We start from the raw sequence: 144,179 nt of genomic DNA on the forward strand, positions 1-144,179 counted from the left end.
CTTAGCAAAAACCTTCAGCTCCTCACAAACAATCAGAGAGCCAAGTATAATGATAGAAATGGGATACTCAAAGTATTTAAAGGTTGGCAGATGCGGGGTATCTAGCTATCATAAATAGCAGATCCCTCACCCAACAACATTGAGTGTCCTTCCGTCATCTCATTTAGACGTGCAGGTATTATAAAATATCCACCAGTGGAGTTGCGGCCCTTGAAATACAAAGCACACAGGGGCGCCATATACCTATGATGATTGCCCTCCCTTTTGACGGCAGGGCAACCAGCAATGGATTTGCCACCTAGGACTACCATGAGAGGCAAGGCGGCTGAGAACTTTTTTTGAAGAAAAAATACACCGGGGTAGATTAGAGTCGTATTGCAAACAGTTGATAAAGGTCTTTGTGGAAGATGATTGACACCTTACAGAAAGATACATTTTGAAGGAACAAGAGTGACACTTTGGTAGATGTTGAGATATGCATTTTGGGAAGATGAGTGATACATTGGAAGTTTAGCTACACATTTGTGTTTGATAGAGCAGAGACTCCGATGTCTCCAGTCTTGCTGGTTTAGTCTGTACACCCCAGTACATAACCACGTGACGCCATATGAGAAATCTTACCAATCAATATTCATGATTCTTGCCCTCCTCGATACACAAATTGAACTTACTCCAGAGGCCACACTCACACCCCTTTCGCACATTCAGAAAATATTTGAGAACCCAAATGCGTTTTCTGCCCAGGTTTGATCTGTTGGATGTTCACACTAGAAACAAATGTATTTTAAAATGCAATTCTTTATCACACATTTTTAAACGGATATTTTTAATTAGAAAGCTCCCTAAGGCTTGTTCCAAATGTTGCCAAGTTTGATAGTTATCTATGTCTGCCCAAGAGCTAACTATATCCTGAATATGAATATCTTTTTGCATCTTTGTGCTAACTACTGGTTATGATTCCACTGGCTACGTTTTCAATGAAAAATAAACTTCATTTGGTGTATTACCTTAAAAAAGAGGCTGCCATCACACCTTTGAATCCTTAAATAGACTGCCATTTGTTGTGATTGGTTTGATACCTCTAACACTTATGTGAAGTGTAGTTTTGGTTTCTCACTATGGTCGCCAGTTACTATGTTAGTTAGCTGTGTCTTGTGTTGAGGAACTGCGAACTGCACCTGTCTACGTTTATCTAGGGGTGCTTCTGTCATTTACTGACTGTAGAGTCATGGAGAACTGCATTGCCTTTGGATTTGCGAGAGAAAGCCGATCGGGCGGACTGTGAAGCAGGGGCCATCAAGGGTGGGTGACTAACTCCTTTGTAGGCCTTTGATGTGGGGGTAGTAGCTCCCTCCCCCTTGGCAGAAGAAAGGTGCAGGAAGCAGGGCCATGAAATGCCAAGCAGGGCCAAGTAAGTCCACGAAAATTCACCTCTAGTATTAGACAAGTCAAATGTGGCAGGGGCATGACCACCAATCTGGGGTGGTCAACTCTGCATAAAACAAAGACTTTTTGTGGCACAGCTCATCTACTGGACTGGTTTGTCACAAAGATCGCACCCACCAACACCACAACCATAAGCAGTGGGTAATGGAGTAACAGCACAGTTTGGGGCTTCTGCTGTTGTCTGAATATTACAGGTTTCTGCTGTTGTAGGCACATGCCAGCTCTGAGCAGGGTGGAAAGGGACACCCACAACCAAGAGAAGAGGAGGTAGGTGGGAATCACCATCCCCATGTCGTAGGGGTGCCAAAAAGTAGGTGCTTCTTGGAGCCAAGGGAGTGAAGAACCACAGGCTACTTTCACAACACTCCCAGCTCATCCTCCCCTACACCCAAAAAACAGTTGTGTGACGCCTGAATGGGTTGCCAAGTTCTTTGTTGAATGGCATAGGTGGGGAGTGAAACCTAGCTGGAAGGTGACTGACAGCAGAGTGGTTGGGCTGGGGAGTGCCTTGCCAGGTTAACATCCATGTACGTCAATTCACCAAAATGCCTGGGGTAGCAGAAGTGACATCACACAACCATTGCTCTTAATAACATCACAAGAAGGGACATTAGTTTGCCTTATACTCGATGTCATCTTAGGAAATATAATTACTGAAATGAACAACCAAGAAGTAAGTTCAGTGCCTATTTTTGATAACTCCTCTGTTTTAAAGAGGAAGGCATCACGGTATGAGAAGCATAGATATCACCTGTCCAGTTACAGCCATCACACGCCAAAGGTAGCATATGCAATTAGAGAGTAAAATGCCCAGTCCTAACTATTGAATGCTCGAGCATCCATCATCATTGCTCTCCTCCCCACTTTCATGCTACAACTGCCATACTGTTCCATATTGTGACGACTTACTGCTAGAGAAAAGGACTGCTTTCGTTGCCCATGTCTCCCTCTTTTATCTCTCACCTTCAGCCATTTCAAATCTCTCTCCCGTGTCAAATTCCTGTGATGCGTATTTCTCTGGACTGCTCTTTATTCACATCTCGATTATCCTGTTCTGTTGTTGGCCTCACCTTTGCTTTGTATTTCATATAACCTATCTCTCTGGCCCCTTCATCGTCGCTACTGCCATTTTCCTCTTCTCTCCTGCCTTTCTGTGTTTTCATCTTTCAACTCTCCCTTTTCTATATCATTTGAATCTGTTTCACCTGTCTACCCTTGTATTTCTCAGCTGTCACTTTTCCATCAGCTACCGACTCAATCATCTATCCCCTTTTCGGTGCCTCCTCCTATTAGCCATCCGTTTCTCACCTGTCTGTCTCTTTATCAGCTCTGACCCGTCTCTCTTGCTCTCTCAGCTAAATTTCTTACCTGTTTTCCACCTCTCTTACAGTTTGCTTTCTCACCTCTCTCTGTATCTCTTTATCTCTCACCTGCCCTTCCTCCCCACCTCCCTTTTCCAGCTGTCTCTTTATATCCGGTGTGCTTCTCTTTAAATTCTGTCTCCGAACTATATCTGTCCTTGTTTCAGGTGTCTCTTTATCGCCTCTCTCTCAACTGTTGCCAAGTCTCTATCACCTGGCTATAATTTATTCCCAACCTGTCTATCCTCCCCAACTTCGCAGTTGTCTCTTTCCAGTCTGTCTCTTTTTCACTGGTCTGTTCTTCTGATCTGTCTCGCTTGCTCATTCTGTGCTGTCTCTCACCAGCCTGATTCTCTGTCACCCTGCTCTCACTGGCCTGTACAATCTCTCCCCTAACCATCTCATTTGTTTCCCCCTTTCTGTCTTTTTCATGTTTCTTTCCCACATGTCTCTGTGTCTCGACTACCCCTCCCATCTGTCTCACCTCTGTTATGCATCTCTCAAAACCGTTTTCTGTTTCTGCCAGCTGTGCATTCTTTCTCTCTCACACACATGCACACACACACACACCTTCTTTGTCTTTCCGCATGTCGAGTTTGTCTTTTCCATTCTTTCATAGTTCCTCTCTCTCTGGCCTCTTTTATATTTACCTTTCTATTTAGCTAACCAGTGACAGCAAATTACATGGAGACGCCCGCTTTGCAATTTGTTACTTTTTCTTTATATGGTTTTATTAATGCTTTTATGCACAGGCTGAAAAAGTAATCACAGCGGCGCCTCAAAATGAAGCCACAAAGTCTCAAATCCTTGTAAGAAGCCAGCATTTTGTTTTATTATTTGTGTTTTCACTGTTACATTATTTTACAAAACTTAGAAAACCCTGTTTAATTTCTGTTCCTTGCACTGTCTTTGCTACCTTTAAGGCCTAAAGTTGCAATAGCAGTACGAGGGGTTGCCAAGGGACAAGCCAGGAGTCGCAGGAGCAACCCCTGGGACCCCCTAAATGACGCCCATGTTAACATTACTATCAATGGATTGTGCAACATGATATTCTGTAAGATAACTGTCTACTGATTGTTGCCACTGAGCAGATTTGGCCTTTTTGGTAATTTGAATGTGAGCTGACAATATTGGATGAACGATAGATCTTGAAGGTATTTTATTTCCACTAACAAAATGGTGATCTCTATCATTTCCGACTAGAAGTGGATGAGCTGCTGAAAGCTCGAGTCAGATGCCTGGCACTGGCTCAGCTCGAGGTCCTCTTGGAACCTCAAGTCCAAAACTGGGCTCAATCCTGGCTTCCCTGCTTGACCAAATTGTATGTCACCAAATACTTTATCACCAAGCCTTCTTTTTGTTCACTATCACATATCAGAGGACTTCAAATATGTGAGTTCTGGATGCTCATTGGTCAAAATCCTCCCTGCTGTGTGATTTAATAAACTTTAATACTTGTAGTGTTGCATGGTTTCGGGCAACACCAGGATTAAGGTCGCGTGCAGGGGGAATGCCTGTAAACTCACCGCGTGCGTATGTGCATTGGTGAAGTCTGGCGTAAGGGCAGCGTAATGTTATAAATAGCCCGGAAAGCCGGGAGTGGTTTGGGTTAGTTACCCCCACCGTACCTTCTTTATGTGTGTAATCTTTGGGGCAACCTTGGGTCTAAACCAGCACACTACACTGGCGACAAGGGTGCCCACGTTCCAGGCGTGTGTCCTCCCTCGCTCTTCCGGCTTCCTGCAGTCCCTCACTGGGCCCGATCGCACCGCCCGCACTTCACACGGCTCCCTGCGCCCGCGGAGGAGGGAGGACAGCATCTCTTCAGCCTCTTCATCTTTTCCATGGTGTTATCTGGCACCTTAGTGCTCCAGAGCCCGAGAAAAACTCCCACGAGGCAGTAGGGCATCAGAAAAAAATATACGAACAGAAAGAAACAAGCATTGCCATAGGCAATAGGTCTCGCTTTTGGGACCTTATAAGTATTTAGTTTTGCAGCACAATATACTTGGTGCAACAACAGCAGCTGTTGAATGGTTAAACCTTGTACCTTATAAGTGTTTAGTTATGCAACAGTTGATGTTGTTGCACCACGGATATTGTGCTGGATAACTAAACACTTATAAGGTCCCAAAGGCGAGACCTATTGGCTATGCCAATGCTTGTTATTATACGAATAGGTAATAGCTGAATAAAACTGGAGCATCAGAAGCTGTGACGGGACATTGGTTGGAAGCGGAGGTAGGTAAAATACAGTGAATATTGTGCACATACTGGTGGGTGGGAGAGCACGTGAATGCGTGAACAGGACTTTATGTGCGAGAATTTGTGTATGAGAGAATGAACACCCAGTGAGTGAGAACGAGGGAGACTGAGTGTTAGTGAGCTTGATTGAACGAAAGAGCGGCTGCAAGTGTGAGAAGGCATTAGAATGACCGTGAGGGAGTGTTAAAGAGTGCAATATGGTGTGGCTGATATGGAGTGCGTGACAGTGAGCGTAATGGAGTGAGATCGAGTGGGTCAGTGAGTAAGAATAAGCGAAAACGAGTGAGTTTAACATCGAATGCAAGTCACTGTGTGAGAAACTATAGGAGAGTGAGACTAGGTAAATATAAGTGAGTGCGAATAAATGAGTGACAATGAGAGAGTCAGATTGAGACGGTGAGTATGAGAGGGAGTGGACGCGAGTGAGAAAGTATGACTGAGTCAGTGTCAATAAGTGAGTGCACAAAAAAGTGAAAGTGAATCACAATGAATACATAAGTTCAAGTAAATACGAATTAGTGAGTTCACATAAGGGAGTGAGAAAGTTGTCATCCTTGCAGGTCGGTCACTGGACCCGGAACACACTGGCACACTAGAGGTAGTAAGTGCTTGGCAAAGAGGCATCTGTGGGAAATGCTCGTGTTGACATACTGGGGCAAGTTCTTTGTATGGGGCAGTGGGGCACCTTGGCATAATGCTGGCATGCTGGATGAAATTCGTGGCATACGGGATGAAATTCGTGGCATACAGGAGGACAACCATGAGTAACTGGTGGCCCTCCAAGACTAGGGGTATGTTATAACATAATGGTCACCTATAGTATCGAGAATACGCCAGGGAGTCCGGAGGCACCCTATGGCAGAGCCTGTAGTGTCCTGCGAGACACGTTCATGTGTCCCGCAGGAAGCTGTAATCCCAGCCACTCCCTCGAGGGCTGGACACACTGCACCCCCACACCCATCCATCACGGGTGCCACGAGTGACGTGGCCCCGTCAATAAAAGGGCCCGAGTGCACGTGCTCGTGGCCAGTTACTGTACCATACCCCTGGCGTCTGTGTCTGCTACTCCTTACCATGTGGGCCTGAGGCCCAACATTACAGAGCCATTGTCGCAGGGAGCAGGGGGGGGAAGGGAGTGTACACAGATCCTGAGGAAAGTGCCCTGGATGAAAAGGACAGAGAGGAGGCAGGGGGTAACATAGGGGAGGGGAGTGATGGGGAGCCACACCAAAGGGAATAGGAGATTAGATGACGGAGCCGACAGCCGTACCTTATACCATACAAGCGCACAACTGGGGTGACATGGGACACACATGTCACCTCCCCCATAGACGTATCTAATAGTTGCCAAAACTGCACAAAATGTATTGTCAACAGCCAGGGGAGAGGAGCTGGCCTAATGGCTAGGGCGGTCGTCCTCAAAACTGGGCAACCAGGTTTGAGTCTCGGCAGGGACGCAACATCCTGTGATTCTGGGCAAATCACTTAATCTCCCGTGCCTAAAAAAAAATGAATGTGTCTTCATGTAACGCAACTGGTGCTCGTGTAAAGCGCTCTGATACCCTATACCACCCGGTCAAGTTCACACTATATAAAACTCCGTAAAAAAAAAAAAACAACAAAAAACACAAGAGCCATACTTGTGGTATTCAGGTTTTTCTTTTCTTTTTTACACCTAGTCTTTTATTTACTCGCTGTTTCCCTACTCCCTTGCCATTGACTAGGAGTCCTATGGGGCTTGTGATACGAGACAAGCTCAGAGAAAGCCCAGACACCAGGTTCTGACTGTACCAGTCCGAATGAAGTTGGGAATCTTAGATAGGCAGAGAGACCAAACGGAATGTCATCATATGAAGCGCTGTGACTGGAGAATGATATTACACGAACGCATGACAACATACTGATGTCAAATGTTTGCATGAAAGCCTTACACCCACAGCGACTTAAGATGGGGCAGACGAACTGGCCTGAGATGGAACCTGTTTGAATTAATAAATGCAAATAAAATATATTTGAAAAAAATACATCATCCATGGCAATGAATGCCACTGATGGCAACATCCTGGCACCGGCATACTGCAAGTCATTTCTGGTCTAAGGGGCACGTGTGACAAAATATGGCCCTGACACAATGAAAGTAGTTTTTAAAAACAGTTTTTAAAAACAAATAGCAACAAAAACAAGATGCGCAAGCAAAAAGTGGATGCGAGTGGTGCGCGTGCGAGCAAAAAGTGGACGCGAGTGGTGCGCGCACGCGATGGGATAAGTGACAGTAGGCTGGTGAGTGGTGTGCGATGTGCGAGCACCATGACGAGAGAGGAAAGCCATATGGCGCCTCTGCTCGTCATTGTGCGCGTAACCGCAAGCCGGTGGCTGGCAAAAGCCTTTGGAAGCACTTTCAAATCATTGGGGCATCAAAAGGTCAATGCCTCGACCATTTTCATCATAGTGCAACTGCGCAGACACTTTTGGTCCACCCTAATACGGGGAACACCCCCTGAACCCACCAGAAACCAAAGCCTGGGCAGTCCCTACTCAACAGCCAGCATTACAGCCCCTCAGGCCACGGACTGTGACCTCCTTGACCCCCCAACCACCCCTGCTGTGCTCTACCCCTCAGCCACATTGCTTCGATCCCTCCATTGGAGCCCTACACGATCACTGGACCTCTACCCTCCCACGCTGCTTGCTGGAAAGCATGGGTGGAGTTCATAGCTAAGTACTTTGATGCTATTGAAGTCCAGACAGGCATCCCATGCTCCTACATTTAGGAGGTGGCGACATCCAAGAGATATCGAAGTCTGTGGCCTGGGATGGTCTTCCGTGAAACTACGCCACCCTGAGGGATGCCATCACGGCACACTTCGAGCCTTACGCTAATCTAGACTACAAATGTTTTCTTTTGCGCCAAGCTCGACAGTTACCGGAGGAGTCAGTGGATGTTTTCAATGAGCGGTTAGAGTGCTCGCCAGCACATGCACTCTTCCAGGCGAAGGCGAGGAAATCCGGGCCCAATTCATTCAAGGGTGTGCCTCCTCTAAACTGCATGAATGTATCTTACAGGAGCCCTATATGTCCTTGAGGGACCTACTAGGGTGCTCTAAAGAACTTTCCAAAGCTTGAGCAGCATGAGCTTGTCAACGCTATCCAGAAAGGGGCGCGCATAGGAGTAAACGGAAGCCGCCAGGCCTTCACCGAGCTCCGCCACACAAGAACTGCAAGCCAGCACCTGTGGATGGTGTTGTGGCCCCAAACCTCACGCTGGAACCTGCCACACCAGTGGCAAAACCTACAGTGCGTGTGGCAAACCAAACCACTTATCCAAAGTCTGCCGCTTTTCGCAAAGACGACGACCCCAAGGCTCCACAGAAGGCGGTACGCACCGTGGAACCACACCAAGACAAACTGTTGGACGGCGATAAGGATGGAGATGGCGCAGCTGTTCCCCAACGTAGTGAGGATGCTGGATACCCTCAAAGCCACTCACCAGACAGCCCCTATGAGCCGAATCCAAGTACAGGACCAGACAGTCTCTGCTCTCATAAACACCTGGGCCCTCGATCAATCTAATGTACGCAGATGGCTACCACAGCCTGCCTAATCCACGGAGCTCTTGAACACTAATGTGCAAGTATACGCCTTTGGCAACCGCTCGCTGCATGGAGCATCTCTGTGGTATATTCCAAGCAGACTTGTCCTACTACTCCACCCACCAGAGGGTGAAAGTTTACGTGCTGAAAGAAGGGTCAGGATTCCTCCTTAGTTGGCGCACGCCACAATACCTTAACCTTATACAATTTGCCTTTGGTGTGCATGCATACGAGCTAGACCGTCTGCTACAAGATTTCACACCTCTGTTCAACGGTTTCGGCTGTCTGGTGGGTACGCTATACAGCTGCATATTGATGAGTCTGTAGACCCCGTGGCCCTCAGGCATCGACGGACTGCATTCCACCTTCGGCCTTAGGGTAAGAGGCCCCACACTGTGGGTATCCCTCATCGTTGTGGCAAAGAAGCCCAAGCAGTCAGACGCAGTCCGCATTTGTGTAGATATGAGGGTCAAGAACCTAGCGATCCAGTGGGAACGTCATCTTACACCAACCATAGATGACTTCATTGGGAAGCTGTCAGGCTCCAAATGGTTCTCCAAAATGGACCTCAGGTTGAGCTAGCACCAAATGCCACTACACCCGGACTCTACTGCGATTACCACCTTCTCAACTCACGGGCATTGGGAGGTACACCAGGCTCAACTTAAGCATCTCCCGCGCAGCCAAAGTTTTCCAGGCAATCGTGAAAAACATCCTTCATGGCCTGCCTGGAGTGTTTAATGTGAGTTGCGATATCCTCATTCACGCTACCATACTGGAGGAACACCTGAGTCGCCTCCATGCAGTCTTCACACGGCTCAAGGCATTGTGAAGTCCAAGAACCATCTCCAGAATAAAGTGTAGTTCCCGGGCCTGGACCAGAGGATAGAAGCAGTCGTGCAAAATTGTCCAGTCTGCCTTGCTACGAGCCGACCTGACAGCCCTGCATCTGTCATCACCGAAGCTGGCCCTAGTGCCCCGTGGCAGAGAGTAAGAGCAGATTTCAGCAGCCTACCTGGTGGACAGCACATGCTGGTCATAGTGGATGACTATTCACGCTATCACGAGGTAGGTAAATGCGGCAACATCTGCCTCAGAATTCATCCAAAAGATGGAGAAGCTCATGGTCACACACGGCCTGTTCAGAGAGATCCCCAGAGACAATGGGCTTCCCATCAACAGCTCCGAGCTAGTGAATTACTTGAGCTCTCACAACATCAAGCACTGCCGCAAACCCCTCTGTGGCCCCAGGCCAATGGGGAGATGGAGAGTCTGATGAGAACCCTCACCAAAGTGATCCAAATTGCGGTAGCTGAGGGTACCGGAACTGAACATGCCTTGTACCAGTTCCTAAGGTAGTATAGACTCACGCCCCACTGCAGGACAGGCATTTCTCCAAGCAAGCAGTGTTTTGGCAGATCTGTTATGGATATCATTCACCATGACGCTGCGTGGGAGGAAATACCTAACCCCTAAATCAATTGGACTTCCGAAGAACCTGCACCAATGAGTACACCTCCCAAAAACAACGGGCTAAGGAGAGCCCCATCAAGCTGGGTGATCAAGTGCTCGTGAAAGACCGCCACCTTGGCGGAAAGTTCAGACTACCCTTTAAACTCGATCCATGGGTTGTCGTTGACATCAAATGCACAAAACTGACAGCCAAGAGAGACCATAAGTGTGTTACACGGAACATCTCCCAATTCAAAAAAACTCTGTGAAAGCCCACCACTATGCCCATGTCAGCTGCCTCGCAGGGATATGCCACGGTGGGTAGTCCCCCAGACAGTGAAGTTGATAACAGTCAAGACCAGGAGCTGGGTGCACATTCTGATGAACTGTTCTCAGTGCCGTCGCCCTGCCCCCCTCAGGATACAGCAGGCGCTCCTCCGACGGCGCTCAGCCGGAGTTCAAGAGCCACCAGCACTGTAAGCCCGGGAAGAGATTCGCCGGACTCCTTGGCCAGGGGCGATCAAGGTCAGGATCTGCTGCGACCCCACCCCGAGCTGTCTCATAAGTATAATGACTTTGTATGCGGCTAACCTGGGACTAGTGGCGGTGCCGCCTTAGTGAGCAGTTGTATCCTTTCCACGATACCAAGTAAGACAGTGATATGATACATATATCAGGATCTAGACCAGGGTAGGGGGCACTTTTGTAATGCTTTGTATCTCCTGGTAAATGAGGAATGTAGTGTTGCCTGGTTTTGGGCAACACTATAATGAGAGTTGCACGCCTGTAAACCCCTGTGCGCAAAAGTGCATTGGTGACGTCTGGTGGCCAGCGTATTGTAATAAATTGCCCGGGGAGCCGGGTGTGGTTCAAGTTAGTTGCCACCACCGACCCACTTTGTGTGCGTGATCTTTAGGGCAACCAGGGGCCTACACCAGCACACTACAATACTATTGTGTGTAAACAGGAAATCTAGGCCACATACAAAGTACACATAACAACAGACTTGCCTCTTATTTCACTAATAGCATTGTCATCGTGGTGAGGGCAGGAATGTTTTTCAGATGAAGATATAATCTGATATACCATGGTTTAAACGCTTCGCACGCGTTACGGAAATACATACATGCCAATAGACCATATTCAGTCGGAATAACCCCGAATTTTAAACATTTTTTTTTATTTGAGCGGTCTCCCACCTGAAATTGACTCTTGTTCAACAAAGGTAAGGTGGCAAACACATGCCTCCGTTTTGTGCTAAATCACCTATTCCTGTTCTAAAACGTTGGCTTGTATGGAAACGTTTTTAGGTCTCGCCTAGCTATTGCGTTTACGCAATCGTTATGCGAGACTCTAGTAAGAGGGGCATTTCAAAGTGCTCCCAAACGTGGATTGCATGCCGAGCACGCGCACAATCACTTACATCGTGCCGCCATGCAATCCGTTTGGGGAAGCGCTTCAGCCCACTGGCGCGTGCATGTGTAGCCACAGCCTCGGCATCATACTTCAAAGGGTCCGCTCCCCCGCCTGGAATGCGCTCCCCGCCCCCGCCACAGCATGCCGAGAGATTGTTTTTTTGTGGAGCTGTCTGCAAGTGCTCCTCCTCACAGCTCGTTTTCCTAACTGCAGGATAAAGATTGCCTTGCTTTCTCCCACCACTTCATTCCTTCTTTAATTTTGAATTAATCAGCTTTTATTTTCGTCACGTTTCTTTCCATAAATCAAAATTTCCCTCCATATATGCACCCTCTTTTCTTCTTGGCTTCCCTCATTCCAGGCCCCTACTCTCCTCACGTCTTCACCTCCTTCCATCATTCCTCACATCCTCCATCACCTCTTCATGTATTACTTATTCCACGCTCCATTCTTCCCTTAATTTTTATTTACTCCACTTCACTTCTCTTTCATCCTTTCTCTTTCTTTTCTTGCTGATTAATCCTGTTTACTATTTTTTAAAATGTATTTAATGCATTTTTACATTGCGCGGACTTTACCCGAAGGTGTCGCAGCGCTGTACAATGGAACCATTTACGTTGCATGAGAGAAATGTTACAAAATAGAACTTTACAAAAATAAACAGGAGACTAGGCGAGGTAGAGGGCTTGTGTGACCCTAGAGCACAGTGTGTCTGATCAGACCACACTTCTGTATGGACCAATCTCTCTTTAAAGGTCTGTACCTCAGCCCTGCAGTATTTTCAGCAGAGTGTGTGGCACCATTAAAGAGGGGCAAAGCCCTCTCCTCTAAAGATGCCAGCACTCACTCGGCATCTTCAGAAGGAAGGGTATAAACCACGCCCTCCTCAAGATTTCGGGGGGATCAGAGACAATGAAATGCTCACAGTGTGCCTGGAAACAACCCAGTGAAGACCCAATCTGCCACACCAACATCTTGTACACAGTTCATTCCCCAAGCAGGAATACCTGCAGGGCACGCGCCATCGGCCCATCTTTTCAAGTCTCACCTCCTTTCTATGATGACACTGGGCAACAGACCCCGCCTTCTGCGCCCCCTGTACACTGCTCTCGATTTCCCACTTCTTGTGCTGTGGCCTACCCGTCATACCTCCCTGCTTTCAATACCTGGTTCCAGTACTCGCCATTCCTTATCGTGCACTCCATTACTGTGCGCATGCGTGGATTGGAGCTAGGTTGATGCCACATAAGCAGCCTACAAACCTTGCCTGCCTGAGCCAACCATACCTAGAAACAGTGGACATCGGACACACGGGCACACCGCACTCAGGTCATGTGGGGTGATCAGACGGCCATGCGAGAGCAGCACCTGCCCTGCATATTTCACCCTCGGTGGAAACATAAGAACTATCATTGTGGCGACTGCAGTGGTACTGGGGTCTCCCAGCAAACATACAGCTGTCTTCAACCAAAAATCCCGGTCAAAATCACAACACACTGAAACAAACAGTCCATGTACAGCAGCGAATGCACAACCTTTGGCAGATGAATGCATGCAAACACCACACACTCTGCTCCCGCTGCTGGGCATTATCATATTAGATCCAAGACTTTAAAGCATCCTGGTGTAAAATGTGCAATCGGACTGTACAGTCTGCACCTCCCAACTACCACATGTATGCAGCACTTAGAAAGATAACCAGCAGTATGTGCACTGCCCTAACTCCAATTACAAAGATAAGCAGCAGTATGTGCACTGCCCTAACTCCAATTACAAAGATAAGCAGCAGTATGTGCACTGCCCTAGCTCCAATTACAAAGATAAGCAGCAGTATGTGCAGTGCCCTAACTCCAATTACAAAGATAAGCAGCAGTATGTGCAGTGCCCTAACTCCAATTACAAAGATAAGCAGCAGTATGTGCACTGCCCTAACTCCAATTACAAAGATAAGCAGCAGTATGTGCACTGCCCTAACTCCAATTACAAGCCAGTAGTTGGCCGCATGTCTCACGCCCTCCTCCCTCCTCCCCCCAGCACAGGGACAGGACCCCCCCCCCCGCGCCACGCTCTCTTTGAACCGCTTGGTGTGTTTCCAGCAGTCATCATAGTACCCCCAGGGGCACCCCGCTGTCCCCCCTCCCCCATAGTAGGTTACCCAAATGACACACACAAGACAGTTGGTGTTGGGTAACAATGCTGCAGGTTTATTACATAATTCCAGAATATGTAATGGGTGGGTTATCTTACGGGCGATCCAAGGGCAGGCAACCAACTGGGTCGCCTGCCCGCCTGATGAGCCGGGCAGCGCGGGAGCGATGCCTGCCGTTGCTGCCATCCAGGTGATTCTTTCTACGATCACGTGCTGTTGGTAACTTCTACTCACGCCCCTCCCTCTCGGGGCGGAGCGTCGCTTAGCAAGCCCCCGGTTGTTCAGGCCCACAACCGCCCGCAGGACTAGCGGGGCGCCGACACGTCTTCCGGGACCCTCCCCTGAGGCTCCTCGGTTTTGGCTCAGGCACCCCCTATGGTGCCGCGCAGAGGTACCCTTTGTACCGGCCTGCTTCCAGATCGACCTGTAACTCCGCCTGCAACGAAAAAAGAAAACATTACAACGCTCAGAAACCCCCCCCACCCAACGCCTACGCCGGGTAAGCGGTAGGGAGGGAAATGGCGAGGTGGACGACAAAGAGGTCGCCAGGAGGGTGGGGGAAGGCTAAATAGCCTCCCCCTCACACCAGGGCCAGGAAGTGACACGCATTGCGCGTCACTTCCGGCCAGCCCGAGGAGGGGGGCTCCGGTCGGCGTCCCCGCCCCCCCCCTGTGGGAGGGGGTGGGGAGGGGTGACCGGTGCCCCGGGGGCACTAAAGGCGCCGACTGCCAATTGGCCCCCTGCGGGGGCCGCGGTCAGCGGCATTTCACCCTGGACAGCCCCATGGCCGGGCACACATAGGACTGGTTCCAGCGGGAGGATAAGTCCAGCCTTTCAGCATACCCCATCCACAGTGACCCTCACTGACCAATGGAGACCGCAGGTGCTGCTGCACAAAAATAAGCATTTACAATGCAATAGGTGTCGCATTTGAGAACGTTTGCGCTATTGGCATTTGTAAATGACAACGCCTTATATTTATATGTTGTTTTGTAAAACTGATAAATAAAAGGCACTGCCATTTACAATGCCAACAGCTTAAACTCTCGCAAATGCGAGACCTATTGCATTGTAAATGCTTGTTATTTTGAAGAGACGTTAACATATGAATTAACACGTTCAATGTTAATTTGAGACTCGACCATCTTTATTTTCGAGTTGGCATCAGTTCGGGGGCAGGTGTATTAGTAGCATGCATCCTGGGGGGACTGAGTTTATCAAGGTCTTTGTACCCTGGCTCTGTATCCCTAAACCTCACACGATCCTGTTACCTATGAGACAGGGGCGGAAAAGCAGCCCCCCTTACGCCCGACTTCCCTGTGAATAGGCGGGCACTGAGCTGCACGTGTCATTCACCCCTCCTCTCCTGCATTTCTGTGCGTGGGCGCCGGGTTCCAGCATCAAGACAGCGGCTGGTTCTTTAAGTATCAGGCTGTTCTGTGAATAGCCTGCGGCCTGAGGCTAGGTAGCCTGACCACCCGCCTGAGACCGGAAGGAAACACCGGGAAGGTGAGTAACAGTGTTCGCCCAAGGACTTGAGGGTCAATCCGCCTCACGCTAACCGGACTGAGAACCATAACACCTTGTGTTGCAAGCCACAGCCGAGAGCCACACGGCCTGACTTGCGTCATAGCTCATCTTCCGCTGCCTGCCCTCGGCAAGACTCTGCGTTCTATCCCACGCCACCACGCTGTGAGTTTTGGGCATCCGGGCAGACTCCGGTTGCTCTCGGTCCGTACTGGGCAACCCTTCTTCTACATGTCCAGTTCCACCTTCATCTTGTACCGCGAGCTGGCCGCGGACAATGTCTCTCCGCGCCCAGCTCCGACCATGGATGTCTCGGCTTCCTCCTGGGGGCAAGATATGGGGTGGCATTCCAGTAGGAGCGTCATCTCTTATAACTGCCATCCCTGTTCCATCCCGCTACTATGTCCGCCATAATACGGCCATCGCCAGTTTAGTAGGCGGAAAGTGGGTTTGCCTACCGATGGCGGTTTTCACCTGTATGCGAAGGATGGGTCTAACCTGCACATTCAAGAGCAGGCACATGTAATCTATCTCTCACTTCTGAATTGGGTGGGAGAATCTAATTAATTTTAAAGCATAGACCAGCGGGCAAAGTGCATAAAGAGAAGTATGGGAATTTTAATTCAGCACTGGTCAGTAAGGTGGGAGGTCTGATTGGCAAAGGATACAGAGATATGGGGGATTTGTGTTAGCCTTTTTATTGACACTTAACAAAAAGGGATGTCAATTTTGTGAAGTAAGACAAATACTTTTTGTCTATACACCACTTATATGGCTATATTGTCCTTATTTTCCTTATGTTCTCTCTCTCTCTCTTTCTATATATATATAAAATGTGAAAAAGTGCTCCATATGAAAGCAGGACTGTTCAGTGCTTATATGTTGTTATTATTAGTGGAGAGCATCCTAAAGAAGAACAAGGCGTTGCTGTTTTTTTGGCTGGCTACATAGGGTGCTAATTTGACAAGTGACCAGTGTTGCGTAGATTTAGATTCCTGTGTTATGTAATTGGGGTCATATATTAATTACCACTTTACTAGTTGTGTATGGTATGATATTTTAAACATCATTTTCTGAACACTAAAATTCCAACACTAGAGTCCTGGAAAATATTTTGGAGGAGGGTGGTTGTTTCTTTCTGTCCCTGATAAGGAGAAAGGGATGCAAACAAGTGACCAAAGACGTGTAGCAATGGGTGTCTCCTGGGCAGTGCTTCCTATGTAACACTAAGCACTGTTTACCAATGCAGACTGCTTTTAATGTACTTCCTTTTATATACCCTGTTTACTCCATATTGTTTTCTTCAGATTAGAATTGAGCTGGTGAATGACCCTTTCCCCATTTTGTCTGAACTGCTGGTTCACAATATATTTGTTCAATTTTGCCATCTCATTATCCGAATCAATTGGCAATACGTTCAGCTTTTTAGAATTAACTACTTAAAAAAACCTGTATACTTTTTAGATTAAGGTCACATCAGCAGAGGTGAGGCAAGTATGCCCTGCTGCCAAATATTGCAGAATTGTGCTCCCATCTTATGTAAAGACATGTGGACCTTTAACAGGGATATGTAACCTTCCATAGCGATACATTGTGAAGAAAAATGCTTTACTTACTCACCAAGTGCTCTTGCTAAACTGGTTGAGCTCTTTAATTAACTTAAGCAACTTTCATTCTCTTATTTGTTTGGGTTGTTGCCTGTCTCAGCCTGCACTTTTTACTGTTTTAATGTGTTTGTAACTAAACAAGTTTGCTGGGTTACTTTAATTGCTTTACTTTATTGGTTTGTAGTTTATATTAATTATAAGTTCCATGTGGCTTGTTGCTGCCAAAGAGGACACTGCTCCTTTTTTTGAGCACAGCATTATCGCCAGTGTCACACTACTGCCACACCGACTGCATGCGGTTGCTTGCTCCAGTCAGTATCACCAATGTTCCATCTCCAGTCCTTCCTACTTCTCATGGCTATGGGCATGAACAGACATCACGATCTACTACATCCTTACGGTCCATGTTTTACTTGTGCTTTATTATACGGCAGTTCGCTGACTAAGATCTCTAACAGTATTGAGAAGCATTCCATTAGCCATATTTCATGCCTTGAATGCCTGTCTCGAACAGGAGGTGCTGTGTTTTGATCAGGAAAACCTCTCCAAACATCCCTAGTTCTCCTATTGGAAACCCTGCTGACGCCAAGACTCTTCCCATTAATATTCCTATTAGTTAAAAATAAAATGCAAAATATTAATTACTGGCCTACTAGACCCTCCAGGTCGTTACTGCCCTCATTTATAGAATCCAGATCTTCCCTCAAAATAAACATGGACAAAATGGTCCTTCTTGCATATTTTAACATCCGAAATATGCTCTTAGCTAATGAGGTACTAGACTTAATCTGTTTATATGCTGCTCTTGAGCTTAATTCATAGAAGGTCCCACATTGTACTGCACACCATCAACCTTATATTTGATCATTTTCCATGGTACAGTTTATGTGTATCAGAAATGTTCTGGTCAGTCCACAAGGTTGTATTTTTTTATTTTAAGCATCCTTACTAAGATTGTCGGCACCAGTCACCCTTGGGCTCAGTTAACGAGGGACTGATCAAAACCAAATTCAGGCCTCAAAACAATCATAAAAATGTTACTGGACCTGCAAGTCTAGTGATGTAAATAATCTACTCAACCTGATTGTAATGCTCCTGATCCAAAAACTGGTTTCAGATTATATGACCCCGGGTAAATATTTTAATTGACTGAGCCACCATTTTCTTCAGTATCCCATCTGAGAGCACCTTCAAATACACGAGTTCAGCTTGTTTGCTGTACAAAAAAACTCTTTTGTTTGATTTATTAGACAAATGTTTTTCTCCGTATATAATACAAATTTAGCCGCATGTAGGATACTCAAGACCCCTTACTTGCCTCTTTGTTCATTAACAGCATTGTCATAAGGGTGGGGGCTGGAATGTTTCTCAAATTATGTTTAAAAACGTTTAATAAATACAGAAATAAAGCATGAAATGGAAGCACACTGTCATTTGCAATCAGCAGATTTTTAATTGAAATGGCCACAATTTCCCACTGACATGCAGTTTTACTTATAAAACTATATAGTGTACAAAGAATGTTTGGAAATCTAGTTTCTGCAAATCTGTCAGTTGCACGTCACCTAGTAAAGCGTACTTATTTGTTTTGCTGCTATTTAAATCTGTGTTAGCACCACACTTCTGAATTACAAAATAAAAAATGTGCTTTAGTAATTTCTGATCCATTTTGAAAAATATTTGTACTAGTCATTTACAGACTATTTAAATATTTTGTGTTAGGAAAAAAACTGACATCTTAGAAGCCTTTTGTTTCATAATGATTGTCGGGCAGCTCACTTGACCTCTAACTGTAGAAAGAGAAAAGTAAACACACTTTTCCAGGATACGATTTGAAGCAATTAGTAACAAGAATTTGTAATGTAATAGCCCTCGCATTTGTTAAAGTTAGAGCTGTTGGCATTGAAAATAACATTGTTTTTGACTTTTGTTTTTTTTATTTTCAGTGGGGTTGTTATATTTGCATAGCACTATTGCCAATGTTTATAAAAAAGCAAAAGTAAAAAACATTGTCATTTTCAAGGCCAACAGCTGTAACTTTAACAAATACGAGACCTATTGCATTGGTAATGCAATCAGTCTTGCATTTGTTGGGGTTATTGGCATTATAAATGCTAGTATTTTTTACTTGGCATATTGCAGGGTGCAGTACCATATGTGGCCAAAAGAGGTCCCATGCACCATGCAAAGTTGGAGTTATTGGCATTATAAATGGCAGTGTTTTTTTACCTAGCTATGTTGCAGGGTGCAGTACCATATGTTGCCAAGAGAGGTCCCACGGGACTTCTTTTGTCCACATATGGTACTGTACCCTGCAAAAGATATGGTAAATCCACCCTACCCATGATACATTTCATGCAAGACAGTACCACAAGTACATTCAAATAGTTATGTTAACGGATACAATTAGTAGCTTTGAAATGTTACAATATAATTATTATATTAATTCCATATTAGGTTGTACTCTGTGTGGACCTGATGAAGGGAAATTTATAGAAGGTCTTATATAAATGTGAGATGTGCTAGCAAGTAAAGTAACCACTGCCAGCCTTGCTTACGGCCAAGCATATGTCCTGCCTGAGGCCCTTTTAGAAAATAGTGCTCTGAGGCTGTAATTTAAACCTTGGGAGTAACAACACATGTAACGGGGGGGGTCATGTAACGGGGTTTTTCATGAGAGGTTACAATAAGAGACAAGGTGGTACTAAGGAGGGACTACTAAGTCTATTGACTAATGACAAGTCACCATTTACAAAGAACAGGGACAGGAGCCGATTAAAAAGAATGGGCCGAAAGTTGGCGGAGTTTTATTCCCATATCCTGAATACAGCATGTTTTGAAGAGAGAGTGCAAGCGCTGCTTAGGCGAAACCTAAAAGGACAAACTGACATTTGACCACTGTCCTTGAACAGACAGCAAATGTCAATCAATCAGTATTTGTAGAGCACTGCTCATCACCCCGTGGGGAATCCAGGTTCTGTACTGCCAGTATCAGTCTAAGAGCCAGGTCTTGAGTCCTTTCCTGAAGAGGTTGAGTGAGGGTGAGGTGTATAGGTGGAGAGGGAAGGTGTTCCAGGCTTTAGCGGCTAGGTGAGAAAAGGATCGTCCTCTGGTGTGACTGCAGCAGATGCACGGCATCTGTGCGAGGGCATGGTGCGTGAGCACAAGTTTCTGTGGGGCTAGTAGGAAGGTCATGTGGTGGTTCATGTAGTTTGGTACAATGTTGTGGAGGGCTATGTAGGCGTGGGTCAAGAGCTTGAACTGATATGTGTCTAGATAAAAAAACAAGATTTAAAGGCATGTGTCTAGATAAAAAAAAAAAAATATTTAAAGGCCTCTTTATTACTCATTCATGTTTTGAATGAACAGTACACCTGTTCCTTTCCAGCATAAGTTCATTCGCCAGACAGACCAGTAGGTCCTAAAAATAGCTCGACCTGATAAAATCTGACTTCCCATAGCGAGTGGGCAAGTACATTTTTCAATCCTGAAATGCCCAACATTTGCCAGCTATTCTTATTTTTTTTTATTTCCAGACTTAAATCTGACGTGAGTGCCGGCTCTCAAGCTTATGTGCTTAATGTCACCATTCCACTGAAGCCATTTACTCGTCCGCCCCCCCCCCCCCCCCCCCCCTCCAGCAATCTGGTTTTTGACCTAGGTTTGTGCCAAAAGCCTATTTAGTCTCAGCTGGCAATGACATCCACCTAATACTTAATACCGGAGGTGAAGTAGTCCTTATTCTTTTAGATCTCTTGTTGGTCTTTGATGCTGTCTCATATAACGCCCTACTTGATTGATTAGCCAGTACTGGAGTTGGTGACATAACCTTGGCATAATTCACATCTTTCTTGAATGACCGCACATGGCTGTGAAATTAGCCACCTTTTGTTTTTCCTTCGATTAGGTCTACTGTGGCATACCATAAGGCTCTGCCCTTAGCCTCGCTATATTACATTTGTTTGCTATTCACCCTTTGTAGGCATCATTCTCTCGTTCGGGTTGACGTTTTATTCTTTTGGAGGTGATACACAACTGATTCTCAGGCTAGTGTGCAACATAGCCACCCTTCAGTCTCAGTTTAAAATTTCTTGGAGTGCAGTCGCAAAATGGATGCTCTGCAAGATGGTCCTTCTTGAGACCGATAAAACTGAGATTATAGTATTTGGCAAATCTTCCGCATGGTCAACTGCCTGGCCTTTCCCTGTCACTTGTGCATGGAACCTGAGTCATCTTTGACAATAAACTCCCATTCAATTTCCTGCTTGTCAAACTCTCTTCCACCTGATTCAACTTTACGAAGAACATAAAACCAATTCTGTACTGCTAGAATACTTGAGAAAGCTGTTCAAGCATTAAACTTATTCAGGCTAAACTATTGCATCTCTGTGTGTTGGGCTGCTTGTCTATCATTGCCAGACTCCAGCGTATTCAAAAAGTTGTAACTCCTCTCATGTTAGGTCTAAGTAGATATTCTAAGATCTCACTTCTTCTCATATTACTTCCTTGGCTTCCCATGCAGCACCAATATCTCTTCCAGGGTCTATGTTTGTGTCAAATAGCTTTATTTTTCTGACAGTTATAAGGGTTCACTATTTTTGACATGCTGCAACAAGAACCCTTCTGCTAAGCTATGCTAATCTCCTACAGGATTCCGTATTTAGAAAGCTACACATAGGCGGCAAGGCCATTTCGGCTTTCGCCCCCTATGCTTGGAACTCACTCCATCTCTGCGTCTGCTCCACTATTTGTCTTGTTGGATTTTTATAAGCTATTAAACTCACTCAAGGGTGCGGAATTCCTATAGCCCGATGCCCAGGACATATTGTTTGGAGTCAAAGACAACCTGTTTTCATGTTTCATCAGGGGTGTGGAATTCCTATAGCCCAACTCCCAGGACAGATTGTTTGGGGTCAAGAGCAACAAGTTTTCATGTGCATTTTGTCTTTGGGACAAGTAGGCCAAACCCCTGCAGCACAAACCCTTTGGCAGCCAGTTTGTAGTACCGCATTATGGATCAGGGAAGGGCACTGTCTGCGGGTAGGGTAATATTATCCATATGTTAATGCTGTTCATACTTGTATTTATGGTTCATTAATTGAAAGCCTTTATTATTAGGGTGAGCGCTCCAAGTAAATGTTGTAAGCTCTGACTGCACTACTGACAGTAGTTCCAGTATAAAAATGTGGATATACGCTTTCAAAGTTTAGCAATAATGAGGCTATGTGTAAGGCTCCCAAAATGCTCTCTGATTTGATGCAAATATTTGAAAACGCTTGAAAGCGAGATTGATGATTCTTTGCTTTCAAAATAAAATGTTCATAAACAATGAAAGCAGGAAAAAAAACATTTTGCTAAACTACTGTAAAATTTCATGTACAGTTTCTTTGCAGCATCATTTAGTAACGTGTTGATGCATGCTAGTGTTTCCCAAAAATATTCATAATAGAAAATCAGTGTATCCAGTTTCAATAAGATTATGGGAAACAAAAATAAACAAGCATTGGCAAAGCCAGTAGATCTGAAATTGGTGGTCAGCTTTTTAGTTTTGTCAATGTGTGAATTGTTTTGACATGGTTTTGTAAAACCTTATTGGTGTGGGAGCTGCCAGGCCCTCACCAATATAACAAACATTGGCAAAAGCAAACATTGTTTTTGGTCTCAAAAAGCACACACTGCCACAGTAGTTACTGACACTGAACAAAACTACTTTGTGTGCCGATATGTATCTTGTGAAAGAGCAGGATGCTGTCATTCACGGTGAAGCTAGCTGATACAGAGAGAGAGACAATCTTAATAAACGCAAAAGGTCATGGTCAACGCCAGACCAAATTAGGGCCCAATTATTGAAGAAAGTCTCAAAAGTGCACCCATGGTATATGTCCTTGCATTAAGTGCAGCTATACAGCTTTTGTGAATGCCCAAGAATTTACAGAAATAGGACAAGAAATAGTACTCCTAGAAAATATTTGTGAACGGCATTTTAGCATGCATAAATATGAAAGTGTAGAGTTGCTCAGGCAAAAATCTGAGTGTTTGCAAGTTCACTTTCCCTACAACCACTTTTTCCCCCAACTATGGAAGAAGGTTTACGTCTACTATTGTCAGGAGTAAATTCCCAACATTTCTCAGTATGGGAAAAGATTAGAGAAGAGTTGTTGAAAACCCTAAAACATGCAAGTTAGTAGGTTTGAACAGGCTCAAAAGTGCATTCTAACCCTGGAACTATTGCTTACCACTACCTTCAGCCCCAGTATGTAGATCAGCGGAAACGTGGCAACAAATAGGGGACTGCAAGTATTCAAACACTACTATGGTATGAGCCCTGGCATAATCAGAGAGGCTATATCAGAGCTGTTATATAATGATATTGCTGCCATAATTTGTCGCTGCACTACATGGCACCAAAGGGACAAGTGGGTTTTGTTAAAGGACAAGTAGATTTATGAAGCGGTCTGCCCCATGGACAAGTAGATATTTTATTACATTCCATAACCCCTGAGGAGCAGTGCAAGATTCCCGATCCTCCCACACCAATACTCAGTCAGACACTAATATCTAGCTAAGCACGAAGGAGGGGAAAGGGGAGGGCAAGAGAAAAGAGAGAGACCACCACAGTCAGGTGAGTTTCCTTCTCAGTAACTTCCTTTCTTCAGTTACTCTCAAATACTCTTGCTTATAACAAGTATGCTGCTACACCTACAGAAATGGTAAGCATAACAACTAAAAAAAATAATTATTTTCCTATAATGTAATTTTCTTTTCCACTCCTGCCTTGCACTCATTCTACTACCTGTGTAACTCTGTGGACTAGCTTCTCTCTAAATAGTTGCAATTAAATAAATACTATAGTAGTTGTACAATGACAATTAGATCTTCTTATTTCTTCTCAAACTGTCTCTGAAAGCGTCTTTTGAAAACCTCTCCAAATGAGTATGGAGAAATGAGAAGCAAGAGGCTTAATGTCTTTGAAAAAGTTGAATTAGTACATTTAACTAAATAGCTTGAAGGCTTACTGACTAAATGTGCGTTAAGATTGTTAGGAAATTCTTCTCCTTACTGGAAATAACAGATGTGACTTCACACGGGGTTCCAACGAATAATTCTGTCAGTAAAACTAACTTCTCTCATTAAAGAGCTAATTTCACAGAAGGGGGGGACACCGCGGAAGGACATCCTGTACATGGGAGAGGCGCTCTCCTGGGGATTGGTGAATAGGCCACCAAGCATCAGTTGCTCGCCACGTAGATGCCTGTGTACTATCTGACGCTCAGGATGGCTAGTGTTGGGCTCCCTGAGTGGTGGTGTCCGCCTGTGGGATGCCGGGGGGGGGGGGGGGGGCCAGAGGCAGTGGGGAAACAATGCGGGATACACACTTAAATGTCGGACTATGCTGCTGTTCTTGGTTATTGGGGGTTTCTTGAGTTCTGCCCCTCTTACTGTTCTCTTTCTAACATCTGTACATGCATGTATCCTGAAGACTCTGCGTAGACTCTGTTCACCATAGCACTGGACCTATAAAGCATGAAGCCGTTTATTGAATTGCGGTTCAAATTGCCACTAAGCCATCACTGACATTGCTGTATGTTTGGGGGTGGGGGGTTCCTGGTCCATGGTCATGCTCATCCGTTATTGCCTAATACGTTACGGTATGGTCGATGTTATTTGATGACTGTTGCCTGTCTACAAGATGTAAATTCTGCAAAACAATAAAACCAGATTTATCAAAAAGAAAACAACCCACTAATTTCACAGAAAATGGGAAATGTTTTCGATAAGGCGTTTCTGTCAGGAGTGCTGAAGAAACACTACTCCCTTGATTAAGTGACGGTTAAAGGGAGCATTTTCAGTGGAGCGCTTGAGCGAAGAGGAGATAAGCAGGTGGAAGGCACATAATGTCTATCTAGACTGCTAACAGCAGAGCGCTAAGAGCTGCCATTTTGGAAGCGGAGCTCAAAGAGCCAGCCAGCAAAAGAAGAAGAGTCCCAAATAAATATAACAAAACATCCTTTATCAGTCTCAAATGAAAACATGGAGAGAATACCAATTTTCTGGTGAACGGTGAGTGAGTTTGAATGTTGGCCACAGTGCTGTTGACACCATTTGCTACCTCAGTTTGCACCCAGCCATATGCAAATCAGAATTGACCCTGTGCCTCATGGAAATAGTTCAGCCGAACTGCCAAGCCAGGTCAATTGATACAGTGAGCAAGAGTCCCACATCTGGTCATACCCATGCCAGTTAGGGCGGTACATGAAACACACAAAAGGTTATGGGAGGAATGCTTGTTATTAATTTGTTTATCCACTGGCAATCATTCGGGGTACCATCCCAATCCATTGTCCTTTTGCTTACCATGCCACCTTAGTTTGGAACCATCCATATGCAAATCAGTCTTGACCCTGCTCCTCATCGGAACAGTCCAGCCCGAACTGCCAAGCCAGGTCCTCCCTGAACCACATTTGTAATCCACATTTGTAAAGCGCGAACAATCACCCGTAAGGGTCTCCAGGCGCTGGGGCCATCGGGAAGATTAAGCAAGCTATTGCCCAGAGTCACATGGTGCTGGGCTAATCTGTCACCGGCGCCAGGGATTGAACCGTGATCCCCAGATTCCGGAGTCAGTCGCCCTGGCCGCGGTTCCACACCTCTTCCCAGAAACCAGAACACAAGCAATCCAGGACCTGTTTCCTCCTTGTTATGGGCTCATCAGCTGGGTACAGCTTGGTTCCTGTGGCATAGTGGACATGGGACCCACGTCTGGAAATACCTATGCCACTTTGGGTGGTAGATGAAACCCTCAAAAGGAGATGGGGAGAATGCTTACAATTTGTCTAACCACTGGCAATCACTCAGGGTAGCATCCCAACCATCAGATTTTTGCTCACCATCTCACCTCAGTTTGGACCCAGCCATAGGCAAAGCAGTCTTAACCCTGCTCCTCATAGAAACAGCCCAGCCCGAAATGCCAAACCAGGTCCTCCCTAAACCGGAACACAAACAACCCAGGACCAGTTTTGCCCGAGTTATGTGCTCATCAGCCAGGTACAGCTTAGTTCAAGTGACACACTGAGCATGGGACCCATGTCTTGGTATGCCCATGTCACTTAGGGCGGTACTTGAAACACACAAAAGGTGAAGGGAGGTATTCTTGTAATTTGTCTAACCACTGGCAGTCACTCTTGTTTATTTCCAGCCATAAATGAACTACTTGCAGATCTGGCATTCTATAGGATCCTAAACCTACTAACATGTCTGGAACTTTTAAGGCCTTATAATGGTGGTAGCTTTGTTGGGGGAGCCTTGAACCCAGCGTTTTTAACAGTGTTTTATTTAAAAAAAAATCATTATAGAAAATAAGTATTTTTCACCTGTAATGCTAGTTTTTCAGGGTAATCCCCATTGAAATCATAAACACTGAATAGATACACCTATGTGCGGGATCCTGGAGCACCTCTTCCAAAGTAGCATTTTGTGTTACATCTTCGCCTTACTTCATAAAGACCAGGAAGTAGATGTAGATGACTATTGCGAATTCCATTAATTTACTTTAAAAAGTGTGAAAAAATACGTAAAATGCAGAAATTTCACTAGAACATAATAAACCTGTTTTTAATCTTTTAAAGTAAATGATGGCGAAGGTAGATTTGCAGGATGCGGATGTGGCAGAGTGGTGTTTCCCAAATTGGGTCACAACTGGTGGGCCGACAACTTATTTCTGGCAGATAGTAAAAGAACAATAAATAAAGATTCCTTTAAATGTATTATTTATCTTGTCACATTGCTCTGCTTCAGAGACAGAAGTCAAATATCAGGCTATGTCTTCTGATAAATTGCTGATTACTCTGTGAACATGGAGATTCGTGTTTACTTTTCATTCTCTGACTGCAGAGTGAGTTGATTATTTTTAGAGTGAATTATGTGACATCTTTGCTTGAGTACAGGTAGTGTGAAAGAAAAGGCTGTAGGGAAATCTTTTGTAATACGCAACAAAATGTTAATATCTTCAAAGGAACTGAACGTATATTTCAGAATATATCACCAATTAGAAAAGCAAATATTAAGCACCTTTTTTCTCATTCCGAAGTATGATGGAAACAAAGATTTTTAATGGGATCAAAACAAATCAAGACTCTTTACTTGGTGATGCATAAATGATCTATTTTCACTGAAACCCAATTTCCACATTTAATCATTTGTATGTTACATAGTTTACCAGTAAAATTATATGTCTCTGCAAATGTAGTGGGCATTGGAAAATGTGCTGTCTGTACATGACAATGTTTTAGTAATATATTTGATAATGTGTGCTCGAAAATGCACCACCAGCTACATACTGTTCCCTAACCACTTTCTAGCTGAATACATTTGCTACAATTTGTTTGAAGCTAGGATTTCAGTGGTGTAACATTGATGTCCGCCCCTCACTCTGAAAATTGCTTTAGCACCGCTGGTTTAAAGGTGCTAAACTATGTCCCTAAGTCTAGTTTTAAAACAAATCCTGAGAGTATTCCCAAGCAATACTCAGGGAGAACTTTCCAGTATATTTTGCTGTTGTGTTTTTACTTCACAAAGCTATTTCAACAGATAATGGGGTCACTATACGTGACCAAACACAATCATCCCACTTGTGAATGTATGACTTTACCCCATTAACTGATAAATATGGATGTGGTCTAATGGCCAGAGCTGCTGACTTGAATTTGGGGAACCAGGTTTGAGTCCTGGGGTTGGTTCTGAACAAATCACATAATCTGTGCTTAAAATAAAATGAATCTGACCATATGTATTGTAATCTGATGCTCACGTATAGCTCTTCAATGTCTATGGGTAGTGTTCGCACTATATCAAACTGCAAAATATATGTGGGATCCAAAATGCACCCCTGGGACTCGTTTAACACAAAAATGGATAAGAGGCCTTACCTCACACTGCTGATGCTTTTCAAATTTGCTAAAATCACTGGTATGAGTGCAGGTCGCCATTTGCCACTTTTTTGGGCAGATCAATAGCTTGGCCCAGTTTGATTAAGAAATATTGAAGGATGGTGCCAAGGTCGTGATATTTGCAAACAATTGCTGATAGAGGGGAACACAAACAATTGTAAATTGTATGTTATTGTGGTAATTCACAGCATTTCATTTAGCTCATCTACAATTAATTAAAAATTGTCCAAGTTATGTCTGTTAAAGCTAAGCAGGTCGCTAAAGTTTGTCATTCTACAAATTGGGTCATAAATATAAAAAGTTTGGGGAGCACTGTGTTAAAGTGAAAATGAATAATGAGGCTATAAGGGTTCCCAGTCCCCCAGTGTATAATTATGCCATGTAGGTGGCAGTTACAGCTGTACATTTGGACGCTGTAGGTTTTGAGCATAGATCAACTTTATCTCTTCTCTCGTGGAGATGGGAGGGTTGCTTACAATTTTAATGTAGATTCCCCTGACAAAGAACTAGTATTACGGGTAAGAAAACATTCCTTCATCTTCAGGGGCTCTCCATTGATAGTCATAAGCACCGAATAGAATAGCTAGCTCATCCGAAAATTCAGGACAAAAGAGACAATAAAAACATCCATTGCCCTAAGGAAAGCAATTTTCTCAAGGAGGCCTGTCCAAACTGGTAATCTGTTCTATAGTTTGACAATAGTGCCTCATAAAGGTGTGAACAGATATCTAGGTTGCTGCTTTGCAGATCTCAGAAACTGGAATATTTCTCAATAAAATAGCAATATCAGCTTTACTCCTGGATGAATAGGCTTTACTACTGGATAAAGCTTTGTTAGCTCTTTGATAGCACAGGAGAATGCAAGAAACTGCGCATCTAGACAGTTACTGTTTAGAAGTGGCAAACCCTGTCCGTAATGGACCTTAGTTAATTTTTTTAAACCTGTTTTTATTGCTTCAATGCACAGTTAACACAGTACATGTCTATAGTATGATTTATGACACTGATAAAACAGACCGATTCATGGCTGTTTACATGTGGTAAATGGAACTTGCCCCTCTTGACAGACCTGTGCAGCAATTCTTTTCTTTGATGAAATATAAAAAACAAACTGTGTGATCCAATGGTGACTATAACTCCTCCCTCTGGTGGCAATGGTGAGTAATCTGGTGTGGGATATTTGTCGATCTATAATGAGAATCGTGCAGGGAACATGGGAAGAGTCTGCTACGCCAGTCCCCGGTGTGCTTCATGCCTACAGGTTTGGGGGGGGGGGGGGGTCAGGTGTTCCCGTCAGTCTCGAGTTTGTGTGGTACTTGCACCGCTGTGTGTCAGCGATTTGTTCCCCTCATTGTTGCCTTGATTCTCTAGCGTGTGCATTGTTTCAAGCATGTATCTCCACTCTTCCAGGTCTCGCTCTGCATTCTCATCCGTGCGTACAACTCGGAGGTGACGTTCTTCAACCACTCCCCATTCCCTTACCTCTGCCTTCCATCCGCTGAGCCGGGGGGGGGGTTCAGCCATGTATTGCGATGCGGCGTTGGCTAGGCACTGTTTGACTAACTCTCTATTGTGCACGCCCGTGGCCGCCCGGAGTCCCTTTATTACTTGCTGCCAGTATGACTGCATTCTGGCACATCTCCATGTTATGTTTATGAACATGGCTGGGTCTGTCCCGCAGCGTGGGCATGCCATAGAGCAGCTGGCCTTAAATCGTGGCAGTCTCCGTGGCGATAAGTAAGTACAATGCAGATAATAGAACTGGGTAAGCTTGAACTGTGCATTGCTGGCCACCTCACTTACTTGCGCAAATGCTCTCTTCCATTCACCGTCACTGAGGGGGAAGGTAAGTCCGCCTCCCATTGGTCGTTGATTGCGGAGTCTACAACTGTGCAGTCCTCTTTCAGGGCTTTGTATATCTGGTAGATCAGTCCCTTTGGGATCACGGGTCTAATAGTAGCGCTAATGTGTGTGACTCCTCTAGCTCATCTGGGCAAGAGGGCCAAATTTCACAAACTGTGCGTGCTATTTTAGAGTGCTCTAAAAAATGTCCTCCCGTTACATGAAACCACTCCCATGCCTGTTCGAGTCAGGAAAGTCCCGTTCATGAACAGGTCCCTCGCCATCACGCACTCCCCTCGTGCCATAACTGCAACCATCAAAGCGGGAGTGCGGCGGCATATGGGGCCCTGCGAATAGTCTGTGTAACCACCTGCTTCCATGCCTCTGTTACCAGTCTGACTGTGTGTGGGCATTCCCTTGGTGCCCATGAGCCCATCATGAGCCATCTCAGCAGGTCAGTTTGACTGCTCAGATCAGCCAGCCTGTGTTGTGCCCGTCAGAGCACCACTGTGTTGCATACTGTAGCAGCCCCACGTTGTGTAAAGTCTGGGAGTCCCAGCCCTGCCATCTCCGTGTCCAACTTCAGCAATTCTAGTTTACTCTGTTTCGTCCCCCAACTCACACTAACAAAACTAGGAGAGTACTCAGGGTAGCAAAAGTGGATGCTGGGATCTTGCAAAAGGAGTTCTTCATGGCGTATAGGCATCGGGGAGCATAACCATCTGGGTCATGGCCACCCGTCGGATGACCGAATGGGGGAGCCTGTTCCAGAACTGGACCGATTCTCTCAGACCCGTGATCACTGCCCCCATGTTCAGGGGCATACTGTGTTTCTGGCGTGTGTGCCACCTGTATGCCCAGGTAGCGAAAACAGTCCCTTTTCCAGTTGAGTTCCACGTTGGGGAGGTGTGTGGTGCTTCCCCCTGCCAACACGGCCAATGGAAATATGACTGATTTTTGACAATTTATGTGTGGGCCTCACGCTGTCTTGAAAGAGGTTAATACATCTAGGAGTACCGGTATCACATTCTCCGGTTGCTGGACGTATAGGAGTGTGTCATCTGCATATAGGGAAATGATGTGTGTGCGTCCATCAACAGGGATACCCCACCTATTCATGTCGCGCCTGAGCCGCATCGCAATGTCTCTTCCAGGGCAAAGAGGATCTGGGATAATGGGCATCCCTTTTGATGGGTATGGTTCCCAATGCTAGGCTGCTGCTGCGGACCCGTGCACTGGGCTGGTAGTTGAGAACCTTGACCCAATTTATGTATTCTCTCTTGGATCCCATTTTTTTTGACCTCCTACAGATATTCCCATCGCAAGGTGTCAAATGCCTTTTCGATATCTAGGGCAACTACCGCCGCCCTAATATCGCTGCCTGCCACTGAGTGCATCACATGCGAAAGGCGGCAAAGATTCATTTGTGTGCCTCTTCCCGACATAAAGCTGCATTGGTCTTCGTGCACTAAATGCGCTACCACCCTATTGAGACGTGTCGCTAGGACCTTAGCTTGAATGTTTACGTCCACTCCCAGCATTGATAGGTGTCTGTAAGCCTTATGGTCCCTTGTATCGCTGCCCTGTTTTGGGAGCATGACAATATGCGCCTCGCTCATGGACTGCAGTAAGGCATCTGATCGCTTAGCTTCGTGCAAAGTGTCTAGAATCCGGGAGAGCAGTATGTCTGCGTACGTCTGGTAGAACTCCACCAGTAAGCCTTGGGGCCTGGGGACTTACAACGAGCCATTACCTGTAGCGCCTCTCTCAGTTCATCAAGTTGAATCATGACCTGTACCTCTGCCACCTGCTTTCCCGTGAGGGTTGGGAGAGACACCTCATTCAGGAACTCCGGGACCTTGCCGGTACACCATGGCCAAGTGGGTGCACAACAGGGAGTTAATCCCTTCTTGCGTGATAACAGTAGTGCCGTCGAGGGACCGAAGCGTCAGTATAAGTGGTAGGGGGATTTCAGGGCAGAGGTGCCTGGCCAGTAGCCTACCCGATGTGTCGCCCTCCCTGTGTAGCAGCTGACTATATTCACATCTGGTGAAGCAGTCCAGCCTATCCCACACCTCTCTCACTATGCGTTGTGTGCATAGGAGATCCTCACTGTGCGGCTCCTGTTCTTGTCCCCGTGTTGTAGTCTGGTTAACTCACCTTCATCTTCATTGAGCTCCCGCTCTTACAGTCTCCTGGGGCCCCCAATTTTGGAGAGGCATTCTCCAGGGGTGCCCATTTTTAGTGTCTCCCATTCTACTCTCCTGTTGGCTGCAAATAATCAGTGGCGAAAAAACCTCTTATGACCTCTCTAATTTCTTCTATAAATACTGCGATCCGGAGGACCTCCGTGCGTAGGCGCCACATTGGTACCCTCGGGCTGCTGCGCCCCACCCCCATTCCAGCAACGCGGGGCATGGTCTGATAGGTAGCGGCCCAGACTGGTCTGAGCCGCCGCCGAGGAGGCCTCGGAAATCAGAAATCTATTGAGTCTACTAGAGACAAACCGGGATGGGGTATAGCAGGTGTATCCATGTGCAGTTAGGTGCTGTCCGCGCCTAATGTCCCCACTGTGTAGGCGTGCAATTACGCCGCGCAGGGCTAATGACATGTTTAATTTGGTGTTTAGTTTTGGGGGGTGTCTATCTAGAGTACCACCCAACACACAATTGAAGTCTCCTTCCCATATTAATGGCCTCCTCATGTAGCGGATTAACAGACTTTCTAGTTCCAGATAAAAATTACTGTCCTCTACATTCGGGGCGTATTCATTCACCAAGATCTTTAATGGGACTTGCGGGGCTACCCAAATCGCTACTCCTCCTGCATATATGGAGTAAGTGGAGGAGAATAGCTGTCCCCTCCATTTCTTAAGTAGCCTCTGTGACTCAGTATCTGACAGGTGTGTCTCCTGCAGGAGGGCTACTTGGGCTCCCTGGCATTGCAGATTAATTTGCACTCTAGCGCCTTAAGAATGAGTTTAGACCCCACATGTTCCATTTTATAAATTTAAAACGTACCATCTTTTTTTTTCACCAGTGGTTTTCCCACTTCAGTTACCTGTTTCCTTGCCACCATTGCAGCCAGTGATACATGCAAAGTCAACATTTGAAGCACCCCACCCCCCAGGTAAACAGTGCAGAAACAATTTAGGCATCCCCATGTGTGTCCAACTCCGCTACACCCTCCCCATCAATTTTTCCCCTTACGGAAGTCAATATTAAGTCTAAGAGGAGAACATCAATAGCGTAAAAACAATGATCCATAACTGTAAATGGGTAAAAGTCACTCTAGTAATCATCCAGTCATTCAGGACTGGTGGTACGTGACTGCCGTCTTAACTTCAGCCGCATTACACTCAGTCATCTCAGGTACACTTTGTGCCAGGTGGGCGTGGCGCATTGTCGGGCCCCTGGTGTGCCCACTAGTACACCCTCCCCAATCCTGGTCTTCACTCACACTCAAGCTCACCTTTAGTCACTCATCCACCAGTCAAGCAGAAGGCTGAACAAGAAGAGAGAGTACAGAGGAAGGAGCATGTCCCTGCCAACCTTGCGATTGATCCCTACCCAGTCTCGACATTGCTCGGCCCATATCAGCACGCATCTATTTCAGGTCCCAAATGCACTTGTCGTGCCCCCTCCTCCCATTCGGTCAGGCATGTCTTCCATCTGGCAGTGCACACTCATCCATCTCCACAACAACAAACTCCCAGTCTACAGACACATCAGGAGTTCTCCGGCTGGGGGATGTCTTCCACCACATCCCCCATGCTGGCATCCGAGCTCGAGGCTATGACTTCCTCCACTAGTGCCCTTGCGGCTTCACGCTCGGCTAGTTGCAGCTGTGGGTCCACTCTAGGTGACCCTCTGTCCTCTGCTCTGGAATCCGAGTGTTACATGTCCAAGGATTCGTCTTGCTGCAGCACTATTCCCTGGGTCGAACGTGCTGTGTGTCCATGCCATCTGCTCCGCCTGCTGTTCTTTCCGTGCCGGGAGTTTTCGCTGCCTTTACCTCCCAGTGCAGGGGCCTCCCTTCACCGTGTATCTCGAGCCAGTCCCATGCTTCTTCCGGGTATGCAAAATATGGGCACGGTCACCATGCAGAACTTTCAGCTTGGCTGGGTAGAGGAGCATATATTGAAGATTCATCGCCCTAAGTTTCTGTTTAACCCCTCCAAAGGATGCTCTCTGTTGTTGCACTAAACGTGTGTAATCAGGGATGATGCGTATCACGTAGTACTCAGACAGGATCCCCATCCCGGCGAGCTGCTTTGAAGAGATTGTCATGGTCTCTGTAGTTTAGAACTTTTACAATGATAGTTCGCGGAGCTGCGCCCGCAGGGGGTAATAAGGCCTGTTCCGAATGTGCACATTCCAGCAGCACTGGAGGATTCTATAACTGTGAGAAATTGCACTCCAGTGGGGAAAACTGGCACATTGCTTCCGTCTGTGGACGTCTCGCGCAGCGTGTCTGTCTGCCGCACCTCCTGTTGCCGTATACTGGTGCCTCTTTGTTTGTTGTGCCCCCCTTTGCAGCCGGTCCTTCCTCATGTCTGTGTTACCCCGGTGGTGTGGCAACACTACTGAGTATCTGCGCGGGCGCGGCACTGTATCTCGTGTTGTCTCTCTGGGCGCATATCAGCCTGCTTAGATGTGCTCCACCGTAGTGATCGCTTGCTCATTAAGCCCAGCTCACAGGATACCTTAATGGGGGTACTAGGCTGTCCTTGTTCAGGTGTCCGCAGTGCCACCATTAGGAGAGTGCCAAGCCAGACTTAAGGGAATTATGTGCCCCGAGTGTTTAGGATGGGTGGTAGTGCCTGCAGATGCTCAGCAGTTGTCGTATCGGTATGCCCTGGGTCCTGGGTGGGTAGCCTGTCCTTGTTCCCAACTCTCCACCACCGTCCCACCAAGCCAGCTCTGCCTGACCCCCAGCGCAGAGTTCCTTTTGCTGAGTTTCCATGAGAGCGTTGGGGACAGCCCTGGGGCAAGGTTCTCGAGGGCCACTGGGCAGGTCCCTAAGAGGCCATGGGGCTGCAGTGTCACGGAAAGGAGTGGCTCTGGGCCTGCGTGTGTGGCTGGGCCTCCTGGTGTCCTTGATGTCCCCAGTTGTAATGTAATTTTGCCATATTGGGGGGGGGGGGGGGGGGGAGTGTGGCGGGCTCCTCATGTTCCAGAACTTAATGGCCTGCAGGCCCCATGTTCCGACCTACCTCTCAGCGGTACCAGAGGTTGCCGTCCTGCTCCAGCCGTGCAGGACCTCACTGGTTGCGTCTGGGCATCTGATGCAGGCTCTGCCACTGAGGCTGTCCAGGCTCAGTTGTATTCAGGGGCCAGTACAAGGCTCAGGCATTGAGGGAAGTGAAGCTCAGCTGGCACCGTATGCCTATGTCCCTACAGTCACTCTGCAGTCGGGGACAGGCCGCGGGTGAGTTACCCCACTCTTCCGGTGCTGCTCTCCACAGCATAGGTGAGGCCCTTGTCACGCAGGGTCCCGGCGCCGCTCCCGCCACACGGGCCCTCACAACTGAGTGCAGTCACTTCCACAGACCGCCACCGGGTTGCTCTCCAGCACTTCTCCTCAGCTCCGGTCACACAGCGAGCCTGTCAAGGTGCTGGAGCTGGCCACGGCATGGGCCCCGCTCAACTCTTCGCCATCGAGTTCACCCGGCCTCACTCTGGTCTGCGACTGATGTGGGAAGGCTGGCTTGTGCGTATTTGTCGGTGGCTGAAATTTCGCACGGCACCCGTTCTTGCCTCCGTGTTGTGGGCGCTGCTATTGTCTCAACATGGCTGGGAGGGAGGCGAAATTAACAAATTTTTAGGCGGGCAGTCTACGGAGCTACTCGGTCGGCATCCGGTCCGGTCGCCATGGACCATAGTTAACAAATAGTTATTTGGACTTTAAATCTCCTGTAATGTCAAGTGTGTGGACTTACCGCTCCGATCTGGTAACTCTGATCTAGATCTGAAGCAGGATTATGAAAAAATGTTGGTAAAGAAATGGTTTGGTTGACATGAAAGTCCAGCACCACCTAATGGAGGAATTTAGGGTGTTTCTCATTGCTACCTCGTTGCTGTGAAATATTGTGTAAAGTTCATGGGCAGATAACGTTTGTATCTCTCTAACTGCGTGTATGTGTTATTACAACTAGGAAAGTGGCTTCCTAGCAAAGGTAGTGTAAACAAGCCTTGTGTATAGGCTCAAAGGGAGGCTCTTGAGACCGGGCAGGATGATATTTAATTCCCATGTAAAAGAAGGCCATCAAATTGGGGAGGGGGGGGGGTGGGGGTGTCTTTATGCCTTCCAGAAAAGCCATCACAGCAGGGATTTTGAAAAAAGAAGCTTGTGAAGGAAATTTTCTGTATGCAGTGATTTCCAATGGAGGAAAATTGAAGTTTTGCCTTGGCCTAATGAAAAAGATATGGAAGCACTGCTTTTTGGCAGGTGGTAGGGTCAAATTTGTTCAGGGCTCACCAGATGCAAAACCTCTTACACTTAAAGGAGTAGAAAGCTCTTCTAGCTTCTTTTGACATGGCCATGCACTCTTGGTGAAGGTTCAAGTGGGCGTATTGTATGAGTACAGGAACGAACTTGCCAGGTTCAAGGATGAAAGGTTAAGGTGCAGTATCTGGCCCCCAAACTTGTGCAGAAGGTCCAGTCTGCATGATATTCTTCTGTGTGACCATTTGAGAGATGGAAAGGTCTGTGAACCATCACTGGCAAGGTCACTCTGCAGCTATCTGAATCATTCTGGACCTCAAGTAAGTCCGCTTCATGTTTACTTCCGGTAACAGGAATAATAGGGAAGGCAGAGGAATTTGCCTAAGCAGTTGATCTATAGGGCATTCCCAATTGTGTCTAGTTTGGGCATTTTTTTCCCCTTCGGTTGCAAAGAAGTATGTTTGTGGCAAACCCTAATCACAAACGATGTCTGTCTAAACAGAATTGCTTATGAGCCATTTTTGACCTTTGATGGTTCTGCTCAGTGAGTTTGCTTGAGCATTCTGCATCCCTGGCAGGACTGAAGTAATTCTGATTTTTCCGGCTATTGGCCATCTCCAAATTGTTTGAGCCTTCAGTGACAAGGCTCTGCATCTCCAACCCAACCCCCCCCCCCAGCTTGTTCCGGGAATGCATGGCTGTTGTGTTGTCCATCTGGGACAACCAGGGAGTCAGTCTTAAAGTCTGGAAAGGGCTTTTCTTACCATCTTCAGACCCTCAACTATGGCAGGTTGATGTGATATGTCTGTTCCTTCGGAGGCCAGGTGCCTTGAATTTGAAGATTATCCATGTGAGCGCCTCAACCTGATAGGAAGGCGGCTTCTGTTACTGAAGTCTGTGTGGGGATGTCTTGATGGAAGCTCATTCCACAAAGAAGGATCTCTGGAAGGCACTACCAACTGAGAGATTGCACTTTATGCGTTGATAGGTGAAGTTTGTCTCCCCATTGCCCTGAAAATTCGTCCCATTGATCCTTGATACAGTGTTGTAGCGGTCTTCTATTCAGATGGGCATTTGGTACTAGGAAGATACAGACGGCATTCAGCCTAGTAGAGACAATATTTGCCTCGCTGTTGGATGGGCTATTTTCTTCAGATTGCCACGTTTCTGTAGGATAGGTAATAGTCTCTCTTTCGAAGGAAACACTTTTTTGTTTACTGTGTCTAAAACATCTCCAAAATAATGTAGCAGTAGCACTGGGATTTAAATCGATTTTCTTTGTGATTGACATGCAGAGCGAATCAGTTGAGACTTGCAACCGCTTCTGTTACTGATGTCTGTATGTAGATGTCTTGATGTAAGCTCATTACACAAAGAAGGATCTCTGGAAGGCACTACCAACTGAGAGACTGCACTTTAAGGCGTTGATAGCGGTAGTTTGTCTCCCAATTGCCCTGAAAATGTTTCCCATTGATCCTTGAGACAGTGTTGTAGCGGTCTTCTATTCAGACGGGCATTTGGTACTAGGAAGATACAGATGGCATTCAGCCTAGTTGAGACAATATTTGCCTCGCTGTTGGATGGGCTGTTTTCTGCAGATTGCCACGTTTCTGAAGGATAGGTAATAGTCTCTCTTTATTAGGAAACACGTTTTTGTTTACTGTGTCTAAAACATCTCCTAATAAGGTAGCAGTAGCACTAGGATTGAAATCGATTTTCTTTGTGATTGACATGCAGGGCGTATATGTTGAGACCTGCAACCCAGAGATAATAATCATGGCCTGCTTGCTGATATGTTGCGCTGTGTTTAGCCAATTATCTAGGTAGGGATAGACTAAGGTCTTCAACTTATTGAGATATGCTGCAACGACTGCCATGCATTTTGAGAAGGTTCTCAGTGCAGGCTGCAGGCAAAAAGGAAGGACCTGGTAATAGTCGCTTCACCACTATAAATCTCAGGAATGTTTGGTGTTTTTTCCGGCATATAAAAAAAAACATTTGAAGGTCTATGAAGCTTAGGCAATCACCATGATGGAGTTGGGAGTTGATCTGATGTAGAGCCAACATTATGAATTTTTCTTTGCAAATCTATTTGTTGTCTGCCCTGAGATCTATAATGGGTCTTAATTTGTTCTTCGGTCCATTTGTCTACCAGAATGTAACAGGAATCAATTCCCAATCCTTTCTGGAAAGTAAGGCCCTTCCCCACAACCTGTTTGAGAAAGACGATGGGGATTTCATGCTAAAGTTGTTTCCGATGTAAGGGGTAACTTCTTTAGTAAAATTCCTGTTGGAGGTTATTTGAACCCGAAACGTTATAATTTTTGCACAATATGCTGAACCCATTTCTCTGGTTGTAGACTTCCACTTTTCCAGGTAAAACAATATGCTTCCCTCCACAAGGATGGGTAACAGAAGATGGAGAAGTGGGGACTCAGTGTTTACCACCAGTGTTGTTTCAGTGGCGGTTTCAAATTGCTGATGGCCTCTTTACTATAGTTCTTTTCTTCTCCAAACTACTGGCTCGCAGAGTGTCCAATTCAGTTTTCATCTGAGATATTTAATCATCCACATGAGACCCACATAATGTGTACCCTGGAAACAGAAGGTTCAAGATCATATGCTGTGCCTCAGGGTTTGAACCTCATGGGTATTAGCCAGGAAAAAGGCACACTCAATCAATCAATCAGGTGTTTATTAAAGCACGACTACTCACCCGTGAGGGTCTCAAGGCGCTGGGGGGAGGGGTGGGGGTGCAGGTTCTAGTCCATCAAGGAGGGGTTCTGTCGAAGAGCCAGCCAAACCATGACAGATCATTTCTCGCAGCAGAAGGATACTATCTGCTCCAGCAATGAGGACTTGATTGGATACCATCATTCTTATTTTGAAGTCGAGGTGGGGCTTCCTTTGCAGAAGCTGAAGTTAGGAAACGTTCTATTGATAGTTCATTGAGACCTGGAACGAATGGTAATAAAAGCTTTGAGGCAGTTTGGTGTAACGTCTCGAAAATGACAGATGTGAGTGTTGCAGTGAAAGAGGGTTTTTCCGTTTATTTGACTGTCTTATGAAATCTTATTGAAATGTATTCATATCTTCAACAGGATATACACTCACTGGCGTCTGTCTGTGTGAAAGAGTATATCACTGTAGGTGATGTCAAGAAGGAAGTCCTTGACAAAGTGATCAGGATGTAGAATCCCATCTGCATCGTGAGTGCAAACATCCGGGCTGTTTTGATCTTGAATGACATGGAAGGTTGTTGGTCTTGACCTGGTCCTAGATCTACAGTGAGGTATGGAATGTCAGAATGGAGGCCTGGAACACCTTGGTGGCAGTTCCACAGGAACAGATGTGAGTTGCTTATCTATCTAGGGTTAGCCTTTGTGGAGCTCTAGGTGGAGAAATCTCTTCAGGAATGAAGGTGGTGGTGGAGGAGGCATTAAAAGTCACTGAGGATGTAGAGGCGAAGGTGGAGGTGGCAGAGTAGGTGAGTTAAGTATAAATACTGGAAAAGCTGGTCTAAATGGCTCTGGAGTAGTCAAAGTGATTCAGAAGGAAATCTTTAAGAATTCACCCTACTCAGCAGCTCCGCAGTCTTTTTGAAAGATTGTACTCGATGTTGATCTAACCCTCGACGGTGAGCATGTTGGAACTGTACCTCTTCTTGACGATGGTGTCGTTGAAGTTGAACAGGGAATTAGATTATTAAAGGTGTCTTCTTCACCTTTTGTATGTCTTCCTGCAAGAATACTAAGAGACTGAGACAGGAGCACTGGTAGAGGGAGCAGCCTCTCCTCTCTCATTAGAGCTCTCATTAGAGCTTCCTCCAGAAAGCGATTCTTTCTGTTTTCACCTTTATGCCTAGACATGCAGGCAAATCCTCTCTTGCTCTTTCAAAGCGTGCTTGCAGAAGGAGCTGCAGTGATGACCAGTTCTGGGGCTGTGTGAATGTGGTTGGCAAAGTCTACAGACTCGGGGGTCTGTGTTGGCCATTTTTTCTGCCACATTCTGGGCATTTTTACAAAAAGATGTAATTTTTGAGGAAAAAAATACATTTTCGGCCAGGATTTAAACAGACAAATACTTCCAGCATTTAAGGTAATCAAGTGAACTAATTTTAAAGCTCTGAAAGGGTTTTGTGAGGAGAAAAACCTTAAAAAGGCCAAGCTCAGCTCTGGAGAACAACGCACCTTCCTGCATGGATGGTGGACATACCCGACTGTACAAGCATTTTGGGATGGAGTCTTATGATACACTCCATCACTAGTATTTCACAGTCCCGAGATCCACTACTGGCTATCCTGGGTGACCCAGGAGCGGATAGGCTCTTCTCTACATCAACTCTGTCAGGACGTTTTCTCTCTCAATTATTTCTGGCAGTCCAACTGTGTATCACGCAGATGTGGAAGCAACCCCAGACACCCTTGCCCAACATGTGGTGGAGGAGGGTGTGGAACCTCTATGCCATGGAGAATTGCACAGCTTGTTTGCGGGACGCAGTGGCCAAATTCAATACAACATCGCGTCCATTCACCACTTACATACGGCGACAACATAGAACAGGTGGCTTACACCTGATGATGTCCAAAACACTACAGGCCTCAGATTTGTGGGTGATGTCTCCCTCCGACAAAGAGGATGACCCGGCCTAATTCTCACGATTGGCAGGTGTAGTATCAGTTGGACTCCTCCTGGCTACATTGGTACAACTACCTATTGCTGTACAGTTTGCATGAAACCTAATTTTCATATCTGGCTGATGAGAGCTCTTACCACACGTTTAGAATTGGAGGACAATGTTGAGCCTTGCTAAATAAACCATGTTATGTGACTCTGGGGTATGGCTTTATACTGATTTCCTCCCGATAATAGCCTTTAATGATGTACTTGGTGACTCTACACTGTTTGTCATGTTTCTTTGAACCAAAATGTTGAATAAAAAGGCCAAGCTCTGAGCCCCAAGAACCTGCCACCAAGAGCTGGAAAACAAATTTTAGATAATTGCCACCCACGTGGCATGATGGGACACTGGAGGCTTGGGAACCCTTAAAGACGCAGGCTCCTGTTTTCACTGTAGCCCCCCCCCCTTTCATTCACAAGAGAAACAAAGTGTTTATTAAAGATATTTTAAAATGTAACTTTTCTTTCTAGTTACATTTCTTGACTTGATTTATTCTTTCCCCAGGTTTTGCAGTAAATTGATGGAATTGGCAATATAGCCGTCTTAGGCTCATAAATTGAATATTTGTGTCACATATACTTCCTGGCCTTTCCAGAAATGAGGCAATGTTGTACTACAAATGCAACTTTGGTAAAAACAAATGCTCTAAGATCTTGGACGAGTATGGGACTATCTTGTGCTTATGATTGATTATCAGTGGAGATCCCTTGATGGAAAGATTGGGTTCCCTATGGGATTCAAGAAATTATTAGAACTTAAGCGGTCACTGATTATTTGGAAATTATGAATTATTTGGATGAGTTTTCTTTTAGATCTTTTGAAGATTCATGAACCTTGCTACTAAAAAGATGTATTGATGTTTATAGAACATTGGTGCTATAACTCTATCATACATTTTAAAAGTGAATGATCTTTCCACTGAATTACACCACTTGCCTACACATAATAGCAACCTTTGATGTACCATGTTCTCAGAAATAATTGTTTAATGTTTCAAAAGTGCTTGGAGGTGACGGGTTACACACCACTTGGGTACAACCAAGGTGTGGCTCAGTTCAGCTCGAATATTTGGGTCTTGACTCCTGAGTATTAGTGCCCATTGTAAATGCTATTCGTGCTCACACCTTAGTGTACAATTCTGTAATGTGGTTCCCACCTTTATGGTTTTTCCTCTCCAGCAGTGTGCCTATACGTCCTGTGTGCAGCAGTGTAGTGTCTTCTACTTGTGTCACAATACCTCCATAGGTGGTTCTCAATAAAACAAAATGCAGCTGAAATGGAAAGTCGACCACAAAAACTCGATTATCTAAAGTGCATCGTTACTCAGTCATAAACCTATTTATCAGGGGTGAGAATTAGATGCTGTAATCCTATTCTCCAATAGACAAAGGCTGGGAAGCCCTAAGTAAAATTAGAGTGGAGGGGAAGGATGCTGAAGCACATCATCATTTTTCGGAAGTGGGGGTCCAAAACACCATCAGTGGATAGGTTGGGGCTCACCTCTGGTGGAGGGGGCCGAGGTAGGGTGCTAGATGGTAAGGTGCAGGGTCCCACAGTAAGGTGACAACTGTCTTCTGCATACTCTCTAGCAACGTCCTTTTTTTCCTCTCTGCACCCTCACCCACTTTTAGATGAAGACAGTCATCTTTAGTACCTAACCCTCCAAAGTGATATCTTGCCTCTTATCCCACCCCTTGTAATAGGTCAGCTTTTCTGTAACTTAACACCTTGTCTTGAACATCCCTTTTGGAAGCTGATTTTAGTGGGAGTGGTCTTTGCTATGAGCTGAGGAACTGTTCCTCACTGCAGCATACCACATGTGGATTATGTGCCCTCCTTTACTGGAGACCTTTTTCAACAAATTAACTTTTCACACAGGGTAATCGGCAGTCCTATAGCTATAGCCACTGGCAATAGTATGTAAATAAGGCAATTTGTTTAGCACAAACCTAGATACGTAGCAGCAGAGAGTTGTACAAATGGAGGGGTTAGAAGAAGGAGGAGTGTGGCTCAATGGTCAGAGCGGCAGACCCTGAAGCAGAGTTCTGGCCAGGGACCAGGGTTCGATTCCCGCCTCGGCGGGGCTCGGGCTCAATTTCCTCGGACCGGTCTATTCTCGCCTCGGTGCCTATTCTAATCACGGGCCCCACGCTGCAACTCTGGGCAATAGCTTGCTTAGCCTCCACACTGGCCCCATCAGCGCTAAGGATGCCTGGCTTCACCCTGGGGGTGCCCAGGAGTGGACACTTCACAGGGAAAGCCAGGAGGGGTTCCACAGCGGTATGAGTATCAGCGCCAGGAAACCGCAAAAAGGCGACACCGCAAGGTGTCCGTCTGGTGACAGTGCGCTCTATAAGTACCTTGACATTTACATTTACAAGATGAATCTGTATATGAATGCCAACTAAAGTGGTGCAAACCTGGCTACCAAGCAATGGAGTGCTGTACAATTCATTTAGGAAAAGTGAAAGGATATAGACAGGGCAAGAAAAATGCTTGGTGGCTTGTTTTTGTCTGATAAGGTTCATATTAAACCTACTCTTTAGTCTACAGTCATTTCCTTCGTGCTGTACCTCTACAAACTATCCATCCACTCTAGTACACGTCAATCGAAAGGCAAACAACTGTAATTAAAGAGGTTTAGAGCCATGCATTGATCAGCTTGTTCACTGACTCCATGGTGGAAACAGTTTTTACATGAGGAGACTTGGCCTGCTCTTATGACATCTGGAGCAACATTTTAGGATGTTATGGGGAATTATCTGTTCCTAGGCATCTTGTAATGTAGCCGGTATCCATATTATGAGCTGAAATCATATTGTTGAGGTGCTACTATCGATATTGTGAAATTCATTACCAAGGGGACGTGCTGCTTGGGGCAACGAGGCATTCCACTCATCTTATACCTTGCTGTTTTGTTTCTTCAGCATGGGGAACAGCACATCCAGTAATCGCGAGCTCTTAGACGCAGGGGCAGTGAAGCTTGTGGAGGTAAGTGAAGTCTTGCTAGTTAGCATCTGAAGTGTATATGTTTCCAATTTGCAGGTTAAAAAGGTTCTATTTCAGTACCTCCATCCCTCCGAGGTTTTGGAAGGAGGTGCTCATTTGACTTTTTTATGAGACTGTACATTATGCCCATACTTGGATAAACCATAGTGAACCCATAGTGGCTGACCTCCATTCAAGTTTATTTTAGAAGGGTGTGGATGGGTCTTGATAGATCTTTGAGGGAGGGAACTCCAAATACCTGTAACCTTGATTACCCAGGCACCTTAATTGTTACCTTTCGTTCTGATGCATGAATTAAATGATGTATGTACACAATGACATAAGCCTTGAGTACTTGACTGCACAAAGGAATATATGGAGAATAATGTAGTGCTATTTGGGAAGTTGATATCTAGTCAAATCAAAGTTTAGCGTACTACTAAAGTACCAAAAAAATAACAGGTTTCTCGGTTGTATGACATTACAACAAAAGCCTTTACCACGCCTGCTTTTACTATGCATTCTTTACCAAGCAATGCCTTTACCACGCAAGTCTTAACCACACACGCCTTTACTACTAAATGGTAAGTATATATCAGGTAAGTAAAACCCCTATTTTTTTTTTATATTTACTTATATATGTGTGTGTATATATATATATATGTGTATATATATATATATATATCTACCCCTAAACCCTAAAAATACTCTTTCCACCCAATACCCTTACCCACCCCAAAACCCTAAAAAAAACCTTACCTCCCAATACTCTTAGCTGACCCTAAAAATACCCTTACCACCCAATATCCCTACCCACCCTTAAACCCTAAAAACACATTTATCATCCAATATCCTTACCCACCCTTAAACCCTAAAAACACCCTTACCACCCAACACACTTATCCACGTCTAAACCCTAAAAACACCCTTATAATCCACTGCCCTTATCCACCTGTAGGAAACTGGCTTTCTGTACACGGTACTAAAATGAAGTACACTATGTAGAGAGTCCGTGGAATCCCCAATTGGTATACAGAGGTATAAGCAGATAATACTGACTCTGTTTTTGTGGTATTGTGTGCGAGCAATTAGGCTTATCAGAGAGGAGTGCTAAGCATTTGTTGTACTTACATAGGCTATAAATGAGACAGACATTCAAGAATAAATCCGAGACCAATTTGTAAAGATAGTATCGATTTTTATATAATTTTTAAGAACGCGAACACAGTTCTAAGGTAAGTACTTTTAGAGATACGGTTTTGCAAAGTTCGATAAATATATCACTTCTATGCGCAATTGCGCACAATAGGAAAGAATGGGAAAAAGCAGGAAAAATGCCTAGACATTCAGGAAACGCTTTCACAAATTTCACCGTCTTTTTTTAGGTCGGAATCTGGACCAGGTCCAAAGTTTCAGTGGGAGAAATTATGCAGCGTCCGGGATCGGCTAAGAGCAGAGTGCCGAAGTCTTGGAAGCTGGTGAACAAAGACGAACGGGGCCACTTGAAAGTACACTGCACAAGATGGCTTACAGGTAAATCTGATGGATCACCTTAGAGGGAGGAGGTTGAAATGGCCTGGAGACCACTGGAGTAAAGCTGGTTGGTCAGTGCTGGGGCCAGCTGCCGAGCAAACAGGTCAGCCAGGAATCATGCGTCTTGAGGTCCTTGTGGTCAGGGTGTCTCGACGTCCCTCGACAGGTGCTTGCTTCTGGTGCTTTGGGAGTCCAGTGTGGACTCTTCTTCTCCGTGTTCGCCGTTGGGGGTCCGGTACCCCAGACATTGGCACGCTGCAGCTCTAGTAGGTCCTGGTGTCTCCAGACTTGGTGGGGAGACAGATCTGACCCTCCTGAGCTGTTGTACCTTCTCTTGCTTTGGTGCTGCCTCGAGGTCATCGGGGAGCAGCAAGTCGACAAACTGGCTTCACGGGATTGGTGCCTCCGGTGTGCAGGGAAGTGATACCTTCACTCCAAGGGAACTTCTTGGCGATTTCTTGAATCACTCCAAGGCATCTTCTTGGCGATTTCTTGAAGGCTGGAGGTGCTCTGAGGTTCTTGGAGTCCTTTCAGGCTTCAGTACGACACAGCAGCAGAGATTGTCCAGTCCAGGGAGAAGCAGGCATGGTGTGGTACCTTTTTCTTCTGCAGCAGGGCTTCAATTCTCCTGCAGCGGGTCTTCTTTGTCCTGGTCTTTTCTTGTACATCGAATCTTATGTTCAGGTCTCGGAGTGTCACCTAAACACTGAATTTAGGGGTGTTATAAGGGGGGACAAGTAATAGCCAATTGGCTACCTACCTTTAGGGTGTCTACACCCTGTAGTGGCCACTTCTGTGGGAAGGGGCACTCTAGCCCTGATAGGATGTTTTCCCACCATCTCAAGATGGTGGAATTTCAGTAGAGGGGTTCACATCGCCTGCCCCGTCCCAGGGGTGGTGTAGGCTAAGTGGGGAGCGTCCACCTAATCCAACTAATTTTCCCGCCTTTCCTACTGCCGAAAATAGAGCAGGAAAGGGGCCTCCCCCACTATCTGGAGGTTCTTGGGTTGAATTTCAAAGGCACCATCGCTTCCCGCCCAGGAAGGCCATCCTGTCCTGGATGCGTTGTGAAGAACCTCTTCCCAGAGCAGGCTTTGTCTCTGTCCTCCGAGAGTGGCGACTCTCACCCCATGAGTGCAGAAACATGTTAGGTGGTGGCAGACTGGCAAAAACATGTCGGAGACCACACCTGTGCCTGGTAGGTTTTCAGGGGACCCTCTAGAAGAGTCTCCTGTGTGAATTTATTAATAAAGCTATCACTGGCATCAGTGGGAATTTAATAAGGCAAGATGTTTGGTACCAACCATCTTAGAAATCAGAGAAGCCATCATGGAGCTAGGAAACTCATGTTCACAAGTATCCAGCCCACGTAATCCTTATGGTTTCCCTGTGCGCTTCCAACATCTAATAATAGACTGGACTATGTAGGGGCATATCTGCTTATGCTGATATGCCCACACATAGGATATAATGCACTCTGCCTTAGGGCCGAAGGCCTGCAGTTGTGGTGACTTACATATATCTAATGCAGTTTAGTGGTGGCATGGCACACAGGGCTGTGTGCCATGCTGACTCTTCAGATTTTTGGGCCCCAAGATACATAACCTGCAATGGCAGTACGCATAACCTTAGTGAGGGTTCTCTGGAGTGGCACAACTAGTGCTGCAGCCCCAGAGGACCTTCTCTAGTACTCATGCCGTAGGTACCAGTGGTATCATTTACTAGGGACTTACAGGGGTACCTGAATTTGTGCCAATCGTGGTACAGTTTTTGGGATGAGATCTGGCACTGGATACCTGGTTAGCAGGGACCCAGTGCTCTTATAGTTTGAAATCACATCAGACATTAGGCAAAAAGTGGAGGCTAACCATGTCAAAAGAGGCACTTTCCTACACCGTCCGAAAACACTAAAAACACCCTTACCACCCAATACCCTCACCCACAACTTAACCCCAAAATACCCTTACCTCCCAATATTCCTTTCCATCCCATAACCCTAAAAATACCCTTACCACCCAATACCCTACCAACCCCTAGACTCTTAAAACACCTTTACCATCCAATCAATACCCTTACCCACCTCAAACCTTAAAATCACCCTTAACACCCAATATCCCTACCCACCCCTAAAATCACCCTTACAACCCAATACCCTTACCCACACCTAAACCCTAAAATAACTCTAACCACCCAATAACCTTACCACCCCAAACCCCTAAAAATACCCTTACAACCCAATATCATTACCCACCCCATAACTCTATAAATCCCCTTTCCACCCAATGCCCTTACCCACCCCTAAATCCTAAAAATGCCCTTACCCTGATAAATACACCTACCTAATATATGCATTTACCATTTAGTTGTAAAGGCATGTGTGCTAAAGGCATATGCTTGTAAAGACCTGTGTGGTAAAGACAACGCGTGTTAAAGGATTTATGTGGTAAAGTATGTGTGATAAATTCATTGCGCGATAAATGCTGCGTTGTAAAGGCTGTTTCTTGGATTCTCGAGTAAGCCATCCTTTCTATTTAATAAGCAGCTTTACTGGCGGTGCTATGATACTGATACTTCGCGCACTTGTTAATTTAAGGTGCCTATCCTGAGTATCTTGGGGAGAGGCTGTTCATGGTTTGAAACAAAAACTAAGATTTTAAAGTTTTGAAGGGAATCTTCAAATAATCTCTGCTTTTATCAACATTTGCTAACATTGTTAGAACAAAAATGTATGCTTCAGCATATTCCTGTTTCGTCTTTCTTCAAATCAAAGACTCTTAATAGGTCTTTTATAGACAGGTAGAAGTGAGTGTTTTTTTTAATGTTGCTCCAGAGATAACATCCTTATCTTCTACTGCTGTGTCCATCAGAAGTAACGCCAGTTTCTCAGCTCCAATGGACAAAATAGGCTGCCACCTAGCAATCTGGTGCCCTGCTTTTCAACACTTGACTGACGCAGGTCAAGAACTCCTCTTCAGTTGTTACTCAGCTACTCTACTCTTTTCCCCGTGGTCATCAGGCTAGGTCATGTGCTGCCTCCCAAGGTGTTAGCGATTAAACCTTCCAGGAAATGTTACAAATATTTGTCCCTTTCTGATCCTCACAACATCATTATGTGGTGTTGAAGACAGACAGTGACCCTTTGGCCTTTGACCTGTGTGAATTCAAACACCCCAAAACGGTAAGGGAGTGGGCGGTCCAGCTATTCCTGACTCTGCCATTAGGGAGGCTCCCAATATTGTTTCTCTCATCCTTCAGGTAAATGTGGAGTGATTCTCTAAAGGATATTCCCACACAAAAATAAACAGAGGTAGGGCAAGCCTACCTTTTTTTCTTCCAGGAAACGATAACATTCTTGGGACTGGTTGGAGAGTTGACAGTTCCTATGCCTTCTTCCTAGGAGCTGGTTTTCAATCAGAAGACACTCCAGCTGGAGCCTTTAATTGAGACAGGTAGGATCTCATGAATGCCCTTCCTGTTCCTGGGACCCCTTTATACCCAAAAAACTGGCAGCTACTCTGAGTATGGCACCTCTGACTGCTCCAGCCTCATCACTTTCGGACTGTGGTCTACATTGGGCTCTGGCTTTGGCAGCTCCTCATTGAAAGCCTACTCCTCTGCCATCTGCACTGATGCGTCCAGCACTGAAGCCCCTTTCGATGTCTCCAGTAATGAGGCTTCTGGAGTCACATCCATAAACTACAGCCAGCGTTACTAAATCTGAGGAGAGCCTTTTTTCTGCCAGAAAGAAGGTTCAGGCATGCTTTGAGATCTTCCCAGGGCTCAAAGATTTGCTTGCCTTAAGCATTTTGGACGGATATTTCGAACATAAAGTTTCATTGCACTGATGAAGATGATTTGGGTAGTGATAACCTTCTATTGCCACATGATACAGACGTTGGGCTGTATTTGAAACTCCAGAACATCACCTCCACAACGTATCACTTGGATGGGATATTCTTTACTTCTCAGGCCTACCGTCTAAGGAAGTTTGTTCTTTCACAGTTATGATAAGCAAAGCTAAGTGGATGCTTGATGTGCCCCTTACAATTGCTGAATGAAAGTCAAAAGCTCTAGAGAGAAATTTTGTAGCCATCCAATATGGCATGTGTGCCTGTTTTTCCTGTTAGCAAGGCCCTACTGAGACCAGTACTTAATGCTTGGGATAAATCTGTCTCAGGAAGGAAGGCCTTTTTGATATAATGACTACATTCACAGGCCTCTACCCTCTGAACCAAAATGTCTGTTGATCCATCCTTCTCCAGACAGCCTGGTAGTTCAGGCATCCTCACCAAAACTGAACCTCCGTGCTTTCTCATCTTACTCTGAATCGCTTGGATACCACTGGAGGGAAGGTATTTGTGTTGGGAAACCTCACCATATGAACAGGTGCCTTTTCAGTAGATATATCCATGCTCAATGGTAAATAACCCATGCTCTATGTCCACAGGTGTGCTTATGTTCCAGCATGCCTTGATACACTGTAAGGGTTTTCCAGAAACATACCAGCTGTTCTTATGTACACGCCCTTTGATGGTGAAAGGCTTTATGGGGAGACGGGAGACTCTTCATTGAAGCCCTTCAAAGTAAATCTCGTGAATAGTATCGCCATTTTGACATCTGGGAAACTCAGCCCTCTGGGAAGAGACTGCTATCTCGACCTGTGCCAAACAAAGCAACACTTTGTCAGCTCCTTTCCAGCAGGAGGTGGCACGAAGGCAGACTTCAGCAGAAGAACGAAGTCATCCCCAGCTGCTGCAATTTCTGCAGCTGCAAAACCACTTTGATTTGCCCTCAGTGCTCATCGGCTTCCAGTTGACGCGATCATCTCAACCTTTCTGACTCAACGGAAAACCATGTCTGCCTTTCTGGATTATTGGAGGCTCATCAGGCACGACAACCCTGGGACCAGGAAGTAATGGACAACAAGACAATCTCCGAACCCGACTGCCTGACCCTGCGATGGACAGGAAAGTGACGCCAGTGAGTGCCGAAACAACCCAGGCTGCTAGCACAGGGCGATCCCCGCTAGAATTTCACCACTGCCACCCGCCCCCAACCGTAGACCACTGAAGCGAGGAGAAGGAGGCCTGCTGAATAAACCCGGATGCCTGACCCTAAGATGGCGGCTCCGTATAGTCTCACCCACGGCGCTAAGTACTGAACCAGAAACCGGGAGCTAGATTGTCTCATGCTGCGCTGTGCCCAGACTAAGCTCATAGGGATTGTCCAAGGAGCGCCCACAGAGCTTCCCTACTGTCAGACCAATAAACCCGGATGCCTGACCTTAAGATGGCGGCTCCGGATAGTTTCACCTATGACGCTCATTATTGAACTCAACACCGGGAGCAGAACTGCGTCACGCTGCGCTGTACCCAGACCAAGATCACAGGGACTATCCAAGGAGCGCCCACAGAGCTGCTCTGCCGCCACCCACCCCCAACTCACACACCACAGATACGAATTGAAGAGGGCCAGCTGAAGAAACCCGAAAGCCTGACACCAAGATGGCGGCCCCATGTAGCTCCACCCACTACAACACTCAATACCTAACTCAGAACTGGGAGAGTTATCTCTGTCAAACCACGCCGCACCCGGACCAAAGTCCTGTCCAAAGAGCGCCCGCAGCCCCAAAGCATCGGGGGGTTGAATACCCGATGGCTGATAACCTGAGCAGTTATATAGGTCTGGCCAGAGCAGCAATCTAGAACTGACCTCAAGGTGGTGGCTCAGGAAAGTCCACTAATATCAGCCGCACGATCACCAACCACAGCATAAGATAGGGACATGCTGCCACGCCGTTCCCGGAGCAAACATGCAATTTACTGCAAACAGAAACGCAAACCTGGAACGTCACTCTGCTTCAGGAGCAAAGCTGCAATTTAATGCAAATAGTAACGCAAACCGGATATCACTAGGAGACCAAACAAGCTATGGCCGCTCTCTACAACAGAATCGTCTAGTGACCCTCAAGATGGCGGCTACGTGAAGCTCACCCACCTCAATCACGCGAGCATCAAAGGTGCTCTTATCTGCCCCACGACATTGTACCCTGAGCAAAACTCCCAATAACTGGAATGCCCGCAGCACTGAGATCACGGGAGTGCCAGCCATTGAGATGGCCGCCCATCAGGACAGGAAGGCCACGCCTACCTACATCAGCCCCTCCACACTGAATCACCTAAAACCACATGGCCCGAACTCCTTCTCTATTAGTTTCCCTCCTATCCTCTCACTGAAAGCGAAAAGAAATTTCAAACATAGACTGATCAGACAATATCCTGGAACACTAGTCGCGGACATATATCACTGTTCCTCCAAAGGTCAGATAAAAATGGATCTCATTTTCCATACGGAAAGACCCGAAAACTGGATCTACATTATCAAATCACAACTCGACATATCTAAAACAACTAACACTCCCTATAGCTGCAAACTGACGATCTCAATACCTAACCGCCCTGGGCAGAGAGGTAATACCTCTGTGACCATCTTCTCTAACGGCACAACATTGATTCAAGCCAGTAATGACAATCTCAATACATTTGACTTCCTCTTCCCCTCGCTACCAAATGCCCTCTCGCACACGCATACCCCTTGCCAGTCGTACTCCCTACCCCCAGACAGCAGCACACGACAGGAGAACCCACAAAACAACCACACGCCCTATACCAACACGCCAACCCTCCCCCCCCCCCCAGGAACCAACCGCACCTACGCCCTCCACGGACAAAACATGCACAATACACTCTCCATCTCCAGTACAAACTGGAGAGACGCCTCGAAAAAGGCTCTCCACGCTCTTGCTGACCGTACCCCACACACACATCTCCCTCTCAAACGAACAACGACCGACCCCAATCCACAGTCTACGACCCCCAATATCCTCTCTTCCCACACATAAGATGACGCGGAAAACATGTCACGACCAGCCACACCCTGCGCATAGGGCCCCCCACAGAGGCAATACGGACCACACAAAAAACAAAAGGCAGCTTAACAATGACAAATTCCCCCACTCGCAGGATGACCACGCCCTGAACTCCCCCCTCCCCACCTCTGAGGAAATGGCTCAACGTATCACTCTGCTAGAAACACAGCTAGAAACTATAATCCTGGGCCTCAGTGAAATCACACGGAACCTAGCCACGCTCCGAAAGCCCAGCCAACACCCCCACCTAACTCTCACCTCTCCTAGCCCCACACAACAAAGGCCTTCCAAGGTTATGTGCACCACTTGGATCTCAATCCCCCGCCTGAAACAGACACAGAGACCAAAAACAACAAGAGCTGCAATGTCCACGAATGAAGCGTCATATCTTGCCTCCTTTTATGACACCTCCGCCACTACCTTCCTAAACGCCAAGATCCAGGTGATCACAGAATTCAGAAGAGACTACTCCCCTCTGAAATCCCTAAGACCCCCTGCCTTCCTCACGAACATCCCCAGGGCCCCCCTAAAGAAGAAACCTGAAAAAGAGGAGACCTCCACCAACTGCATGCTCATAAACTGCAGATCTGCCACCAAACATGCAACAGAGCTAGCAGAATCAATTCTCACATACGACATAGACATTACTTTCATCACCGAGACATGGTTAAATGATCTCTCTTACCCAATCATCGATTTGCTGGAACCACCCGGTTTCACAATCATTAATAAAGACAGAAAGGACCAACGAGGAGGGGGCATAGCAATCATTCACAAGAACAACATCTCCGTAACGGAAACCGACTCCTTCAATTACAACTCCTTCGAATGCCTAACCGCCAACATTAAGACAAGTAACAGAAAAAGACTACTCTGTCATCTACTCTACCATCCACCAGGCAACCCCAACACATTCAGCGAACACCTATCTGACTTGATTGCCAACTGCTCACTCCGAGACGCAAACAACCTGATTCTGGGGGACCTCAACCTACACTGGAACGAAGAAAACAACTCGCTAATCCAAACCCTGAAGGATCTCCTCCACACCAACCACCTCACTCAACACTGCTCAGAGGAAACTCACATCAGAGGAGCAATCCTAGATGCCATTATTGCCCAAGGATAGTCACAATAGATCACATCCTGCCTGTTGACTGGTCTGACCACCACATCATCCTATTCCACATCAACTAAGCGTTCCAAGAGCAATCCCTCACGCCTAACCCTCCAAATGGGTGAGAAATCTAACTCTGATTCCCGTGGCCGACCTAGAAGAAAAGGTAAGCTCTCTCCTTCACATCCACACAGAAGATCTCTCCACAGCAGAACTCACCTCTCACTACAGCACAAATGTGACCTCCATTCTGGACCAACTAGCCCCCTTGAAACTAAAAAGAGTCAGGAACATCCCATCCAGATCCTGGTTCAACACATAAATCAATGATGAAAGGCTACAACTTAGAGCTGCAGAAAGACTCTGGCAGAACAACCCTTCCAAAATCCTCCACGACCAACTCAAATCAGTTTGTGCGAAGTACAAAAACCACATTAAGAACGTAAAATCTACTTTCTTCTGCAACGCTCTGAACAACGCAAATAACAGGCCCAAAGACCTCTTCAACCTCATTAGGCAGCAAACTTCCAAGCCCCCTGCATCCTCAGGACAGGCCTCCAAAGAGTGATGTGCCAACTTTACCAACTTCTTCAGTGACAACATCACAAAGATTGAGCTTTCACTGGATAACAACCTCTGTCCCCCTCACAAGATCCCTATACTAGGGACAGAAGAACTCATACCCAAACTCCCCCTGAGACCCTGGAAATCCTTCAACTCCATCCCGGAAGAGGAGATAGTCAAACTAATTTCTTCTGCCAAACCGTCTTCTCACGTCCTCGATCCTATACCCGTCCAAATGGCCAAAAAACGTAAACTCTGCCTAGCCCCGCTCTGGAGCAAGATCATAAATATGTCTCTAAGAACCGGAGACATAGCAAACTGCCTGAAAGTCAGCCAAGTCACACCAGGCCTGGACACCAATGATCTGAACAACTTTAGACCCGTCTCCAACCTCCCTCTCATATCCAAAATCCTAGAAAGGTGCGTCCTACTACAACTGACTCATCACTTGGACAGCATCAACCTTCTAGACCCCCACCAATCAGGTTTCAGAAATGGCTGCAGCACTGAGACCCCAATCCTCAATGTCATAGACGATATTCAAAAGTCACTCGACACGGACCAATGCTGCTTACTCATTCTCCTTGACTTATCGGCAGCCTTTGACACGGTTGACCACAATCGACTCATTATGGTCCTTCAAGAAAGGGGTGGTGTGGAGGAGGTGGTTCTACAGTGGTTCTCTTCCTTCCTACACAACTGCACCCAAAGAATAAAAATCCAAAACTTCACGTCTGATTTACACCCCGTCAGCAGGACACCCCTGCTCCACCGCAACTTTTCAACATCTACATGGAACCCCTCACCAACATACTCAAAAAAGCCAACATCCCCTTCCACTAATATGCAGACGACACCCAGATCTATCTCGAAACCTCCTCCATTGCTGACATTCAGAGACTCAACAACACTCTAAGAGAAGTCCAACACTGGCTAACAATAAATCATCTAAAACTCAACCAAGACAAAACAGAAATCCTCCTTATTTCCAACAAGGAAGAGAACCCCCAAATCGTAGAATGGCTAAAAGCTATTGATGATCTCAACGGCAATCTCACCCTGGCTGACTCTGTAAAATCGCTGGGAATCACCCTAGACCCAAGACTCGACATGTCAAAACACATCAAGAACTCCTCAAAAAGTGCCTTCATCAACATGAAACTACTCAACAAAATAAAACACTTAATTCCGCACAGAGACCTTAAACAAGTGACTCAATCGTTAGTGCTGTCTAGACTCGATTACGGGAACGCAACCCTCACAGGGACAGCGAAATCCCACTTAGCTCCCCTCAGAACAACTCTCAACGCAGCAGCTAGAATGGTCACCGGAGTTAAGAAATTCGATCACATCTCACCCGCACTCAGAGAACTAAAATGGCTCCCTGGCGAAATGCGTGCCAGCTTCAGAACTGCCTGCCTTACACACAAAGCCCTGCACACTGGGAAACCTGAATACCTGGCCTCCAAACGCAAGAAAGCTAGTCAGGCAAGGATCCTCAGGAGCACCAATACCCTACTCCTTATCCCTTTGAAAACACGCAAACAAAAAACTGCAACGGGTTCTTCGCTGGTAATGCGCCAAAAATCTGGAACTCCATTCCAGTACATATCAGGACTATCATCTCCTTTGTAAAATTCAAGAGACAGCTCAAAGACCTCTTCCTCAATCGTTCGCTGCTGAACCGATAGCTGCTGTCGAAGCTCACAAGCCAACACACTGCTGCATTCTGCTATTGGGTCATTAAGTCTTCTACCTCCTCCACCTCCGCGACCCCTGCCGTTATCACACCTCCCCAAAAGGAGGCACGATGCAAGTTACCAGGCACACAACCTGAACACTACTTGATCTTTGTGTATTAATGCTGTACATGACGCTGAGATTTTCAAAGCGCTTTGAACCTATATATATACTTTCTGCTAGACTGTATGACTCTCATGACGACTGTTGTAAAGCGCTCCGATACCTTCGGGTCTGGCCAGCGCTATATAAAACTCCTAAATAAATCATTACCAGAGATCAGTGGGTAATCCAACTAATTTGCAAGAAGTATACACTATGTAGTAATCCACACAGCTTCAATTTCAGTTTCTTCATGAAGTTTATTGCTGAGTAGAAATAACGTCTACAACCTCCAGCATTACAGAGAATACTGGTCAATATTGGAATCCTAGCTGTGATGCTGTTCTACTGCATCACTGCTGCATCATAGGATTCCAGCTAGCACATATCTTCCCCCCCCCCCCCCCCCCAATATTATCCTAAAGAAGGGAAAAACAATACACAAAAATAGAACATTAATACCATATAGAGCAATAAACTAACAACTTAACAATAATAATATACATTCTAAGAATAAGATTACAATATCATTATACATTACTGGAATGGGATATTTTACACAAATCCCCAAAACTCCATTTATTACCATCTTCCAGTTGAGCCACTGATCCCATGACTAGAATGACTTTATGGGGCTGTGAAAACTTACTCTCGCCCTTCTTCACAAAACCAGTTTTCCTCACAACTACCCAATCACCCTTATCAATGTCCAACTCCTTAACATATTTCCTACTGTCAAAGTGAATTTTATTACGCCACTGACAATCAGAAACCCTGGACCTCATTTCTTCTCTATCAACCCACACTTGATTCTTCTCATGGACCCACATTGCAGACTCCTTAGTACCAGGATATCTTCCCTTCAATGCAATAAAAGGAGAAACCCTCGTCACAGAATGAGGTGCGATTATGTGAGCCCACATCATCCTCTGTAACTCCTCTTTCCATGATAAACCATTTGCAAGAAAAAGCTGAATACACTCCATCACAATACAATTTCCCCTCTCAACAAGTCCATTTGCCTGTGGACGAAACAAAGCCACCTTGTCATGTCTGATTCCAAGTCTAGCAAGAAAATGTCCCATTTCAGAAGAAACCAACTGAACACCATTATCAGTCACCAAAACTCAAGGTACACCCTCTTCAAGAAATACTTCCTCAAGAAATCTTATCACACTTGCAGTAGTAACTTGACCCATGGATTTGCATGTAAACCCTTTACTATGGTTGTCCACAAACACAACTAAACAAGCATTTGCAATGCAATAGGTCTCACAGTTACGCAAGTTTAAGCCATTGGCATTGTAAATAACAATGCCTTTTATTTATGTTTTTAAAAAGAAAACAAAAATAAAAGGCATTGTTATTTGCAATGTCAATAGCTCAAACTCACGTCAATGCATCAGAGTAATGCATATTGCTGTGTGAAATAACGATCGCCGAGCTGGATGATAGACACACCTATTGCTGGCGCGCCAAGGCACGAACTAGTTTACATGAGAGCAGGGATGCGCTTCCAGGGACAGTCCGGCCGTGCTAGGACAGAGGCTGCAACCAGCGCTCAACACACGGCCCGGATACACACCCCCTGCTCCGACGTGCTCCTACCCACAGGCAAAAACAGCAAGCCGTACAGCTAGCAGCAGCCACGCATGACATATCGCACCACCCACCAAAACACCAATGTTTCCTACTATAATTTACAATAAATGCTATAACAACGACGGCATTTACAGACTTAAAATAAATATGCAGCCTATATTTGGAGACCTCAAGTGTAACGTGATCACGACTCAACATTATACGCCCTGTCAGGCGTAAACGCGCGCATCTCTCTAGCGTAATATAGGCAGCTATCGGCACAATGCCACCCCCGCAATGGGCTGACCGGTTATGTCAAGCATCGACTCCTGCGCACACACCTCCTCGGGTACAAATAGATGCGCCGGGACATTTTAAGCAAAGCAGCAAGAGGCATACTAACCATATCAGTAAGTTCAGTCGCCGCGCGCTCTGACAACACTTCCTGGATGCGGACTGCAGCAAAAGACCCTCGCGCTGCGCCGCGTGCAGCGGGTGACCCCTGCACTGCGAGGGGACGACCCCCGGCCGCAGACAATGTGGGTCTGTGCGCTGACCCTTTCCGTTTCGGCACCGGGTGACCCCTGCACTGCTCCCACACGCAGGGCCAATGTGTGCCCCTCTGCTCTGTCCCCACAAAAGCAGGAGCCCCTCAAAACTGCACGGGCTACCTCTGCGCCGACCTCCACTATACTGCAGTGCCTGCAGGCAGGACCACCTTTATACTGCAAAGGGGGATCCCGGCACTGCCCCTTCAGACAGGGCACCCTCAAAACTTAAATGTGTTATTGGGTCACCCCAGTGTACTACTGTCTCCCATGAAGGGCCGTCTTTTATTAAAAAACGCAAGCAGCGACCCCTGCGCTGACCCTGACGCCCACTATAGTGCAAAGGTTGTTAGGGCCCCCATTGCACAAAATCCCCTGTATGATGGTCAGTGTGAGACCCTGCAGACAGGACCCCCTGCACTGTGCAGTGGGTGACCCCTGCACTGCACCTTTGTGAGGGGGCCCCTACATACTGCGAAGGACAGATCACCGCAGGACAGGTGCATTAGCGGCAAGCAGCCTAGCGCATAGCATGGTCTGTGCATGCGTGTGGCACTAGGTGTTCAATCCTCCGGCGAGAGGGAGGAGCAAAAAGGAGGTGAAAGGAAGGAGGGTAGTCCCAAAAGAAGACGGGGAATGTAAGAGAGAGGATGAAAAGACGGAGGTAAATCAGCAAAGTTAAGGAGACAGAGGCAGTCAATTTGAGATACATGCTATACAGACTATAGACAGAGAGATCAAAACCCAGTGTGTGCTGGTCTATACAGATATGAAAAGTAACATAACATCCATCCGTCTGTCCATCATCCATCCATCCACCCACCCTCTCATCCATCCATGTTGCCCACTCACACCGCGATGCCGAGGGGCCGCAGAGAGGAGGCATGAGGAGGCCGAGTGCTGGAGCCTGTGTGTGTATTTCAGTCTCAGCGCTCCTGCGGTATCGATTCTGTGCTCTATTTTCATCTATTCATGCGCCCGAGAGCATAAATAAAGCATCACCTCACAGTATAATGGCATCCCCACGTCCCCCGCCGCATCGACTTACAGCAGGAAACTTTGCCACGCTGTACAGATGTCACATCACTGCGCCCTGATCATCCGGGGACACACAATCCACGGATCAGCCGAGGCTGCGGCTCTAATCTGCGGCTTTAAAGGGCCGGTGCCCCTGGTGATTGGATTGGTACTCTGGCGCTGCGTGCCACCTCTGCCTCAGCTCTCCTCACGAATTTGGCGGCTTCCGCTTGCCGACATCTACCCAGGGGATAACTTAGTACCACGGATACAATCGAAGAAAAAAAAGCAGCAGGGAAAGCGTTCGCTTTCACTTCCGCTTGGAAAACAAAGAAGCATGCGAGTGGTGCACGCGCGCGCGCCACTGAAAGACGTGCTTTTAATTATCGCGCCCGTGTCTGGGCACGATAATTGAAACCACATGGCCTTTTGTGCGCGTAATAGACACCAATAGGCCATGAGCGGAGCAATGCGTCCGCCTTTGGCCTATTGCGTGCCGTCTTTGAGAAATACACGCACTCAAAGGCCAATCGCGGATGCCAAAAGGAAAAGCACACGTACGAGCGTGTGCGATTCCAGGCTCTGTTTCTAAACCCCCTACAAAAGGGCTCTCGCCTGCGCGAGCACTGCTGCGCAGTGCAACGCAGGTCGCGAGACCTAAAAACGATTACTGGTACCCAATTTGTCAATCGGACCTAACACATCCAATTCCACTTTATCCCATGGCCTCATAGGCAAATCTATACATCTCAAAGGAGGTTCTCTGACTACTTTCACCTTGTCATTATTACTGCATGCATGACAATTTTTTACGAAATCTTCTACATTCCTGTCCATTTCCGGACACCAAAAACACTGTCTCAATCTTCTCTTCGTTAAACTCCCTCTCAAATATCCCTCATGGACAATTCTTAACAATATCGATCTCAACAAACTAGGGGGAACTATACGACTCCTCCTTAAAATGTTATCACGTGGCACACTAAGCTCATCTTTCACTGTCAAAAAATGCTTTGCCACTTCCTCACAACCATCAAAATCCTTCCAACAACTCCTAATGAGCTCCATCAACACATTATACTCCTTATCATTTTGTACTGCTTCTTTCCATTCTTCTTGTTCAACTGCAAACTCATCGTCCACATTAACCACTTGGTCCTCCATAATTTCCATACAAGAATCATCGTCCACAGGCATCCTAGAAAGACAATCCGTAATAACATTTTTATTACCACGAACGTACTCCACAACACAATTGTAATCTAGTACAGATAAAAGCCACCTAGAAATACGAGGAGTTACGCTTCCATCTAGACCACGACCACCTTTAAAAATATGTACAAGTGGCTTGTGATCAGTCTTCATAACAAAAGGCAAACCCCACAAGTAATACCTAAAATGTGCCATTCCCCAACAACAAGCTAATGCCTCTTTTTCAATGGTTGAATAAGATCTTTCCGCTCCTTGTAATCTGCGTGAAGCAAAACCAATAATTCTCTCAACTTCTTCAGACATTTGCATTAGAACTGCCCCAAGCCCAACATTACTTGCGTCAGTGATCAACATGGATTTTCTATTTGGTTCGAAATGTCCCAAAGATGGAGCACAGAAAAGAAATTATTTTAGATTAACAAACGCATCCTCACATTTAGAATTCCATTCAAATACACTTCCTTTTTTAAGAAGAAGTCTCATGGGTTCTACAAGATCTGCAAAGTTTGGTACAAATTTAGAACAATATTCAGCAAGTCCTAAGAATGATTTTAACAGTTTTTTGTTAATTGGACAAGGAGCATCTCTTATAGCCTTTACAATGCTACTTTTTGGTCTAATACCACTAGCAGATATCTGATGACCTAAATAATTGACTTGTCTTAGTCTTAATTGACATTTTTCCTTTTTGATAGTCAATCCATGCTTAGCAATTCTTTGCAAAACTTCTTCCATTAATCCATCATGTTCTTCCAATGATCTCCCCACAACCATGATATCGTCCTGAAAGCATAACACCCTTCCCATTCCTTTAAAAATGTTTTGCATGATTTGTTGAAAAACGGCAGAGGCAGATGCCAAACCAAAAGGCATCCTACAATATCGAAATGCCCCCAAAGGTGTTATAAAAGATGTCAAAGGACGTGAATCAGGGTGTAGGTTTACCTGATGGTAAGCTGATGACATGTCCAGAACACTGAAGACACTGCCACCCCCCATCAAGCTTAGCATTTCTCCAATATTCGGTAAAGGTTGTCTATCTACCTATATATTTTTATTTAAATCTCTCAAATCTATACATAAACAAATTTTGTTACCATCCTTAGGAGCAACGACAATCGGAGATAACCATTCAGATGACTCTATAGGTTCAATGACATTGACCTTTAACAACTTATCTAATTTACCTTGAAGTGGTTCCCTCATCATATATGGTATTGTCCTAACTTTATGTACAACAGGCTTAGCATTTTTCTTAAGAATTATTCGATGAGAAAATCCTTTTAACACACCTAAATCGTCAGTAAAAACATGAGAATACTTTTTCATAAATACTTTTGCCCACTCATCCTCCACATCAACTTTAGATGATATATTCCCAATTACTGGCTCAACAACCATAACCGGTTCTGCAGCATTAGGATTAAGTAGAATGTTCAAGTCCTTCTGATGCCGCCAACCCAAAAGATCGGATCCTTTACATGTGACAAACTCTTCCATGAACACCATTCTTATTGAAGACCATGTTCATCCATTGCATTCCCAAAATGTTAATTTTTGTTCCACCATATCCAACTGCCTTCACATCTGCTTGTAATAAACTGTTGATCTGTCCACCCAAGTTCTTTTCGAAAGTCTCTTTAGAAATTAAAGTAAATATGCTACCAGAATCAGCCAATAATGTTACCGTTCCTTTATCTAAAGTGATTTCACAATTAGGTTTTTCCAGTTTCTCTGTACCTTCTTTCTTCAAATTCAGATCATTCTCATTTATAGTTATAACTGAGTCAAAATTTAACTTTTCCACAGATTCAATAACTTGAGATGAAACCAATTCCGCACCCTCTACAGACAAGAATAACTCTTCACGATCGTCAGTTTTATCTTCAATTTCCTTGACGCTGGTAATTTGCGCACTCCCTTTCGATCTACAGGCTTTTTTTTAAATGTCCCTTTTTTCCACACGACCTACATGTAGAATTTTTTACTCCACATGCAAAACTAGAACTCACATGCCCTGGACACCCACATCTATAACAAATTATGGGTCGTCTCTCTCCACCTTTTACAGGCACATATTCACTGTTTTTATTAACTGGCTTCTTAACAATTTCTCTTTTAACCTCCTTTACTTCAGCAGGTACTTCCTTTCTCATAGTTGTTACCGCACTTGCACTCGGACTCTTTCTTTTGTCAATTTCTTTCATCCATACAGCAGTGTTTTCCATACTACGAGCAATCTGAATAGCTTCTTCCGAAGTAGGATCCTTCGAGAGTAACTTTTCTTTCACCTTTTTATTATTTGTACATCTCACAATTTGGTCCCTTATCAAAGAGTCAAATAGACCCTGAAATTCACATGTAACGGTGTAGGAGAGTAGGATCTGCACTTATGTTGCCCCCACTTTTTTCTGATGTATACACTGGTTTTTGGCTATAGTCTGGCTGGGTCCCTGCTAATCAGGGCCCCAGTCTATCTGTTCTCTTTAAACGACTTGCTGTGCATATTAGATGCACTAGTGATTGGATACTGTGGTACCTTATGAGCCCCTAGTATATGGTACCTCAGGTACCTAGGGCATAGACACTTCACAGGCCTACCAGGGGCTGCAGCATGTATTATGCCACCCCTGGGAAGCAGTCTCAATCTGACACCACAGGCCTGCTACTGCAGCCTGTGTGAGGTAGTGTTAGCACTCCTCACTGAGATATAGGTTCCTATATTTCACCATACACACACATATAAACCTATCAGCCACCCCTATGGCAGGCCCTATCAATCCTGAGGGCAGGGGGCTTGGTTTACAATGTGAGGGGGTGCCTCTGCCTGAGCAGGTCCCCTCTGCAGCTACCAGAGTCTATTCTCTATGGCTGTTTGTGGATGCGGTTAAACCATATACTCTTAAATGCATTAAAATGCTAACTTTGGAATGACTGCATCAAAACATGTCGTGTTTGGTGTCAAACAACTTGGAATCATACCCCCACATCAGTCCTTGATGTGGGAGCATGATCCCACCCTTCTAGAGGGGACGACATGTAAAACGACAGAAATCTGAAAGAGCCCTGGCATCACAAAATGGATGCCACCAGCACAGACACTGGGCTGCCCTCCTGCTGCTGACTGAAACTCGCAGTGGAGGAAGCCCTACAAAAGGCATCCTGTCACAGGGAGGTGTCACCCCCTCCCCTGACCCTCCTAGAGGAGTGGTCATGGAGCTAGTCCCTCCCCTATCTTCACTATAAGATAGCAAACTTTGCCATTGCAAAACAGATAACCCTGGACAACGCTCTACAAAGAAGAATCCTGGCCCTTCGACGTTCCACTACCTTTGGAAGACAGAAGAATCTCCCTTGGAGTCAAGGAGTGACTCCCCTGCTTGGAAGGCACCAAAAACCTTAATCAATGGTTGCAAACTTTCCCGCGGGAGTTCGAAGTCCCTGCAGCCCCGGAAGTGGATTTCCTGACTTCTCGACGGCCATTGTGAGTCCCCAGCAGAGCTGTGGCAAATGGACCCCACGAGTGACGAGGAACAGCAATACCCAGGGACCGTGCACTATTGTCGAGTGCAAACCCTTCACGATGTTCTACAAACTTGTGCATTGGACCATTTGTGGCCCAAGCCTCCAGCAGGTTTTGCAGCGAAAATCAGAGGCCTACCCCGTCCCGAGTGACCGTGGGCTCCTGTGAAGCATTTCCTGAAGAGGTGTCTTCGCGATCCCTTGCCCGTTGGCTGGTGGGTCCCCCCGAAGACTTTCTTATCGACTCAAAGGGCTCCGCTGGTTGCTCCAGGCCTGCCCTCACTTACCCTCGCTGGGTGAGTCCCTCAGACCTTGCTGGTCTGCACCATCGACTTTCTTCACTCCACAGGAGACTTGCAGTTGCCAAGGCTTGTTGGCTTCAATCCGGTTGCCGACACCACCATCAGCCGCAGACGTCGTGGGACACTCCGAATCCAGCTGCTGGTCATCGTCGATTCCTCCTGGACCTCGTGAGCGAAGAGTCAAACACCATCGACGACCTGAAATCACCCGACATCCGTGGTCAGCCATCTTCCTGGCCACCGGTCACTGGCAAGTGACTTTGAACACTGACCCTTCAATTTTCAGGTCGCCGCCATCTTGGATTCCACCGGACACTTCTTCAGTCGACACAAGTAGCAAGTCTTCTTTGGTCTCCATAGAAAACAGCGACGCAACCCGACCCCAAAAGACACCTATGCACCCGGCTTCCCTGGGTGAGGTAACTCGTGCACTTCGGTGCCCTAGTGTGTGTTGGCCCTCGAAGTACTTACCTTGTAAGTGGCTTGATTGTAGACTTCCTCGAAGTACCCTAAAACTTTAAAAATCAAACCGTGACTTGCACCATTATAATCAATAGGGAACCCGCGGCTGTGTTCACACACTGCACGCATCTCCCGTGGGCCTGTTACTTACCTGCTAACACTGCAGTAGTGAAGCCCCAGCGATTCCCCAGGCCCTAGGCCGTGTCATTTTGCAAGTCGACATTCTTATACCATTTTTTTAGTATATGGTCTGGTACGCCCCAAGGGCTCCGGCCATATTTGTGCTTAACTTATTGAGAAACGTTGAATTTTGAATGTGTATCTGGCTTCTAATCTCATAAAGAGATTAGTAGAGTGTGTCTAGTAATAAATATATATATATTTGATATATATATACCTGTGTGGTGTCCTTTCATCTGGTAATTCAAGAGATTATAAGGTAAAACAAGCTGCTTTACATTCCTCTGAGACTTGGCCTGAAGGCTGCTCTCCACAGCTACCACTAGGATAGCTTTCTTTAAAAGGTTATCTTAAACCTATCTACCATAAGAGTCGATTTGGACTGGTGCAAGGTGGCCACTATAACTAGTGACCAGCATATGCCAGGCCAACTTCTCACAAACTGCTAAGCCACGCAAAGAAGCCACATATGTCATTATATCCTCATCTTGGTTCTGTACTCTACAAAAAAATGTCTTTCAAAAACGATGTTCACTTTAGGAGTAAAATGTTTCTCTAACATCTGTAAAGACATATCGTAGAAATTCATTGGTTGACCATTTCCCATGCCTAACGGTATTTCAGGCAAATCATCATATATTCGCCTCCCTTCTACTCAAAGATGAGGTAAAAGTATGGCTTGTTTCCTTAATGGACCATATTTGTCTCCTCAAATTGCTAAGAGCTAAGGAAAAAAAATATTTTTCCATCGCTTCCAGGGAATAGATGGTTCCCCTGGAACTGGTAAAAAACTTGGAGGTGCAGACATACTTTGTTCGGTCATTCCTGCAATAAAGTTTAATTAACAAACTAAAATAAGAGAGTTATATACCAATTTAATATAATAAGCTGAAATAATCCAAAATAATTAATTAAAATAACTAATTAAAATAACTGATTAAAATAACTGATTAAAATAACCAAGTAAAATAATTAATTAAAATAACCAATTAAAATAAATCAGGTTTTTCCAGCTCTAGTCTCTTTGTTTCAATGCAGGAGTTGTGAGTCCCTTTTCAATATAGAGAAAGATATTTAAAAGTCTTTCTTCAATTTCCTTAACTTAGTCCTTCAACAGTTTCCTTTAATCTTTTAATATCACGACGAAGCTCTCCTCTTTGGCCTTCACTCTACCTTTGATACTTGTTCCAGATTAAGCAGAAGAAACGAAGGCATTCACACATAAGGTAAAGCAGTGCTCCTTCACTTGGCAGAAAAGCTTGCATCGACAAGCGCAGTACTCGCGCTTCACCACTAGATGGCGCACAGCGCTAGGAAATGACACTCAAATCTTCAAATATGGTGCTCTGTTACTAGGCAGCGAACAGCATGAGGAAAAGACACTCGTGTGTGATGTTTAAACGCGGTTCTCGTGCACAATGCCTTGTTAACGAATAGGGCAAGCACGGAATAATAAAAAAAAATATATAAGAGGCCAAATAAGAAATCCAAGATATAAGAGTGCTGGCAGAAAACTCTACCACATATAACTCACAGTTTGATGCAGTTGTCTTTCAAAACGACGTGGAAAATTCTTCAATAGCGCTAATAATTAGCGGCGTTCCAGAGGTGAAGGTTGTAGTGTCTCCCGCCCTCTGCGCAGGACCAACTCGTCGCCAAAATTTGTAGTAATCCACACAGCTTCAATTTTAGTTTCTTCATGAAGTTTATTGCGGAGTAGAAATAACGTCTACTACCTCCAGCATTACAGATAAAAACTGGTCAATATTGGAATCCTAACTGTGATGCTGTTCTACCGCATCACAGCTGCATCGTAGGATTCCAACTACCTCACACTATCCATTTTGGCCACTTCTCTGGAGCATCCCACCCCAAATCACACTCCTTTGAAGCATCCTATCTTAAATCAGACTTGCTTGTCAGACCACACCTACATCTACATGTATCAAGCTATTTAGTGTTCGCAAATGGGCCGATTTGCAGAATTGGCCCATTTGCGAACGCTTAAAAGGCTTTTTACTTGTATCAAAACCCATTTTGCGATTCAGTAATCTTTACTGAATAAGAAAATGGGTTTGCGATTTGCTATTAGGAAGGGGCGTGTTTAGGGCAAGGTGGGCAAAAGTCGCCCACCTTGGAAGAAATAAAATAGATACAATAAAATCCCACGAAGGAGAATTGATGCTATATACAATCCTCATTTGCCCAAACTTGCAGCGCGTCTTCGTCTTAATAGCAATTATTTCTATGCTGATTCTCACTGCTTGGCAAGGCAAGTGATGTAGAAACAAGACAGACGCGACAATTTCTGCCATTAGCAAACTGTCTGAGGAGATGTGAGATCATAGACACTGGTAGGGCCTGTTACTGCATTCAGTTATTGCCGCCAGTGTTGCAGTGTAAAAGATAGTTTCATTCTAATGATGAATCACTGCCCATCTAACTTCACATCTTCCTTTCCAATGCAAAGATAAGACTTACTGTCTCAGGCCACACCGGATAAACTTGTACAGTTCACTCAAATGTAAAATTCTAACCCCAAATTGATGCAACAAGATATTAAAGCGCTTGTGTTTCGTTTGTTAAAATACATGGAAAGCATTTCCCTGCGATCGTGATTCTAGTTTTAATTTAAGAATCATTGTTAATAAAGTTTCTAATCTATCTTTAAAGAACTAATCATCAAATGCATTGGAAGTGTTAATAACTCAAACTCTCAGGTGTCTTTTAATCTGTTTTAAGTTTAAATTCTTAAACATCAATGGAAGCATTCTATGTTGGTATCAAAGTTACTGTGAGTCAAGAAATTGTTATTTGACTGATGTATGCAATTTCTATAAAGAAGTAAAAAAAAGTATTGAAAGCATCTTCTTAGTATTAATACTGTATGTTGAATAAAAACTTTCTCTGTTGTAGGAAGCAATTTCCCACAACTGTGTTGTAATCTTCTCAAAGACATCCTGCCCTTTCTGCACCATGGCAAAAAATGTATTCAGTGATCTCAATGTGGCTTATACAGTGATTGAACTGGATATGCAGGAAAATGGAAACCAGCTTCAAGCCGTTCTTCACCAAATGACTGGAGACAGGACAGTGAGTATGATTGTCCCCTGTTATAATTAGAAATCGAGTTGAGTGTACCTAAAATGAAGCCCTTAATTCTATCCATGTCGTCTGTTGTTCAAGTGCAGCATATATCTTCATTCCTAGGTGTCTGTACATTTATAAGATGCCGTAATTCTTACAATGAGTTAGGCCTAGAATGTATCATTAGGTTTAAGGTCTTCATAAATTGGCTGATGGAAATATCTCATCTTTTTCAAAAAACAAAATGAAGACTGGCACTCATGATGTTGAAAAACGTTCATCAAATAATAAACCGGGCTCATATGTAGTATTAAAAAAAAAGTTTACGTTTTCCTTCAATTTGCTTAGTATTAGTAGTTGTGAAGATTATTATGTTTTTTTCTATCACAATAAAAGGTAGAAACATGGACAAAGGATACTTGTTTTAAAAATAATGTTATTTTATGTATAACAACAACAATACAGTTATGATGTGAGGCTATATGAATTAAGTACAACTCTTATTCTTCACCATCGAAATGCAATCACGTTATTAATAGAGATGTGATGTGAGGACGTTTAGGAGATCCACATGAAAAGATTTGATGGAGTCAAGTATAACTGGCTTTGCCAAAGCTCAGTTACATGGTCACAAATGTTTTTGTTGTGAGCAGATAATCAACAACTCTTAGCAAACCCTTTACACTCCTAACGTATTAGACTAATAGAAAGGATACCACAATTCCCTATTGATTTAATGAATGGGCTCTCACTATTCACCCCGGTCCCTAGAGACTCCTTTGAGCTCTATATATTCCAACAGCCATCGTTTGCTGTTACACAATCCTTGTTACGTCTGCAGACGCCCCCCTTTAGTGGACATCAGGAACTGTTCCTTATCACCTATACAACGGTCCAAATTCCGCATTCAAGATATTTGAACGGCATTCTAATGGCCATCTACCCGGATTCTGGCACACTATGAGCCAAATCACAAGGCGTCATATATTCAGGCAATAGTTTATTGTGTAGTCCTGAGGATGATCCTATTGCATTGGAGCTAGGGATCGAAACGTCGAATTTCCAAACAGTACCGCAATTTATCCATTGTGAAAATTTTATTGTGGCCACTGTTGGTTAGAGCTTACTTAAGTTTTCACTGTATTGTAAGCCACTACTTGCTCCCCATGTTTTTGCCTGTCATTTCTGTTCTCTTTTTCATTTTTCTTTTGTTAAAGCTCGGTACAGGATTGTGCCCTTAATTTATTTTCTTCCTGGTCTTTCATTCCTTGTTATTCCTTTTGAATTGTAAGAAATAAATGTTCCTTTTTCCGGCTGGACATTGGAAGTCTTTCCATAGGTCTCATTGAAGTCTATGTCGAAATGAAACACAATCAAGGCAAACATATATGTAGAAATATATATATGTATATAAATGTATGGAACCTGAAAATAAAGTTATAGTAAGCAAGAACAGTAAGAAAACTAGAAATTAGTGGAACACTTCACCAACTGTCTGTCCATCCCGTTTCCACTTCGCCAAAAATTATTTTATATTTGAGGATATTTTAATCATTTCTTGGAAGATTTTAATTAATCAAACAAATAAATAAACTGTAAACTTCGTCAAAGGGGAGTCCGGTTCTTCAGCCGAGACACAGGAGACAGTAGTGACACTATACGCCTCACCTCCACAGCTGCACGTCTGCCCTGTGATGAACTTCCACCGAACAGAACCCAGACAAGTGGAGACGTAAGACGAAGCTCCTGGTGAGCCTCGCTCCCTATTCCCATCAGAGTCCGTACCACTCCGCACCGAGGCCACAGCTTCAGCTGGCCAGGCGTCTGTTATGGCTTCAGAGCAGAGCGAGCACATTCCTCTGACAAGATTCAGTTCTTTCTGGTCAGTAAAGTTTAAAAAACAAGTGAAAAGGAAAACATGCCCTTCTCACCTAGTGAAGCTCAGAAAATGGCGACAGCTCAGAAAATGGAGTCACTCAAGCATAAGCCTCTATTCACGCAAAAGAGTAAAATTAGTATGCAAGATGACATAAGATCAGGCCAAAGCCAATAGCAAGCACTGCCGTTAAGCAAGATAAAGTCAGAATCTGAAAGAGACATAATCAAGCACTACTTCGTAGCTTATTCTTACTAGGCAGGTCTACACATCACTATATTATGTTATAATATGCTAAATAAGATTGAGATGGTGATGGGCGACGGTCATTATCAGGCTATTTATCCACATAAATGGTACATTCATTACATACAGTTAGCTTACGACCGAGACGTACGGAGCGGTTCGGACCCGGAAACGACTCGGTGGTAAATTTCATGTAGCTCGCATCGTACTGGCTCGCTCGTACAGCTGTACGAGTCGGGCGGAAAACACGCGTACGGCTCATAGTTTTTCTGGCCAGATCGCATTCGGTGCCCTTCCGACCCGGATCGGAATCGGCCCCAAAATGTAAAAAAAAATTGGTAAATGTGATAATAAACAGGAACGAAGACCGGAGCGACATTTGTCACAGCGAATGTGATGATAAAAATGAATGGAGAGCTCAAAACCCGAGTGCTTGCGTCAAAAGTGACGTTAAAAAGGAACGGAGCTCAGAGCAACATGTGTCCCAGCAAATGTGACGATAAACAGGAAGTTTGTGACTCCAATTACGTGTGCTTATGTTACAGGCAGAGACCAATGAAAAAAGTAGTGCACCAAAACTAACAGTAATGGCAGAAAGTGAAAGCCTACTAGTAATAGCGTTGTGCTCCATGGGGGGAAGCAAGATAACAAAAGCAGGGAAAAAGAACACATATTAACCAGATGGAAGCAAGCCTTTTAGAAGGGCATGCAAAGTAACTAATAGAAAGCGGTGGGCGGTCTGTAAGCCCACAAAGTAGATACAGCATGTCTCGAAGAGACAGGGCATGCGCATCCTAGGTGAAACCAAAGAAATACTATTTGAGAATCAGTGTAAAACCATTAAAGGCAACATGAAAAATGTGAGGATGCACAGTCTTAATGAAATTCATAAAAGTACACCTGCAGGTCTATGATTGTGCATTGAGCAGATACTCAATTTTTAGGAATTCAGAAGAGGTTACAAAATTAATCCTAGAAAACATACTCCTAACAAACTTTTTGTAAACTGCATTTTTGCATAAGCAAATATACATGGGTAAATATGCTTATAGGAAAATCTGCTAAGCAATTCATGATTCACTTCTTCAAATGGTTTTTACTTTTTCTGCAGGTAAACTCCTACACCTTTTTGCTTCCATATTGGAAAATGTTTTATTCCTGCCCTTACCACGAGTAAATTGGTGGTAATGCGAGTACCTTTAAATATGTAAATTTGTGGGTGTGCAAAAACTCACGGGGCATCCAGCCCTAAAACAAAATTTAAAGTAGATTTACAGAAAGGTGAAAAAAATTAGAGCTTTGCTAGAATCCAAACCCCAATATAACATGGGCCCTGGCATTATCAGAGAGCCAATTAGCAGAGCTGTGACCTGATATACTTGAAGATGTGACCTGCATATACTTGAGGAAACATTATCAAACCTTTAATCCTGGCTTCCAGTGGTTTGTTATCTGTATGAACCTCAAAACTACTGCCCTCAAAGAACAGTCCAACATTTGTGCACTGCTTATTACACCTGCAGTGCTTCTTTCAGTTACACTATAGCTCATCAGTACCATTCTGAGCAACCTTGGTGCAGAGGAAGTTGTCAATCATTTTTTTGTCAGTGTCTTTTAATAACAGCTCCTACATCATGATTACTACCATCTGTAGTTACTCCTGTCAGTTTCCTCATCAAACATTCCAAAATCACCCCGCCCCTTTTTTCAATCAGCAGTTTCAAATGCAATGCTCTTGATGCCACATTCCTGATAAAGTTCGAAAAAGCTTCACTATTACTAAATATGACAACTCATAATATTGGTCCTTACGTTTTGAACATCAACAATAGATTGAGCATTTGGTTTTTACTTAAGTACCATTTAGCTCATTTCACAACTATGCAATCTCTGTCTTGCCAAACATCCGCTTCTGTCAACCCTTTCTTTCTCCACATCTCTAGCACTCTTATGAGTTGCCTCCAATATCACACCACCAAAATGTTATCTTGAAAGAAATGTACACTAGGAATCCCCTTTAACAAATTATGCATTACATCCTGGAATGATGCCACTGCACACACCAGTCCAAACCGCATTCTGCAAAAATTGAACATCAAAATGGGACATTAGGGTGCCGATTCCGATCCGTTAAAAATAATTTGCGTACGACCCGTATCCGTATTTTTTTACGTACGAGTCATACAAGTACCGTACAAACTTCCAAGTACGATTAGTCCGTGAAAAATAACTACGAATAGCGTCGGGAAAAGTCTACGAGAGTGAGCCGGACATTTTTACGTGCAAATCGTAAAACACAAGTCCGAGCGCGCAAGTACGATCCCGACCGTCCGTCCGAATACACAATTGCACGTAAAATGGCCCGTACGGAGCCAACGCAGTAGCACACATGTACACGGGTAAACTTATGCCCGTGTACGAGCCGTACAGCCCCCCACCCCCAAATATGTCAGCACCGTACACCACCCTGTCCGCACTGTACCCCAGCCCCGCAACTGTACGCGCCATACCCCCCCATGTACGCGCCGTACCCCCATGTACGCGCCTTACCCCCCCTGTCCGCACTGTACCCCAGCCCCGCACCTGTATGCGCTGTACCCCCATGTACGTGCCTTCCCCCATGTACGCGCATCACCCCCGCATGTACGCGCCGTACCGCTGCATGTACGTGCCGTACCCAAGGGCCGCACGTGTACGCACCGTACCCCCACCGCATGTACGTGCCTTACCCCCCATGTACGCGCCGTACCTCCGCATGTACGCGCCGTACCCCAGGCCCGCACGCGTATGCACCGTACACCCACCGCATGTACGCGCCTTACCCCCACCCATGTACGCGCCGTACCTCCGCATGTACGCGCCGTACCCCAGGGCCGCACGTGTACGCACCGTACCCCCACCGCATGTACGTGCCGCACTCCAACACCGTACCCCAGCACCCTCACCCAGCATTGCGTATGTACGGATCGTGCCTACGCGAAAAAGACTCTTGCAGAACCAGGACACTGTAAAACAGCACAAGGAGGGTCAATTCGACTCGCACAACACCACAAAACACGTCTACATGACAAAATACATCTCAATGACTGACCTGGCACATCCAAACAGGCAAATAGAGGCCCCAAATCACAACCACCTCTTATAACACACCCACCAAAATTCATACACAGCCACACCCAAAAATGGACAAATAAAAAGGGCCCACACACACAACCCATGAGCCTTTGCAACAGACCCACTGCTGCCAGACCCCACTGAGAAACAACTCCACATTATTCATACCTTCACTACACTTTCACTCACACACCTTCACACAACCTCCTCCACAAACATCCCCCTCTTCACATTCACACACACACCGTCACATTCACACCCACAACCATCCACACCCACACCCCACACCATGCCCACAGACAAGAATCCAAAGTTCACAATAGCGGAGCTGGACCTCCTTGTCAACAAAGTCATCAGAGTCGAGCCACAGCTGTTTGGAACATTGGTCAGACAGACCAGCATAGCTGAAAAATCTGCCATGTGGCAGAGGATTGTCGATAAGGTGAATGCTGTTGCGCCCATCCGAAGGACCAGGCATGAATGCCAAGCCAGGTGGTACGATCTGCGCAGGGCGGTCAAGAGGAAAATGAACGAAGAGTATGCCCAGAGTAACATCACTGGAGGTGGGCCGCCCCGCAGACCCGTACACTACCATCCCTGGGAGGAGAAGGTGATGGCCCTGCTACCGCCGGTGGGAGTACACGGAGTCGAAGGAGTCGCAGAGCCTGGTAAGTACACAAACAACTTACGTAACATGGGGGCAATGGGGTCCACACCACATATACACCAAATGCACGCAACAAACAAAAAAAAAGTATTCAACAAATGCACGCAACTTCCCCCAAGCACTCACCGCACACAACCACACTCAAAAACCACGCTCATGCCACTAACGTCTCCATGCACCCTTCACAAATCAAGGCAAGGCCATGTCCAAGGCTACAACAACCACAAACACAAGACTGGATGTCCAGGAGGCTAGGAGGGTGGGCCCCACACAACACATTGGGAAAATGAGACGCAGACACCAATGCCCTCAGCCCATATGGCATAGGTACATACCCATGCACAATGCACAGGGACTGGCAAAGTACTGACAAGGTAGCTGACACTTGGCCCTGCTGTATGCAGCACAAGGCCCTCCTGGAACCACTGTACACTCAAACAACAAAACTTCACAAGCACAGATATCTAGCACAGGAACTCACACTCACTGTCATGCCAGCATGCACCATGAGGGGACAGACACATCACCTGGAAGACCCAATGACAGCTCACACTACACACAACAGCAGGCCCGGTCACAACCCCCCCCCCCCCCTAACACAAGCACACACCCCCGGGGCAGGCAACGGATTTACACACTCTCACAATGGACATGTGACACAACAAGACCAATCCAGAGCCAAATAAGCATCATAGCCAACAATCTACAGGTCAAACACTCAGGAGAACATCCCAATCTTTCCCCCGCAACATCCCCATCCCCAAGTGGACATTGAGAGGAATGCTAGGCACATCCAACTACTTGGAGGAACTGTGTCAACTTGAATATGTATGAAACATAGATGTCGCATGAAACACCATTAACATTGTCTCTCTCTCACACACAGGGAAACTTCGACGATCTCCCCCCAACACTGGGGGGGAAGAATCACAGTCCCAGGCTCCGCGTGAAGATGATCCCACCGGCAGCGACGACTCTCACCACTCCGTGGATAACCCCGACCAACCTGGACCCTCTGGTGCCCAAGCCCCTGCAGCACCTGCGTCAGGTACATCTGTGCCAACCATCACCCCCATTCCTGCCACATCCCAGGACACACCCAGGAGCCCTGCTCGCACTGAACAACAGAGCCAATCTGACCAGGAGGGACAAGGTACTCCGGGCACCCAGGGGTAGGCAAGCAACCCTGCAAATGCCATCCCTCAGGGGTCCCGTAGACCCGATGTACCCACAAGGGCAGGCCAGGCTCAAGTGGGCAGGGGTGGTGGGAGTGAAGGCAGGCGGAGGGGCGAACCTGACCAGCCAGCTCAGGACACCGGTATGTCACACATACGCAACATCCTGGATTCGTACCGGCGTGACACCAGAGGCATCAACCAGGTCGTGTCCAGACTCTCCGAGATGCAGGGGACCCTCGATGAGATTAAGAACCTGCAGGTCGAGCATCATGCCAGTCAATAAGAACACCAAGGACGGATGGAGGCAAGACTGGCTGAGCTCCTGGCGGTGCACAGGGACATGAGCCAATCACTCCGTCAGATCGCCCAAAGCATGGGCAACCCTCCCTGTGCCACCAGGCGTAGACCAGCACCAGACACAGGGAGGGAGGAGGAGGAGGAGGATTCGTCTGACGGAGCGTCCCCAGCATCGTCCAGGCCTGCATCTGAGGGTCCCCGGAGGAAGGTGGGTCGTCCACGGAAAAGACCATGAGAGTCAGTGGACCATCCACATCTCCCAGGTCACCTGGCCTGGCACCTGGCCCTCTGGCGCAACAGCAGCACCTCATCCAATGACATTCTCTGCCACATGGACTTGCTGGTCACAGTCTGGCCAATGATGACCAACACTGTGCCCTGGACTCTGATGACTTCCAATGCCAAGGATACCATCTCCCCCTGTGAACTTTGGATTCTATTCCCCCGGTAGAGCACCTAATTGCATCTACCAAACCACTTACCCCACCGCAAATAAATATATCACTTTGGACATGAGACGTTCCTGTCATTTTGCATTATTCAACGACATATGTGTGTGGAAATGTCAAACTATGCCTGAGTGTTGAACTAACTCCAGCCATCCATACCCTGGGATCAGAGTCTGGTACAGGACACACATGGGTCACAAGGTATCATTCAATGTAGGCATGGAGCACAACACTCACCTGTGATGGCCTCTGGCTGCTGAGAGGGTGCTTGCTAAACTGTGCGGAGAGACCTATTTGGGAGATTATCATCAAGGCGTAAAGGTCATGGCTCATGTGGAGGTTCCTGGTGAGGGAGTCCCAGGTATGTGTGGCCAGGTGGGAGAACAATGTCCTGTATGCTGGAGCACGGTGGATGTGAAGAACGGTGGCCAGGGCAAGGTTGGATGCACGGAGATGGCCCAACGGGATCTAGGATGACAGACGTACAAGGTTGGTTGGGGTCGGGGTTGTGGACTGCCTCCTGAGTGTGGGTGGGGAGTGTGGAGGTCATCCTGCAGCAGACAGTGATCCATTGCAGCTATCTATGGTGGACGGTGAGGTGGCTAGGGCGCAGAGTGTTGAATCTGAGGTGTGTAGATGCACCCTGGAAGTGGACCAGTTTCCTGGGAGTTTGGATGTACTTGCTCCGTAGAGGGCAGGGCAGTATTTGACACGGATGTTGTCATGGACCTGGGGGATGGTCTGTCTTTTCTTGGAGTGGATCTATCTGTGGATCATGTGCATAATGCAGAGGGCGTTGCAGCATGAGGTACAGATGGTGTGGACTAGCATGGCATATGTGAGCGAGCCAAACATGATGCACACCATCTTGTGTGTGTGGCCACTGGGTGCTTGTGCAGGGCTCTTGCGGGTGGGACACAGGCACTTGACCCAGCTGGAAGGGGACAATCCTCAGATGATCACCTCAGTCCTGTACAAGTCCAGCCTCAGGTGGCTCGTGTTCAGCCATTCATCAATGGATCTCATGAATACTTGAATGATGGAACTGCCAATGTCTGTGTCTTTGTTGAGGGTGAGGAGCACCTGGCTGTCAATGGCATACGAGCTGATGATGAGGTGCTGTGCGCATGTGATGGGGGAGAGGGGGGTCCTGGACACTCTGTAGATTGACATGCTGAGAGATGATACCTGTGCCATGTCCCAGACGATGACACCATACTACATGCTGAAGCCTTGAGTCCCACTCCCATGCCCTTGCTGGGCTACAGAGCCGGTGGGGAGTATTAGGGACGTGACCTGGCTGGTTTTGACAGGGCCTGGAAGGCGGGGCAGCGCAGTGTAGGCAGTTGGAGTTGCACACTCAGCCTGCAAAGGTGTCGTGTGTGTGCAAAGGTGTTGTGTGTGTGCCCAGGGTATGTCTGACAGCAGGCATTAGATGTGCGGATGGACATAGCTCTGAGTGTGGCTGATACATCAGACTGTAGTGTGATGTGGGTTATGCAAGGACAGGATGGTGGTGCAATGTGCACCTTGCATGTGCTGATGGTCCAGCCTTTGGCACCGCGTGGCGGCAACAGTGGCATAGACAAGCTGAGGACAGCCAAATGAATGGGTGGAGGGAGGAAGTGAGGAGCATCTTGGAGGCGTGTGTGTTGCCAAATCTGGATACTCTGTGGGCCCTTGCTGCAGGGGCCACAGCAGCAGGCGGCATCTCCTTGCAAAATGACAGAATTTGCACACATAGACTAAGATGTCAAAGGACAACTGCAACAGGCGCGTGTGTAAAGTAAGGAGTGTCCAGTGTCACATGGCACACCCAGAGACAATGCATGCACAATCACGAAAGAAGCATGTCACCGGATCAGGAAACTGAAGGCCGACCTGCGCCCCGGAGACACACCCTCAGCAGCTGTTGATGGCCCATTGTGTGGACCAACATGCCAAAAAACATACACGACCATGTACTTCATGCCCAATAGGGAGCCTAATCCATGAGCAACTGCATGCATGCTGCTAAACTACACATGGACTCCTATGCATAATCTTCCACAACTATGCCAGATATGCCGCATGCAAAGTGGCAAGAGACCTGCATTGACAGAGATGAGGCACCTTTATTACTCAGCCTCACACTAGGGGAAAGGCATCAATTGGAACAGACTCACAGATCATTTGGCTGACCATGTGTGACCTACACTGGACACCCCCTTCAACACACAGATGTGGTAAATCCTACTGAGCTGGCACACAAGTGAAGGGGTTGAGCCTAACACCCCTTGCTGCACACGGAGAGTCTACAATTCCCCATTGAGCCACATATGGGGATGTCCCACACTATGTCCACCATTAGCATCCCGTATGTTCCTGAGGGACGTTATACACACATTGATGCCTTCATCAGAATCCACAAACCATTACAGATGACTGTCACGAAGGGTGACTATCAATTCATGGGAGCCATGCAACACGTCATGTGGCCCATGGTGAGTCGACATGTATGCATGGTAACACAACATGCACAGGAGCAGTCCCCACATATCACAAACACATACCACCCACAAAATGCCTTGCTGCACTGCTTACCCCAAATGACTTTTCACCATGTCTGTGTATGTAACTCTGATCCAGCACACATTGCAATACTCATGAGGAATAGCAGGAGGGCAATGATGACATGAGCAGACGACAGCCGCAAGAACCTGGGGAGGCCAGACGCACAACAAGTCAGCGAAGAGCTAGTAATACTCAGACATGTACATGTACTCTACAGGAATGATGTTGTCACCATGCCCTTAATAAATTTAGTGTCCCAGCTAATATGTGTGGAATGACATCATCACTTGAATGACACATCAGAACACACCTCCAAGTCACTTAGCACACAGTCAGCTCGACACACACATTGCAACACATGCCACACAAGGCTCAAAGCGTACACACTCAGACACAGGGACTCACCATCATGAGAAGAAGTTGCGGATAAGCTGACTCCGGATGTCCTCATCCTCATTTGCCCCGTGCCCGAGCCCTTCATCCTCCACGGGTGGATGATCCTGCTCATCCGGATCAAGGATGAGTGGCACGGCCTTCTCCACTGCCATGTTGTGCAGCATGCAGCACACAATGAAGATTTTGCAGACCTTCACCGGGGCATATGGGAGGGCGCCGCCGGTCTTGTGGAGGCTCCGGAATCTGCTCTTCAAGAGTCTAAACGTCCTCTCAATCACGCGCCTCGTCTGCCCATGGGTGTCGTTGTACCGGTGTTCTGCGGCTGTTCTGGGGTTGCGGAGAGGCGTCATCAGCCATGGCATGTTGGGATAGCCAGAGTCCCCTACATGGAAACATCATGTGAAGAAGTGGGTCAGGAAATGCCGTAAGATACAAAGATAGCGCTGAACACAGGACTAACAGAGTATACCCACCAACAAGACATGCTCGTTCCGCGTGCAGCTGCAGCATCATTTCTGGCACCCTGCTACGCCTCATGATGTATGCATCGTGTGCGGACCCTGGAAAACGGGAACAGATATGGGAAATCAGCATGCTAGCATGACACACCACAAGGGCATTAATGGAGTGGTAATGTTTTCTGTTTCTATAGGCTACCTCCTGTGCCTGTGATGGTACCAAAGCCACATGTGTCCCATCAATGGCCCCAATTACATGAGGCATCCCTCCCAGGGCATAGAACTCACCCTTGACACCTGTCAACTGCTCACGAGTGGGAAAACGGATGAATTCATCCAGGTGCACCAACATGGCTTCTATAACATCATGCAGGACACGGCTGAACATTGTCTGGGACATGCCACTGACATCAGCTATGGTCAATTGAAACGTGCCGGTGGCAAAAAAATGTAGGGCTGCCATCACCTTCATCTTGGGGGTCAGAGCTGTAGGATACCTGTGTTGTGGTTGGAGGTGTGGTGCAAGCCGGCAGGTCAAGTCCTCTATCAACTCTTGCGAGAAGCGCTATCTGCGTATGCAGTCATGTTCACGCATGGCATCCAGGTCTGGCATTCGTCTGGGGAGAGGCGGTGCCCTGCAGAGATTTGGAAGGAATAACGAAGAGTGAGTACATTACCACACCAATGTCACTGAGGTGAGCACATGTTCAACAGCTAATACACATCTGCTTAATACAGAGTCTGTGCTGTGCAATACATCCAGGACACGTAGGCCAGCCAGGTGATGCTCCTGCGAAGAGCCAGCCACAATAGTTGCATGGCAATGTTGACGTGACATGCCATTAAAATAGCTGTGGGCCAGTGTAAGTGACAAGCCAGACACATTACATGAGTGACAGACATCCACATATCAGCATTTGAAGGATGTCATCTCATACAGACAGCTGGCGGGAGTCTAGACGCACAGGTCACATGTCATCTGGAAAAGGACAGATAACACACATTTCCATGAAGGGGTACATGTCAAAAACTGATGACACAGACATTGAGAGAATGCAGATATTGCCTCATGTCAGGAAGTCATCTTCGAACCATCATGACACATGTAACGTGTGAGTCCACATGTGGCATGGTGTGCGTATATGTGTGTCATGCACATCTGCACACAGACACATGTTGGATGCTGCAACAGCAGATGGAGTTGACGGAACACCAACGGAAAGCTCATGGGAACACATGACACACACATGACATAGTCACTTCGTGGCACGCTGGGAGTCACATGTCAGGTGTAATTATCCTTGTACCTGGCATCAGGGGACAGTTGCGGGTGTTGCTGACTGTGCCATACCAGTGATGCAGTGCTTGACACATGTGTCGTACATGCACACATGTGCGAAGTGTGAAGGGGAATTGTGCCACGTAGTGCCCCATCACACATGACATGTGTAAACAGCTCATCACACATCTATTGTGCCACAACATGAGGAGACATGTGCCACATCACTGCCTGACACACCTAGGCCCTGCACATGAAGGACTGCACTGACAATGACTTGATGTACAGCCTTGTGCGAGTCTGACACCTCCATTCCTTTCGTGTGCGCCTCCTATCACCAGAGTAAGCTGTGAAAGGCAGTACACACGCTCTGAGGGCGTGTGTAGGGCCCGTACTCACGCGTGAGTACCTGCCGTACATGCGTGAGTACGTGCCGTATCACTCGGACCTACAGTAACACAACTATAGTGATAGGCACCTACTCACGCGTGTACGGCCCGTACACGCGTGAGTACGTGCCGTATCACTCGGACCTACAGTAACACAACTATAGTGATAGGCACGTACTCACGCGTGTACGGCCTGTACACGCGTGAGTACGTGCCGTATCACTAGGCCCTACGGTACCCCCAACTATAGTGATAGGCACGTACTCACGCGTGTACGGCCCGTACACGCGTGAGTACGTGCCATATCACTACGGTACCCCCAACTATAGTGATAGGCACCTACTCGTGCGTGTACGGCCCGTACACGCGTGAGTACGTGCCGTATCACTCGGACCTACAGTAACACAACTATAGTGATAGGCACCTACTCACGCGTGTACGGCCCGTACACATGTGAGTACGTGCCGTATCACTCGGACCTACAGTAACACAACTATAGTGATATGGCACGTACTCACGCGTGTACGGCCCGTACACGCGTGAGTACGTGCCGTATCACTAGGCCCTACGGTACCCCCAACTATAGTGATAGGCACGTACTCACGCGTGTACGGCCCCTACATGCGTGAGTACGTGCCATATCACTAGGCCCTATGGTACCCCCAACTATAGTGATGGGCACGTACACGCGTGAGTACCGCCCGTATCACTGTAGTGATGGTGCCCTAGGGGTACGTGTGAAACGCGCCGTACCTGTGTGGGGATTTAAGAATTACAATGGGGACACATGAGGGACAAGTATTAGGGCCTAAATGCATGCTGGTTGTCATGGATACCGAGTTTCAAGTTCAAAATTTAACATCATGTGGTCTGGAAAAAGCAGTTGGCCACATTATACATTGTTGCAAAGTGGTTGTTGACTTGACATGATGCTGCAAAATCGAAAGATGCAAAGGCTGTCACTGGTGTATGTTTAAAGGGATTGGAGGAAACGTAGGATGCAAATGAGTCTGACCAATCACTCTGTACTCCTGTAAATGAAATAGGCCAGCAAGGCAGATATAAGGCAGGCAGAACCCATGAGAGGGCACTTGCCTGCACAACATGTCAGTCGATACCACTGCTGCTGTATTGTCTCCCTCTGGCACCATGTCAAGGACTGTGGAGAGGGCCCAGTCTTTCACCCAGGAGGAGAACGAGGCCCTGCTGGATGTGATCCTCCCACGGTACCCCATGCTGTATGGTCGACCAGGGGAGCAGGTGAGTGCTGACTCCACTACCTTTGCCTGTGCACCTTTATTGTATCTGTCACTTCTGGCATTGTGGCCAGGTGTGACAGACATGCAATGTTGGTTGGAGTGGGTCCCGGGGGGGGGGAGGGGTTATGGCTTATGTCTCTCATGCAGGGCTTGATGTAGTTCATGTGTGCACTCCTCACTTGCATTGTGCTTACTGTGACATTCACTGCATAGTGCATGGCACATTCCGCCAGCCTAATCCTCTTGGGCATTCTTGTTCTATTGTCCTGCGGTGATTCAGTGGTCACCCCGGTGTGACTGCACCCACAGATGTGTGTGAGAGTTGAGTGGAGCTGTGGTGAGTGTGTCCAAATGATGTGTATGCCCCCTGGACATTGATGTGTGTGAATGTTTCTTGTCATGTGGGTGAGTGTCTATGTGGAGTGTTGCACCACAGCTGCATGGAGGAGGCAACTGCTCAATCCATCTGATGTGTGAAGTAAGCCGTGCTGTGTGTCTGACTTGCTGAGCTAGCCCCACACCTGTGACCCCCCCCCCTGGCAAGTGGCACATGTGCAGAGTGAGGTTTGCATCCGCTGTTGCCAATGGCAGATGATTGATGTGTGCCTGTGTGTGTCTGTGTACTCTGCTGAGGTTTCGTCAGTGGCCTGGGGCATGTAACTGCTTTGCGGTGCTGTCCATCAGCCTTGTGTTGCTTGGGATGCAGTGTGTGCCATGATCAGGGATTGTTTCGCACCCCTCATGCCACCTGTGTACTTACAATGCCATGTAGTGCATTGGTGCGTCCCCAGTGGAAAAAGTCCCTATGGCTAAGGTGCTATTACGTGCCAGCATACTATGCCCTGTTCAACAAATCTAAGATGTTCAAATGTGTGTCTCTGTGACCTGGTGCAGGTGTAGTGATGTTGTCCCACTTTGTCATCCACACAGGTATCCCCCTACCACAAGGGGAAGATCTGGAAGGATGCCGTCAAGGCCGTGCAATCGGTGGAGGGTCGCAGTCGGCACCTGCCACAAGTGAGGAAGAGATGGCAGGACATCCGGTGCTGGACCCGGAGGATCGCCCAGGTCATGCTGAAGGACTCACCTCCTCGCAAGCATGGCGGGCGCCGGCGCCTGACCCACCAGATGCGGCGTGTCCTGGCGGTGGTCTTCCCTGACCTGGATAGGCGGATACAGGAGTTACAGCAGCAGGAAGGGGGTAGGTACATGTGTGTTTGTTGTGTGTCGCCAGCTTTTGGAGCTGCTCAGTTGCCTGGATACACTGCCAGGCTATATATGTGCAGTGCATATCCTGTTCCCCCAAGTCAACCTGTGCTGTTCTTCCTCCCTTCCCCTCCTTGACATGTGTTACCTGGTCTGTGTGTTATCACTATTGCACATGGTCATCTAGGCTGCCAGTTTATCAAGGTGCACACTGCTTTCAGCATCATGTGTGGGCGTGGTCTGCCTGTGCCCTGTCCTGTTCAGTCATTTGGGGGTGCATAATTGTTGGCACTGATGCTGAGTCTCAACATAGGAGTGTGAGGGTTCAAATGAACAGACTTGCAGCATGCATTACCAATGTTGTGGCCTCAGACATGATGTGCATGAGTAGGATATATGCATAGTGCCGGGACGGTTGCTCCTGTAACAGTCAGCTCATTCCAGGACCATGGAGCAGTGTGCACACTACAGTCCCCTGACACAGCCTGCCCTCCTACTCATGTGTGTCATCCAACACTGTGCACATTCACTGTGGGTTCATCATGGCTCTGCCTCTGTGGCATTGTTCCCTGGCCTAGGTAGTAGTTTTCACATGTGTGATACATTTGCCCACTGGACAGGGATACACCAACTTGCATGTGCATACTCACACTGGGCAGTGCCTGTGTGGCTATTCACAACAATCTGTTGATGTTTGTTTGTGACCAATATGTTTTGGCAGCCCTACAAGGTGATGTTGTGTTAATGAAGCTAGTTTTCAAGCACAGTTATTGTAACCCTGAATAAGAGGTGTCACTTCTTGATCGGTATCAGTCACATTGACTCAGGTATGGGTGGGTGTGTGCGGGAGGGGCGTACATGTTCAACCCTGATGTTTCATTGCCAGTTCTGACTTGTGTGTGATGATTCGCAGTACAGAAAGTCATCGTGCAGTGCCCCCGTGATGTTGGCCAGTGCTTAATTTTCGTGCTTCATTGCCTGTGTCAGTTTTTGACAATCATGTATCCTGCTTGTACATTTTTGCCACCTGTGTGTGGTTCAGATGCTACAGTTGTGACTTTGTGTGCTGACTTTGTGTGCCTTCCATTCTGTTCCCGTGTGAGTGCCTGCCTGCCTTCTATTGTGACTCTTTTGCCTCCTTTGTGCCTCCTTGTGCCCTCCATTTGTGACTTGTTTCTGCCTCCTTGTGCCCCCGCTTGTACCTGTATTTTTGCCCAGTGGTGCTCCCTTCGTCCGTTCCCGTCCTTCGCTGCCCGCTTCCCGCCGCCGCGTCCCGTAGCTCCGCCCCCTTGCACCCTATTGGCCGCCGCGTCCCGTAGCTCCGCCCCCTCGCACCCTATTGGCCGCCCCGCTCCCACCTCCCAGCTGCTCCTCCCTCCCTCTCCCACTCATATGGAGGCCGCGGCGGCCGCGCAGCGGACGCGTGCAGAGGGCGCGCCGCTGGCGCGCCGAAGGCGCGCCTAAGGCAAGCCCGTCTGCGCCTGGCCCGCGCCCAGTGCCAGACCCCCTGGCCCCCGCAGATGCCAGCCCACCCGCAAGATCTACAACGCCGCCACTCTCATCGCACTCAACACCGGCCGGAGCCCCGGCTGCTGCAGAGCCACCCCAAGACGCACCCACGGACCCTTCACCTGCCAATCCTGCAAGTTCTCCTGCATCCGGACCCGTACCGCACCCGCCAAGCCAAGCACCAACAGCAACCACCTGAAGCACCTGAAGTGCATCCTGCTCAACACCCGCTCCGTCCACAGGCACGCAGTGGAACTCTGGAACCTGCTCGACGCCACATGCCCAGACGTCTCCTTCCTCACGGAAACCTGGATGAACGCCTCCTCAGCACCCGACATCGCCATCGCCATCCCGGACGGATACAAGATCACCCGGAGGGACCGCGCCAACCAGAATGGAGGAGGCATCGCCATCGTCCACAAGAACACCATCCGCATCACGACCAACTCCGAAGACACCCTCACAGCCGCCGAACACCTGCACTTCCAGATCCACACCGACCCCAAGACCACCCTCAGAGGCACCCTCATCTACAGACCCCCGGGACCTCGCACACAATTCAGCGAAGACATCGCCGACTTCATCAGCCCGCACGCCCTCCCCTCCGCTGACTACATCCTCCTTGGGGACCTCAACTTCCACCTGGAGAACAACAACGACCGCAACACCACCACCCTGCTGGACAACCTCGCCAACCTCGGACTCAAGCAACTGGTGACCACCCCCACCCACTACGCCGGCCACACGCTCGACCCCGTCTTCTCCTCCAGCAAGGACATCACCTTCAGCCACGCCACCGGACTCCACTGGACAGACCCCAGCTGCGTCCACTTCAGCTTCAGAAGGACCACGACTCACCACCACCTGCAACTGGTCCCCCGCAGAAGCTGGAACAAGATCACTGCCGACCAGCTCACCACATCCCTGAGCCAGAACCCCCCCACCAGATCAGCGAACCCCAACCAAGCCGCCAACAACCTCACGAAATGGATCAGCAACTGCGCAGACTACCTCGCTCCACTGAAGACCCCCCCCGCCAGACCCGGCACCAAGAAAGCATCTTGGTTTACCGACGAACTCAAGAGCTCCAAGAAGAACTGCCGGGCCCTTGAGAAAGCCTGGCGCAGATACCCAACTATAGACAACATGACCACCCTCAAGCTCGCCACTCGAAGACATCACCAGCTGATCCACGCCACCAAGAAATCCGCATTCAAGGAACGACTGGACAACAACGCCCGCAACAGCAAGGAACTCTTAAACATCGTCAAAGAGCTCTCGAACCCCAGCGCCGGAAACAACGACATCACACCCTCGCAAGACCTCTGCAACTCGCTCGCCTCGTTCTTCCACAGCAAGATCGCAGACATACACAACAGTTTCAGCACACAGCCATCACACCCTACTACCGAAACAACGCCCCCCACCACCACCCTCCGCGCCTGGACTCCAGTCAACACCGAAGACACCATCCGCACGATGAACTCCATCCACTCAGGATCTCGAACCGACCCCTGCCCTCACCACGTCTTCAACAAGGCCGACTCCGTCATCGCACCCCACCTGCGGGACATCATCAACGCCTCCTTTGACACCGCCACCTTCCCAGAGAGCTGGAAGCACGCTGAACTCAGCGCCCTACTGAAGAAACCATCAGCGGACCCCACCGACCTCAAAAACTACCGCCCCATCTCGCTCCTTCCTTTTCCGGCCAAAGTCATTGAGAAAACCGTCAACAGACAACTGGCCGCCTTCCTCGAGACGAATGGATCCCTCGACCACTCGCAGTCCGGCTTCCGGGCCAATCACAGCACCGAGACTGCCCTCATCGCAGCCACCGACGACATCCGAGCTTTGCTCGACAACGGGGAAACAACGGCCCTCATCCTCCTGGACCTCTCCGCGGCGTTCGACACGGTCTGCCACCGCACCCTAGTGCAGCGCCTCAACAACATCGGTATCCAGGAGAAGGCACTGGAATGGATCATCTCCTTCCTCGCCGGAAGAACACAGAGAGTCCGCCTACCCCCGTTCAGATCCGAGGCCACCGAAGTCATCTGCGGCGTACCACAAGGATCATCACTCAGCCCCACCCTCTTCAACGTCTACATGAGCCCCCTCGCAGCCATCGCACGCCAACATAACCTCAACATCATCTCCTACGCCGATGACACCCAGCTGATCCTCTCCCTCACCAACGACCCTGCCACCGCCAGAACCAACCTACACGAAGGGATGAAAGACGTAGCCGAGTGGATGACGAACAGCCGCCTGAAACTGAACTCAGATAAGACGGAAGTCCTCATCCTGGGATCATCACCCTCCGCCTGGGACGACTCCTGGTGGCCCCCTGCCCTTGGCAGCGCACCCAAACCAACAGACCACGGACGCAACCTGGGCTTCGTCCTGGACTCCTCCCTCTCCATGACCAGACAAGTCAACGCCGTCTCCGCATCATGCTTCAACATCCTACGCATGCTACGTAAGATCTTCCGGTGGATCCCCACCGAAACCAGGAAGACGGTCACCCAGGCCCTCGTCACCAGCCGACTGGACTACGGCAACTCCCTCTATGCCGGAACCACAGCCAAACTCCAGAAACGACTCCAGCGCATCCAGAACGCCTCAGCACGCCTCATCCTGGACATTCCCCGACACAGCCACATCTCCGTACACCTGAGAAACCTGCACTGGCTCCCCGTCAGCAAGAGAATCACATTCCGACTCCTCACCCACGCACACAAAGCTCTCCACAACCAAGGCCCTAGATACCTCAACGACCGCTTGACCTTCTACACTCCCACCCGCCAGCTTCGATCAACCAGCCACGCCCTCGCCGCCGTCCCCCGCATCCGAAGAGCCACAACAGGAGGAAGATCCTTCTCCTACCTGGCTGCCAAGACGTGGAACTCCCTCCCCATCCACCTCCGCCTGACCCAAGACCACCTCTCCTTCAGGAAGCAACTCAAGACCTCGCTGTTCGAGCAGTAGCGGACCCCCCTCCCCTAAGCGCCTTGAGACCCTCCGGGTGAGTAGCGCGCTATACAAATGCTTGATTGATTGATTGATTGACATCTGTGGGTACATTCTGGCTTGCCATGAGGGGGAACCCACAGTACAGCTAGGCTTTTTTGCTAAACAATTGCAGGCCCATTAGCTTATGCATTGTCCTGGGTGTGGACATGTGTGCCACTCCAGATGACAGTCAGTAGGTCATATGTGTAGCCAACTGTGTGATGAGGTGACGGATAGCCATGTGACAAATGACATTATTCAAGTTGTTACTCAGAGAAAATGTCCATTGGCACTCACTACACCTGTCAACATGTCTCAATGTTTCATATACTTGACCTTGTTTTGTTGTGAAGGACAATTATGTGCCTGCATGACAGATGTCTCCCAAGGAAGTGCACAAGACACCACCTTTACACTTTCCAGGGACACGCTGGCACATTTTAAAGTAAGGCACAGTTTGAACAAAACTTGTTTGGAGTTCATACATATACATGTTCCCACAGTGTGCTAGCATTTGGGTTAGTCCTTGGTTGTTGCTGATACCAACTTACGAGTGTCAAGTCATCAAGACCACCGTGGTGCCATGTATATGTACTTACTGATACGCCATTTCTGCCTAACAGTGGCTGATTTGAATGAGTCTGGCAGCTCAGACAATGACTGTGTATATGTAGTTTGGTGTGCACCTCCTTGTGTGACTTCTGCTATACAGACACATGTGTGTTGTGTTCACAGAGTGCCACATTCACACATGCTAGACATGTCCATTGTGTAAAGGGTTGTGATTCTCCAGGAGTCACAATGTATTTCTTTGGGGTGTCAAAAGTACTCACAGGTCTCTGAGTGTGGGGACACCTTCTGCATTGGCATGTGGTATTTGGCCTTGGGTGCGACAATACTGTTTGGTTCACAGTGAACAAGAGGTGGCATGCCTTCATAGTCTTGCTGTGCTCAACTGATCCCAGACACTAGCTTCTCATGATCTTGTGATTTCAAGTTATTTGCTGTTGTGTCCTAATTTTCATTGTTTCCAAGTGGCATGGTGGGTCAACCAACTGGGGAGTGCAGGGCTTACATATGTGGGGAGTATCCTAGATGTTACTCATGATGCCTTTCCTGATATGCACTGTTGCCTATTTTGTTTGGACTCGTGTCAGATGTATACAGGTGACTGTTTTTTTCCTGTCTCTTCACCTTGCCCACAGCATCATCGGAGGACACCGAGGGAGACACCGGCACGGACGTGGAGGAGGGATCGAGCAGTGGTGCCACCACTGCTGAGGAGTCGGTGGAATCTAGTGGCACGGAGGGCGAGGGGAGTGAGGCGGAGGACCTGCCCAGTACCAACATTGACTACGAGGCAGACGGGTCCGAGGCTGAGCTCCCAGAGGGGGCGGAGGCTGCTCCCACAGCTGAAAGCAGCAGTACATCTCTCGCCGCCCCCTCCATTCCCATCACCGCCCTCCCACTTGCTCGAGTCCCTTCTGTCCGTGCTAGGCCACACCGTGTCTCCTTCGTGCCAGGCACCGCACCCCCTGCCCCTGTCCCCCCTGCTGCCCTCACTGCCGAGTCTGTGGACATTCAGCGGCAGTTGCAAGTTGGGCAGAGATCGATCCTGACTGTCCTCCATGGCCACACCAGACTGCTGACCCAGATGGTGTCGTACATGGAGGGCATGTCATCAGCGATGTCTGACCAACGGATGTTGCTGAGGTCCCTGGACTCGTCACTGACGGCAGTAGTAAGTCACCTGCAGCGCTGCGTCCCCCCCCTACCCCTGTCCCATCCACAAGTCCCACACCCATGCCTGTCCCAAGCACACCAAGACATCCACACACACGCACCCCACCAGACAGAAGCAGCACACCACCACGTAAGGGCAAGCGCACACCTCCTAACACGCACACTCAGGGGGAAGCAGGCACACCAACTGGGTCTGGGGCACACAGGCAGGCACGCAGCCACAGTCCTCGTCCACATGACTCACTCCCCAGTCCCTCCGATGTCACTCCCCTTGGCTCCCCTGCCCCAGATTCGGAGAAGGAGGCCTACTTTGCTGGGCTGGGCCTCAGCCCCACTAGTTCACCTGGACGCAAACGTCAAGGCACTCCACAGGTAGGGGAGTTAAGTCCCCCAGCCCGTCCACCACCTCCCCCAGTAGCGCTGCAACCCATCCCTCCGACCCCCCCTCCTTGGGGCCTGTTGTTTCTCCGGGTGCAGGGGAGACACTTGAAGAACTGGCAGAACTGTGCAGCGCCGAGCTCGCCTCCACCTTTGGCGCTGCCCCACCCCCTGTGGTGGAGTCGTCCGTCCCTGCACCCACCACACCTACCCTTCCCCCTCCTGTCCCTGCAGTGCCTGGTCCTTCCCCACATGATGCCCCCCCCCAGTCGACGACACAGTCTTGTGATGTGCAGGCAAGCTAGGGGAGACGCATGGCCATGTGCCCCCCCCCCCCCAAGGACTGATGATATGGACTGGCCATTTGCCTTTGTGAATAGTCTAGTTTACACATTATTATTTTCATGCTGAATAAAGCATTTTCTTTTTCGTTTGAAAAGTCTTGCATTTCAGGTATTGATGTTGATGCTGATGCTACAGGAGTTGGGGTTGTGGGCATGTGTTATGTTTCAGGGAAATGTTGTAGTCTGCTCCTCATGGGGTGGAACCTGGTATCTGCGTGCCATCATAAGGTCTCTGCAAAGATTCTTTGTCGTGTATGCTCTTTGTGTTTGGAGACATTGTCCCAAGGAGTGTTCCTTCCTCTGTGGCACCTGACATCTCCCCTGCAGAGAGTTGCACAATTGTTGTGTTGCCCTGTGTCTACATTTCCTTTGTTGGTGATGGATCCCTTCAACTCTGGCCATGCCTGCTCAGCAATGTCTCCGGCTGCATCGTCTGTGCCATCCTTGGTACTCATTGTACTTGTGTATAGAGTATTTTGCCATGCCTTCATGGATAAATTGTCCCTTTTCCGCACAATGCATGTGTGTAATCCCAGCCTAGTACACATATGGTACTTGTTCTGCTGGGTATTTGAACACCTGACTCACAATTGTGGCCATTGTATCTGTGGGAACTCCACCCTATTCCTTCCATGACAGATAACATCTTGGTGGCTAGCCCAGCACCTGAACATTTCTATCAGTCCTGGGATGGGCGTGACAGTGTGTGTTCTCTTTGGCTCTCTTAGTTTATTAGGCAGTGACATGACTATACAGTCTTGTGGCATGATCTCAGTGTGTGTATTGTGCTGCATCTGCCAGGGGTGGGTATGCATGTGTTATTTGTCCTCACACCCATGTGGTGTGTCATGCAGTGGGGGAAAGATCCATCCTCCTGGGAGTGGGACACTGCTGTCAGTGATGTGTTGTTATGGCACTATCATCATTGTCCAAAGTTAGGGATACGCACATTCACCCATGGAGTTGTGGTCATCTGATAATGATGTACACACCCCCATGTCTCTGTCCACTGCTGGGAGTCCTCTGCACCCACCCCCATGTCTCTGTCCACTGCTGGGAGTCCTCTGCACCCACCCCCATTTCTCTGTCCACTGCTGGGAGTGATGGGCACCCACCCCTCACATGTCTCTGTCCACTGCTGGGAGTCCTCTGCACCCACCCCCATGTCTCTGTCCACTGGTGGTATTCCTCTGCACCCACCCCCATGTCTCTGTCCACTGCTGGGAGTGCTCTGCACCCACCCCATGTGTCTGTCCACTGCTGGGAGTGATATGCTCCCCCCCTCACATGTCCCTGTCCACTGCTGGTATTCCTCTGCACCCAAAACTTGCGCCCTTGCTGTGGTACACTGCTGTCCTGGGCATACACCACCCCCAATTTACAGCTGATGTGCTGCACCAAGCTGGACACCTACATCCGTGGCGTGTGTACTCCTTGTATCCATCATGTAATGGGGCTGTAGGGGTACGCGTGGTACGGCCCGTACCCATGCTCTGGGGGCGTGGGTACGGGCCGTACCACCATAGTGGCGGTGACGTAGGGGTACGCGTGGTCCGGCCCGTACCCATGCTCTGGGGGCGTGGGTACAGGCCGTACCACCATAGTGGCGGTGACGTAGGGGTACGCGTGGTACGGCCCGTACCCACGCCCCCCAGAGTGTGGGTACGGGCCGTACCACCTTTGTGGCGGTGACGTAGGGGTACGCGTGGTACGGCCCGTACCCACGCTGTGGGGAGCGTGGGTACGGGCCGCACCACCATTGTGGCGGTGACATAGGGGTACGCGTGGTACGGCCCGTACCCACGCTCTGGGGGGCGTGGGTACGGTCCGTACCACCATTGTATTGGTGATGTAGGGGTACGCGTGTACGGACCGTACACACGCCCTGGGGGCGTGGGTACGGGCCGTACACGCGTACCCCTACATCACCACTGCAATGGTGGTACGGACCGTACCCACGCTCTGGGGGTGTGGGTACGGGCCGTACACGCGTACCCCTACATCACCATTGCAATGGTGGTACGGACGTGCGGGCCGTACACGCGTACCCCTACATCACCACTGCAATGGTGGTACGGACCGTACCCACGCTCTGGGGTGTGGGTGCGGGACGTACCACCATTGGGGTGGTGACGGGTACACGTCCACGTCCACTTCTGTTGTGGCGGGACGTGGGATTGGTGGACACACCCCCCGAAGTGACCAGACCATGGAGGTAATTAATGTGCAGGATGTATTAGTATTTTGTGGGGTGTGGGTTAGGTTTCATGCCCCTTGCACCCCCCCCCCCCTTTGCCCCTGGGGGTTGTTCTGACCTTCTGCGGCATCTGCGTCGGTTTCTGAACACGAGGTCGTAGGCTATGAGGGCCGGGATGACGCGTAGGTTGGGTCCATCGCTGTCCGTCGCATACCGGTGCTCCTTGTTCGCGTCGTCCTCAATTTCCCGGCAGTTTTTGGCTCCCGTAAAAAATGCTACGTGCGGAGTGACGTAGGCACGAATCGTACTTGCTGGTCCGTAAAACGCTGCCTGACTCCGTCCGGACGTCGTGTATGCGCCGTCCAGAATCAAATTTGTATGTATTTTTTTGCCGGTCGGTGTTTTTTACGACTCGTACGGAAATGGTATTTCTGTGCGAATCGTACTTGCAAGTTTGTAAGGTGTTTTTCCCGGGTACGAGTCGGACGGAGAAAACGCTCCGTACGACCATTTGTACCCGGGTTTTACAGGATCAGAATCGGCACCTAGATGTTATAAGTCATGTACTTTTTAAGTTAGGATACATCGTGATCTTATGATAATGCCATAGTTGATAATACATCGGAATTTTCCAACAAAGTCATCATTTTTCCAATATCAGATTTTTAACCTCTTCCTTGTTCTGGCTTAAACAACATAGGTCTATGCACATCCTACTTGCACACACTGGTTTCCCTGTTACAACTACTGAGGCAATCCATTAATTGGCCACCACTTTCTCTATAACTCCTTTATTGCATAGCCTCTCCAGCTTTTCTCTTGCAGCATCTATCAGACAGATTGGAAAAGTTCTTACTTTTTGAACTGCTGGCACTATTCCTTCCTTCCTTTAGTCTTATTTGTGTGTACACAACTTCTCAAAGATCCAAATCCAGTCGTACCTACAATCTGTTTTGCTGAGGTTAACCCATTGCTGCTTCAACAGCTCTGGTCATGTACTTTTATTCTTATCCTTAATTTCTTCCTCAAGGAAATCACAGATATCCATAAAAAAATTACCCATGGCCACCTGATTTTATCATATGTGCACATAAATCTATATTATCAGTCAAATATATTTTAAGAAATGTTTTGTGTTTAGGGTTAACTTGGACTTGAAGCCCATCTCTCCACTCCTTTTAATTTCTCACTGGGTTTTACTCCTCACTCGCTCTTATTATCAGAACCATAACTTTTAAATCATCTTTAACTTCTCCCACAACCTTCGTCTCACATTTTGCATCATTTAGGGCAGCATCTGCCCTTATCCCAACCTTACCTCATGTTCCATGTGTAATCTTCATAGCCAGGCTACCCTGATTACTGATTTACAAGTTGCTAAATGCGTATCACTTCTTCATATATGACACACACATTATTCACCAGTCCTTGTTCTGTAGCTTTTCGTTTTCCCAATATTTACTAAGAAATCCTGCCTTTTGCTTGCCTTAACTTTTATACATCCAGTTTCGATCTTTGCCACCTTCCTGTACTTTTACACACATCACTGTGCTCCACTCATCATCATCAAAGATCTTTATTCGGTATACAACAGGCACACCATCTAAGACAATAAAAACAAGATAATAGCAATAAAATCACAAGAAAAAGTGACATCAATATAATTATCAGAACACATTAAGACCTTCCCAGATTGCAGTTAAAAACAAAGCAAAGGCACCAAAAAACATTAAAGCCAATACGTCAGTTTTAAGTCATGGAGCTCCTCATTTTAACTGCACTATTGAAAAAGCAGGCAGCATGATAACATGTTTTTATATGTCAACATCTGCAGATGTATCAAACCAGACCTGGCTGATTTTGCGGTCAGTCAAAATTGGCTTTAAAAAACGTTTATGCTTAGACAAGTAAAAAGGACATAGAAGTACAAAGTGCATTGTGTTTGGACTGAACGACTGTCACATGGACAGGGAATAGCTAATTCATCATTTCCCCAACCCTATTGGAATACATATCAGATGATGTATCAAGTTAAACCTGAAGCGAGTTAGTAAAAAGCGATACGTTTTTGACAGCTTGTAATTTAAATAAGGTTACAATGAAAGGGAAGTTTGAACCAGGACATAAAATCTCACCAAAGGCGGAATCAAAGCTCTAGATTCTCTTAATTCAGACTTTAATGGCATGAATGCTTCCCTAACCCAGTTATAGTTTATGAAATGACTCCTTGACATATTTAGGCCACAGAATCCTATTGGCATAGTGAAGGTTTAAGCAATCTTTAATGATAACTCTGTTGAGCACTAGATCTTTCTTGAGCCAGACAGCTAGCCACATGGTCAAGGGGCAGAACTGAATTAAATCAGAAATTTTGCCAACGGATAGTTCTTCGTGGACATTAAAGGAGGACTCACTGCAAGGCAATAAAAGCAGATGCTTAACAAACCTGTTATCTATAGTTTGTAATAGCAATACATTCAAATACCTCCAAACCTCAGTGTCATAATATGCGCTAGTGAGACATTTAGCTTTTTATTTTGTTTTATTTTTTATTATGGTGCATAGTACAGGCACATATTACATCATGTTGGTCTTCCAGAAAAGTAGAAGTACAATGTCAAATACAGCAGTTTGAGCCGTAGCATAGGAAAAAAGGAATCCGCCAGCTGTAGAGGTGTAAGGAAGAAATATAAAAGGCAATTGAGGAAAGAATGATTTTCAATAAACAATCCACTTAAAAAACAATGATCTGTATCGTCTAACTACGTCTTCCCAATTATGGCACAGTGAATTCTACTTTGTGGGTATTTCTTCCATGCCCCGCAACATTTTCGGTCGTAATGGAATCGAGGAAGGGGTGGAGGGGGAGTGGTTAGAGTGACTGTTGAAGGGGGGGAAGGGGCAGGGCTAAGTATCATGTTGTGGGGAATCTGGGTGGGTCAGCAGAGATGATGGGCTGCGTGGAGATGTCCTGAATTTGTTGAGTAGAATTTGTCGCTGATAAATAATTTCTGAGGGGCTGCCAAATATCCTTAGGCTTGGAGGATGGGGCTGGAGTGTGATATATAACTCACTTGTGGTGTCACACTAGGCCAGGCTTGCAAGCCAGTCTTCAGCGATAGGGGGGTTTCTGTCTCCCTAGTGAAGGGCAGTCTCCTGTCTGGAGAGCAAGAGGGCCATCACCTTGTACCAGCAGATGCATTTTGGAAGGTCCTGTAAATAACCTATTAGGGCCATCAGGGGAGCTGGGTTGATGTGTGTCTCCACCATTTCAGCAGGCAGGAGTGAGACATTTAGCTTGATAAGATTTTTAGTGTTGCTGACACACATTGTGCCCTATTTTAGAAGCAAAATCAAAAACCAAAGCAAGACTTCTTAAAAAAGCATGTCTTCTGGTGCTGGTCAGGGAGGACCAACAAAGGGAGGAGCCACAGATACTCCTGAGGTAAGGGAATGTCTTTACCTTGCTGAGCTTATTGCCTTTAATGTAATGGGCTCTGCTTTTAGTGTTTTGTAGAACCAAATACCATGATGTTCGACGTGGTATAATTTGTGGTGAGAGCAAGGCTGTCCATGATATCAACAAAACTGTTTGAGTCGCTGTAAACCTAGTGCAGTTCTAGAAATCAGGACATCATCATAAGCATAAAGTAATACAGGTCTAGGGCGCCCGTCCATCACAGGTAGATCATGCTCCTATGCGCAAAGGACCTTATCAAAATGATTTATTTATAAGATAAATTAAAAAAAAAGGCGCCAGTATGCAACCTTATCTGATACCCTTATTCAGAGCCGTACACTACCCTGTGGGCCCATAAAGGACAGTAGCTGTAAGGTCAGATTGTAGATCATTTAAAAAAGCAAATACGGTTTTATCAACACCAATGCCCAGAATTATGTTCCAGAGCTTGGTCCTAAAAAGCGTGTCAAAAGCTGAACTTAAATCCATGAACTCTAGCTGGAGGGAGCCCACCTTTGCCTTAGTATGCTGAGTTATGAGTAAATAAAAGGTTCAGACCTTGATCCACTGTTCCCTTCCCGGGCAGAAAACTGTATTATACATCGGACAGGATCTGATGGCCCATGCGGTTAGTCTGCTCAGTAGACTCGCCCCATCACTTTGACCGCAAAATCAATCAAAGAGATGGGCCGATAGCAACAGGGATCGTCCTTATTACCCTTTTTAAAAACTGGGACAATGATGGAATTTGACCACGAGGACGGACTTCCTTGCCTGATGGCTGTATTAATCTAGAGTGTTAAAAGGGGTGCTCATAGGTCTACGTTAGATTTAAATAGATCAACCCGTACTGCATCAGGGCCAGGGTGTTTTTCCTTGGAAGATCGATAATCGCACCCCTGACCTTTTCCCAGCTAAACGTTAATGGAGGGACTGTGAAAAGGGAAAAAGACTTGTGCAACTGAACCTCCCTGGCACCATTGAGAGCAGAAACAGATACTGCTTGAGACAGGAGTCTGGAGTGATAAACTGAGAAACAACGCTCCTCGAGGATGGTGCTAAGAAAGGGTGATTATTATTTCCCAGAATTTGGAGCAGTCTCTGTAATTACATGAGTCATATGTTCCCAAGCTTCTTGCCTTAATTCGAGTTTCATCCCTTACAGCGGCGTTGTAATCTTGTCGACACAATTGAACTCTAAGTTTATCTTTGGGCTTCTCCTTCAGAGCCTCCAAAAGCTTTTTGCAGGTTAAGAAACGGGTGTGATTTAACCATCAAATGGGAGGGGAGCTAGTTCTAATAGACGTGAGGATTGACCCCACCTTGAAGCAGATGGCAGAAAAGGAGATTAAGATATCTTCATGCCAGGCACCTTTATTCAAACAAATTAACAATTGACCAGAACACTCCCTAAATAACTTGAGGTAAAATTAGCTAGGAATAACCTTGTCCTACCTAATTCTGCGACCGTGGTCTTTGATAGAAACCCACCAGAACAAAGCGTGATTAAAGGGTGCAGAATTGATATCTCAGGAAAAAGTGCCACATGAGGGATTATGGTCACCTTTAGAGTCCCAGAACACCTCAAAATTCAGTAAGGAGGGTACTAGTCCAGAGCAGACAAAAATAAAATCAATGACAGAATGGCAACCTCTTCAAAAAAAGGGAGGCACACTCGTGATAGAATTCTTATTTGAATTAGCAACCTCTACCAGGACCAGATTAAAATCACTTAAAATAGCATTTAAGGGTTCACTCTGGACAGAATGTCGAAAATGTTGAGTGACTAGGGGTAAAGGAGAACAGATGCAGGTATTGTAAGTAGGGCAAGAATCACACAAGTGAGTATTAAAATCACCCGCTATCACTATGGATGGACTGCCCTTGACAGAGCAAGAGTGTTCATACAACAATCTCTCAGCTGAAAAGCACTGACATTACGGGACTGAGTCAGTTTCGCATTATAAAAGTTAACAAGTAAGACATTACCATGATTGTGAAAAGAAAGATAAACAGCGAATAGGTTCAAGGAACCAGTGTCCCCTTGCTTAGAATTACAATTTAAGCTCAAAGGAATAAAGATTGAAATTTCCTCTTTGGCTCTGCCCGAGCTGAAACTTGTAGGTTGGACAAAATAAACCTTATAGTCGTATAATAGCAGGCTATTAGATGTCTCCCATATTTCTTGCAAACAAATTAATTTTTTTTTCAGTAGAACGATTCACTCAGCATCGTCTGCAATTTTTGCCACTCCAGCCACATTCCAACTTAAGATAATTAGGTTAACCTTGGACAATAATTTCTGAAGTCCCCTGTCAAGGACAAAGCGTTCAGCAGAGGGGGTACCATGGGACAGTCATTCATTGGCATTAAGCAAACTCAGTGGTCCAAATTTATTGTAGGTGGGAATACTTCTGGATAAGTTTCTGTCAGCTACTCCAATCCGGTAGGTGAAGGCCAATTGAGGGGACATAAGAGGAATAGAGGGTTTAATCACAGGCCTTTAAAAGTAACCTAAGAGAAGTGGCTGAACCGTAACACATGGCAAGCATGGGTTGGAGAGGTCCATCAGCAGGCGACCAACAATCCTAGGATTATTAAAGTTTACAACAATTCATTCCCCATCCATAGATGGCTTGCATAGCCAGTTAACTCATTGTGCCATGCTGACAGAATTACTCAGATTCAATTTTGTTCTTAATCGGCCCTCTAACCAGTGATCTATTTTGTTTATAACCTGGGACAAATGTTCAACCATCTCAGGTATGAGTAGGGGGGGCTCACTGGCGAGAAAAATTACGTGAGGTGCAGTGGCTGGTGGTAAATCAAGATTCTGGTGAGTGGAATTTAAATCTCCACTTCTGACAAATATTTTTGTTGTATGCAGAACGGAGGGGTGGAGAGTGCATGATTCACTCACGCCACCACCATCTGGGGGTACTTTTTACCTTTTAATCCTGACAAGGGAATCTAGGAATAAAATTGTTATGACGATATCCCTATGTTAGTTTTAACATTCATTATTTGCACCTTTTTAGGATCCTTTTTTTTCCTTCTTTATTTGTTTGTATTGTCTACCCCTCCCTATTGCTCCGCCTCTAGCATTTGTCTGCGCTGAGGCGTTTTGCAGCAGCCCTATGATGAAGCATGCCACAATTTGTTGTGAGTGAAGGCAGTTTTTACAAAGTGAATCTGCTCCTGATACATGGTTGCATGTATTTCAACTTTATATAAAAAATTGCGACTTGTATTCACCTTACTTTCTTTTGTGTGTATGGGTTCACTGTAGGAGACAAGGATATTTACAAAAAATACGTGTATCCCCTCCCCTCCAATGGGACAAGGTGCAACAATAGAATTGATCATATGCTGTTGTCCAGAGTCTGCGTGGTGTGGAACAACAGAATGAGCTGGAATAGTGTGCAGGTCAACTGTAATTAACGATGTTCGATCCTGCAAGGGTGCTGATACGTTGGTATTAGGCAACAAAACCCACAAAGTGACAGGTTGTGTAGGCTGTAGTTCTTCAACCTGCTAGGCAAGTGCGGCTTCCATTTAAACTACCCTGTCATTACATGCTGAAAAAGATGTCGTAATCAGACTTTCCACTTTGCTGAAATAATTAGCAAACAAGTCACCCACAAGTTCAAGAGACAATTCAGTACACTTGGATGCCCTAATGCTGGCAGCTTTCTTTTTTCCGAGGGAGCTGTGCGGATGAATTTGACACAGAACCCTGTACTGGAGGTTGAGGAATAATGGCTTCGGCTAAGTGGGAGTTACCCCTCAATAACGGTATCAAATCCACACTTCTCTCAGGAACACCCCCTACAGGAGGCATACCACCATCTGACATGCTTACGGATTGATCGGGAGCACCAAGTTCCCTATTCCTCTTTGACTGAAATGATTTCATTAGTTATTGCCCCGACCACGGACGTCAAATAAGTTGGTATACTGGACCCTTTGCGCTGACGTTTCTCGGCACATGGCACAGGAGAGTATTTTCGTTTGCTCATAACTCAAGCTAAGATAACAACGCAGTAAGACAAGAGACAACATCAAGCTTTGCCAGCAGCTACCAGTAAATTATCGCAAATAGCCTGAGGGGGGGTCAATAATAGTAGACATCTTAGGAAGAAGTCCCATGTAAAGTCCCCCAGCGTGGCCATACATCTTGAGGGATTAGACGATGGGGGGTGGCTCAGCCCAGCCTCCGACAGGCGTGGACAGGCCCGCCCTTTGCCCAGGTTTTACCAAGGTGTGGCCCGCACCGAAGGGGACAAGGTGCGCACTTGTAGCGCTGCCTGCTGCCTTGTCCCAGCTCCAGTCATTTAGCAATCTTCAACAGTTCCCTGAGTTTGAAGCTACCTTTTAACTTCAACTTTGCTTTCACCTTGAAGTACCTACAATGAAACATGAATGGATCACATAACTATTCTTCTACACCTGCCCACAGCCAACACATTTTGGCTAATTTCTTTAATGTTTTCCCTCTACCAAAATTCCTGGTGCCTACATGGCATATTTTAAGAAATATTGCTTACTTTAGGATAACAGTGTTCATTCATCCTAGTAAGACATGGTTCAAAATAATTCTCATTTACTTTTAAATTAATTCTCAAATCAAATTTTGTCTTTTTAGAGCTCAAAGTGCAACAACTGGGCTATTCTGCATTCTATATTCACATTTGTTTCAAATAGGGCAGCCTAATAATCTAAAAGCACATTCTCCTTTTCATTGTGGAATCTTTAGATTGAAAAACATGTAGGGGTGTGCACTTTTTGCATTTCTTTATCTTGATAAAGACTTGCTTTTTACAGCCCATCCTCTGTCTGACATCCTTTGCTGTATATGATAAGCTAAACTTCCTGGTGCTCCAGATGGATCTCTGACATAATATCGACGACCAGAATATCGTCTGGACAGAATATCGTTGACAAAATATCGATGGACAAAATATCGTCTGCCTATCTTCAAACAGGTAAGTACAAAAATATCGAAGACAAAATATTGTTGTTTAAAATAAAGTTTTTGAAAAATATCGAATTTTTTAAATATGTTAAAAGTAATATTAACTTAATTAAATAATCAATATAATTAATTAAAACATACGTATAATTAATTTAAACATGTAAAAATTTATTAAATAACATATATACTACCTAATGTTTTTTTTTTACATCAGCGTTGGATAGAGGGAGGGTAAAATTTACTATTCCCACTCCAGCGAGTGGAAAAGTAGGGAAAGCGTTGAATAGCGGGAGGGTAAAAATTACTATTCCCACTCCAGCGAGTGGAACAGGAGGGAAAGCGTTGGATAGTGGGAGATTAAAATTTACTATTCCCACTCTAGCGAGTGGAACAGTAGGGAATGTGTTGGATAGCGAGAGGGTAAAATTTACTATTCCCACTCCAGTGAGTGTAACAGTAGGGAAAGCGTTGGATAGCAGGAGGATAAAACTTACTATTCCCACTCCAGTGAGTGGAACAGTAGGGAAAGTGTTGGATAGCGTAGGGGTAAAAATTGGAGTGGGAATAGTAGAGAGTGCAACAGTAGGGAAAGTGTTGGATAGCGTAGGGGTAAAAATTACTATTCCCACTCCAGAGAGTGCAGCATTAGAGAAAGTAATAATTTAATATTTCAATAAAAATAAATTAATTATCAATACCAATAAAAAATTATTTAAAATTAATTACCAATTACAACATATTTAATAAATAATGAATTATAAATACCAATAAATATTATTTATTAAAAAATAATTAACAAATTAATTTTCAATACCAAAAATTAATAAGTAATAAAAAATTACCAATTAATAATTAACAGTAAATTCATTATCAGTACACACAACTAATTTCAGTAATTAATAAATTACAATTAAAATATTTCCCACCCTATTCCCCTATAAACCCACAACCCGCTCAGTGTAATAAATTAATACAATTAATATAATAATCAATTAATAAAAATTAATTACCAATTAATAACACTTAATTACCAATTAATAATTAATTAACAATAAATTAATTATCATTACCAATAAATAAAATTAAATAATTACTTAATTACAATTAAATTACTTCCGACCCTATTCCCCTATAAACCCACAACCAGCTCCGTATAATAAATGAATACAATTAATATAATTACCAATTAATGAAAATTAATTACCAATTAATTACCAATTAATACTTAATTAACAATTAATTATCATTACCAATAAATAAAATTAAATAATTACTTAATTACAAATAAATTACTTGCCACCCTATTCCCCTACAGACCTAAAACGCAAAATTAAATAAAAAATAATTAATAATTCCTAAAAATTAATATTTAATTTACTATAATTAAATTACTTCCCACCCTATTCCCCTATAAACTCACAACCCGCTACGGAAGTAAAATACGCAAAAATTATTTTACATAAATTTCGTTACTTTATAGAAAATTAAACATACATTACAAAAATAATATACACTTTTAACACATATACAAACATTTAAAACACTTAATTTTTATTTCGATATTATTAAAAATTCGATATATTTTAATGCCTATATTATGTACTTCGATATTGTGACAGTCGATATTACTTACCTCCATGTCGATATTATTAACCATTATATTATGACCATTTGATATTCTGTCCATTCTATATTTTGGATTCGATATTCTGTCCATTCTATATATTTTTTTCGATATTATGTCTATTTACTGCTCCAGATAGCACCCAACCTTCTCACCAATACTCAAAGTTGTACCTGATACACTAGAAAATTTACACCCCAACACAGGAATTCAACCACCCGAATCCACACTCTGAATAAACTGGATGGAATCCCTTGACCATTAGAAGAACAAGCATGTAATTGACTCTAAAATTCTTAATGCAGTAAACAATGAAGCCTCAAATTAGTGTGACCCAAAACTGCAAATTTTGCTACACAGACTATACTGTTGGCCTCTCTTTGGTTCATATGGTTATGGATTGCATATATCAGAAATGTCTTCTTTAATGCTTGTGAGTGGTCTTGTTCCAAGTTCCGACTCATGGGCTGAACTTCCTGTGTTAAAAAATGTGCTCGGGTTACTGCACAAATTGTCTGCTAAACTCCAACACCTCCACCGAGGAGCAGATACAAAAAGGCACTACTACGAAAGAGTAAGCAAACAACTTGCATTCTGAGGCTCACGATAAATACCTATAATACAAGGAACTCAAGAGGATATGAGCTTGAGAGGACCAAGAATCAACCAAGTAGGTGACTTCACCGGATGTGCAAAACATTAGCTCGCCAATGCTTATATGCTGTTTCTTTCCTACCATGCACCGTCACTAAGGATGCCTAATTACAGTCTCTCCGGACCCCAAATTCACCTCGGCACTGCTTTTGTGACATACATACAAATCAAAGCATGCTGATTCTTTCCTGCAACATCAGTTAATTCCCTTGTCCCAAATGCCACCTTTTAGTGCCTGAAGACAACCCAGCAGCCACTGCAGCTCCAGGTGTCGTGACCAACTCATCCCTTATCCCATTTTTGACAGAGCTTCAGGGTGCTTCATCACCTCTGCAAGGGTAGCAAGTTTTGGTAAATGCAATAGGTTTCACCTATGTGATTAATAATAAGGTTTTTGTTGTTGTAAGTTTTAGCTTTGGTAAGCCGTTGTGGAATATAAGTTACTTAAAGTCCGTAAAAGTGTTATGACTTGTTTATTGAGAAAGTCAATATATTGTGCAGTAACATCAACTTTGGTTAACAATTAAGAATTTTATAGAGGCGTCCCCTTGTCTAATCTCATTTGTCACCTCTGCCTGCAATAAAGTGTGGTAATTATTGTGCTCCAGATACCAGAATGTAATGGAAAAATAAACTATCTGAGCTACCCAGGCACACACCTAAATAAAGGTAGAATGGGAACAGATTGGAATGGGAACCGGTTGAAAGGGGAAAGCGCAGTGGGTAAAACAATAAGGGGAAGATGTCCTGAACAGGGTGATATGTGGAACAGAAAAAGTAGAATGGGCATGAACAGGGCAGACTGTGGAGCATAGGACTGTGTGAAATAAAATCAGATATAGTACAGGAAGGGCGGCCAAGCTCCATTTCTTGCCACCACACATTACAGAGACTAATCGAAAACAAGCAGGGGCGTATAAACGGGAACTCGGAGGGTGTATATAACTGTGCTGTATCATGGATTCACTGATTCTGCCTTAAATTACTGCAGCCATGCTGATGAAGGTGGTCTTACTGCTGTACCAAAGCCCCACCAGTGTAAGCTCCTGCTCCTCCTTCCAGAATAGATACGTGAACCAGTCCAACAGTTTATTGATTAGGGTCAGCGGTGGAAATGGACTGGAAGTACCCGTAGAGCTCGAGCAGAATAGAGGTTACAGGGAAGCGCCGCTCAGGTAGCAGAAGTCATATGACCATTACGCGTCATATGACAACAACTCAAGAAGTGACAGCAAGCGGATTTTAACTCTTTGTGGTGTCCCGGGGTACAGACAGGGCTTAGTGCCCCCCCCAGTGATACAAATATTATGCCTCAGGGGTACTGTTAGAAAGTAAAAGTTATTTACTATGATTTATTCCTAAGTGCGTGCTCTTGATCAGCCTAAACCATGCTTGAGGCTCCATGCCTCTCCTGATCACTACAGAAGTAAGGCATCCTGGTTACATCGAGCCGGGCACTTTTTTTTATTTGTCCTGCTATTCAAACTGTGATGTTTAAAACAAGCGCTGGCCTTTGTTGCGGTACTCCCGCTGGCAGCATAGTGCTTCACGAGTTGCTCAAAGGGAGGGTCTCTGCTTTCGCCCCGGGTGGACTGGTGAGTGCGCTGCTCAATATGAAAGGGAGCACTAGAGTGGGTCCCTGCTTTGGCCCCGGGAGAACCAGTGAGTGCGCGTTGCGATCCGAGCTTTGGCTTTTCACAAATCATGCAGATGTGCTGACACGCTAAGTTCTAGAAAAGCGGATAAAAACAGTACTTGGGCCATTGGAGACTGATAAGATAAAAACACAGAGGAACATCTGGAAATAGTATGCTACAGCCAATGGAAATTGAGGAAAAGTAAGTGGCAAGCACACGAACCAATGATAAGCAAGAGCGGGATGTAAGCCCCTTATAAGATTTATATTAAATACAATAGATTTCACAAGCGCTGTGCAGGCAACACCTAAAAGGGCAAGGGCATCCATTGTGGGGGGCCTTTTGTGGGGGCATAACTTCTGCAATGTCCCACCACTAACCCAGGAAAGCCACCTCTGTAGCATTTCACATACTCGCACTCACACACAGGCCACGCACAGACAGCAGACACAAGAACATTTTCATATTGTAGGCACACTTGATTATCACAATACTTGCCAGTTCCTATGTACCCTTGCATATGTTTAAAATATAAATAAAAATGCCTAAAACACAAATATAACGTCATTCATTCTCGTACCATTCACTGATACACACATACTGGCAATAGCACAAACTCTCAAATCATGGTCATCAATGCTCATTTGGCTGTCCTCCATACTCTTGGCATGGATGACATTATACAACATAAACTTGATGCAGGTTTCATCACAGAAGCATGGCTTACATTCAAACCCACGAGCAGCTCTTGTGAATTATTGTGCTGGCCTACCTTTCTCTCAGAAGAACATAGTAAGATAGATAGTTTCTTGTGTTGTCACTTGTAATGAAAAAGTGAATATGTCCATGCCTGGTAAACTTTGGGCTCATTCTACAAGGAGGAAAGCCGCTACTGCTGTTCTTGTGAGAAATCTAGCCATTCCAGACATTTATAATGCTGATTCTACTTTTTTAGGAGGGGAGGGGTGATGCGTCTCTTTATACTTTTATACCCAAGAAGTTAATTCTGTGGACTTTATGGTCCTAGGGTTAATCCCATGGTGAAGAAGGAAAAGTTACTTACTTGTAATCCTAGTTGTTTACCATGGATGTTCTCTCTGAGTTCATAAAAGTACCATCCACCTCCCTTTTGGTTGGTCCACAGATATAGAACTGGATACTATATAGCTTTGTTCCCCCCTGTGTTTTAAAAATTAACCATCTAACACTGTTGCGTGGCACAATGCACCCTTCCATGGTACTTAAAGCAGCTGGGTCAGTTTGCATTATGTAGTATTTCTTCTTTGGGGCACCAATTCCTGCTTTTTCTTGTGCCCTAAAAGTAGTTTTCATCCAAATGTACTAAGTGGAATAATAGCAGCAAATGATGCCTGATTGGCATGTTTTCTATCTAGTGGATGAAATTAAACCATTCAAATAAATGAATAATTGTTTTGTGGAACTTTGCATATCTTTTTGAAATAATCTTCCTTTCATGAAAGTCAGAGCAAAATCCTGTGGTGACGAACAATAGCCAGACACCAGTGCTGCATTAAACGCAAAGGCCATGGAAATAAGGACATTGTTTTCTGTATGAGTTGGTTCCATGATTTGTGTGTGATCCACTTTGAGATGTACCATGCTTTGTAAGCTCCTGCTACAGCTACGCTACTGACATGAAGCTTTGTCATGCAATATTTATATCAGGCTTGTCAAGCCTTGAATGAGGAGGTGTTAATGCACTTATGGTATCACTTTTGGTCCCCTCTGCACAATCTGGGTAGCACTGAGGAGCTGCTTAATTTGTCTCACTCAAGCAGGGTCAGCTTTGTTGTGTTCATGACAATGCAGCTTTCATGACCCCTACCAGCTGTAGAATAGGACTTGTGGTCCATGGTGCCATGCCTATGCTACCATCGCAGCCGATTGAAACCAAAATAAAAATACATTTATAATCAGCCAAACAACACAATAAAACCTGGTTGCCTGTTTAGCTAAGGGGGCAACAATAGCCGGCTCATGCAGTAAACTATATAACCAATAATATTCGCAATTGGAGGGTGGTCTTTTCATAGTAAGCAATTTGCAAGTGTAAGGGATCTAAAAAACAATTTGTTTAATAACAAGTCCTGTAATCAGGGAAATTGTGTTTTTAAACGAGCAGTTAATCCCTGAAATGCTGCCACAAAACAGCACATTGTGAACCCCATTACATGCTGACAAATGCATCTTTCAGTTCTTTAAAATCTTCTTGAGGGATTCCTTCCCTGTCACACTGCCCTCGCCACCCCACTTGCCAAATACCATGGCATTTGTTGTTGCAACTATCCCCTGTTTTAACACCTTCCACACGTCTCGCTCAGCCTTAAATGCGGCTGATTCACATTTCCTAATGTCGGATGCAAACCCTATTGCTCCCTGAACATTAGTTCTGCTAATGTAATGACCTCTTCCACACAGAAGAGTATCTTCATGGTATCTACGCACCCTTTGTAATAAGAACAATAAATACGTAAAGGACTGCTTGCCTAAGGTACATGCTCATTCAACTCTGAATAAGTACATCAGATAATTAAACAACCATAGATGTGGGTCTCCAGCCTTGACATGTGAAAAAAAATCCTTCTTTATTAACAACCTTCTCATTGTCCCCTATGGATCGTATTGCTTCAACTCTTAATTAGTTAGCTATTAATAACATTTAGACCAAATTAGAATCAATAGTTAGACGCTAACGTGGTCTGTAGATTCGAAAAACACTAGTGACGCATCCATAAACATTGACATTAACTCCTCTGAAGAAAGATGCAAGAACCCCTCTGGACTAGGGAGATGGAACCTGGACAAAATGAATGTGGTCAATGCTGTGGAGGTGGGCAGGAAAGTAGTTCAGGGTGCAAGAATGAAAACAGCAAACTGGAGGACAACAGTTCCTAGCAGAGCAGAGGAGCTCCGATACAAGGCGAGGAAATTGTCAAGTGAATGGCTTTTACTGCACTGAGATGCAAGGAGAAGCTGTTCTGAAGTTCTTTATATAGAACTGAAACAGAAATGTATTCCTTGTTAAATTGGAAACTAAGAGAAGGTTATAGAACTTTCTGGAAGCTTTATGAAGGTCCTGAACTTTCTAGAAGGAAGGGTAAAGGAAGGTTTGTCAATTTTCGGGAAGGTAATTTAGAATGATTTTGCATACATTAGAAATCCCCCTTGACCATTTAAATACATGTCTTCCTTCAAGCTGTAGTCTTCTGGCCTATTTATTTAATTAAATAAATATTTGACTGGCCCTGGTGTCACTGGTACGCAACACGACTGGACATCCCCAAGCGCTGTCTAAATGATCCCAAGTAATGTACTCTTGATGTAGAAACATCTGTGGATAGCCTGTCCGTGTTCGGCAGGGCAACACAGCAATAGCTAACACAAGACCAGCACCGAATGTCACAGATCCAAAGCTTCCCATACTAAATAGGTTATTGCTCACATCGCCCCTTGCTGGACTCTGTTGATTATCTCTTTGCTGACCCTTGGCATAGTTACAAACTGCCTGAAAAGAGGTCAAGTTACCCCATATTTGACAAAACCGTATGCTGACCCTGAAGCCTTGAGTAGATTCAACCCAGCTACAAATCTCCTGTTCTGGAACAATTTCTTGAAAGATGTGTTTCAACCCAATTGAAACAATTTATTGGAGTCCATAACCTTTTTTGATGATTTTCAATCTGGCTTCAGACCTGGCTGTAGTGCAGAAAACAGCCATGCAACAGATCGTGGACAACATTCTCCCCCTCCTTGACAATGGAAACTCCTACCTAATCCTAATTCCCAACCCATCTGCAGCATTCAACAAAGTCAATCACAATTTCATGCTCCACACACTCAAAAAAGAATGGTAATAAGTGGAGCAGTCCTAAGGTAGTTCTGCTCTCATTTGGACAACCCATCCCAACAAATTAAACTGAACAGTTCACCATCTAATCTAGCTATCGTAATGCGAAGGGCCCTACCAGAGTCCATATTAACCCTAGTCTTTTTCAACTTGTACACTGAACCTCTGACAACAATTTTTAAAACCATCAAACCTCTCCTACTATCTTTATGCTGATATACAGCTACAACGAAAAGTCTTGTCTAGTTGTCCTTCAGCCACTTGAAGTCGATCCTACTCAACATGGATTTTCTCCTTATCCAACGGCCCCACCCTCAATCCTCTTCCTCTTTCACCTCCATACCTCAGCAAGCTGTCCGGTGCAAGACTGCCTAGTCTCTCTCAATATGCTTAACTTCAAACTGAAAAATATTGAAAGCGGCAAGTCACTCGGAATGAACCCACACGAGTCTGACTCTATAAACTTATGCCTCTGCAAAGAAGGCTCACTGTCATCTCAGACTTTTCAGAGGAATCAAACATTTCATTCCAAAACCAAACTTTACAAATGTGGGACAATCATTCATCATCTCCATATTAGACAATGAGAAGTGCTGCTCACATGAATACCCAAAACACACCTCACTACAAAGAATACCACCCATAACTCAGCAGCAAGAATGCTCTCTCAATGAAGTAAGATGTTCCAACCATATTTTGCCCTTGTTGATTACTCTTGGCTCCCAATAGAAGCAAGAAGCATTTTCAGAGGGGCTTGTGTCAACTTCAGAGCTCTGCAGTGTGGAACCCTGAAACACCTCGTCCTTTCATGCGGTTGCCGTTCTCTCCAAAGCTGTGAATCCCTTCTCTTAAAACCACCTATGTTCAAGGAGAAAAGAACAATCTCCTAGCCCATCTCGTAAAGTACCCCCAAAATCTGGAACGTAATCCCTCCTGAAATACTCACTGATCCTGCGTCTGAACCCTTCAGGAAAAAATTAAAACACCTGCTAATTGAGAAGCTCCTACTGATCTAACCTCTCTATCTTTTGTTTAAGGTTGATCTTTATTAGTTTTCTTCTTCTATTTGATGGTTTATGATTTAATTACTCACTCATATATTCTTTGCTGTTATTCTCTTTCCTAATGTTTACTGTAAAGCACAGTGATAACTCCGGGTCTTGTTCGTGCTTTATAAATCTGCAAGCAAATAAACTTGTCTGTCTCTATGGGTGGGTTCACGAATTTAGTAAGGACTGACGAGGAAAGAGGATGAGGTGTTAACTTAAGAACGGGATGCAAGTTAAGGTACCTGCATCAAGGACCTGTGAGCATCGTGCAGATCTGTTAATTTAGTAGATTGTGACAACTGATTATTAATTGGATTACTAGGCAACTAGGTAGGAGTCACAAGGACTGAATACAGACAAGCTTTTCATTAATGTTTTATGCGAGTATCTCTGTAATATTTGGCAGACATGATCAAAGTATAATTTTGTAAAGTTGTATATTGCTTTAAGTTACAAATATCGATAAGTAAACAAGTCTCACAATAAATGTTTTATATATTTATCCATGTTAGGTTCCAAGAGTGTTTGTGAACGGAACGTGTATTGGTGGCGGGACGGACACTCGCAAACTTCACCAGCAAGGAAAGCTTCTCCCTCTTGTCCGGCAATGTGCAGCGAGCTATGAACATTGAAAATATAAATGTCTTGTAATAGGTACCCTGCTTGCAAGGAACGTAGTTGCTTGTGGATGTGCTTCAGCAGAAGCCGTATTAACAAGTACGAGAAGCAGTGTCTTTATATCATCGTAATGAAGCAGTCTGACTTCTTTTAATATTTTAATTGTGTAAAGCTTCCCTGTAAAATTGGAAGCAAAAATATTTTGTTCTGTTTATGTTGAAACTAGTAGAGCTGGTTGTGAACATATGAAGCTTTGTATCATGAAGTCGTTTTTCTCATTGTGAGGGCTGTGTTATAAATTGGTTTAGTGTCTCTAATTCAGTGACTAAGAACTTTAAGATTTACACATAGCTGCTACAGTTACAATTTGACAATCAACACAATTTTGCCATAGTTTGATTTCCTTGGGGACACAGGAACCACCACTATACATTGAAGATTGTAGTCTTGTACGGGGACTCTCGTAGGGCTGTCCAGTAAAAAAACTTTTGATGTTCTGTGGTACAGTAGCTGTATTTATGCTTTATGGGGCTGCACCTTCAATATTCTTGTTTAAGGCATCAGTAAACTGTACCAGTGTTATTGCCACAATCTTTGTACGGCGCAGATTATTTGGAATGTATCTTCTTTTAGAATGATTCCGTTTTACTAGTCTCATTAATGTATTTTGATTGTATCTGACAGGCTGATACACATTTATGTATTTGTTCATTAAAGTGAATTATTTTTTTTCAGAATACATGTTGTAAGACTTTTACTCCAATTTAGAAAGAACACATGTAGCAAATATTTACATCATCTGTTCTTACATGATCAAACAATCATAATCAGACAGGTTTACAGTATTACCAAAGGGTGGTAGAAAGACACACTATAAATCATGAGAATAAAGCAATTTATCTGTAGGAGAATTCATTGGCTACCACTTCTTGTAGACTTGACACTAAAATACAACTACAGCAGGGGTTATTTAAGCAAAATGTATGAGCACAGTGAGTCTGAACATATTAGAGTCGCCTGTTATATAGTGATTAAAGAAAGATTAAAGAAAGCCCTCTAGTGTTGGCCAGGTTGTGCAGTCCCTAGTGCAGGGCGATGGCATGATGAACTTTTTTCAGTACGCATACATGCCTTACATGAAAAAGCACATGGACCAGACAAGACACAGCAGCAAGTACACTTGCAACGCTCGTTTTCAGAGTTTGAGAGCTTATGTTGAAACTTTGACGACCAACATAATATCTTCAACATCCAAGCTGGACTGATGGAAACAACACCTCACCAGTAGAGTGCAGTTCTGTTGCCTGTTGATAGGTGCACGCAGAACACAGTAGCCTATTTCTGCAGAAGTGAAACTTTTACGAGTTCCTGGTGAAAGTATGCACAAGTTGCTCATACTATGCATCACTAATAAGCCATAGTAGATATTAGAATGAAATCATTTCTCACTTGGAAGGGCAGGACCCTGATATCTTATACAAATGAATGACAACCCCTTTGCTCAAGTAGTCGTCAATGGATTGTTAGTATCTCTTTGATCAGTTTTGAGTTCCAGTACTTCCCAACTTTCTTTTCTTCACTGGGCCACATGGACGTTTGCAGCTACAGGCTTTTTGCCAGTTCAGCCTCTCAGCTGCAAATTCATTTAGATGAGTATTGCCTTTCGCAGATTCTCCTAATAGGGTTGCAATACGCACATAGAAAGGAATCTACACTCAACACAGTATAAAATGGCGGCATTCACTTTCCCTCGACCTTGCATCCGTCTTTGACTCGGTGATAATGGTTCTGCATATGCAGTCTGTGGCTTCGCGGCTAATTTTTCAGTTGTTAATGTTCTTCCTGTTTGAAAGAAAAGACAGAGGAAGATTAAGGGGTTTCTGCCTCTAAGGCTAATTTTTTTTATTTTATGTCTTCGAGAATAGCCACTATCATCTAGCCAGCTTAGTACCTATATCATAGCAGTATTTTAGCGACCAAATATAGATTTACACCAGTGTTTAAGACAGGAATCTGTGTAAGAGAGAGCAACCGAGTCTGTTACTGCTGTAAAGGCGTTCATGTGTCTTAAGGACCTTTAGCTTAATGAGGCAAAACAAAGAGCCTGGTACTTAGCCTAAGCAACACTTTTAAGGACTTTCAGGGGGATTACAGCATCAGCTAAAAATAGGACTTGCCTTGCTGCGTAAAAGGGAGAAAGCACAAATGCACCATATTTACAAAAACATGGTACGCTTCTGCGGTTTCCTTGCGCTGGTGCAATTGTGGCAGCCTAGTGCCAACAGGAGCACTCTTGCACTACAACACATAGGTGTCTGTGTTGTGGTCAGAATAGTTTTTGTGCAGGAAGGGATACCTTATTACTCTTTGTATATGTGCTGCAAAATGCAGCACACTTGCATAGAGAAAATAACGAGGAGAAATGAAGATATTTCTCTTTGTTACACCAGCCTTGGGTAGGCATATTATTTTGGTGCAAATCCAGGTTTACTAACTTTGTTAAATCTGGATTTTTGTCAAAATCCATGGGTGTATGCCCGGGAACGCCCATGGAACGCCTCCCCAATACAAGGCAGTGCTATGTGCTGCATTAATTTTTTTTATCTGGCTTTGTGTGGCTTAATAAATCCATATATACATTTTGCGCGGGAACTGCGTCAAAATAGTGACACATCTCTGACACCAAATGTTGGCAAATCTGAGCCTAAATACATGAATACTCACTATATCTGTCTTTGTGTGTGTTACTTGAAAGCCATTTAGCTGAAATAAAACCGCAGCTTTTTACAGACTAAATTTTTGTCTTCTAACCCTAAACTAGAATAAACACACTTTGGCAAAGCCAATAGGTGTCACCTAGGCAAGATCTATTGGCTTGGTCAATGTTTTTCTTTTTAGACTTGTTGCACATATCCCAGGAAGTTATGCACTTTTGGTTTAAAAGCTAGACCTGACTTCAGGTGTTAAATATGCCATGCAATCCTGCAGTCACTGTGTTATTCTCCGGGGAGCACCTTTATATAGGTAACCTTGAAGATTATGGTGTGTGCGTGAGGCAGGAACAGGCTTGACGTCACCCACAAAAGAAGTTTGACATAAACATACAAAAGAGTGTTACGGGTAGAAACCAACCACCACATACCATGTAAAAAGTAGATGGACCAAACCACAAACTTCTTTCCTCTAAATGCATAGAACATATACAATGTGTTTATTTCCCATACTGCGCTATCCTGGATACAAGATCTCCAGGAAGGACCGGCCCACCCGCCCGGGACGAGGAATCGCCATCGTCCACAAATCCACCCTCCACCTGAGCACACTCCCCGACGAGCCCACAGACCTGATGGAACACCTTCACTTCAAGATACTGGCCAGCCCTACCTCCACCCTCCGAGGAACCCTCATCTACCGACCCCCTGGACCCCGTGGACTTTTTGCCAACTCCATCACGGACATCTTCTCCCTGCATGCCATCGTGTCCACCAACTACACCCTACTGGGAGACCTCAACTTCCACCTCGACAACCAACTGGACCCCAGCACAACATCCCTCCTGGACAACCTCTACAACATTGGACTCCGCCAGATCGTGACCGAACCCACGCACTCAGCAGGACACACCCTCGACCCCTTCTTCACAACAGGAAACTCAATCACCTTCAGCCACACCACCGAACTCCCATGGACTGACCATCGATGCGTTCACTTCACCTTCAGAACACCTACCATCCACAGACACCAGCACCTGCTCCCACGAAGAAACTGGACCAGAATCACCGACGACCAGCTAACCTCATCACTCAGCAACTCCACCCCAACCCTCACGGAAAACGACTACGCCAACACCGCAGCCCGAACCATGCACAGATGGATCTCCGACAGTGCCAACACCATAGCCCCCCTCAAGAAAAACAACACCACCCACGCCAAGAAAGCTAGATGGTTCACCACCGACCTTCGAGAGTCCAGACGCATTTGCCACCGCCTCAAAAAGGCCTGGAGGAACACCAAATCCACAGAAGCCCACAACAACTTCAGAGCCGCCACCAACGCCCACCACCAACTCATCAGAAAAACGAGGAAAAAATCGATTGAAGACAGAATCTCCACTCATGCACACAACAGCAAAGAACTCTTCAACATCATCAAGGAGTTTGCCCAACCCACCAGCGAACCACCGACATCCCTCCCTCACAAGACCTCTGCGACAAACTCAGCACCTTTTTCCACCACAAAATCAAGAGCACCAACCACCCCCGACACCCTGAAGCCAGAGATCGACATCTGGACCGCCCTCACCACGAAGACGATGAAGTCAATCCACTCCGGGGCCCCCACGGACCCCTGCCCCCACCACATTTTCAACAGAGCTGCCGCCACCATCGCACCCAATGCTCTGCCACACCATCAACCGCTCCCTGGCAACCGCCTCGTTCCCTGACGACTGGAAACACGCTGAGATCAACCCCCTCCTGAAGAAACCCTCGGCGGACCCCACCGACCTCAAAAACTACAGACCCATCTCCCTGCTCCTGTTCCCAGCGAAAGTCATCGAGAAAGCCAACAACAGCCAACTCGCCACATTCATCGAAGAGCCCAACATCCCTGACTCCTCCCAATCCGGCTTCAGAAAAAACCACAGTACGGAAACCACCCTCCTCACCAAAACAGACGACATCCGTACCTTACTGGACAAAGGAGAAACAGCAGCCCTCATCCTCCTCGACCTCTCAGCGGCGTTCGACACAGTCTCTCACTGCCCCCTAATACGCAGACTCCATGACGCAGGGATCCAAGACAAGGCCTTCGACTGGATCCGCTCCTTCATCTCCGGCAGAACGCAGCGGGTCAGACTCCCCCTTTCCTCTCGGACCCTACATCTACCACCTGCGGAGTCCCCCAGGGGTCCTCTCTCAGCCCTACGCTCTTCAACATCTACATAGCTACGCTCGCCCCCATCGTCAGAACCTACGGACTCAACATTGTGTCATACGCAGACGACACCCAACTCATCCTCTCCTTATCCAACAAACCCAACAACTTTCGAGAAGGCATGGAAGCCGTTGCCAAATGGATGAAAAGCAGCTGTCTACAACTAAACACCAACAAAACGGAAGTACTCATCATGGGCCCAAACCCAGATGCCTGGAACGACACCTGGTGGCCCCCGGAAGCCTGCCCACCCCCACGGACCACGCACGCGACCTGGGAATCATCCTGGACTCAGAGCTCAAAATGGACTGCAAGATCAACTCCGTCTTATCCTCCTGCTTCCACACCCTCCGCTTCCTATGTAAGACCTTCAAATGGATCCCCCTAGAACACAGAAAGACTGTCACTCATGCCCTGGTCACCAGCAGGCTCGACTACGGCAACGCACTCTATGCCGAAATAAACAAAAACCTCACCCGCAAGCTACAGAACATCCAAAACGCTGCCGCAAGACTGGTCCTCAACCTGCCAAGACACTGCCCCATCTCCCAGCACCTGCGCACACTCCACTGGCTCCCCATCAAAGCTAGTCACATTCAAGATGCTAACCCACGCTCACAAGGCTCTCCACGACACCGGACCAGCATACCTGAATAGCCGACTCAAATTCCACACACCCCAAAGGACCCTACGATCAGCCCAGCTCTCCTACGCCGTGGTCCCCCGCACAAGAAAGACCAGATCGGGAGGCAGCTCCTTCTCCTTCCGCGCCGCCACAGCCTGGAACGACCTTCCACTCCACCTCAGACAGATAACATCGCTCCCCATCTTCGCAAGAAACCTCAAAACCTGGTTCTTCGCCAGACCCCCTCCTTGATGGACTGGAACCTGCGAATCACCCCCCCCCCCCCCCCCCCCCCACACCCCCAGCGCCTTCAGACCCTTACGGGTGAGTAGTCGCGCTTAACAAACACCTGATTTGATTTTGATTTGAATGCCGTAAATAGCACCTAAATGGTTATCATTTCATGGACCATTCCAAATTCCAAGCCTAAGCGAGACTTTCCTGGAAGCAGACCTGTGACCAGAAGTTTTTTTACAGATCTCAACAGCAAGTATTAAACAGCAGAGCTATCTTACAGATGACAATAATCAGAGATGGCATTCCTCTCCCGCATTACCTATCTCTGGCAGGCAACGGGCCGATGTAAAATTTGGAGATATTATTACAGTCCTTGGCCTCAGAGACACCATGCCAAGCACCACCCACAAAAGGAGCTGCCAAGCCGAAGCAGGAAAGCACAGAAGAATGTATTAATCAAGCGAGAATACTGGCACGATCACACCTTGGCATTAATCTCAACGAGACAGACACTAAGCATCAAACAATCGCAGCAAACAAAAGAGGCGAGGTACCGAAAGCATCTTCATCAGGAGCATGGTCAGCCCAGCACAGCGGACGCCAGGACTGTAGACTAAACAAAACATCCCTAAACAGTGGCATGTGTGCAAGGAAAAAACAACATGTGGCAGGGCTGTGGTGGAAAATAAATCATGGACAGCGGGTGGAGCTGGGAAATAAAGTTGACACAGAGGGATGAGGGGTGGTGGCAAAGCAACAAGGGGCTTTTAGAGGAGGGTGGGGATGTGGGAAAGCAACAACAGACAGCAGGAGGAGAGCAAGGGGAGGAGACAGACTGCAGAGACATGTACTCTATGCATGTTAAAAAATGAGTCCCTGTAAGAGTCTACGGCCAGTGGAAGGACACAGACCACAGACAGGAAGCTGTACTTGGTCCATTCTCCAGAGCAAGGACACACATGAAGCCCCAGGCCGAGGAGCAATAAAAAGTAAGGAAGCAAGAGTGAGGTTGGAACTAAGCAATGCTAAGTACTAGTAAGAATGTGATACTAATCCACGAAAAGCAAGAATCACCACTCATCAAACCACAAAAACCTATTTCGTCTCTACTACTCAACTGTCGATCAGCAAAGAAACATGCCGCGGACATAGCCGACCTCATCTTAAACCATGAAATAGATGTAACTATTCTAACAGAATCATGGCTATCTGACTCATCCTCCCCATGCCTAGATCTATTAGTCCCCTCGAACTATTCTATTGTGAGACTAGACAGACCTAACAAAAAGGGCGGAGGCATAGCCTGTATACATAGATCCGATATAGCCATTACAAAAGTGCAATCTGACCCCTTAGAGTCTTGTGAATATCTCGATCTGTCATTAAGATCCTCAGATAATCAAACTTGCAAACTTCACGCATTTTACCACCCTCCCGGTAAAAACATCTTATTCATATACCAGCTGATAGAAATTATCACAGCAAACTCTACTCCCAATTCTAATTATATTTTTCTAGGAGACTTCAATCTTCACTGGGAGGATCATACCAACAATCAGATCAAACTACTCAAAACCTTCCTTGGAGAGCAATCGCTGGTTCAAGAACACCACCTACCAACCCATTTGAAAGGCTCCACCCTAGACTGGATCATCTTGAAAGAAAAAGCTGTCGACAAAATCGAGATCACCCCCTGCGACTGGTCTGATCATCACATCATTACCTTCCAAATACCCCACATAAAAAAGAAAACCTCATCACAACCAATAAAATTCAGAAAATGGATGTGCGACACCAGAGGGCTCAATATGGAAAATCTCGCAGCACGCTGTGAGGAAGAATTGCAACCTCCAAATAACCTAGTAAACATCAGTGACCTCACGGAATACTACAACAATACGATGACGAACATAATAGAGGACATAGCCCCTTTAAAACTCAAAAGGATCCCTGACAAAGACAAAAACCCCTGGTTTAATGGATCCCTCAACGAAGAAAGACGATCACTCAGACTCACAGAGCGGAAATGGCGACAACACCCTTCCTCACCACACTTAACACTACTAAGACAGGCTAGAAAGGTCTACAATAAAAGCATCCTAAATTCAAAAAAAGACTTCATTAGGAAAGAACTGGACAATGAAAAAAAACAGACCGAGGAAACTCTTCCAAATACTAAAAGATCAATCCAATAAAACGGCCAAATCTGCACCAACAGCTACAATATCAAACATAATCAGTGAAGAATTCTCCTTCTTTACAGCCAAAGCCATATCGATGGAGAGGGAGCTCAAAAAGGCAGCGGATTGCCCTTCAATCAAGACAAACACCCCAGCCAAGCCTCATTAACAACCAGTGCTGGAAAGACCTAAAAATAATGCATTATGGTCAGAATTCAAGCCTGTCTCTGACACAGATATCGCAAAGATTATCGCGACCATAAAAACAAACAATCACTTCAATGATCCTCTACCTGCAAAGTGCTGGTCTTCAATAAACCATCTGCTCATCCCCTCGTGGGCAAAGATTATTAACGCTTCACTATCGCAAGACTCACTACCGGACTGCCTAAAAATAGGGCAAGTCACTCCAATTTTAAAAAAACCAACAGAGAACCCCGCAGACTTGAACAATTTCAGACCAGTAACAAACATGCCCATGCTAGCCAAAGTCCTGGAAAAAGGTGTACAACAACAACTGAGCCAACACACTGCAGACTTCAAACTGCTGAATGACTTCCAATCAGGTTTTAGACCGAAACATAGCACTGAAACAGCAATTCTACACATAGTGGACGATGCTATACTTGCCCTCGACCGCAACAAAACCTGTCTCCTAATCCTGCTTGACCTTTCAGCAGCATTTGACACTGTAAAACTATACTAAAATGCTAGATCTCCTGAAAAATAGGATGGGCTTAGAGGGTACAGTCCAAAAGTGGTTCAGCTCGTTCCTAAAAAACAGATCGCAAAAATTCATAGTAAACCAAACTTTATCTGCTTCATCCAGAAATTGTATTGGGGTACCACAGGGCTCAACACTATCCCCTGCTCTATTCAACTTGTATGTAGAGTCACTAACTGATATCTTACAGCAAGCAAACATCTCCTTCCACATGTACGCTGACGATACACAGCTATACATAAAGATCACATCAACAGAAGAGATCGGTATCATGAACCAAACATTAAAGAAAACTGTCCATTGGCTAACCAGGAATTCACCTCAAGCTTAATCCATAGAAAACTGAATTCCTCTTGATTTCCCCCCAGAAAAGCACCACGAATTTTACAGAATGCACCAAACTAATCACGGCGCTAAACTGTATCCCAAAAATTGTAGACTCAACCAAATCCTTGGGCATTATGCGAGACAAAAACCTGAACATGCTTGCACATATCAACACGATGGCAAAAAACGCCCACTTCCATCTAAGCTACATCAGAAAACTGAAGCCTTTCAAAAACAACGCAGACCTTAAAACTGTAGTCCAGGCACTAGTCATATCAAGGATCGAGTACGGTTGCACAACACTAGCCGGTCTTCCTAAGATCTCAACAGTCCCACTAAAAGCTTGTCTCAATACGGCTACAAGACTTATAACGGGATCCGGAAAATTCGATCAAATCACCCCTCATCTGAAAGCGCTCAACTGGCTGCCCTACGAAGCAAGAATACAGCTAAAAATGGCATGTATTTTGGAGAGGTGTGGTGCAGCGGCCAGGGCAGCTGACTTCGGAGCACAGGATTCACGGTTCGATCCCCGGCTCCAGCAGCAGCTCAGCTCAGCTCAGCACCACGTGACTCTGGGCAATAGCTCACTTAATTTCCACGACGGCCCCCAGCGCCTTGAGACCAGTAAGGGTGAGTAGTTTGCACTTTACAAATACGGATTTACATTTACATGTATCACTCACAATGCGATACATTACAATACACCCAGGTACCTAGCTCAGAAAATCACTCTATCAGGAGGTTGTCAGGGTTTCCAGGAGTCATGGAGATCTATTGCTAAAACCGAAAGAATCATGGAGATGGAACCACGCTTTCAAACATGGGGAATACGCCTAAAAAGACAGGAAAAAACAGGGTATCCAGAACCACTATATCAAGCACAAAAAGAGAGAGACAACCGCAGCATCCAAAATAAACAAAAAACAGAGAAAACTAAAAGTGTCCTGAAGGGGGCTCGAAGTTCATCAATCTCACAGATAGACACCTACTCATTGAGCCCAAGACTCGCCCAAGGATCACCTGGACAAAATGACTGGAATTGGATAGCAAGGACCATTAACATAAGGGCCTTGGAGACATGACAAAATTTGCAACGGAATACTGCAATAAATCACCAACTAAGAATATGTTCTTGGAACATAAACGGTCTAGGGAACAAAGCAGACGATACTCAGCTTCTACTTTACCTCCAAAAATTTGATATAATTGCCCTTCAAGAGACCTGGTCAAATCAACCGTACCAAATACAGAGCTTTAAAGCATATCATCTACCAGCTATAAGAAATGCCAAATATGGCCACTTAAAAGGAGGCCAAACAATATACACCTCAATAAAGAGCATCAATGAAATAAAGAACAAAGACGCCAAACAGTTAGGTAACAACAGCATAAAAACAATAGAGCTGGATCTAGGGGGGAAAAGAACAAAACCAAAAGCTAATTTTGCTAAATGTATATTTACACCCTCGAGAGAAAAAAGCTAGGATGAAACTACTGACTGCAGAAGTGACAAAAACATTGTCAGAGGAGCTAACATCTAACCTCATAGTAACAGGGGACTTCAATATGTATCTTGGATAGCCCAAGACAAGGGATGCACTTCTGGAAGAGCAGTTTTGTGCATGGGGCATCCCACAACAGGAGGCAAGCAAATGGGGCAAACAAAACAGGCTGGCAAGAGACAGCTTAAAGGATTTAGAACATGTTAATCTTGTAGCTCTAAACGTCCGTTTCACAAACGACAGCCCCTCGGCAGCCACTTTTCATAACGCGACCGCAAGTTCAATTATAGACTTCACATTCTCATCATTACAATTCTTCGGCAAAGTCTTGGATTTCCAAATAGGAACAATGGCAGCCAGTGACCACTTACCGCAAGAGATCACCCTCAACATCTACGGGGCAGCGGTAACCTTGCCAGTAGCAAACGTGGGATCATCACATTCGGTCACAGAAAAAAGAATAAAATGCAAAACGCATAACCTGGAAGACTTTGAAAAGGAAGCGAAAAAACTGTGGGGAAAAAAGCATTGCGACTCAGACAGATAATTTAAGTCGATGGGAGCTATTCACTAGCAGCCTTGGGACTGCACAAACAAGAAAAAAAAAGGCAAACACAACAATGGAAGACCAAAACCAAACAAGCTTCAAAAAGTTAATAAAACAAAACATCAACTTAAAGATTCTTAAGAGAAATATTAACAAATTACTGCGGCAACTACACCGAGACGGTCCGGACAATGATGTGCAAAAGGAACTGCAAAAACTAAAAACCATCAAAAAGAAACTAATCTGGAAGTTAAAAAGGGAAGCGGAGGGAGCACAATGGGCTAAGTTGCCCATGACACAAAAGGAAATAACTCCAGTGGAAGATTCTGGAAAACGGTGAACAACCTCCAAAACCCAAGAAGAACCAGCATAAATTCTCACATTACCGAAGAAGCTTGGTCCGACTACCTTATGTTTCATTTCAACATAATACCAAAGAACTCCGTTATGAGGCTATTAGAACCTGACATTAAAATCTTAGATTGTGCACAACTAACGGAGACAACTGCATTGGCCTTCACAGAAAAACAAATTATAAGCAGGATAGCAAAAGGAAAGACAGAGGGGGCGCCGGGCCCCAACAGAATTCCCCCCATTTTGTATAAACGAAACCCGGAATACTGGGCAGCGGCGCTATCACAACTGTACAAACAGATTTCTGAAACTGAAATAATCCCTGACTCATGGAAAGGCTCAATAATAGCTCCAATCCACAAGAAAGGCAGCAAAAACGATCCAAAAAATTACAGACTTGTTGCCTTAATCGACAATGATGCCAAATATTATGCCGGCCTCTTATTAGAGGAGCTTACGGAATGGATGAACGAAAATGCTGTGATCCCCATCACCCAGACAGGTTTTCGGAAAGAATTGGGAACTACAACAAATATTTTGGCTTTAACACTCCTAATAAATGCTGTCAAACTCGCAAACCTGCCTCTTTATGTATGCTTCATCGATTTTACTTCAGTTTTCGATAACTTCAACAGAAATCTACTCTGGGAAAAGCTGGCCAACAAAAAAATACCATCAACTCTACTATCACAATTGATGTTACTACATACGGACACGTGGGTTCAAATTAAGTTGGGCTCAGGCGACTGTCTGTCAAGGAAAATACAGACAACCAAGGGTCTTAAACAAGGGTGTGTGCTAGCTCCTACCCTTTTTAACATCTTTATGTCGGATCTCTCTTCGATGCTAGACGAAAGTAACCCTCATGCCCCGAATCTAGGAGGACTTAATCTTTCAAACCTGATGTATGCAGATGATATTGTGCTTATTAGCCGCACGCCGATAGGGTTACAACACCTAATCAACACAACATATAATTATTCGGCTACGAATGGCCTCAGCATAAACCTCTCAAAAACAAAAGCCATGAGAATAAACGTGAAGATGTCTACACCCAAGTTTTGCTGGCAAATGGGAGGACTAACACTGGAAACTGTGGATGAATACAAATATCTGGGTGTAATTGTTGATAGAAACAGAAAGAAGCAATAATAAGGAGAGGAATCACAATATCGGTCGCACTAAGGAATCTTAAAACAAAAGCAACTGGCCGTAGTTTTACCCCACTACTACAAGTAATCCAATCTAAATTAATACCGGCCATCACCTACGGAAGCGAATGCCTCCGAGGCAGGGATGCGCAGATACTGGATAACACAACAGCCAGGGCTATGCAAATGATATTCAATCTGCCTAAGTACACCTCGCAGGCACAAATAAGGCTTGAATTCGGTTTGAGGAATCAAACAATAGAAAGAATGGATCACCATCTTTGGAAGGAGTTAGAAAGAAAAATAAGAGTGCAGCTGCAAACTATTTAAAGCATTCTATAGACTCCTTGGAACTACAAGATGCCTGGAAGTGCATTGGATCTCATCATACGTTCAAACAACTAGTAAATAAATCTGTAAGAATTATTTCGCTAATAGAGGACAAAGCAACATTAGTCAACAGGGCTCACGGTTGGACCGTCATCCAAAACGATACCAGCAGCTCCTGCCAAAGCTACCTAGGAGTCGGTTACACACGCACTACAAAGAGAAGTTTGTACGATTACGGCTGGGTATTCTTCCATCACAAAATCATCTTCCCTCGTGGAAATGCCCACAAACGATAACAAATTGCCGTTTATGTGGGGTCCTGTACTGCTCGATTTTCCCGGCCTTTCTTGTGTTAAAGAGGGACCAATATGACTTCAGTCTCTTTCCATTCAAGTTTAAGGGTTAGAGTAGTGTATAGAGCCTATTTACTAGGCACTTCAACATGATCCTGTGTTCTTCCCCATAGATCAGGGCTTGCACACATAGCCTAGGGGATAGATTCGTTAGTATTAGGGGTAACCTGTCCTGTAGTGAGGGTATTTCATGGAGCCGTGCTGAATTCAGGCCTGGTAGGCCTCAATCAGGAGAGACTCCATCTTTCTCTCTGCTCCGGCAGCTTGGGATGTTTTTAGGTCGAGGGTGATGTTTTAGTTATGATGTGTTATTCGCTTGGAGAGAACCGGTTCAGGCCGGCCCTTATCGAAGGATTGTATTTTTCTTCATGCCGAAGACACTACATCAGGCCGGCCGGCTGGGAACGTGTCCTTGGCACGGGCAGGTACAAGAATTTGGTGGGCGGCAGGTTACGGGCTGGAATTTTCCATGAGGAAATGCACATCTATATTAGTAAAAGTTTGAGGCAGATACTGGCACTTTCTTTTAGTCCGTAGGCGGCACCTGGCCGTTAGCAGGAAAGCTACTACTTATTCCAGGGAAGACAGCTGACAAACTTGAAGGTGGAGAAAAAACCGAGAGACAGATATTCTTCTAACAGAATAGCCAAAGAGAAGAGAGTAGCCGATGAGGAAGAGGTCCCAGTGACTCGGAGAAGAGAGAAGGGAGTAGATCTGTGACTGCGGAGGTGTGACTTCCAGGCGAAGCCGAGGCGCAGACGAGAAGGGAACCTAGATGACCATTGAGTGCAGGCTACATACGACCAAGGTGATGTCAACCCCTTACTATTAGAGTGTACAACTTAATCTTCCACTTTGCTTTGCAGGTTATGTGATATGTATTATGTTCTGTGAGCGTGTATGTAGTAACTAAATAAAGTATTCAGTTTGTAGCGAATCAATATGTGCTGCGTGTTCTTGTATAAGAGGGTAACCTATTCTTCTAGTCTGAATAAGGGAGAAAGGAGCCCCTCGAACTGGGGAACAAGTTGTGCTCAACTAGCTGTCTTTGTGTGATCTGATATATAGTAACACTGATTCCCTTGTTGTATGTCGTGGTAATTATAGGATGAACTCGTGCTAAGGCTGCCATCTGGGCAGGAAGTCCTGGGTCCGTTTGGGACCGCGAGGCTGTGGCTGCCGTCTGGGCAGGAAGTCCTGGGTCCGTTTGGGACCGCGAGGCTGTGGCTGCCGTCTGGGCAGGAAGTCCTGGGTCCGTTTGGGACCGCGAGGCTGTGGCTGCCGTCTGGGCAGGAAGTCCTGGGTCCGTTTGGGACCGCGAGGCTGTGACTGCCGTCTGGGCAGGAAGTCCTGGGTCCGTTTGGGACCGCGAGGCTGTGGCTGCCGTCTGGGCAGGAAGTCCTGGGTCCGTTTGGGACCGCGAGGCTGTGAGGTATATATAGTAGGAATTCCCTGTCCTTAGGTGGTACATATATGTGGTTATTTAGGTATAAATAGGCCCTAGGGAGGGGGTAACGTTCTGGTTTGGGTTAGAGAGGCTCTGTTGAGCGGGTTCTATCTGATCCGAAAACCCAAGCAGAACATTTGGCGTCACGAACCGTTTACGAAACCTGTGTGCGTTGTGTTATATTGTGTTTGCTTTCGGCGCGTGCGTGGTTTTGTTTGCATTTTGTTTTTGTATAATTGTGTGTGTAGTTTTTTTCTCTTCTTCTTTTCTTCTTTTTCCTTTTTCACGATGTTTTCTAGAAGGTCTAAATCTACTTTTAAGTTGCCCGTTGATATTCCCGGATGGGATTCAACGCCTTATGAAGCCTTGGCCCGTGAGTGGGCTGATTCTACTGGTTTGAGTGAGAATTGGAATTCTTCTTTGGAGCTGGCTGACCCGGCTACTGTGATTGCTTGTTTGCAGAAGGCACCCGTATCGAAGGGTGAGGAGATTCCCATTTTGGGGCGCAGAGGTTGGATTGTTTTGTCTGCGTACAGGATTCTACATGAGAGATTGTTGAAGTTACAGACATCTCTTAAAGATGTGGAAGCGCACTTTGTTGAGATTCAGAATTCTCATACTTTGTTGCGGTGTCAAAATAGGTTGCTTGCTGATAAACTTGAGACTTACCAAACTATTGCCGAACGGGCGGCTGTGCGAATTGCTCGTTATAAATACAAGAACAGGCGCGGTCGAGTTTCGACGCGAAAGGTGCGTCTGGTCGTGGCGACGGCCGGGCTGGATTGGAATCCTGATGAATGGGATGGTAATATCTGGAACTCGACTGATTCTTGTTCCTCGGGTGAGGAGTCTGCCAAGCGCGAGTCTTCTCGCTCCCGCCATGATTGTAAGTCTGCTTCTCGCACCTCTGATGGTGCACCCCGTGATTACGCTCGTTCTTCGAGTGGGATCAATGCCTCTTACACTGATTGTCCCTCTACGAGTACTGATCGGGCTCCTTGTGATGCTCGTCCCGCGGTTTCTGCGCATCCAGTTTTCCGTCGGAAGTTGCAGCAGTCTCCCAATGCTCCTCAGGGTATTTCTTTGGACTGTTTAGAAGACTTTACTCAACAGGAAATTAGTGATATTTTGCAGCGATTTCGGCAGCGAGCTGGTGAGTCCTTGCTCACATGGATGGTGCGCCTTTATGAACTGGGCGCTGCTGGTATTATGTTGGATACTGGCGATTGTTTAAAGTTCTGTTCCTTGAGTTTGGATTCTACTGTGCAGGATCATTTTCGTAACTATAATGGTGGTGGTCAGATTTCTTTACTCCAATTGGCGACTGAGGGTTGTAATCAAAAATATCCTACTGAATCTGACTGGCCTGTGAATGACAAGCCGTGGTATACTTTGCGTGATGCTGCTCAACGTCTCAAAGAGGAGGTGATGAAAACGGCAATTTTCCTGGGTACTGCTGACAGATTGCTTGATGGTTTGTTGACATCTTCTGTGCGGAACCGTATCATTCGATCTTCCCCTGTTGCCTATAAGCAGGTCATGATGACTTTATTGATTAATCAGACTGGTAACGTGTTATCTACGGTTTTGGAATCGGTGCGCCAACTCGGTGAGTTGGGTGAGTGGTTTAAACCTGAACGTCAGTCCCGGCCTGACACTCGTACTCCTGGTGAAAATAAACTTACTAGACGTGATATTTTTTCTGGTCTTCTGGCTGATGGTGTGCGGAGGGAGGACATTGATGGTGAGACTACCGCTCGTTTGTGGGAGTTGTTTCGCAAACGTGGCTTGGATCGAAAGGAGGGTGCCCGGCGTGTTCGGACCACTGAGTGTGATCGTGGTGGTTCTGACGGTAGCGGTGATGACGACCGCCGTGGGCGCTCTGTTCGTCGTGATGATCGACGTTCTGTACGTGATGTGTCCCCCCGTCGAGAGAGAGACAGGGAGAGAGAGGGGGAAAGAGAAAGGGGGAGAACTGACTATGTTTACAGCAGACGTACAGATGATAGGGACCAATCCCCTGAGTTGAGGAGGAGAGAGGATCGTCACAGTTTGGTCGATCGTAACCCGCAGTACAATGCAGAAGATACGAATCCGTTCCGTACTGGGAATGGATATGAACAGGAGGTACCGATACCTAAGAAGCGTGAGAGTCTTTATCCTGATTTATCCTGGTACACAGAATGCAGTAAGAATGATTAGGAAATAGGTCAAGCTCCGGTACACAGATGGGCTCACAGAGATAATAGACCCTATGTAGATATTGACATTTATTGGAGACATCGTAATATCCAAAGGGCCCGAGCATTGGTAGATACAGGAGCGGAGGCCACTCTTATTCATGGAAAATCGAAGAAGTTTACAGGTCAGCCTTTTACTATTACCGGATTAGGTGGAAAAGAAACCCCTGCAGTTCAAACTTTGCTTGAAATGAGAATAGGTAGAATTCCTAGAAAAGAGTATTCTGTACTAGTAGTGCCACTCCTAGAATTCATAATTGGGATTGATATTTTGAAAGGAATGACTTTGCATCTAAATGACGGATGTTACCAATTTGGAACAACGCATTATATATCGTCCAGACCTATACGGGTTGGTCGTTTAAGAATGCCCCCCATACAAGTTCCCCAGGCGACAAAAGTGGTTTGTCAGAAGCAGTATCGTATTCCAGGTGGTCATGAGGAGATTAGTACCACTATTCAGGAGTTGGTGGATGCAGGAGTCATAACCCCAGTTACTTCTGCTTGGAACAATCCTGTTTGGCCGGTGCGTAAGAGTGATAACTCTTGGCGCATGACCGTTGATTATCGAGAATTGAACAGACACACACCCTCTTTGACTGTTGCAGTACCGGATGTTATTACACTAATTGAGAGAATCCAAAAGCATCCAGGTACATGGTATGCGTCCATCGATATTGCTAATGCTTTCTTTTCGATTCCGATTGCCCCAGAGTGTCAGGAACAATTCAGTTTTACGTGGAACGGGCGTCAGATGACGTTTAGAAGTCTTCCCCAGGGCTATGTGCATAGTCCTACGATATGTCACCGGCTGGTGGCAGAGCATTTGGCTGAGGTACCGGTTCATCCCCAGATTCAGATATGTCATTATATTGATGATGTTTTGATCCAAGGCGAAACACAAGAGGAAGTTCAGACCCAATTAGACAGAGTCATTGAGTGCCTGCGTGAGAAAGGTTGGGAAATCAACCCAGATAAATTGCAAGGTCCGTCCCAGGCTGTAAAATTTTTGGGTATTAATTGGCATGAAGGGCACCGTGAAGTGATCCCTCAGGTTAAACAGAAGATTCTTGATTTTGCAGTTCCTAGAAATAGGAAAGAAGCCCAGAGCTTCATTGGTCTGTTTGGCTTTTGGCGCCAGCATATTCCTCATTTGAGTCAAATATTGGCCCCCTTGTACCGGGTCACGCGTAAAAAGAATGCATTTGAATGGGATAAACCACAGCAAGATGCGTTTAGTCTGGCAAAAGAGGCAATTCAACATGCTCTGGATTTATGGCCTGTACGTGATGGTGACGTGGATTTGAATGTGTCTGTACAGGGCCTTTATGCAAATTGGAGTTTGTGGCAGAAACAAGGCAGGAGTAAAGTACCGTTAGGTTTTTGGACCAAAAAGTTACCTGATGCTGGTGAGCGTTACACACCCTTTGAGAAACAGTTACTTGCTTGTTATTGGGCTCTGGTGGATACCGAGCAATTGACTTTGGAACATGATATAGTTCTGCGTCCGGAAATTCCTATCATGCAGTGGGTTCTGAGTTCGCCGAAAACTCACCGAATTGGACACGCTCAAGAGGCGAGTGTGATTAAATGGAAATGGTACATACAAGACAGGGCACGTGTGGGCCCGAAAGGAGTTGCTTCTTTACATGAGCAGGTGGCGCGAGCGCCATCGACTGAGACTGAGAGTGAATGTTCCGTACCTTTAGCACAGGAGTCTCCTGTTAAGTGGGGTAAGCCTTTTGATGATTTGTCCGCAGCGGAAAGAAACCATGTTTGGTTCACTGATGGTTCAGCGAGGTTTATAGGGATGACACGGCACTGGAAGGCGGTGTCCTATAATCCGATTACACAGAAATTGTTGAGCACAACTGGTGAAGGTAAAAGCAGCCAATTTGCCGAGCTTTACGCTGTTTACCAAGTTTTGAAACAAGAGTTACCTGGTACATGTCATATTTTCACCGATTCTTGGTCTACTGCCAATGGACTGGCTGTTTGGTTGCCAACTTGGCATTCCCATAATTGGAAGTTACATTCCAAAGAATTATGGGGAAAAGAGTTATGGCAAGAAATTTGGGAGATGCTCCCACAGAGTACTGTTACAATCTTCCATGTGGACGCTCACACCCCGATAGATTCTCTTGACAAATTTTTTCATAACATTGCAGATGAGAAGTCTAAAATTGCTGAGGCAGTGGTGGACAGGCAAGATTCTGATATTGCGGGATTGGCGAAATGGGCACACCAGAAGGCAGGACATTTTGGAGAGAAGGCCACTAGCAGGTGGGCTGCTGATCGAGGAATTTATATTCCCCTAGATTTAATTAAAAATGTTATTTTACACTGCCCCGTTTGTCAGCATATCAGACAGCGTAAGGTGCCCCAAATTGTTAAAGGTCATTTACATCGCGGAAAACTGCCCGCTCAAATTTGGCAGATTGATTACATTGGTCCACTTCCCATGAGTAGGAATTGTCAATATGTTTGCACTATTGTTGATACATACAGTGGCCTGCTGGTAGCCCTTCCCTGTAAGCAAGCTACCCAATTGAATACCATTAAAACATTAGAATTGATTATGATGTACTATGGTGTGCCATTCCAAATTCAATCTGATAATGCATCCCATTTTCGTGGAAGATTGGTACAGGAATTCTGTGCGGAAAACCATATTGAATGGATATTCCATATACCCTACTACCCACAGGCCTCGGGCCTGGTGGAGAGATTGAATGGCCTGCTAAAGGACCAGCTGCGTAAGTTAACAGATGACAAGTATAAAAATTGGCGAGACTTTTTGCCCCAAGCGCTATTGATTTTGAATAATCGTCCTTTTTTAAATGCTGAATCTCCACTTATGCGTTTGTTTCCCCCGAATATTGAGGCTATGCCTAATGAAATCAGAGAAACTGTGATGTATTGGGAAATTACTCCCGGAGCTTTGGCTCCATGTAGAGCGACCCCAGGGTCGGCAGGTTTAGACTTGCATGCTATGGATGACATTGTTATAAAAAGTAGAGATCGAGTCATCATAGAGACAGGTGTTGGTGTTCAGATACCACCTGGAAATTTCGGATTGATCGCCCCTAGATCGGGGCTGGCTGTAAAAGGCATTCAGGTGCTTGGAGGAATTATCGACAGTGATTATCAGGGAGAGATTAAGGTGCTCCTGCTGAATAGCAGTGAGGTTGACTTACTGATACATCGCACTGACCGAGTGGCTCAATTACTGATAATGCCTGTTTTCAGTGGTGCATTAATGAAAGGCACTGCTCCAACGTTGCTAACTGTACGAGGCCAGAAAGGTTTTGGCTCCACGGATAATCCTGGGGCCAGAGTTTGGGTGCAGTCGCCTAAGAATCCCCCTGAACAAACAGAGGTCATTGCCACCGGTCAGGACAATACCATTTTGGTTATGAGACCAGGGAAAGATAGCTGGGAAGCGGTCCCGGCTGATAAATGTTATTTACGAGAATGATTAATGCCTGTATTTGGTTTTCTTTCAGATCATTCTTTGGATTGTTGCTGCAGGATGTGTCGGAGCCGGACTGTTTTCGGACTGGTACGACGAGAAAGGAGGGATCCTATCAACCCGGGATGAACTGGGAACCCGAGTGTTGCGTTCCTTCGCTGCGTGGGATTCATCATCGAACTTTTGGACAGCACTAGCCAAGAGGGTGACTGACGCCCCTCACTTCTGTTTGACACCGATGAGATCTGTACATGACATTCTGGCGACCTGTCTGGTTGCTGTCCCCGCCTCATTGGAAACTTTAATTCATATTTTTAATGTTTCGAAGGCCCGTCCCAATATTCTCCTGGGTGATTTTGCTACCCATGTATATTGCCCCCTATGTATTGAATTGCCGAACGAGCAAACTCCCATCCAGTCCCAAATACTTACTTATAATATCACACAAGGTGATGTGTGCTTCTTTCTTACGTGTAATCCTAGTGCGATCTCTGAATGTTTGCGCCTAAAACTAAAAGGCGCCACTTCATTTACAACTCATGAACGGACTTTGTGCTTTCAAAGAACACCGACCACATGTGTTTCAGTTCAGAACAATATGACTTGTAATAGTTTGGTAGTTACCCCCAGTCACTATCGCACGATGTTACTACCTGCCGGATGGCTTTTCTCATGTGGTAATACTTCCTGGCCATATGTCCCTGCAAACATTTCCGGAGGCCCTTGTGCCATTACGAGACTCAGTTTGCTGATGTTCGCATCACATCCGAATGCCAACTCTCGTGTGCTTCGTGATACTGTAACGTTACAGGAGGATTGTGACTCATCTTTGCATTTATATTCCAAGTCTGAATACCTTAGCTTAGCTGTTTCAATTATTGGTGTTCCTGCTTTGGCGGTTTATAATGCCAAATCTATTGGGAAAATGGCCTGCTGGATGGTGAAATCTATTAATCATACTTCTACAATCTTGTCTGACATGCTATTAGACGCCCAGGGTGAACGTAGGGCCATTTTGCAAAATAGAGCGGCCATTGATTATCTTTTGCTTAAACATGGACATGATTGTTCCGACTTCGAAGGTCTCTGTTGTTTTAACTTGTCTGACCATACACAATCTATTCGTGCACACATCGACAAGTTGCGTGACTTAACAGAAGAAGTTAGAAAACACATTGACCAGGGCTGGTTTGACTGGCTCTTTAATTGGTTACCCGATATACACATGCTACGCCAAACATTAGGTGGTATTTTGATTGCTGTTGCTGCTTTGATTTCTATCTGTTGCTTTATTCAGTGTATTCCTTCACTACTTCAATTCTGCACACTTGGTACTAGACATAGATCAGTTAGCTTTGTTTCATATTATTCTTCCACAGATGTTAGCTCCATTTAATGAATGTAAAATAGACTGAAGTCAATGGTGAAATGTACTGCTCGATTTTCCCGGCCTTTCTTGTGTTAAAGAGGGACCAATATGACTTCAGTCTCTTTCCATTCAAGTTTAAGGGTTAGAGTAGTGTATAGAGCCTATTTACTAGGCACTTCAACATGATCCTGTGTTCTTCCCCATAGATCAGGGCTTGCACACATAGCCTAGGGGATAGATTCGTTAGTATTAGGGGTAACCTGTCCTGTAGTGAGGGTATTTCATGGAGCCGTGCTGAATTCAGGCCTGGTAGGCCTCAATCAGGAGAGACTCCATCTTTCTCTCTGCTCCGGCAGCTTGGGATGTTTTTAGGTCGAGGGTGATGTTTTAGTTATGATGTGTTATTCGCTTGGAGAGAACCGGTTCAGGCCGGCCCTTATCGAAGGATTGTATTTTTCTTCATGCCGAAGACACTACATCAGGCCTGCCGGCTGGGAACGTGTCCTTGGCACGGGGAGGTACAAGAATTTGGTGGGCGGCAGGTTACGGGCTGGAATTTTCCATGAGGAAATGCACATCTATATTAGTAAAAGTTTGAGGCAGATACTGGCACTTTCTTTTAGTCCGTAGGCGGCACCTGGCCGTTAGCAGGAAAGCTACTACTTATTCCAGGGAAGACAGCTGACAAACTTGAAGGTGGAGAAAAAACCGAGAGACAGATATTCTTCTAACAGAATAGCCAAAGAGAAGAGAGTAGCCGATGAGGAAGAGGTCCCAGTGACTCGGAGAAGAGAGAAGGGAGTAGATCTGTGACTGCGGAGGTGTGACTTCCAGGCGAAGCCGAGGCGCAGACGAGAAGGGAACCTAGATGACCATTGAGTGCAGGCTACATACGACCAAGGTGATGTCAACCCCTTACTATTAGAGTGTACAACTTAATCTTCCACTTTGCTTTGCAGGTTATGTGATATGTATTATGTTCTGTGAGCGTGTATGTAGTAACTAAATAAAGTATTCAGTTTGTAGCGAATCAATATGTGCTGCGTGTTCTTGTATAAGAGGGTAACCTATTCTTCTAGTCTGAATAAGGGAGAAAGGAGCCCCTCGAACTGGGGAACAAGTTGTGCTCAACTAGCTGTCTTTGTGTGATCTGATATATAGTAACACTGATTCCCTTGTTGTATGTCGTGGTAATTATAGGATGAACTCGTGCTAAGGCTGCCATCTGGGCAGGAAGTCCTGGGTCCGTTTGGGACCGCGAGGCTGTGGCTGCCGTCTGGGCAGGAAGTCCTGGGTCCGTTTGGGACCGCGAGGCTGTGGCTGCCGTCTGGGCAGGAAGTCCTGGGTCCGTTTGGGACCGCGAGGCTGTGGCTGCCGTCTGGGCAGGAAGTCCTGGGTCCGTTTGGGACCGCGAGGCTGTGGCTGCCGTCTGGGCAGGAAGTCCTGGGTCCGTTTGGGACCGCGAGGCTGTGGCTGCCGTCTGGGCAGGAAGTCCTGGGTCCGTTTGGGACCGCGAGGCTGTGGCTGCCGTCTGGGCAGGAAGTCCTGGGTCCGTTTGGGACCGCAAGGCTGTGGCTGCCGTCTGGGCAGGAAGTCCTGGGTCCGTTTGGGACCGCGAGGCTGTGACTGCCGTCTGGGCAGGAAGTCCTGGGTCCGTTTGGGACCGCGAGGCTGTGGCTGCCGTCTGGGCAGGAAGTCCTGGGTCCGTTTGGGACCGCGAGGCTGTGAGGTATATATAGTAGGAATTCCCTGTCCTTAGGTGGTACATATATGTGGTTATTTAGGTATAAATAGGCCCTAGGGAGGGGGTAACGTTCTGGTTTGGGTTAGAGAGGCTCTGTTGAGCGGGTTCTATCTGATCCGAAAACCCAAGCAGAACAGGTCCCAAAAGAGGAGATCCTTCACCTAATATGCATTTGCAGAGGACTGGAAAAGGAGCGCAGTTATCATTTAAAACCAACCCTAAAGAAATTGGGAATAAGAACATGCCGGTAGGCGGACAAAGCATGCTTTGATGGCAAAAACATCCAATTAGCAAGCCATCTTGTCAAATTTCTGGAAAAAGCGGAAAAAAGCAGAATGCCAGAAGGGAGAGACTGGACAAAACAAACTTTCACATTTTAAGTCCAACTGCCCTACTCGGCAATGACAAGGAACAACCACCTCAACGCTAAAACCTTGCATATGCAAAAAACTTCGGACTCTTCTAAACTTTTACGCTGACACGAAGGGGACTCAAGAAAATGGCATAAAACCACATAAGCTGCGCGCCTAGACATTCTGGTTGCGCCCACCTCAATTACAGAACATCAAATTTCTTCCATTGTAAACAAGCGAGAATACTTCCGCAACTATGGATTGGTCACAACGGCACAAAACCGCAGAAGCAGTTTGCAACCAACGGCCCACCTTTTAACTGTCACGTCCACCGGACGGCGCTGCTCAAAATTGCTCTAAGAACCTGTAGTTGCATGGATCTGGACATAGACTCTTTTGGGCCACATAACGATTCATCTTTTAGTTTATGGAAAGCGCTAAATGATGCCTAATTATTAGAATGCACTTTTCAGCCTCATGAAATGTTTCTAAAGTTTTAAAGTAATTTTAATCAAATTTACTGACAAAAAGGTTGTACTAGATAGAATTGTATTTTAAGTTCGTTTACATGCACATATGCTGATTGCAATGGTTTAAATTAACTGAGCAATAAAGAATTACTTACTTACTATTGCTAAAACCGGCCCTCTTCCGATAGAAAAAAACTTATGATCGAGCTTTCTCTGGCGCAGCACCAAGATTTCGGAAATGTTCTCCCCCCTAACATTAGAAACATTTTGTCCGTTGTGGCTTTTAAAAGCTCAGCCAAAACTTTTCTTATGAGCAAATTCCTGCCATAACTCCAGCGGGCCGGTCATTATCAGAATACCCTCTTGTTTAATACAGACACTACCACACATCGACCAGTCTCTATAAAAATTCAACTAATTTATGACCTTGTAACATAACTGTTGTTAGTAACTTACTGTATAATGATTAGGTTTACTGAAACTGCAAGGTGTTCGTGTTATAAGTGGATAACATTATGTGAATGTAAAGCGCTCTGATACCCTATTAGGGTCAAGTTAGCACTATATAAAACACCAAAAATAAATAGTAAGTAAAGGGCAGGCACTCAGCCGTTTTAAGCTTTTTTTTTGTTTACAAGAGATTTTGCAAGCACAGGCGCTGTGCAGGCAAAATCAAGAAAGGAAGGTAAACCTTTAAATAGAAAAAAAGGCCCTTTTAATTCTAGAAGGCTAGGCAGCAGCTTTATTATAGAGGCATGCAATGCCGTTACATACAGGCATAGTATACTGTTAAGCATCCCAAAATACAGTTCAGTGATAGTTTAATGCAGTACACTTTTGCCGCGGACGGAGATTCTTGATAAACCTATTGGGACCTTTATGTAGATAAATGTTTTTATTACAATCGTTAGAATAAATTGTATGTTAAAACGATCAAGCAACTGTGGGCAAAATAAGTGTCTTCAGCTTGGCAGGGGCTATATTGTGTTACATTTATTGCTATGTCGATTTGTATGGCGCAGCTTATCACCCCTGAGGGTATCTAGGTGCTGCAGCAGGACAGTAGGTTGTGCAGAGCTCCTAGATAAACAGCCATGTTTTTAGTTTCTTGCGGAAATGAGTAATGAAAAGGCAGTTCTGGTGTTTTGAGGAAAACCATTCCAGGTGTTGGGGGCTATTTAGGAGAAGGAGCGTCCTCCTTACTTGATTATGCGGATAAAGGGGACACCTGTGTGGACGAGTGAAGCTGAGCGTAGCTGTCTGGTTGGAAGGTAGAGCTGAAGTCAGCCGTTGATGTACGCACATCCGGTGTTGTGGAGGGCTTTGTAAGTGTAGGCGAGCAGCCTGAATTGGGATAATTTCTGAATGTGCTGCCAGCGTAGTTCTGTGAGGTAGGGAGTGATCTGAGCACTTCGGGGGATGTCTAGGATGAGTTTGGCGGCAGTGTTTTAGATGGTCTGGAGTCTTTGAGCTGGTTAGAGATACTGGCATTGAGAGCTTTGCCGTAGTCTAGTCTGCTGGTTATGAGGGTCTCGGTGACAGTGCGTCTCATGTACATAGGGACTCATTTAAAAATCTTGCGGAGAATTCTGGAGTATAAGGAAGCAGGATGAGGTCACTGCGTTCACCTGTTTAGTCATTTTGAGTTTGTCATCTAAGATGATACCGAGGTTTCTGACGTGGTCTATGGTGGGTGGACGTGGGTTCCAGTTCGGCTTTCCCCCAGGAGTCCCATGGGGAACTCTTGTTTTGAAAGATCATGATCTCCGTTTTGTTAGTGTTAAGTTTAGGGAAGCTCTCCCTCATCCAGATGGCCACATTGGTCATGCAGAGGGTGTAGTTTGTCCTGGTGGTGGTGTTCTCATCTGTTAGGGAGAGGATGAGCTGTGTGTTGTTGGAGTAGGAGACAATGTTGATGAAATGGCCTCTTATGATGCGGGCGATGAACACCATGTACATGTTAAAAGGGGTTGGGCTTAGGGAGGATCCTTGGGGGACTCCACATACAAGCTTCTTGAGTTCGGAGGTGTATGGGAGGAGGCTTTCATATTCTAGTGGAAAATAAACCTGTTAATCGTGGGAGTTTGTACTAGATATTTATTTTGAACACTGTGGGTGGGAATGGACAATAGGCAGCTCTGAGTGGGTTGGGTAATCACGTTGTTAGTGACAAACAATGCACACACACCATAAACAGATGCAGCCACCCCCCAAATCATTGCACTGGTGGTGTGTCAAAGGCAATCCTGCATAGGCCTATCCTGGATTTTAAAGAGAAAAGGGTAGGAAATGGCCGTTTTCCTGGACAATAGTGCCAGGCAGAGTTTGAAATATAAACAAGCATTGGTAAAACTAACAGGTCTCACCTATAAAAGCTATTAGCTTTGTCAATGTTTTGTAGCCATGCTGTACAGCAAGACAGCTAAAATGCAATTTTTTTATACGCTATGATGCTGTCACCACTTGCCACATTGTATCTGTTTTGTTTTTGTGGATACTCTGAGGTAACAGTGAGGGAGGGAGGAGAGCATACGGTGACGCAGGTGGGGGTAAGAGGATAGGCAAGAGGGGGATGGGAAAGCACACAGACAATGGGTGTGGTCAAGCAGACCATCAACTGAGGGTCGGTGGGAGGAGCTGGAAGCAAGCACATGGACAACAGGCGGTCATCGGGAGGGGCTGGGGCAAGCATAGACAATGGAGGAAGTGCAGGAAGGGCTGGGGACATACACATGGACAATGGAGGGTCGGTTAGTGGCTGAGGCAAGCGTACAGACAGTGGGATAGAGTGTAGGAGGTAGGGATTAGGGGAGAATAATTGAGTTGGGAGAAGAACATGAGGGAGACCGCTGAAAACCTCACACTCTTGTAGAGCACTTAAACAAAAAGAAAAAAGTAGCACCAAAAAATATCAGCAGTTGAAAAACACAAGTAATGTGCCCATGCAGCATGAGAGGGTCAAACATGGAGGGGAAGAAAGCCTACTGTAGCTGACCATAAAAAGCAATCAAATGAGAGTGACAATGAAGTCAACCAAGGATAAGCAATGGCAGCCTCTAACCCCCTGTAAGGTAACAAAACATCTCGCAAGAGACATCAATGCGCTGTCTCGGGATGTACCTAAAAAGAGTAACCACTTCAATGGGGTCCTTTCTGCAACCTGTATTGCAACTTCTGGATATAAGAGGAGAGAAGTTACTAATATCAAGGTAAGGGATGCGGGCAGAGAAGAGGCCTCCAAGGAAAAGTTGTTCTCCAATCTTCCATTCCAAAGTTTGGAAGAGGAGGTGAATATTCGCTCAGAAAAAATGGTTTAACGCGGCCTTTAGATTTATACTGATAAATACAAGATCACCAATACGATCCGATTTAGTCCAGCACGGTTCTTGTTTATAATGAAAGAACCAACATGTTATATGTTGAATTACATTTTTCCTTAAACACAAGTGAGGTAGAGGTGTTGGGCCCTTTACCTTTCATACAGCAAGACCATAAAGGGTAATACTCTTTCAGCTCAAGTTTGAGTGCAGTGGTCTTCGGCACATACTGTCATAATACTCCTGGAATGAAGCCTGGAACAAATAGAGGTCAGAATTCTGGAGGGTAGAGAGAAGCAGGATAGCTAACTCAAGTGCTAGATCAGGTTAGTCTACTATGGAAGTATTAAAAACGGGTAAATAAGACAATAAAAACAATTAATTGAAAATATCCTACTTGGCAAAATAAAAAATCACTGACTTGAGAGAAATTAGCATCTTGCATACAATCAAGAGATAAACCCAGATATAGGAGTTATACGTATCAATATATATACATGAGCAGGAAGGAAGGAAAATGTCACCTGCCACGTAGGGAAATTGTGGAGGAACAAAGCAAATGGGAAGATGGTATGAGTGAAATGCATGCAATGCGATGCATTGCAGACTGTTTCACATCTAAGACCAGGAACATACAAGTGACGGGAAAGGCCCAACTATACCATGAGGCAAAAATGGAATAAGGAAATCAGATGGTAGAGAGGTGAGTCAAAAAATCAAACCCTTGTCACAATCGGAATGATCAAAAAGAAAAAACTGGTGTCAAGTAAGACATCTGTTTCACAAAGCGATGTGATGCTAGCCAAATTGTATAAGTAACTGGCACTATTACCTAGTGGAGAATATCACTCAAGGGAGATAATTACCAAGTACATTGTGGAGGACAAGATGCCTTATGCCTGGAATAAGGCAACTGTAGTTCCTCTGCTGAAAAAAGAATACAAGCAGTTATAACAGATCTGGCTATTTATCACCAAGTTTCTAATCTTCCCTGTCCAACTAAACTACTAAAACACCTTACATTTTAGAGTGACTGACTTCAGAACGTGTTGGCTACAACTTTAAGCTCTATTCACAAAAGGAATGAGCAGGAGAAAAGACGCCCAAGCATGTCCTCCTAAGAAGTCATCACATCACACAAATGGTGAGTGAGCGGATTGCTAAAATACAACACAACTTTTGTGGGCTACTTAACTAATTACAGTGGTACCTGAAGGGATCCAAAAAGAAATTGGAGAGTTACCTCACCCTCAACTTATTGAGGCATGCTTCATCATTGGCGACTGCCTACAGAGTAGGTGAATACCACTCCAGCAGACTCAACCCGGGAGTTCTTAGATATTTCTAATCTGCAGGGATCCATGTAACAAGAAACAATTTCCCAGGGTCTACCGGGAATTACCTTCAGTAGTGGTTACTCTTGGTATGAGTAAAACACTGATTATGATGGATATTAGATAAAGAACAATGGTTAATTTATCCACTCTTTCTTTACAAGAAGTTTCGACCGATCATCAAGTCAATGGTCTTCTTCAGGGCCTCAGCAATCCCTGCCTAGCTTTTGACTTCACTCCATGCATGTGAGTTGAGGCATAAGGCTCTCATACATGTTCTACAGGTTTCTGTTTTTAGCACCTTCAGGTCATATTATCATTTTATGAAAAAGATAAAAGAAAAATCAGTGAGTTCCGATAAACTTGATATAAAACAAGTAAAGCTAATAAGGCAAACGGTTTGTGAATCATGATGCATCTACTCAATAAAAATATTTCTTCTTTCAGCATATTCACCCCCAATCATCAGCATAGCAAATTAGCAAGCAAAGTGTGCTTCTTGCGTATGTCATATCGTCCTGCAAGATAGAAATTAATGCGAAGTCCATGCAAGTGAAAAACTGTACCTTACTTCAGCTCTGCTCACCCAATCTTCTGGTGTTTTTCAGCCTAATAGACAAGATAAGGGGCCTCCTCCAATGTCATCACACACTGTGTGTGTGTGTTTTAAAAAAAAAAGCAATTTTATGGGAAAAATCTCTGTACAACACGACTTGTTATCAGACATACTATGGAAATTATATGTTTCTGCTTTTTTAGGGGTTCTCTCGTGACGCTTGTGTTTAGTCACTGCAAGAGTCCTCAATAGGTAGTCATGTTACATGCTGACTGTTCTCTACTGTTTGTGAAAACATGTAACATGGACAGGGAACTAGGCAATAAGATCATATTAAAAGACTTTTCCTTGCTGCGTTATTCATCAATCGTATTCTTAGTTTTTTATCGGTTCCCGTATCTTATGACAACCAGATGTAACATGCACATGGACATAGGTGACAAAATCTTAGTTAAAGTCTAGACTTTGTGCTGGATTGTTGTACTGCTCGATCTTTCCGGTCTTATTGTGTTGAAGGGTGATTTAGGTGACTTCAGTCTCTTTCCATTCAAGTCTAAGGGTTAGAGTAGTGTATAGAGCCTATTTATTAGGCACTTCGACATGATCCTGTGTTCTTCCCCATAGATCAGGGTTTGCATATATATATCCTAGGGGATAGATTCGTTAGCATTAGGGGTAATCTGTTCTGTAGTGAGGGTATTTCATGGAGCCGTGCTGAATTCAGGCCTGGTAGGCCTTAAACGGGAGAGACTCCATCTTTCCTCCTGCTCTGGCAGCTCGGGATGTTTCTAGGTCATAGGCAGTGTTTTAGTTAGGAGGTTTTATTCGCTTGGAGAGAACCGGTTCAGGCCGGCCCTTATCGAAGGATTGTATTTTTCTTCATGCCGAAGACACTACATCAGGCCGGCCGGCTGGGAACGTGTCCTTGGCACGGGGAGGTACAAGAATTTGGTGGGCGGCAGGTTACGGGCTGGAATTTTCCATGAGGAAATGCACGTCTATATTAGTAAAAGTTTGAGGCAGATACTGGCACTTGCTTCTTGTCCATGGGCGGCACCTGGCCGTTAATAGTAAAGCTGCTACTTATTCCAGGGAAGACAGATGACAAACTTGGAGGTGGAGAAAAACCGAGAGATAGATATTCCAAAGAGAAGAGAGTAGCCGATGAGGAAGAGGTCCCAGTGACTCGGAGAGGGAGACGGGAGTAAACCCGTGATTGCGGAGGTGTGACTTCCAGGCGAAGCCGAGGCGCAGACGAGAAGGGAACCTAGATGACCATTGAGTGCAGGCTACATACGACCAAGGTGATGTCAACCCCTTACTATTAGAGTGTACAACTTAATCTTTCACTTTTCTTTGCAGGTTATGTGATACATATTATGTTCCGTGAGTGTGCATGTAATAACTAAATAAAGTATTCAGTTTGTAGTAAAGCAATATGTGCTACGTGTTCTTGTGTAAGAGGGTAACCTATTCTTCTAGTCAGCTGTGACTTAACATGAACAGATGTTAATCCTGATCAGGTAGGTGGTAACTGAATAAGGGAGAAAGGACCCTTCGAACTGGGGAACAAGTTGTGCTCAACTAGCTGTCTTTGTGTGATCTGATATATAGTAACACTGATGTCGTGGTAATTATAGGATGAACTCGTGCTAAGGCTGCCGTCTGGGCAGGAAGTCCTGGGTCCGTTTGGGACCGCGAGGCTGTGGCTGCCGTCTGGGCAGGAAGTCCTGGGTCCGTTTGGGACCGCGAGGCTGTGGCTGCCGTCTGGGCAGGAAGTCCTGGGTCCATTTGGGACCGCGAGGCTGTGGCTGCCGTCTGGGCAGGAAGTCCTGGGTCCATTTGGGACCGCGAGGCTGTGACTGCCGTCTGGGCAGGAAGTCTGTGGCTGCCGTCTGGGCAGGAAGTCCTGGGTCCATTTGGGACCGCGAGGCTGTGACTTGTAGGTCTTGGTATATATAGTAGGAATTCCCTGTCCTTAGGTGGTACATATATGTGGTTATTTAGGTGTAAATAGGCCCTAGGGAGGGGGTAACGTTCTGGTTTGGGTTTGAGAGGCTCTGCTGAGCGGGTTCCGAAAACCCAAGCAGAACAATTGTGTTCATATGGCAAGGATGGGAAATACTTCAAGTTTGAAAATAAAAGCTATCTACAGGTCCATGACACTTCAATGGACCGCACCTTTGCCCCAAGTGTTGCATGTCGCTACATGCATGAATCTAAAAGAACACATCATGACACATGCAAACCCCCTTGGGGACAATATCGCCATGTGGAAACGCTACATCGATGATTTTGAGGCCTTGAAGAAGACAGTTGATTCACTGGCTTGATGATCGGCTGCAGTAGCTTTTTTTAAATGTGTAATATCGGGTGAAAATGATTTGTGATATATTGAAGGTTTTAAAGAGGCACAGAATTGTAATTGATGAATTAATTATGTTGCACTTGAAGCACAAGTTACTTACCTTCGGTAATGATATATCTGTAAGAAACATTAGTTAGTTATAGATTCCTTACCTTAGAATTACCCCCAGGAGTCGGACTGGATTCGGAAATATTTTTCGTCAGCAGTACCTCTGCGCGTTGGAAGGTGGCGTTGGTCGGCTCTGCGGTCATCGTCGGCGTCGTGGTCGCCGGGATGACGTCGCGGCAGCTACTTAGACGCCGCCCTCGCGCGCTGACATCAGTTCTGTACACGACTTTACGCGCCAGAAATGCAGAGCCATGCAAGACACTGACCATTGGTGCACAAAACTAGGGCCCTGAAAGTATGTCCTTAACCCTAGAAATCAGTTCCAGAACGGGTAAGATGGGTGGGGCGGTAAGGAATCTATAAGTAACTAATGTTTCTTACAGATGTATTGTTACCGATGGTAAGTAACTCGTGCTTCTGAAAGAAACACGTTAGTTATAGATTCCTTACCTTAGAATAGATACCCCAGCAATACCAACCCCGGTGGTGGGTCTACAAAGAAAGATCACACCAGAAAGTCCTAGAGAACAGAACGGCCAAAGAAGCTGTCTCTCTGAACTTGGCTGTCCAGACAGTAGTGTTTGGTAAACCTGTGCAGTGATGCCCACGTAGCTGCCTGACAGATGTCATTTACAGGCACTCCTCTTCCCAAGGCAATATTGGCTGCCGTCGCCCTGGTGGAGTGAGCACGTAGCCGAACTGGAGGCTTTTTTTTTAGCCAGAGAATAGCAAGCCTTGTTACACAGCTCGACCCATTGAGAAATGGTGCGCTTGTGTACGGCCCGGCCCTTCTTTGCACCTATGTAGCCAACAAAAAGTTGATCATCCACCCGGAACTGTTTTGTGCGATCCAGATAGAAGGAGAGTGCACGTTTGGGGCCAGACGGTGGAGCCTCTCTTCTTCTTTCGAAGGATGCGGAGGCGGAAAGAAGGTGGGCAAAGTAATAGTCTGCCCGATGTGAAAGGCAGTGACCCTTAGGAAGAAAGGATGGATGGATCTTGAGAACCACCTTATCCAGATGAACAGACAAGAAAGGAGGTTTGGAAGAAAGAGCCTGGAGCTCACTCACGCGCCTAGCGGAAGTGATGGCTACCAGGAAAGCAGTTTTGAGAGTTAAAAGGTGTAAAGGACAGTTGTGAAGCGGCTCAAAGGGAGCGCACATTAAATAAGTCAGTACGAGATTCAAGTTCAACTGAGGCATAACAAATGGAATTGGAGGAAAAAATTTGTTAAGCCTTGCAAGAAACGGTTAACTACCGGGGACTTGAAAAGAGAAAGCTGATCTGGCAGCCGAAGGAATGCAGAGATGGTAGAAAGGTAGCCCTTAATAGTGCCCAGAGCAGAGCCCTGCTGGGCCAAAGAGAGAAGGAACAAGAGTACTTCAGAAAGAGGAACAGGAAGAGGATTCACAGCCTTTGCTATACACCATGCCACAAATTTGTTCCACCTACAGGCGTATAGAGACGCCTGGCTGCCAAGATTACGTCACAAACTTCAGGAGGCAGGTCGAAAGACGTTAACTGCTGCCACTCAGTCTCCACGCAAGGAGGTGGAGACTGGACAGGTTCGGGTGGAGGACCGTCCCCTGCTGCTGCGACAGAAGATCTTCCCGAAGAGGCAGTCTGATCGGAGGATCGATTGCCATGTTGAGCAGCTCGGGATACCAGACTCTTCGTGCCCAGTCACGAGAATGACTTGGGCCCGGTCGCACCTGATCTTCTTCAGCACTATGGGCAGAAGTGGTATAGGCGGAAAGGTGTACAACAGACCGCAACTCCACTCGTGACGAAAAGCATTGCCGAGCGCGTGCCGCCTTGGAAATTCCAACGCGCAGAATTGCTGACATTGCGCGTTATCTTCGGTGGCGAATAGATCTAACCAAGGCTCTCCCCACTGTTGAAAGAGACCTTGCACCACCTCCGAGTGAAGACGCCATTCGTGATCCATCATGCACCTGCGGCTGAGTTCGTCCGCCCTGTCATTCAGAGAACCTGACCGGTGTAGAACCACCAGGGATATGCCCTGATGTTCCAGCCATGTCCAGAGACGAAGGGCCTCCTGACATAGGGTCCACGACCTCAC

The 144,179-nt window shown here is 45.9% G+C and overlaps 1 protein-coding gene across 3 annotated transcripts; it reads left to right on the forward strand.

Annotated features, from left to right (window-relative positions):
• The first annotated feature begins 14,930 nt into the window (after positions 1-14,930).
• On the forward strand, positions 14,931-110,787 carry GLRX2 (glutaredoxin 2). 3 transcript variants are annotated; one of them, XM_085654793.1, is made up of 4 exons: positions 14,931-15,188; positions 43,657-43,720; positions 67,442-67,618; positions 109,945-110,787. In XM_085654793.1, the coding sequence occupies exons 2-4, from the start codon at positions 43,658-43,660 to the stop codon at positions 110,062-110,064; spliced, it is 360 nt and encodes a 119-aa protein (XP_085510919.1). In that variant the 5' UTR covers positions 14,931-15,188; position 43,657; the 3' UTR covers positions 110,065-110,787. The 3 variants fall into 3 exon arrangements, with proteins under 3 accessions (XP_085510919.1, XP_085510920.1, XP_085510918.1); XM_085654794.1 differs by lacking the exon at positions 14,931-15,188 and adding an exon at positions 15,235-15,371; XM_085654792.1 differs by lacking the exon at positions 14,931-15,188 and adding an exon at positions 15,339-15,728.
• Positions 110,788-144,179: the final 33,392 nt, after the last annotated feature.

Source organism: Triturus cristatus, chromosome 4_1 (genome assembly GCF_964204655.1).
Source record: "Triturus cristatus chromosome 4_1, aTriCri1.1, whole genome shotgun sequence".
Taxonomy (NCBI): domain Eukaryota; kingdom Metazoa; phylum Chordata; class Amphibia; order Caudata; family Salamandridae; genus Triturus; species Triturus cristatus.

Bases quoted from the DNA above. Each gene is read 5' to 3' on its own strand.
- GLRX2 (XM_085654792.1), top strand. From the start codon at position 15,484: ATGTCTCTCCGCGCCCAGCTCCGACCATGGATGTCTCGGCTTCCTCCT. The intron at 15,729-43,656 runs GTAATCTATCTC...TTGTTTCTTCAG, and splicing joins ACATTCAAGAGCAGGCACAT to CATGGGGAACAGCACATCCA. The intron at 43,721-67,441 runs GTAAGTGAAGTC...TCTCTGTTGTAG, and splicing joins GGGCAGTGAAGCTTGTGGAG to GAAGCAATTTCCCACAACTG.